This window comes from Passer domesticus, chromosome 24 (genome assembly GCF_036417665.1).
Source record: "Passer domesticus isolate bPasDom1 chromosome 24, bPasDom1.hap1, whole genome shotgun sequence".
Lineage (NCBI taxonomy): Eukaryota > Metazoa > Chordata > Aves > Passeriformes > Passeridae > Passer > Passer domesticus.
Genome location: NC_087497.1, coordinates 4,043,703 through 4,176,548, shown reverse-complemented (window position 1 = coordinate 4,176,548; position 132,846 = coordinate 4,043,703). Strand labels below are relative to the sequence as shown.

Below are 132,846 nucleotides of genomic sequence, written 5' to 3'. Positions count from 1 at the left end.
ACACTCCACAAACCCAGCCCTGGGATGCTGGAGCAGAACCCACCCCGTGGGACAGAGATTTTGGGGTGCTGAGTGAGCCCAGGGCTTTGTTCAATAATGCTTAAAATGTTTTGAGAACCTTGGAGTAAAAATCTGACTGAAGTGTTCTACAAACTGCACTAAACTGAACCCAAAAAAAAACAGGCCAAAAAACGGATGTTAACAACTAAATAAACCTTCAGAGTGGTGCCTCCAGAGTGTTTGACACAGAAAAGGCTGGAAGGTTCTAGGAATCTTCCCCAGTCCAGCACCAGGACAAGGATGGGTGTTTTATGTGGGCACAAGTCCAAAATGTACCAAAGGATGGTTTCCCACCTCCTTCCTGAGGTAAAAATCCAAGCTCACAGCCAGGAAATTGCTGCACCAGAGGGTCTGGGAGCTGCACTGCAGGAATTCCCAGGACATGGGCACGAATCAGTGATGGCTGGTTCCAGCTGGGGTGTCCCTGGTGGGCTGCAATGGTCCGGAGAGCTCAGTCCTGCTCAGCACAGCCTGCCCGAGCTCCCAGGCAGCTCCCAGCCACACGCTGCCTTAGCAAGCTCAAGAGATACCAGCTCTCAGGGATCATCAGTCATTTGTGATATCAGCTCTCAGGGATTATCATTCATTTGTGATTTCAGCTCTGCAGCTTGCTAGGTGCCAGGCAGATGCAGGGAGAGAGAGGAGAAGGATGTGTGAGGTTCTGAAGGATTCTTTATTGGGGTTTTCCATGAAGGTTTTCAATGACAGCTCTTCTGCTGAACTGGGCAGAAGTAGGGGTTTATATAGGGTACAGGGGTTTTAGGAATTGTACAATAGTAAGGATCAAGGGAAAGTGAACGATGGGCTTACAGAGAGATAAGCAAGGTCCGAAGGTGGAAGAGAGAGCCTTCTAAGGTCCAGCCATCATGACTTGGCATTTTTTAGGCTGCTGAACCCCAAAGAGCCATCGCAGGCCCTGGGCCTGCTACAAATCAGAGTGAAGAGCAGAAAATAAGGGGCTGGTGTGAGCTGGCACTGCCTAAACGGCCACATTGAGCACAAAAAGCACCTCGGACACCCAGGAGCAGGGCAGGAGGAGCTGAGATGAGCAGCTGCTCTTCCTCCCTGCACGTGTCCGCGCGGTTCCCTGCTGGCTCCCACAGGGCTGGATCCGCTCCGCAGCCGGGCAGAGCGTGGGAGGAGGGTGCCGATCCCGCTTAGGAAACACGAAACAATACCAGAGGAACAATGGAGCTTCCTTCCCGTCACCCCGAATACCAAACGCCACCAGAATGTGGCTCGGCTCCGAGCGGCGCTGCCGGGGCTGCTGCCGTGTCCTCTGACCCCAGGGAGGAACTGCAGACACCTCCTCCTCTTCCTCGCCCTGGCAAGGGATGCTGAGGGAGGGTGGGTGCCAAGGAGTGTCGCCAAAGGGCTGCCCTGACCTGGCGCTGCTGCCAGAGGCATTCCCAGCTTTGGAAACTGCGTTTGGGCCAGGGCAGGGGGGTGCAGCGTGGCCCTGCCTTGAGAGAGGATTTGGTCAGCTGTTCCAGGGTAGCCAAGCACGTGTTGCAGCCAGCCCAGGGGCCCAGGAGGGGTTATAAAAACATCCAGGTACCCAAAATTGACAGATAATTATCAGCCAGGGAACATGTTCCCATGGTTTGGTGCCCGTGTGGTGCCAGGCACAGGGAGATGCTCGGCCAGGTTGGTCACAGCTGGACACCTGGGGGGAGTTGGATCCACACCTGAGTGGAACCCACAGCCTGGGTATCCCACAGCTGCATGTGGCAGGTGCTTGGGACACAGGGCCAGAGCCCCCTGAGGGGCTGGTACCCCCCTGTCCCTGCTGGCACCATCCTCACCCTGTGCTTGGGGCCACCGTGCCAGCCCTGCCAACACGCCCCATCCCCAGTGCACGAGCCCTTGTGGGTGAAACATCCTCTGCATGGCCCCAGCGAGTGCCCAGCACCCTGGCCAAGCACATCTGGCTGAAAGCTGTGGGAGCTGCCCCAGCAATGAGGACACCAGCCCGGAAACGCTCCTTTCCCAGAGAGATTCTCTTGTCCCATCCAGGATCCTCTCCCAGCACCATCCCTGTCCCCTCAGCAAGTGCAGGATTGTGGGGTCTGGACAGTGCCCAGGGATGTCACCCACCCTGTTTTGGGTGACATGAGGGGGGCTAGGAGCTCTGCTTTCCACTGGAGAGTAGAGAAGGGACCACCTGCTTGTGGCTGGTGCCAGCGTGGGGAGTGGGGCTGGGGCTGCCACCAGCCAGGAGCAGCAGCCAGGTTGTCCAAGTTTTCCAACACTGGCCAGGTTGTCCCCACTCTGGGGACATGAACTGGTTTAAACCCTCACCCTGGGCCCTGTGAGTCACACATTGACCTTCAGCCCCTGCCAGTGTGCTCCATCAGGACACCAGCCAATGGAGGGGGGACAAAGGCTGGAAGGCTCCTTCCACCTCTGAAGGCACCGAAGCTCTTGCATCCTGCTGCTGTGGGAGCTGGGATGTGGCTGGGACATGTGGCTGATGCCATGGCGGGGTGCCCAGGCTGGTGAGGGCACACGGGGCTGGATGGGGGCTCACCCCAGGCACTGGGGTCCTGCAGCATCGCTCTCCAGCCAGAGAACCCCACCCCAGATCCCCTGTGCCCCCCCTTGACTTGTTGCTATTGTCATCTCCAATATCACGCAGGGATGTGAGAGGCTGGAAGTCGCCTCTCTCCTGCCAGGTTAAATGGCTCCCTAGGAATGTCTATTATTCCCACAAGTCAACTTTCCCCTCCGCGGTATGTGTCAGGGGTCAGGGCTGGCACCACATGAAAGCCACGGGTATTCAATAACCCAGAGCCGTGGAAAGGCTTCAGTCCAAGCCCAGCCACGTTGGGGTTTATTGATGCAGATGCCTTTCCCCATTTGTTTCCTATAAACAGCACATGGTAATATTTAGTAGGTTTCAAACAGAGCTTTTTGCATATTCTCCCTTGTCTGCAGCGAGCTGCTCAGTAGTAGACAGTTTTAATTTAGTTAATGCAATTTCTGCTTTTTGTTCTTCCAGAAGGTCTGGGCTGGTTTTGACCCTGTCGCCCCAGCAAATTACTTGAATTCCCAAGGGGCTGGGAGCAGGAGTCCAGGATCCATCTCTGCAGGGGTGAGGACAAGGGATCTCACTGTCCCCAGACCCTCTGGGACACAGCCTCAGGAGCTGAGTGCATCTTGGGGCTGTTTGGGGCTGCCCTGGCTGGCTCCTGCTCCTGGCCAGGCTGGCAGCACGTGGTGCTCGCCAGCTCCAGAGAAAAAAACCACTTTATTGCAAAAGCTGCCACTTCCCCATCCCCAGGGCTGGCAGAGGTCAGGGCACAGCCCTGGGCACTCAGTGCCAGGGATGGAGCGTGACTGCAGGGTGACCCTGGGGCAGGGAATGCCTGTGAGCACAGAGCAGAGATCCCACCAGAGCAGGGCTCCTGGGGAGCACCCACACAGGAAGGGGAAGCACAAAGTGCTCCTGGAGAGCAGCCCTTGCTGTTCCTGGTCTCCACACTCCTGGCAGCAGCAGCACCCAGCTGATGCCAGCCATGGAGCAGCACCGAGCTGGCAGCAGAGGAGGCTCAGATGCCCCTCCAGGTGATTTTTTGCCACTGTAAATGCCCACGGAGAGTTTTGGCTCTGCAGCAGCTGCCTCGGGCTGGTGGCAGAGTCCCAGCCACTGAGCACACAGTGGATTCACAGACCCCAAGGCAGCCACACTGAGTGTCTGCCCCCAGTCCCTCCGTGTGTGGAATGCTGGGCAGGTTCCTCCACTGGCAGCCAGGAATTCTTGGGGCAGTGCTGCCATCACCCTGCCAGCCCTGGGCACCCTGTCACCACTGTCACCCTGCCAGCACCCGCCACCAGAACACAGGCAAGAGGAGACCAAAGAACTGACACCGTGATTCTTTTAATGCAATTGCTCCTAAAATGCAGCTTTAAAGTGACTTGGAATGGTCAACAAAGAGAAATAAGGGATGGCTTTGAGCTCTGCAGTGTGACCATGTGGCACCTCTGCCACCAACACCCACCTGCCACTGCTGGGCCACTGCCATGCCTCTGACTGCTCTTATAGACACTTCACAGGGCACATGTCACATGGGGCATCCAAAGGGACTCTCTGGGGCAAAAAAGGGACAGGGTGAGCCATCCAGTGCCAGGTGACCCAACACTCCCCCAGAAAAGCCAAACAAGAGCAGCACAAGCAGTGGGGTGCTCCTTCTCACCTCATATTCAGGCATCAACCAACACAAATTCTGGAGCTCACAAGGACCTCGAGGGGCTGTGCCTTCATGCTATGTAAAGTGATTTGGGAACCTAATGCTTGACTGTGTTCTTTAGCTCTGGGTGGCAGAGGAAGCTGATGCTCCAATGTCTTGCTTTTTATTATCTAATACTTATTTATATATTTATTTTTAAGAGCAGCAAGTGCCACAGGTCAAGTTAAGTGGGAAATTCTACTTCTAGCCTGAACACCAGTGAGAGAGAACAAACCCTGGCACTGCCTTCACACCTTGCAGCCTTTACATTCTCAACAGCAGAACAGAGCCTGAAATGTGTTTAACACCTCCCAGCCTGAGTTTGGTCCTCACTCCATGACTCCCCCTGCAGCCCCAGGCTGTGCCCACTGTGGAGCACCCACACCATTTTAGCCACTCTTTCTCCATGTTAAATAGTTCCTACTGCTCCACTGGAGTTTGACCTCCTCCTCTCCTGAGAGGGGAGTGGTGAGGCTTCTAGGGGAGGGACAATAAAAGGCATAGGACTCAGATTCCTGAGGTGCCAGGGCCCCCTGAGCAGAGCAGCCCTGCCCCGGTGCCAGCAGCTGTCCCCAGCCACCCCTTTGGATCAAGCTTGCATTTGTCAGTGACTTCAGAATCAAGTGCAGGAAGCCAGTTTGATCTACAGAAACACTACACACATCTCCAAATGGATTTTAAACACCTCATTTAAGGAAGGACAGGGTTTAGCAGGGAATCAGTGGGCTCTGGTAGCTTGGTCTCCAATTCTGGCACTCCGACACCGATGCAGATGTGAAGAGACCGGAGCTCTCCTGGAGTCTGAGCAGCTCTTCTCACACAGCCCAGGTCACAATTGGAAACTGAGCTTAGGAAGCCCCCAGGGGGAGGGAAAAGGACATCACCTGATGAAAAAGCTTCAGAATGAACCTGGGAAATAAACAGCAACCAGACAATCATCTTCTACAGAGGATGGAAGTGAAAGTAGAAGAAAATAACATCTGAGACAGTCAATGAGTCAGTCTGAGTGTGCAGGGGCAGGAGATCCCTGTGGATCTGTGAGGAAAGCTAATGGCCAAACCCAGCTGGTCCCTCCAGTCCCCAGGGAGATGGGGCTGTGGTTCACTCTTCCCCAGCTGGAAGGTTGTCTTCAATCCTCCTGATAAATTTCATCCGTATTTCTGTGACGCTGTCGCCCTTCAGGGTGTCCTGGACAAACTTCACATCGACAGCCATCTGCACCTGAGTGAGGGAAGAGCAGAGAGGAGCTGGTAACTCCCTCTTCACAGCAGCTTCTCCAGGGACTGAATGATCCTGGAGCACCAGCTTAAGGGCTCTAAGGGCATGACATGACATACAGGCTCTACCGAGTCCTAAATTTGAGACACAGCTGTTCTCCTGTCCCAGCCAATTCCCAGCTAGGGCTCACAGCAGTTGCAGAGTGAGGATTTTGGAGCTTCATACAAACTCAGGGAGATGTGCTTGAACTTGGGTCATGAGCTGAAGGGGCTCAGGCACCACTCTAGGCCTCAGCTGCCACACATGACAGCAGCCAAGTGCTCCTGCAGCTCTGCCCTTCTCCTGGGAATGTGTTTCAAGCCCGAAGCAAACCCAGGAGTCACAAACACAGACCAGAACTCAAGTATCTGCTGACACCTGGCTGTCCATACAGCCATCCCAAGGGAGGGGAGATGTGGCTCACCATTTCCAGGGCACCTCGCAGCACCCCACAGAGCAGGTTGGAGTAGATGAGGGTTGAGTGGTTGTCAGGGAGCTCCACAAAGTCCACCAAGGGGTTGTTTTCCAAGATCAGGGAGAACTCGTCACCCCCAGGACTCCAGTTGGTGATGCTTGGAGTGATGCCCAGGTACATTTTAAATGCAATCTGTTGTGGCAAACAGGAGGAACAAGAACAGGTGAGGCAACAGCACAGCTTTAATCTTTGTAAAATTACTCAAGGGGTTTTCAAACATTTCTCCTTTCCTCCAGTTCCCACCAGCCAGCAGTACTGGGGCTAAAGCTTTTTTTCCCCTCCCTAAAATCTTCATTAAACACTCAGAACAGTGCTGTAAGTAGCAAATATTCCATCCTCACATGCAAAACCCCCCAAAAAAACCTGACAAAGCAGTTCTTGGACATTTACCTTTGCTATGACATCTGCAGTTTCACGGAAATCGTGGCACCTCCCAACATTGGAACGGGCCAGGAAGTCCTCGATGAGCCGGACACCGATGTTGTAACCCCTGTGAAGGGACCACAGCAACAGCCTCAGAAAGACAACAAAGATTTGTGAAAGAAGAGAGAGAAGAAGCAAAGTCTAATCTGAGAAATGTCAGTGTTAAGCAACTTCAGGCTGCCAGGGTTTTGCTCCTGGAGCAGCGCACAGGGATGTGGCTGTGATCCCTGCTGTGATCCCTGCTGTGATCCTGGTGCCTGGTGAAGGCTGAGCTAGAACAGAGACTGGACAGATTTAAAGGATAAAGCAGGGATTTATTAGAAGGCCTCAATGGATTCACCTTGGGCAGCACAAAAGCCCAGCCAGGGCTACACCCAAGATGAACCAAAATGGTCGCCAAAAAACGGACAACTGGTCATGAGGTCTCTCACTTTTATAAGTTCTGCTCCATTTGCATATTGGAGTTAATTGTCCAATTACAACTTTAGGTCATGAAGTCCCATCCTTCTTATTTTTCTCTCTTCAGCCCATGTTGGTTATGCTCTTGGTCCTGAAATTTGGATCATTTATCCTTGGTCCCCAGCTGGAGCAGGAATTGTTTTGTCTGCCTGCTCTGTGAAGAGAGCTAATATGAAGCTCATATTAGCTTCATCCCCTAATATGAAGCTCAAAACCACACACTAAAGCAGCACAGAATCTGAAAAATATAAAAGCTAAACCTGAGGCACCAATCCCTGCTGTTATCCCTGCTGTGATCCCTGCTGTGATCCCTGCTGTGATCCCTGCTGTGTTCCCTGCTCCCACACAGCTCCAGCAGGGCAGACCCACTCCCCTGTGCATGCACTCACATTTTGTCCAGCTGCTTGTTGACATCGTCGTCATTCTCGTAGTCCTTGCAGAGCTGGGTCACCAGGGCACCATAGGTCAGCGTGAACAGCTCTGAGTTCTGCACACAGGAAAAGAAAATTCACCCAACAGAACCTGCCTGGGCTCCGCTGCCTCCGAGTCCAGCGCTGCCACCCTGGGCACAGAGAGGGGAACAGGGACCTGCTGCCTCAAAGGAACCTGGTGCTTAATGAGGAGAGATCCCAGCTCCAGCTTAATGAGGAGAGATCCCAGCTCCAGCTTAATAAAGAGAGATCCCAGCTCAAATTTAATAAAGAGAGATCCCAGCTCCAGTTTACTAAAGAGAGATCCCAGCTCCAATTTAATAAGGAGAGATCCCAGCTCCAATTTAATAAGGAGAGATCCCAGCTCCAGTTTCACAAGGAGAGATCCCAGCTCAAATTTAATAAAGAGAGATCCCAGCTCCAGTTTCACAAGGAGAGATCCCAGCTCCAGTTTAATAAGGAGAGATCCCAGCCCCAATTTAATAAAGAGAGATCCCAGCTCCAGTTTAATAAGGAGAGATCCCAGCCCCAATTTAATAAAGAGAGATCCCAGCTCCAGTTTAATAAAGAAAGATCCCAACTCCAATTTAATAAAGAGAGATCCCAGCTCCAGTTCTGGCAACAACTTCATTCTCCTTGGAATGAGGCTTGGAGGAACCTGGTCTGCTAGAAGGTGCCCCTGCCCTTGGAAGGGGGTGGAACTGGATGAGTTTTAAGATCCCTTTCAACCCAAACTATTCTGGGATTTTGGTGTTTTTTGGAACACCTCCTGGATAGCTGGAGGTGCCATGCCAGGGCCCTGAATTTACCTCAAGCACTGGGCTAGAGCTGAGATCTGACTCAAACTCTTCCCTGTTTCATGTCACAAGTGGGCAGTGCCTGCTCCAGCTCTGGTCCTTCCAACAGGCCCAAAATGCTCCTCCACCCAGGGATTTATGAAATTCTGTACCAAGAAAAAGGGCTCATCTGGTCCTAGAAAGTTGTACAGGCACAGAATTCACTTCACAGACTGAAATCAGCTCCTCAGACCCAGAACAGGCTCAGGGAGGCCAAGCCCAGGCCAGCTCAGCTCTCAGGTGCTATGCATGTTCACTCTGGGACTGGCCAGGACCAAAGTCACTCACTCATGTTTTCTTTGCACAATTCTCAGATTTGCAGAAAATTTGCAGAAAAAAGGGAAAAATTCTCCTCTCCCAGCCACCACCTTCAATCCTCACCCTCAAATGATGTCAAAGAGCATTTTTTGGGAGCCATTAAGCCAGACCAGTGATTAAGGAGGTCATTAGAGGCTGCAGAACAAAACTCTGCAAAAGGAAGTGTTCTGGGGAACAAAGAAACCCCCAGCACTGGTTCCTGCTGTCAGTTTTGGCATGCAGAGGGATCACAGGGGCTGACCTGGGATCTGTCACCTACCATGAGCTGCAGAGAGGCAGAAGGTGAAATGAATGGCAAATACCAATACTAGAGAATGAAAGCAGCAGCAGGCAGGGAGGGAAAAGAGACAAGAGTTAAGTGACAACACAGATCACCATAAGTCCACACAAAGCCACATCAAACACACAGAGGAAACGCCCCCAAACAAACAGGAATTGGGTTTGTAGAGGACACAGGGAATTCCACCTTGTCTTTTCCTGGGTTAGGAAAAAATTCTTCCTTGTGAGGGCGGGCAGGCCTGGCACAGGTGCCCAGAGCAGCTGTGGCTGCCCCTGAGTCACTGGAAGTGCCCAAGGCCAGGCTGGACAGGCTTGGAGCAGCCTGGGACAGTGGAAGCTGTCCCTGCCCATGGCAGGGGGTGGAATGGGATGAACTTTAAGGCTCCTTCCAACCCAAACCAGTCTGGGATTCTGGGATTGCCACTCACAAGGACAAAAGGCTTCAGGCATGGAAACAGCCAGAGGGGCTGCTTGGAGCTGTTGCCACGCTTTGGATCTAAAGAACTGACACGTTCTTTGGGGGTTTTACTTAAAAATTTGCTTTCCTCTTGAAAAACTAAAGGCTGGGCAATTCACATCACTGGAAGGACAAGGGGGAAGTTCCTTTGGCTCAGCTGGGATCAGAGACTTGGCAGAGAATTTAACAGGCATGCAGAACAGGTAGTGTTGGTTTTAAGGGTTTCAGTTTCAGTCAAGACAGAGGTGGGGAGGGGATGGGGATGGATGGAGGGAATCCAGCTGTCCCCAGCCTGAGCTGCTGTCACCCTGTGAGGCCATGGCAGTGTCACCTGCCCCCATCAGCCCCAGCACACCCAGAGCTGATCTCACTTATTGCTGAAATGTTGTATTAAAGGAAACTTGAGCTGTTACAATAAGGCAAACTCCTAAATTCAGATTAGGACAATTTTTTTTTTTCCGTTTTCAGCCCATTTGATGTAATTGAAGTGCCCAAAGCTTCCCCAGTATTTTAATTCTTTGCCACTGCAGAGCAGTGTACAATCTCCACACAATGCATCTGTTCCACGGCTATGGAAGTGTCAGAACTCCAGTGAATTCACACAATTATTTACTTTGTATTTAAGGAGCTGAATCCCTAGAAAAGAATCCTCTGGGGTGTGAAGAGGCAGGAGGGGGCAGCTAAGCCCGAACCAGCCCCTCCTTATTGCCGAAGAGGCAGAAGACTCCAGGTTTTATTTTTTATTACTTATGTTGCATTAAAAATTAACGATTCGACCTGGTTTGACCCAGAACTGGAGTCAGCTCTGGAGCTTTGGGCTCCATCTCTCAGTTCCCGACTCAGCCGGGCTGGTAACGCGGAATGAGCAGGAGAGGGGAAGCGAGACACGCCAGGGACGCGTTTTGGGTGCGAACTTCCCACAAACGGGAGCGCCCGGTGCCGCTGCTGGCCGCCCGGCCCCGCCGCACCGGCCGCTGCGGGCCGGGCCCGATCACCGCCCCCGCGGGCCGCTTCCCCGGCTGCCCCACGCCATGCTCTCGCCACGCCGGCCCCGCCGTTACCATTTTCTTGCTCTCGGTGCCGCGCCCGCCCTGCCGCGACATCGTGTCCGCCCGGCCCGGCCCGGCCCGGCCCGGCCGCTCCGTCCGCCGCGGCACCCGGGGATCCGCGGGGCGCCGCGGGGCACCACGGGACACGCAGTCCCCGCCGCGCCGCCGCCCGCGCCCCGCCCGCCCGGCTGGACTACAAATCCCAGAGTGCATCGCGCGCCAAAAGAGCGAGGGTGTGTTGTGTCACTCGGCGGCGAGGCACCGCCCAATCCTGGCGGGTAGGGCGGGTCAGGTGACAGCCGCGGTCGCCGCCAGGGGGCGCTACCGCCCGCCGGTTCTGAGGCGGCGCCGCCATCGGGGCCGCGCTGGGCCTGGTCCGGCCCGGCCCTGCCCTGCCCTGCCCTGCCCGGCCCCGCCGCTCCCGCTGCCCCCGGCCCTGCCCGGCCCGGCCCTGCCCTGCCCGGCCCCGCTGTCCCCAGCCCTGCCCTGCCCGGCCCGGCCCCGCCGCTCCCGCTGCCCCCGGCCCTGCCCGGCCCGGCCCTGCCCTGCCCGGCCCCGCTGTCCCCAGCCCTGCCCTGCCCGGCCCGGCCCCGCCGCTCCCGGTGCCCCCGGCCGCCAGCCTGCGGCCCTGCCCGGCCGGTGACGGCCCGGTGGCCCCGGTGCTGCTCCCTCCGTGCTGCCGGCTTCCCGCAGGCCTCCCCGCGGCCCCCCAGCCCCGTGGGAAGGGGGCCTTTGCCGGGGCAGCTGGGCTGCGCTCCTGTGCCCACCTTGGTCCCTCACTGCCTCCTTGGAGTAGAATGAATATCCCCAGCTGGGAGGGACCCACAAGGATCGAGGCCAGCTCCTGGCCCTGCACAGGACACCCCAGCAGTCCCACCGTGTTCCTGAGAGCATTGTGTGAACGCTCCTTGAGCTCTGCCAGGGCCAGGCCCTGTTCGTGTGCCTTCCTTGCCTGGCTCCAGGGGCTCGGCAGTGGCTGATTCCCGGGGAAAGGGCAGCCGGGTGGATGAAGCAAGCCCTGTGCTGGCAGGATTGGGCAAGCTCGGGTCCTGCAGGCTGCAGCTCAGTGTGGAACACAAGCAGGTTTCCACAGAGGCCCGCAAATGGCCCCGCAGGAACAGGGCAAAGGACAGGGTGTCACAGAAACCAGCCTGGCTTGGGGCTGCTGGAACAGCAGGGAATGTTCCCTGGAACAACCCAGCTTCCCCTAACCCTCCCCAAGCCAGCACGGCCCTCCGTGCACCAGGTTCTGCTCCCAGACAGAGTGTGCCTGGCATTGTTTACTTATTTATTTAATCTCCTGTTGTTTATTTCTTTATCCCATTATGTGTCTGTCCTGGGCCTGTCACCGAGGAGCGCTGAGCCCTGACCCGGCTGGGGCGGGGTGCTGGGGGCAGGACATGCTCTGGGCACAGGGGGACCGCCCCGCTCCTGCCGGCTGCTCAGGAATGCAGCAGCTGGCTCGCTGTCCCCGCGGGCAGGGGCTGGGGAGGCTGCGGTGACCTGCTGGCATTGCCTTACATGGCTGCGTCCCCAGGACACGGCCAGCTGCGAGGCACCGGGGCTGGCACTGCGGCGTGGGGTGGGTGTCCCGGGCTGGGGGCTGCCAGCAGCACCTCCATTGTGCCACCGAGCTGATGGCAGGTCTGTGCCCAGCTCTGCAGTGCCAGGTCCCCTCCTGCTCCCAGTCCCAAATGCCACCTTGTGCTCTCCCGCCACAGTGGCCCCAGTGTGCTGGTGGCCAGTGGAGATCATTGAATCCTAGAACACGAGTTGGAGCACACCCACAAGGACCATGGAGTCCAGCTCCTGGCCCTGCACAGACCCCCCAACAGTCCCACCCCGTGCCTGAGAGCGCTGTCCAAACCCTCCTGGAGCTCTGGCAGCCTTGGGGCCGTGCCCATTCCCTGGGCAGCCTGGGCAGTGCCATCCTCCGGGGGAAGAACATTTTCCTAATATTCAATGCAAGAAGGCAACGTGTCCCTGGTCACCGCAGAGGTCCCTGGCAGTGTTCCTCTGTGCTGAGCTGGGGGCATGGGGGGCACGCACCCCGTGCTGAGCTGGGGGCATGGGGGGCACACAGGGCACCTGCGCTGCCATCTCAGTCCGTGCCGTGCCATAACGCCCAGTGGGCACAGGCGATCCTTCCCAGGAGGAGCCGTTACTGCTCCCCGGCCCCGGGCAGGCCCCGCTGCAGCCGAGGGCACCGAGAGCCGGTCTGACGGCGCCGGGCGGCTCTGCCGGTTCCCGCCCGCACACGGGAGATGCTCCGGGACACGGGCGGAACCGAAACGCCGCGATTTGTCCCCGCGGCGGGGCCGGGCTGCGCGGGGCTCGGGGCTCGCCGCCCCTCGCACACAGACCCCGGAGCACGGGGTGAACCTCGCAAACCGGCCCGGGGGGCGGCCGGGACCGGACAAAGCCCCGGGGCCCCCTGACCCGTCCCGTCCCACCGCGCTCCGCCCCGTCCGATGGGCGCAGGCCCGCCTGCGGCGCGCTCCGCCCCGCCGCGCCCAGCGCGGGGGCTTGCTGCACCGGGGCCGGGCTGAGCCGTGCCGTGCGAAACCCGGGAGCCGGGCCGAGCCGTGCCGTGCAAATCCCAGGAGCCGGGCCGAGCCATGCCGTGCAAATCCCGGGAGCCGGGCCGAGCCATGCCGTGCGGATCGCGGGGCCCTAGCCGTGCCATGCCGTGCAAATCCCGGGAGCCGAGCCGTGCCGTGCCGCGCCGCGCTCTCCCAGCTGCGGCGCTGGGGCTGCGGGTGCTGGTGCTGAGCGCGGCGCTGGGCGCAGGGGCGGCCCGGGTTCAGCCGCCCCCCTTCCCTTTCTGGGACCCCTCGCTGCCCTGGCAGCGCCGCCTCGATGCCCTGCTGGGCCGGCTGAGCCCCGCCGAGCTGGTGCTGCAGGTGAGGGGGCGGCGGGACCCCCGCGGGGCCCCCGCGGGACTCCCCGCTCAGCGGCGCTGCCCCGCAGGTGGCGAGGGGGGGAGCGATGGGGAACGGCCCCGCGCCCCCCATCCCGCGGCTGGGCATCGCGCCCTACAACTGGAACACGGAGTGTCTGCGGGGCGACGGCGAGGCGCCTGGATGGGCCACGGCTTTCCCGCAGGCCTTGGGTCTTGCCGCCGCCTTCAGGTACCAGCACCGGGGAGCGGGGGCGTGGGACCTGGTGAGACAGGTCCCCCCTTGCCTGCGCCACCCTGACACCCTTGTGATGTTCCCCCAGCCCAGAACTCATCTACCGTGTGGCCAACGCCACGGCCACCGAGGTGAGAGCCAAACACAACAGCTTTGCTGCTGCTGGCCGCTACAGTGACCACACCGGGCTCAGCTGCTTCAGCCCCGTCCTGAACATCATGAGACACCCGCTGTGGGGCAGGAACCAGGTGCCAGCTTGGGCGGGTGCTCCCTGGCTGGAATCAGGCCACAAAGGACCATGGCTGACCAGCTGGATGTGGCCATGGCTTGCCAGGCTGTGGGGATGTGGGGACAGGGCTCCCAGGGGTGACCCACCTGTGTCCTGGACAGGAGACCTATGGGGAGGACCCGTTCCTGAGTGGGGAGCTGGCCCGCAGCTTTGTGCAGGGGCTGCAGGGCCAGCACCCCCGTTATGTTAAGGCCAGCGCTGGCTGCAAACACTTCAGCGTGCACGGTGGCCCTGAGAACATCCCCGTCTCCAGGCTAAGCTTTGATGCCAAGGTGAGCACAGCGGGGCAGGGGGTGTTAAGAGGGCAGGGGACACTCCAGGTGCTGACCCTGCTCTGCCACGGTGCAGGTGCTGGAGCGGGACTGGCGCATGACCTTCCTGCCCCAGTTCCAGGCATGTGTGCGTGCTGGCTCCTACAGCTTCATGTGCAGCTACAACAGGTGTGGAGTGTGGCAGGGGCCACGTGGGCTGGGCTGCCCTTGGCATGGCCAGTGCCCCGCTCTCCTGGCTGCCCCATCCCCTCTCCAACAGGATCAACGGCGTTCCCGCTTGTGCCAACAAGAAGCTGCTGACGGACATCCTGCGTGGAGAGTGGGGCTTTGATGGCTACGTGGTGAGCGACGAGGGGGCTGTGGAGCTCATCATGCTAGGGCACCACTACACACACAGCTTCCTGGAGACAGCGGTTGGTGAGCTCACGGGCTGGGCATGGGGTCAGTCCCCAGGCATCGCACAGCCGTGACAGGAGTTCTCCCTTCTCCCTGGCACGGCAGCCTCGGTGAATGCTGGCTGCAACCTGGAGCTCTCCTATGGCATGAGGAACAACGTCTTCATGCACATCCCTCAGGCTCTGGCCATGGGCAACATCACGCTGCAGGTGAGCTGAGGGGAGTGAGACCAGGGGTGTGGGCAGAGAGCTGGGCTGGCCCTGCCAAGTACAGCTGAGGTGTTGGGGTCGGGGTCTCCACAGATGCTGCGTGACCGCGTCCGGCCCCTCTTCTACACACGGATGCGGCTGGGGGAGTTTGACCCCCCAGCCATGAACCCCTACAGCTCCCTGGACCTGAGTGTGGTGCAGAGCCCCGAGCACCGCAACCTCTCCCTGGAAGCTGCTGTCAAGAGCTTTGTGCTGCTGAAGAATGTGCGGGGGACACTGCCCCTGCGGGCCCAGGATCTGCTCAGCCAGCACCTCGCGGTGAGCCCCTGCAAGAGGGTGGGCAGGGGGACACGCTGGCTCCACACCCAGGGCACACAGGTGTCACAGGGCTGCTGGTGCCCACCCTCACCCCTCTGCCCTCTGCAGGTCGTGGGTCCCTTTGCTGACAATCCCCGGGTACTGTTTGGGGACTATGCACCAGTGCCAGAGCCTCAGTACATCTACACACCCCGGTGAGAAAGTGTGGTCCTACTTCATGTCCCCCTCTCCTGGTCACTGTTCCCCTCTCCTGGTCACTGTCCAGGGCTGTTGCTGGAGCTGTTTGGCCCTTGGCTGGTGGCCAGGCAAGGGAGCTGTCCCCATTGTGCCCCGACCCTGGGGCACAGCTGCCCCTGTGTCCTCTGCTGTTCCCTGGTCCAGGAGGGGGCTGGAGATGCTGGGGGCCAATGTGAGCTTCACAGCGGGCTGCAGCGAGCCACGGTGCAGGCAGTACTCGAGGGCAGAGCTGGTGAGGGTGGTGGGGACAGCTGACGTGGTGCTGGTCTGCCTGGGGACAGGTAGGTGGGAGTGGGAGGGCACTGGGTGGGCACTGCCAGAGGAAGGGGAGTGCTGTGGGAGAGAGGGGCTGCCCATGAGCCATCTCTGAGGTGGTCGGTGCCCCTCTGCCCTGTCTGCCCACAGGGGTGTAAGGGGCTCTCCCTTGGCTGTCCCCACCCAGGGGTAGATGTGGAGACAGAGGCCAAAGACCGGAGTGACCTGTCCCTGCCGGGGCACCAGCTGGAGCTGCTGCAGGATGCTGTGCAGGCAGGTAGGGGCTCTGTGGGACCTCAACCCACCCAGGTGTTCCCCATCCATGGCATACCCCGGGGTGTGGCACCCAGCAGTGCCACTACTGGCCTCTCAGTGACAGCCACCTCCCTGCAGCCGCCGGGCGCCCCGTCATTCTGCTGCTGTTCAACGCGGGGCCCCTGGACGTGAGCTGGGCACAGGCACATGACGGCGTGGGGGCCATCCTGGCCTGCTTCTTCCCTGCCCAGGCCACGGGCTTGGCCATTGCCAGGGTCCTGCTGGGCGAGGCAGGGGCCAGCCCGGCTGGCCGGCTGCCGGCCACTTGGCCTGCAGGCATGCACCAGGTAAGGCCAGGGCTGCTGGTTGCACCCTTAGCCTTTCCCTGCCTTGGTGGCTGGACAGCTGCAGGATGCAGGGCTGTGGTTCTTGCCTGTGCCCGCCCAGCCCTGCCCTGTTGCACTGGCCCCTTGTCCCACAGGTGCCACCGATGGAGAACTACACCATGGAGGGACGGACATACCGCTACTATGGGCAGGAGGCCCCGCTTTACCCTTTTGGCTACGGGCTGTCCTACACCACCTTCCGCTATCGGGACCTGGTGCTGAGCCCCCCAGTGCTGCCCGTCTGTGCCAACCTCTCTGTGTCTGTGGTGCTGGAGAACACGGGGCTGCGGGACAGCGACGAGGTGGGCACAGCTGCTCTGCACTGATCTGGCTGTGCAGGGTACAGATGTGCCCGAGCTCCCCCTGCAAGGGGACTGCTGTGGAGTCCCATTGTGCTGAGTCCCATCCCTCCATGCAGGTGGTGCAGCTGTACCTGCGCTGGGAGCAGTCCTCCGTGCCGGTGCCCCGCTGGCAGCTGGTGGCTTTCCGCCGTGTGGCCGTGCTGGCCGGCCGGGAGGTCAAGCTGTCCTTCCAGGTGCTGGCCGAGCAGCGCGCGGTCTGGGCACAGGACTGGCACCTGGAGCCCGGCACCTTCACCCTCTTTGCTGGAGGGCAGCAGCCGGGCCAGAAGACGCGGGTGCCCTCGGAGGTGCTGAGCGCACGGTTCAGTGTCACCGGCACGGCACGGCCCTTACGCACGTGTTAGCAGCAGGGGTGGGCACAGGGTGCTGGCAGAGGGAGGGATGCGAGGTACCCCATGAGGTACCTGTGTGCTGTGGGCAGCGTTGTGGTTCTCTGCCCTGCAATAAAGCGCTGGTGCTCCGTGGCAGCTGTGTGGGGCCTCCTGTCCATCCTCCCGGCTCAGTGCTGGCATCTCCCCGGAGCAGGACCGCGCTGCCCTTCCTCTGCTCAGTGCTTTCAGCCTCCTCCCTGGCGGTCCCACCCCGAGGCGCTGCTGCAGCCGCACACCCTGCCCGTGCCCCACGCCGGACCCGCGTGTGCTGCGGCCACACGTGCCTGCTCTATTTATAGCCGCAGGGCTGCTCCAGCGCATTCCCCGTGCCGAGGGAGCGGTGCCCGGCAGCCCTGGGAGGCTCTGGAGGCCAGGGGCCGGCCCTTCTTCCCAGGCAGGATCCAGGGAGCCGGCAGGATGCTGCAGGGAAAGGGGGCAACGGTTGGAGTTCCCAAGCCCTGCGCTGGTCCGAGGGACAGATCCAGCCCTGCAGCAGCTCGGGGGCTGTGGAGCAGCGCTGGGATGTGATTCCGGCAGCAGTGCTGGCGGGGAGCCGGAGCTGGGCAGGAACTCCTCCGGATGGTGGTGGAAGACTGTGATCTCCTCCAGCCCCGAGGCCGGAGGCCAAGGTGGGGGTGGCGGGGAGCGCGTGGGGCTGCCCAGGCCTGACCCCATGACATCAGGACACTAATTACAGATGCGGCTTGGGATAATTACAGAGCAGGCGGAGCTGTGGCAGGGCAGGGCGCAGCCCGCTGTGGCTCAGCCCATTGCTGGCCCATTTGTCACTGGCACCCACAGGGGATTGTCCTGCAGCAGCCGGGATTTGCCATGGGCTGTGGCGTAGCCCCACGGCAGCATGCTGGGGTCTGGTTGTTGCCCTGACATGCTGCTGGTGATGGGTTCCTATTGCATCCATCCACCCCAGGACAGGACACAGGGACAGACACTCATCCCCAGGGTCCTGTTGGGTCACTGCCCCATGGGAAGAGGGAATCAGCTGGAGTGCTTTGGGGACAGGATTTCAGATCAGCCCTTGTGTCACAGCAGCAGGGTGGGAGCAGCCTGGGGCCAGGGCAAAGTCCGGGGGCTGAGGGGAGAGGTGGGAACAGAGGGATAGGGAGCAGGTAGAAATGGGTGGGATGGGGTGTCCCACACAGTACTTTGCTCAGAGGTGCTGGCAGGGTTTGTTTGTCATCCTTATCCCTGTTTGCTCCCAGCCTCGCACAGCGTCAGCTCCTGCTGGTGGGGCTGAGCTGTGGCTGTAGTTATCCTTTGGCTTTGGGGTGCTGATCCCTCTGGGTCCCTACAATCGGTGTCAGGCCTGAGGGTGCAGCCCCCTGCCCAGACTGGCCTGACGGAGCCATGGCAGTGTTGCACCCCATGCTGCAGGGCTGAGGAGCACAGGGAGTGCCGGGGCATGCAGCAGCCAGGGCTGGGTGCCGTGCTCATCATGAGCTCATCGGATTTTCCATCAGCTCGGGGGGGGGCAGCTGTTCCCAGCACCACGGGAATGGTGGGGCTGGACCCAGGAACCCCAACACAGCAGGGCTCTGCCTTGCAGCAGAGTGATTGATCAATCCCTGCTTGTATAAGCCCATCGACTTGGGCTGGCGTGGTGTTCATGAGCCCTCTGATTGCACTGTTGGAGCACGGCCACAGGCTCTGTACACCCACGGTTGCCCCTTCCTCACCTCAGTCAGCTCCAGACTGACCCCACTGTGGGGAGAAGGAGCATGGACGTGCCTGGATCCAGTGCCAGGCTGTCCCGGAGCCCTGAGATGCTCCAGGTGATGCTGTGGGACCCACAGGCAATGAAGCTCTGGAAGTCACCCTTGGAGCATGTCATGGAGTGGCTCCAGTCCCACTCTGCCAGATCTCTCGTGTGCCATGGAAATACAGAGCTGTGGGGCTGCTGCAGCCCCTTGGAGGCTCAGCCATGCAACAATGTGAGGGGGGCTGTTCCCCTTTCCTGTGCCAGAGGTTAGCCTGGCTTTGTGAGTTCGTTGGGACATTGCTCTCCCTGCCCTCCTCCTGGGGTGCCCAGCTCCCAGAGCTGAGCTTGGCCGTGCAGCATTCCCTGGTGAGGAGTCAGCTGGCAGGTGAGGCTCTGGGAGTTTCAGGAAGCCTCTGCTCTGTCTGAGCCAGGTGAGAGGGTGCAGGGCTAGAGGCTGTAGGAGGGTGATGACTTTAGGGTGATTTGGGGTGTAGGGCTACCCCTGCAGCATCACAGAACGGGGCCGCCCCGTCTGCTGAGGAGCTCCTCATCCCTGACTCAGGGGAATGCACTTCCAAGGGAAAGGGCTGGGATTTCGGTAAACCTGTTTGCCTGGTAGGTGAGGGAGAATGAGTGGCAAGGGATCTCCTGGCCTGCGGTGACATCATCCCCAAAACAGGCATCTCTGATGGGTGCTGCCCGCAGAAAACCAACTTTGTTCATCCACACACCCAGAGCCGGGCACTCTGCGGGATGCCTGGAGCAGGCTGGCCACGTGGTGGACAAGGACACGTCCCTGCCCCCCGGTGCCCCTGCAGAGCCTGGAGCCGTGTTCCTTCCACTGCTGGTGCTGCCCACTCGTCCCCTCCCCTGGCCGTGCCGCTGCATTCCCGTCCAAGCAGGGCGCAGAGGGGGCCGCTGCTCCTGCCCGGGGAGCGGCCCCTGTTGTCTGCCGGTTACCGGGGCACGGTGGGATGCGGGCGGGGGGAAGCCCCGCCAGCGGAGGCGGCTGCTGGCGGTGACTAAGGCTCACGTGTGACGGGCAGCGGGGGAGCAGCAGCTCCAAGGCCTCTCGAGCAGCTGAGGTGGGGCTGGAAACGGGAAATCGGTGTCTTTTCGGGGTGCCCGAGGCTGGGGCAGCCGCTGCGGGTGGTGCTGGCTGTGCATCGCGGTGCTGCTCGGGGCGGGGCGTGTTTGCTGCGGGGCCAGCGCTTCGCGCGTGACCGGAGCATCGTAAAACGCGTGTGCGAGCCCCAAAATCTGGGAGAGCAGGGGCTGCAGGCGGGCGAGTGGCCGAGCAAAGCCGCGGGATGCTGAGCACAAGCCCGAGGCGCGGGTGACGGGCGCGGGGTCCCAGCCGCGGCTGCGGGAGGAGCGGCGCCGGCTCGGGGCTGCGGGGCCGCGTCTGGAGCCGGGGCGAGGCGGAGCATCCCCCGGCCGCTCCCCCCGGCCGGGCCGCGGGGCCGGGGCGGGGAGCGCTGAGCGTCCTCCCCCGCGGGCCGGGGGGAGCGGGGCTGGGCCAGCCCCTGCGCCTGCCGCGCCATGGAGCGGAGCTGCGCCGGGCGGGAGCCGCAGCCCCGGCCCCAGCCCCAGCCCCTCGGTAAGGATCCGCGGCGGCGGCGGCGCCGGTACCGGCTCCGGGGGGTGCCCGCGTCCCCTCCCGCGCCGCGGGGCCGCAGGGAGTCGGGCTGCGGGATGCGGCTGCGGGATGCGGCCCGGGGGTGCGGGGTCTGCCGGGGGGTGCGGGATGCGGCCCGCCGTGCCGGCGGAGATGCGGCGGGCGGCTCCGCGGAATGCGGCGGAGCGGAGCGGGGCGGCGGCCCGAGGAGGCGGTGGAGGGGCCGGGGGGGGGCGGCGAGGGGGGGGAACGCACTGCCGGGGCCGGGGCGGCTTCCCGGGAGGGACAAAGCCCGGGCACGGCCCTTCCATCTTGGGGAGGGCCGAGCGGCCCCGGCCCCGCCGCCGTGCGGGGGTGCAGGGGTCTGCCCTTGGGAAGCCCCGGGGGTGGCGGCGCCGGTGCCGCCCCGGCTCTTCCTCGCCGGCCGGGGGGCGATGCCCCCTGTGGGAGGCACCCCCCGCCCGCCCGGGGCCGCCCCCTCCCCGCCGCTGGTCCCGGCAGGGCCGGTCCCGCTGCCCCGGGATGAACCGGGCAGGGCGGCGGCGGGGCCGCGCTCGGGGCCAGGGCTGGCGCTGCCTCTCGGGGCTCCAGCGCAGCGCTCGCTGTGACTAAGCAGAGCTCCGCGGAGCCGCTTCCCACCGCGGGAGGAAGAGGAGAGGCGGCTCCCCTCCCCCTCGGCCCCAGTGCTCCATCGCCCGGGCCCGCGGAGAGGGAGGGATGGCTGCGGCCCCGGCGATGCTGAAAACCGGCGGCTCCCGCACCAACCGGCCGCGGGTCCTGGCAGCGCTGCCCGAAGGACGCGTCCTGCGCCAGACATGTTGTCTGAGTCCCGCTGTCTGCCTCCGCCGCTTCCCGCCCGCCCTGGCCTGCCCGCTCGATGCTGTCGCGGCCCGGGGACAGGGCTGGCTGCTCCCGGCCACCCTGCGGTCATCGGCTGCTCTCCCGTGAGCACAGAATGGTGCTGAAGGAGCACGGGTGGTTTTGCACCATGTCCTCCTTCAGGGACCATCCCAGACCTGTCCGGTGTGGGTGACCTGCAGTGCTGGGCAGCCCGGGCTGCTTCCTGTCTTGCTGCCTAGAGCGGGTCAGAGCCACCAGCAGGGACAGGATTTCACTCAAGGGGCCAGGACCCACCATGTGTGGGGCGGCCAGGACCACTGGAGGCCAGAAACTCCTGAAAGGCAGCCAGGGCAGGGTGGGACCTGCGGAGCTGCCCAGGTGGGCACAGAGATGCAGTGTACAGAGGGACAAGGACCAAGGCAGGGAGCAGGCAGAGGTTTGTCCTTATCCATGTTTTCCCCAGCTTCTCCAGCCCTTCTCCCTTGGCACGGAGGAGAGGAGGGCGAGCTGGTTGCCCGCCAGTGCCTGTGTTTGGGAGCAGCAGCTCGGGAGTTCTCCCAGCGCAGGAGCCGCTGCTGAGAAACCGTCAGAGCAACGTGATGCGACGTGCAGAGTGGTGATGTGACAGTCCCGTGGTGCCATGTCCAAAATAGTTAGCACAGCTCTCGCTCCTTGGAGGGCTCTGAGCAGGGTCGGGCAGCCCCACAGGCAGCCTGCTGGGAACAGAGCTGGATCCTGCACAGCCCCAGCCCCAGTAGGTGCCACATCCCTGTTGTGAGGCGCAGGACCTGGTTTTTGGGGGTACTGACCTGCTCCCCAAGGGGCTGGATGCTGGCAGGCGCAGAGCCCCATGCCCTGCCTTCCAGCCAGGTTTCTGTTTCCCAGCATGATGCTAGCAGACAGGTTTTTGGGAGTGCCTGGGCTGGCTGCCCTGGGCACTGGTGGCGCCGCATGGGTCGCCCCAAGGACGAGGGCACCTCCTGTCGCCACTGCCAGCGTGCCAGATGGATGGTGGGCAGGTGTTCCTGCCCCTGCCCTCGGGCTGTTTGGGGTTGCACTGTGACCACAGCCACGGCTTGCTGCGGGGGTGTTGGGGCAGCAGCAGCTCCAGCTCTTTCCTTCGTGTGTGTTTTAAACCCTGGAAACCCCCTGGCTCTGGCCTTGCTCTCGCCACAAGATCCCAAGTTCCCCTTGCTGCTCTCCAGCTCAGCTCGCCACTGCAGGCTCGGCAGTGCCAGGGGAGCTCAATGACCTCTGCCCTGGGCTGGTGCAGTTCCCCCATGGCTGCCCCCCATACCCTTATCCTGGAGCCTTGGCAGGACACGAGCCCTGGGAAGGGAGGCTGTATGTGCCTCTTTCTCCTGCCTGGCACCTGGCTGTGCCCTGGCAGGGGCCCTGCTGCCTGTCCCCTCCTGCCCTGCTCCAGCCTGTCCCTGGAGGCCTGTCCCCTGGAGCAGGGCTCTGGGCAGTGGTGGGACACCGTGGCTGAAGCCCAGCCAGCTGCCAGCTGTGTTTCACTGGCTCCAAGGTGGCGGGGAGAGGAGCCAGCCATGGGTGACAGTGCCCGTGTGCCTGGGGACATGCTGCAGGTGGCTGTCCCCGTTGAGGACAGGGTGTCATTGCTGATGGCGGCTGCCAGGGTGGCATTGGCCACCCCTATGGGGCTGCTGGCATTGCCCATATCTCCCTGCCCAGGCATGTGAGCCAGCACTGAGGGCGCGTGTCAGTGCTGTGCCTGCAGGCAGGACGTAGTGGGGACGTGTTGGGAGTGTGCTGTGGACGTTCCAGGGATGTGTCAGGAGCACTTGCTCACTGTCCCTGTCATCCAGGTGTGAGGGTTGCTGCAGCACATGGGAATCCCAGGAGCTGGGTGGGACAGGGCAGGGCACAGCCCCAGGGCACGTCTGAGTGTTGAGCTGGGGGTGGGATCAGGGGCAGCACTGGGGCTTGGAGCACCCCCAGGGCTTGGAGCATCCCGGTGCATGCCACAGTGCTCTGGTGGCCTCAGGCAGAGTGGACACCAGCACCCACAGAGCCATCCCTGCTCTGTGGCCAGAGCTGCCTTCCTGCTCTGCACCAGGACTGCTGGCAAGGAGCGACCCAGGAACCCATCCCCGTGGGGCTGCTGTCAGTGCAGGGGAGGCAGCTGGGAACAGCTGCACCCTCAGGGGGGCCTGAGGGTGCATTGCACACATGGATGTCCCACGGGCTGTGGGGAGCAGCCCTGCAGGGCCAGCAGTGGCTCTTTGGGCTGGCCTCAGGGTCTCGTCCTTAGCATTGCTGCAATGGCCAGGGTGGCTGGGCACTGTGACACCTTTGGGTGTCTTTCCACCGCTCAGCAGTGACCTCCAGTGCACCATCAGCCCTGCTGATGCCCCCTGCCCCGCTGGGCGCTGCACATGGAGCAGCCTGTGGCTGCTCTGGCTGTGCTGCGGAGCGGGAGCACAAGGATACGGAGCTGAGGGGAGCTGAGGTGACACCGGGCGGGTGCCCCCCCGTTCTGTTGGGCAGTGCCCTGCAGGGACAGTTAACGAGGGCCGCTGGTCCGAGCGGTGCCCGCGGGCCCCGATGTGCTCTCGCTTCATGGCACCGGGGATCTGCCTGCGCCTGGCTGAGCATCCCTGGCCATGTGCTGGCCAAGGAGCCGCGCTGCGCCGGGCCCTGCCGGGCTGGGGGTGCCGCTGGTGCTCGGTGGCACAGGCACCAGTGCCAAAGGGACCCATGCGAGGAGCAGGACACGGCGTCGAGGGCAGCGCCTCGCCCCGCGCTGGGCACGGTGGCAGCAGCGGGGCCGGTGCCATGCGGGCTCGCCCGGGCTGGCTGCTGCAGGGCAGCCGTGCCTGCGTGTCTGGGGGGACGGGAGCTAATCCGTGTGGAATGCCCCGGCCGGGGGAGAGGGGACGCCCGCGCCGCCTGGGCGCAGGCAGCGTTGGGTTTCAGGGCAGCTGCCGTGCTGGAGCAGCGACAGGGACAGATGGCGGCAGGGCTGGCCCTGCCCCACCTTGGGGGTCTTGGCTGGGCCCAGAGCTCTTGGCCGTGCCCACAGCCCTGCCCTGGCCACAGGTGCTGTTGTCTCTCTGGCCAGTGGGGCAGGGCAGATCCTGCCCAGGGCTCTGTGCCGGGCTCTGTGGGGTGGCAGGAGGCACCCACTGTCCCCTGCCAGTGCTCCCCACACGTCCAGGGCTCTCTGAGCTATTTCCATCTGCTCAGGGGATCAGCCTGGCCTTGATGCTTTCACACCCTGTGGGCTGCACTTGGCTGTGCCACCACAGTGGTGCCAGGGTCACCCCTCCCAGCTGGTACACACGTAGTGACACTGCAGGTGGCATCCCAGGATCTGGCACCTGGGGGCTGCCCAGCCCTGCTGCCTGTGGTTGCCCATCTGAGGCAGTCCTGAGGGGCAGAGCAGGGGACCCCCAGTCCCAGCCCCTCATCAGACCGGTGGCTGCCTCGCAGGGAGCAGCTCTGGGGACATGGGATGTGCAGGATCGGGGCCAGGGGATGGGCTGGCTTCCTGCAGCAGAAAATACCCGGAAAGTCTGCGGGGGGGGCGGGCTGCCTGTGTCCCACGGAGTCCAGGGTGGGGGAACCCTGCTGGCACAGCCCTGGCCTGGGGGGCTGCAGCAGCACCCCCGGCCCCTCTCTGGGAACCAGGGGACCTGAGGTGTGCCCGTGCTGTGCAGGGGGCTGGCAGTGCCTGTTTGGGTAGCCTGGGCTGACCCTGGCTTGGAGCACTCCAGCATGGGGTGGGTGAGAAGCTGTCGGGTGGGTGAGGAGCTGTGGTGAGGAGCCGTGGGGCGGGTGAGGAGCCGTGGGATGGGTGAGGAGCTGTGGTGAGGAGCTGTGGGGCGGGTGAGGAGCCGTGGTGAGGAGCTGTAGGGTGGGTGAGGAGCGGCGCCAGCTGTGTTTGCAGAGCCCACACTTTGCCCCTCGCTGAGGGTTGTGGAGAGCTCTGCAAACACGTCTGAGCTGCCGTGTGACATCAGCTGGTGGTGGCTGCTGCTCACTGGGGTTCTGCCATCCCCCCTGGAGCCAGGGGCTCACTCTGCAGTCCATAGGGCTCGAGCTGTGTGTCCTGGGGTGGGTCTGGCATCATTCTGGCCAGGAGTGACAGTGCTGCTGCTGCTGCATGGGGTTGGAGTTGGGATCCTGGCAAGTACTGAAGGGTTTGTTTGCAGAGGGCTGATAATGGGGGCCGGGGGAGTCACCACCACTGCTGTCACTGTGGACACTTCCGACACCACTTCTACAGAGGGCACGTGCCATGGCATTGCCAGGCGCTGGCACCGTCTCAGGCTGTGCTCAGCCTCCCTCGGGGTGCCCAGGGGTCATCCAGAACGGGGGACACCCCCCCGGGCTGCCCCCGGGCCGGCCCCACGCGGGGAGGGGGCTCTGTCTGGCAGCCTGGTGTGCATTCCTGGGCCATGAGTTCACGGCTGCGGGTCCGTGGCGCGATGGGGGCCACGGGCTGTCACGGTGACGTCAGGCCACGGCCCGCGCCCATCCTGCTCCGCTGCGCCGCGGAAACGCTCCACGTCCTCGTCCCCTCGGGGAGAGTGGCAGGGGAGTGTGTGGGTCCCTGTGCCCCTGGGGGGTGTCTGGCCCCGTGTCCCCCCAGGGCAGGGCCGGGCGGCAGCTGCCAGGGGATGAAGGGCAGCTTTGTGGTGGCAGTGCCTGGTGGAGCCCGGCTGTCCCTCTGTGCATTGTGCGCCCAGCGCCTGGCACCCGCTGCGGGTGCCCCCCAGGATTGGGGCAGCAGCAGCAGCAGGGCTGAGGTGGGGTCCCACTGCCCTCCCCGGCCTTGCTCCTGAGGGCTGTGTTTGGGGGGACAGGGCTGTGTCCCCTGAGGGCTGTGTCTGGGGAGGATGGGCCTTCCACAGGCTTCCCCAAGTGAGTGACCTTGTGTTCTGCTCTGCTCCTCTTGCAGGGAAGCCACCATCCCCGATGGGAGACAGCATCCCCCCGCCCTCTGTGCCACCCCCTGTGCCTGGGGGTGCCCTGCAGGGAGAGCGCAGCTTCCCCCAGCATGAGCGACCCGGCCCTCCAGATGTCATCCCCTCGGAAAAGACCATCCCACCCGTCCCTGCAGCCATCACTCCCTCTGAGAAGACCATCCCACCCATCCCTGCAGCCGTCACTCCCTCTGAGAAGACCATCCCACCCATCCCTGCTGCCATCTCCCCCTCTGAGAAGACCATCCCACCCGTCCCTGCAGCCATCTCCCCCTCTGAGAAGACCGTCTTGCCCATCCCTGCAGCCGTGCCCCCCTCCCAGCAGCCCGTCTGCCCCCCGGCTGTGATGTCCCCCTCTGAGAGCAGCCCCCCGCAGCGTGCCCGACCCAGCCCTCCAGCCACTGCCCAGCCCTCCGTGCCACTGCCAGGACAGCCCGTGTCCCCCAGCCCTGCGACTGTGGTCCCCTCAGCACAGAGTGTTCCCCCCCGGGGTGACCATTCCCCCCCCGGACCCCCCAAGCCGCCTGGGATGGAGCACCCCAAAGAAGAGGCATTGTCCCAGCCCACTGGCCAGCCTGGCCCCGTCCACGCTGCTGCTCCCAGCTCTGTGGAAACGCTGCCCCACGGCAGCCAGCCCCCAGCCCCAGCTGCCACCCAAGGGCCCCCTCCTGATGCCAAGAGCTCCCTGGGTGCCACAGCCGGGCCCTCAAAGGACGTGAGCCCCCGGAGCAGCCGCCCCTCAGCGTCTCCTGCCGCCAGCCCCCGGCCCAAGCAAGGTGGGTGCCAGGAGGTGCTCCAGTGATGCTGCACCCTGAGGGCACCAATGGGTGCCTGGTGGGGCTGGGCACTACCCTGACGGTGTTTCCCCTCTGCAGATGCCCAGAAAGCCCAGGCAAGGCACAAGCAGGCGAAGGAGCGGCGCGAGGAGCGGGCCAAGTACCTGGGTATGGGCTGGGAGGGAAAGTGGATGGGGGGGAGGCAGGGGCTAAGGAGCTTTGCTGGGTCATGGGCAATCCCATTAACTGGTGAGCTGAGCCTGGGTGCGAACTGCAGTGCTGGCAGCTCTGCCCACCAGGCACAGCACTGATTCCCTGGCACACTGCTGACCCCCGGGCACATTGCTGACCCTCCAGCACATCACTGATCCCCAGGCACATTTCTGACCCCCAGGCACACCACTGATCCCCAGACGCTCTGCTGACCCCCGGGCACATTGCTGACCCCCGGGCACACTGCTGACCCCCGGGCACATTGCTGACCCCCAGGCACTGCTGACCCCCCAGCACATCACTGACCCCCAGGCACATTTCTGACCCCCAGGCACACCGCTGATCCCCAGACACTCTGCTGACCCCCAGGCACACTGCTGATCCCCAGGCACACTGCTGACCCCCGGGCACATTGCTGACCCCCAAGCACACTGCTGACCCCCCAGCACACACTGTTGCTCCCTGCTTTGGATGCTCCCTGGGTCTGTGCAGGTGCCACCAGCCCTGGTACCAGCTCTGCCGTGTGCAGGCAGCCCCAGAGTGGCTCGGGGCAGCGGGCGAGCAGGGCCCCTGCGCCGAGCATGGGGCCTCCTTGTCCCCGCGCTCTTTCCACCCTCATTCCCCCATTGTTCACCGCGCGGCTCGGCGGGCTCCCGGCGGGCTCCCGGCCTTCCTTTTGTCCTGGCCCAAACCCCTCCCTCGCTGGCCGGCCGTGATGCTGCCTGCCCCGCGAGCCCGGCCGCGTGCCCCGGCCGCAGCCACCGGCATGGGCACGCGGTGCCACCACGGGGCTGCCCCGGGCCGTGCCTCCGGTGCGACCCCGCTGCCCCCCGCAGCTGCCAAGCGGGTGCTGTGGCTGGAGAAGGAGGAGAAGGCCCGGCTGCTGCGGGAGAAGCAGCTGGAGGAGCGGCGCAAGCGGCTGGAGGAGCAGCGGCTGCGGGCGGAGAAGCGCCGGGCGGTGCTGGAGGAGCGGCAGAGGCAGAAGCTGGAGAAGAATAAGGTGGGGATGGGGATCACGGGTGCTGTAGGCAGGGGGCTGGGGTGGCACGTGGGATACAATCCCTGAGGAGTTCTCGTGGCTCCAGCAGCCCTTCAGGAGATGCTTCATGAACTCTTTGGGAGTACCCATCCTCTGCTGCCCCTCCTTCCTGGGGCAGAGCCTGCGCTGTGCCCAGCTTCTCGGCACGTGTGCCTGGCCAGGGCAGGCATCACTGTCCTGTCTCCCTGCAAGCACCCCTATCGCTGTCATGGCCTCATGCTGGCAGGCTCAGCCCGGCTCCCTCGGCCTCTGGGCTCAGGCTGTCCCTCTCCCTCGGGCAGGAGCGCTATGAGGCAGCAATCCAGCGGTCGGTCAAGAAGACGTGGGCAGAGATCCGGCAGCAGCGGTGGTCCTGGGCTGGGGCCCTGCACCACGGCTCCCCCGCACACAAGGATGGTGAGTGCTGGCACCTGGGGACCCTGTGGCTCTGACAGCGGTGGGGGCAGCTGGGCATCTCTGCCAGCCCTCCAACCCAGCTCAGCCCCCCTTGGTGGGGCATGCTGCCATCTCTCTGGGCTGTGCAGGGGACTGATGGGGTCCCGTGGCTGTTCCCTGCTCCTGTGGGGCTGGTGTAAGGTGGAGGCTGTGTGTCACAGTCCCTGTTCCACTCAGAGACCTGCCTGGGGGCAGCCCTGGCTGCCTCAGCATGCCATGGCCACACTGCCAGGTCTCCAGCAGCTGTGAAGAGCCCCTGGCCCCAGGGGCTGTGGGGCTGTACGAGGCCTCTGCAGGCTCTGGTTGGGGTCTGTGCTGCGGCGTGTCCCCTTGTTCCCCAGCTGGGTGGGGGCAGTGCTCAGCCCCTCCAGGTCCAGTATGGAGGTGACCGTGGCTGTATGTGTGGCTGCAGAAGCTGGTCCTGCTCCATGGGGGCTTCCTGGGGACACTCTGCATGATTCAGCCGCCCTTGGACATGTGGAGGTCTCCACTGTCCCCTGACTGCTGTGCTGTGCTGGCAGGTGCCAGCACTGGCATGGATGGTGCATAGAGGAGAGCGCTGTGTCCATAGGAACTGTCTGGCCTTCATCTGCCATGGGGCAGCTGTGGTGGCCCTGGCTGTACCTGGCCAGGCTGTGTACAGGTTTGTGGCTGTACCTGCCTGGGCTGTGTACAGGTGTTGTGTTCTTGGCTGTACCTGGCCAGGCTGTGTACAGGTTTGTGGCTGTACCTGGCCAGGCTGTTCACAGGTTTGTGGCTGTACCTGCCAGGCTGTGTACAGGTTTGTGGCTGTACCTGCCAGGCTGTGTACAGGTGTTATGTTCCTGGCTGTACCTGCCAGGCTGTGTACAGGTGTTGTGCTCCTGGCTGTACCTGCCAGGCTGTGTACAGGTGTTGTGTGCCAGGTTGTGTGCACTGGCACCGTGTGCCCAGTGCCGTGTGTGCTCAGGTGTTGCGTGCCTGGCTGTACCTGGCTGGGCTGGGCTGTGTGTGCAGCCTCCACGTTCTGGGTACGCCTGTCTCGGTGCTGTGTGTGCCACTGTGGCTCGTGGCACACTCGGGGTGTCTCTGGTGCAGGGTCTGGCAAGGGGACACCTTCCCCTGCCATTCCCACGGGGATGTGCTGCTGGAGCTGCTGCCAGCTGTCTCTCTCCAATCTCCCGCCTCCACCAGCCCTGAGCTTCCCTGGCTGTTTGTCCAGAGGGGCCAGGCATGGTGGGGAGATCCCAGCTACCTGTGGAGGTGCTGCCAGCCACCAGCACTGTCCTGGCAGTGCCACAGTGACCCAGCACCGGTGTGGTGTTGTCTCATGTCTGTCTGGACCTGCTGCCCTCGCCCTGCTCCCCCAGGGTGGATGCTCTCCCGGTGCTGCCGAGGTCCCCGGCCACCTGCTCCTGATTCCCAGGACTGTGTTTGGGAAAATTGTTGTAGTGGGGCCTGGGAGCTGCCCTGGCTCTCTGAGGATGAAATTCCTGCATGACCCCAGCATGACCCTGCAGGGTTCAGACACTGCCATACTGAATGCCAGTGCTGTGTGTCGTGTCCCCAGACACCAGTATCTCCTCTGGCCCCGCTCTGTGCCGTGTCACTGGATTCCAGCATCTCCTGCCCCACTCTGTGCCGTGTCCCCAGACTCCAGCATCTCCTGTCACAGTCTGTGTTGTGTCCGTGGATTCCAGCATCTCCTGCCCCACTCTGTACCGTGCCCCTGGATTCCAGCATCTACCCCATTCTGTGTCCCCCGACTCCAGCATCTCCCCTGGTCGTTCCACTTCTGCCCCAGTGCCCTGGCACAGCCGTGCATGCTGCATGTGGGGGGCCCGGCCCCGGCCCCGGGACCTTAATGCCCTTGTGTCTTTTCCCTCCTCCAGGTGCGAGCCGGTGCTCGGTGTCCGCTGTAAACCTCCCCAAACACGTCGACTCTATAATCAACAAGCGGCTCTCCAAATCCTCCGCCACCCTCTGGAACTCTCCCAGTAGAAGTAAGAGCCCTTTGCGTTTGCCCCAGCGCAGGGGGCACAGCCAGGCCCCCGCCCAGTGCTGGGGACCCCCGATGCCAGGGTGCCCCATCCCCAGGTGCCCGCGGAGAGAGGAGAAGCCGTTTGCTGTTTGGGGGAGGAGGCTGGAACCGGCCGGTGGCTCCTTGAGGCTCTGTGGGCTGGGAGGAGAAGGAAGAGGAGGACGAGGAGGAATGGCTGCATGGTGGCAGCCCCATGGGGCGCCAGCACAGGCATGGGAGCTTGGCTCCCTGCCCCAGGGCAGCTCTGGTGGGTGCTGGTGCAGCCACAGAGGGGCTGCCTGTCACCTGCCCTCCTGGGGCTGGGCACGGTGCCAGAGCCCCCACAGGCTGCTGGAGCTGGGTGCCACAGAGCTCTGTGGCCGTGGTGCTGCAAGGTCATCCTGGCCCTGGGAGCGCTGCCCAGGGCTGCAGCCATGCCAGAGGGATGTGTCCAACAGAGGGATGTGTCCAGTGCCGGGGCTGCTGTTGTGTTTCGGGGTTGCCTGGCGATGGGCGCCTTCCCGGACGGGTATAAATAGCCAGAGCAGCTGACGCCGTGGCTGTGGTGACGCAGGCAGCTCCCACCGCCCTGTGCTGGGGCTCAGCCCAGGGACAGGCACCTGGGGGCTGTCAGCACTGCCCGGGAGGGAGCAGCGTCTCCCTGGGCCCGTGCCAGACCTGCCACCCTGTCCCCCTGCAGCGTCCATGGCTCTGTGCTCTCCCCTCCCAGCAGCCGGTGCTGCCCCAGGCCAGATGCCCAGTGGAGAGGGGCAGAGGGGCCCTGTCTCCCTGGGTGGTTCCCATGCGCCGCAGGGTGTTTGGTGACGTGCTGCAGGGCACCCAGTGGCAGCTTGGTGCCCAGCTGAGCCAGCTGTGTGGCCAGGCATCGCTATTCCATGGGTGCTGTAATCCTGGCCTGGCTCCTGGGGCACACTTGGTGATAGAGCACAGCTCCTGTGGGATGAGGGCACACTGTGGTGTCCCCTGGGCAGCTGGCATGTGCCAGGGCCTTGCTCACAGGACAGGGGCACAGAAGGGTGCCACTGCTGGGCACAAGGAGAGGGCAGAGTGGGGAGCTGCTGTCACCAGGGTGGCACCTGGCACCACTGGTACACGGTGACTGCGGTGTCCACAGGACACAAGGGCACCGTTGTCGTCACACCACAGCGCCGTCCACAGGCACCCAGCCGCCCACCCATGGCATGGCCCCTCATCCTGCTCAGCTGTGTGGGGCCGTGGGGACCCCTCCCCAGCACGGCCAGGCTCTGGGCACTCCTGGAACTGTGCATGCGCCGTGCTATTGCTGCAGACATATGGCTGCTCCCTCCCGGCGGCGGCTGTGAGGGCAGGACTGGAGTCTGGAGCTTTGTGGCACACTAATGGCCCCTCTCCCTCCCCAGACCGGAGCTTGCAGCTGAGCCCATGGGAGAGCAGCATCGTGGACCGGCTGATGACGCCCACCCTGTCCTTCCTGGCGCGCAGCCGGAGCGCCGTGACGCTGGCTGGGAACGGCAAGGAGCAGGGTGAGCCCTTGGGTCAGGGACATGCGGGTCCTGGCACAGGCAGGGAACCAGGATGAGGGAGCCTGGAGGCAGTGGGCAGCTGGCGTTGGTGCCAGCTCCATCCTGACCCTGGTCACTCCTCCCCCAGTGCCCGTGTGCCCCCGCTCAGCCTCCGCCAGCCCCCTCAGCCCCTGCCACAACCACCGCCTGCCGCACCGCTGCTGGGAGCGCCGGAAGGCGGCTGCTGCCAGCCCTGATGTGACGCCGCGCCGCAGGACCGAGCCCTCGCCCGTGAGTGCCGCCTCCCACGGGGACCCTGGGTGCCAGGGCAGCTGTGGGGCACGGCGTGGCTTCCAGCCAAGCCCAGCACCCAGCGCTGACGCCATCTGTGTCTGTCCTTGGCCGGAGCAGAAGAAGAAGGAGAAGAAGGAGAAGGATCGGGAGAACGCCAAGGAGCGCAGCGCCCTGTCCCGTGAGCGCAGCCTCAGGAAGCGGCAGTCACTGCCGGCGGCACAGCCCCGGCTCCTGCCCGCGGCTGACAGCAGGTCAGGACCCCCACCCCGAGGCTTCCCAGCCCCTGACCCCACCCGCGGGCTGCCCCAGCCCCACTAACACTGTCTCTTGCTCTGTTTGCAGCCCCGGCCCCAAGAACCGTCCCTCATCCCCTGCTGCCCCCAAGAACCGTCCTTCATCCCCTGCCACCCCCAAGAATCGTCCCTCATCCCCTGCCACCCCTAAGAACCGTCCCTCGTCCCCTGCCACCCCCAAGGCCCGCCCGGCGTCCCCCAGCCTGGCCCTCAGCTCTCCCCACAAGCCGCCCCTGCCTCGAAGCACCCATTCCTCCCCCAAGGTGCGGGCCAGGGCTCGGCAGGAGCGGGGGGAGGAGGAGGGCCAGGCAAAGGCACGGGAGAGGAAGGAGGAGGAGCGGGGTCTGGCACCCCCAGCCCTTCCCGAGCCCCCCAAGGTGCCCGCAGAGCCGACAGCAGGTGGGTACAGTGTCACTGTGAAAGCCGCAGGGCTGGGAGAAGCCAGAGCAGCCCTGACGCTGCCTGCCTCCCCCAGGCCCCCCAGTCCCTGCAGCCCCCGGCCCTGTGCCGGCCAGCCCCCCAGCCAGACCCCCCGCCGGCACCACGGACCGGGAGGAGGCTGCCCGGCTGTTGGCGGAGAAGCGACGCCAGGCCCGGGAGCAGCGGGAGCGCGAGGAGCGGGAGCGCCGGGAGCAGGAGGAACAGGAGAGGTGGGTGTTGACCCCCTGGCCCCCAGCCCCGGCCCCCTGCCGTGCTAAGGGCCCCCTCCCCGCAGGCGGGTGCAGGAGGAGCGGGCGCAGCGGGCGGCCGAGGAGCAGAGCCGCAGGGAGGCCCTGGCACGGCAGCGGGAGGAGGAGCGGCGGCTGCAGGAGGAACGAGAGGCCCAGGAGAGAGCCCGGGCTGAGCGAGAGGAGGTGGAGCGGCTGCAGAGACAGGTTGGGGTGACAGAGTGTGGGGGAAAGGGGCTGCGGGAGGTGGGGGACAAGGGCAGGGATGGAGGAGCAAGGCAGGGATGATCTGTGATTCACTCTCCATGGGGTGAGAACCAGCCCAGCCCCTCAAGGCCCACAGTGGCAAGAGGGAACATGGGGCAGGGCTGTGCTGAGCACATCCCCACAGCCCTGCCCTTTCCCCCCTGCCCCATCTCATCCCTTCCTGGCCTGCTGTGGCACAGAAGGAAGAGGCTGAGGCCAGGGCGCGCGAGGAGGCTGAGCGGCAGCGCCTGGAGCGGGAGAAGCACTTCCAGCGTGAGGAGCAAGAGCGGCTGGAGAGGAAGAAGGTGAGGGTGGGGGGCATCTCCAGGCAGGGAGCACGGCAGGTTTTTCCCTGGAAGGGATCCTGCCTGGCACCAGGGCGGGTCTGGGTGGTCAGGGCCGTGTGTGAGTCCCTGTGTGACTGCAGCGCCTGGAGGAGATCATGAAGAGGACGCGCAAGTCGGACGCAGCAGACACCAAGGTGGGAGCCTGTCCTCTGTCCTGGGGCACTGGGGGCTTGGGCACTGGACAGAGCCCTCCTGCCCCCGCCCGCAGACCCTCACAGCTCTCCTGTCCCTGCAGAAGAAGGACGACAAGAAGGTGGTGAACGGGAAAGCAGCCGAGCAGGAGGATGTGCCAGGTGTGTGGGCACCCTGGGGTGTTTCCCCCAGCCACGCTCTGGCCCGGGCCGTGGCTGAGCCAGGTTCTGCCGTGTCCTCAGGCCGCGAGAAGCACCTGGGGCCAATCCCCAAGGCAGAGGAGCTCCCGGAGACGGAGACCCCAAGCGCAGGGACGCCGGGGGGAACGAAGGGCTTGGTGGGCGAGGGGCTGCAGCCGAGGTGAGCGCGGGGACAGTGGGGGGAGCCGGGGGGTGGCAGGGCCGGGGCTGAGCCCAGCCCTCCCCTCCCGCAGCGCCAAGGAGGCGGCAGCCCTGGTGAACGGCGTGCAGCCCGGCAAGCACGAGAACGGCTTCTCGGGCACCGAGGGCTCCAAGGAGCTGCGGGACCTGTCGCACCACGGCGGCAGCCCCGGCAGCATCATCCCCTTCGGCGACAAGGAGCCCTTCCTCAAGCAGGCCGTGGTGAAGCCGCCGCAGGTGACAGGTGAGCGGGGCAGGGCTGTGGGGGCACGGCGCTGTGTGCACCCCGGGCTCACACCGTTCTCTCCACCCGCAGAGGTGCTCTGAGGGCTTGGCTGACGTTCCCAGGGGCCGCTGCCCTCGCAGACCTGTAGCTGTCGTCAGAACACGACCCTCGCTGCTCCTCCCGGGCGCCCGGGGGCTGCAGGGCCCCGGGGAGGACGCCTGGCTCCTCTCTCTGTTCTCGTTTTTATTTCGTTTTGTTGTTTTTTTTTTTTTTTAATTTTAAATATGCACCTTATCAGACTGACAGCCCACCCTCGCAGCCCGCCGGAGCCGCCCCAGACGTGTGGTGTAACGATGTAGTTATTTAACTCGCTGGGTACAACGTCTGTGAATACTGTAAATAGAGCCGGCCGGGCGTGGGGACGCTCTTGGGGGGCTCGGGGGGGGCCGGGTCACAGCTCCCGCTCCCCCCGTTCCCCCGCATGTCCGTGTGTCCCCGGGCCCGGCCGGCACCACGCTGCTCTGTGCCCTTGTGACAGTGTTATGCATCCAGACAACCTTTGACAACAATTAAAAGTGGACAATGCCCTCGGCGTGCCTCTCTGTGTCCGGGGAGGGGACTGGACGGGTCCGGGTCCGGGTCCGTGCCTTGGTGCTGGGCTGGGCACGGCAGGGCAGGGCACTCTCTGGGTCTACGGAGGTTCGCCCCCGTGCCCGCTCCATCAGCTCCGTCCCGGCCATGTGGGGAAATTCATCCCGGCGGCCCCACCGCCAGCAGGGCCCTGTCCCAGCGCTGCCCCTTCCCTGGCGGGCCCTCAGGAGTGGGACACAGCGGGAGGGTTACTACAGGCCTGGGCGGGAGAGGGCCCGGCAGGCGCCCTGGGCGAGGGCCGCGCCCCGGCGGCGCGCACGGCGAGCAGGCCGCGCCCCGCCCCCGCCGCCATTTCCCGCCCGCGGGCCCGCTCCCCGCCGGAAAGGGCTGCGCGCCCTGCCGCGCCACGGGCGGAGGAGGAAGTGACGGCATGGCGCGCGCGGCGCCCGCCGGGAGCTGTAGTGCCGGGGAGCGGCCGGGTTGGGGGCGCGCTGCGCCGGCCGGACTACAGCTCCCGGCGGCCCCCGCGGGCGGGCAGAGCGCGCGCGCGGGGCGGAAGTGCGTGAGGCGGCGGCGGAGGGGGCGCCTGGTGCGGAGGGGCCGCGGCGGAGCGGCGCCGGTGAGTGCGGGGGCACCGGGGGGGCCGCGGGGTCCCCGCTCCGCCCCGCCGGCAGCTCCCCTTACCCCTCCCTCCTCCCCGCGGGCCCTCCGCAGCCGCCTCGCCCCGGCTCTGCCCGCTCCCCGCTCCCGCCGCTCCTGGGCCTCACCGCGGCGCTGCTCCCCGCCGGTCCCGGCGCGCTGGCCCCGCGTGTCCCCGGGCGAGGCTGGTTCGCGGCGCTCGGGAGCGCTCCGGCCCGGCCCCGGCGGCGCCGCGTGGTAGGCCCGGGCCGGCCTTGGCTCCTCCTCGCGGCCCCGGGGCCGGTTGGGCCCGCCCGGCCTTTCCCGGGGCCGCTCGCGGTGCGGGGTGCTTCACGCAGCCCGTTCCGCTGTCCCGCTCCCGGAGACCCCTGCCCTCCGCCCGCGCCCCTTGGGTTCCGCGCTCCCTCGGTCTGCCCCGGAGGGCCCGTCCCGGTGTCCGGGGCTCCGCGTGCTGCCGGGGAGGCGGGCGGGGCCCGGCGCCTCGAGGGAGCCGCGGCCATCACCCCGCCGTGTGCGGCTCCCGCCGCGGCGGGAGGAGCGGGGCTCTCGCCGCCCGCTTTGCCCGTGAAGTTGGGCTGAACTTGAGGCGGTGTGGCAGAAGAGGCGTTTTAGGGGCTCAGGCACGCGTGTGAAGCCTGGGTGTTCGTTTTCCGTGTACTCGTAAAGGGTTTTTCTGCTAGTTGGCGTTGTTCTGGGGAAATGAACGTGTTTGGGGTTTCTAAAAACGCGTTTCAAAGCCTGCCCAAGGTGGTTGTCGCTGTGTTTCCCCCTGGATGGGGTTCTGGGTGTCTGTGTGGAAAGTGACGTGGTAAGTCTGGAGTGAGCAGTGCTCCTTAGAATCACCAAATCGTGGAATGGTTTGGGTTGGAATGGACCATAAAGCTCATCCCACTCCTGCTGTGTGCAGGGACACCCTCCACTATCCCGGCTTGGACACCTCCAGGGCTCCTGGGTGACCTGTGCCAAGGCCTTACAGTGCTCACAGGGAGGAATTTCTCCCTAACCTTCAATCCAAACCCACTTTCAGTGTGAAGCCATTCCCCGTGCCCTGCCTTGGGAGGAGCAGGTGAACTCGTGTGTGTGTGGTGTGTGCAACACCACCCTCTCAGGACCTGTCAGAGGTGGGGGACTCCTTGGTTTTTATGTGCACAGCGATGTGCCAGGTGCTGTGGCACAAAAACAGATTTGTTGCTTGAAATGAACAATTCCAAACCATTTGGAAGATGGTCTGGGTTGTCTTGTAGCTGGTGCCTTTATTGCTGCAGCAGCAGGGTCACATCAGCAAATGGACTGCTTTTCCTGAGAGCACAATTAAATCATCCAGTTCCTCTCTGGAAGGAGTCCTGAGAATTCCCTCTCGTGGGGAGCAGGGGCGGGTGCTGTGTCAGTGCTGCTGGTGTGTGACATTTCGGGGGGGCTTTACTGTGCCCTTGGTGGGTGCTGGGCTGGGAGAGCTCGCAGGGATTGGGTGTCACAGCCTTGGCTCCACTCACCCAAAAGGTGTTTCAGAGCTTTGCCTCCCAGGTTCCCAAAAGAGAGAGCACAGGAAAGCAAGTTCTAGGATACAGCAGTGGCTTCCGTGGTTGCTCTGTGTCCTGCTCTGGAATTTCACAGGTGCCCAGCATGCAGTGAGGAGGAAATGGCTGGCTTTGTGACCTTATGGGTTGCACAATCTCACAGCAGATGAAAGGACAAAACAAGACAGTTACTGTAGAGAGCTTTTGCAAATGGACGTTTTTGTGTCATAGGATCCTCTGGAGGGTCTTGGGCCTTGTGATTTTTGCCTAACATTTCTTTGGGTGCTGCTACATATTTTTTAATTGCATCCTTCCTTCTAGGAATTATTGTCCCTACTTCAGCAGGAATAGGGAAGGCAAGTAAGAACTTTATTGGAACAGTTTCCTCCAATGTCCTTGGGCAGCTGAATGTTGGGAATGCAGCTCCTGAGGCAGTGCTCTGGTGGGTGGGCCCTGGGTGTGTGTTCCACATGAGTGTGATTTGGAAATGCTGCAGTCTGCTCACAGGGGCATGCAGAGTTCTGGGGTCTGAGCCCTTCCCCTCCAGCTGGGGGTGCTGCCTGTGGGATGAGGGAGGTGCAGGGCTGCCTCTTACCTCATTTTCACATCCTTTTTGTCCAGAGATCCAAAGAGGAAACCTTTTACCTGTCAGGTTATTGTAAAGGGAGATCAGGCGTTGGAAGGGAGGGGCTGCCTAGGGAGATTGGGAGTCCCCATCCCTGGAAGTGTCCAAGGAGCACCTGGATGTGGCACTCAGTGCTCTGGGCTGGGTGACAAGGTGGGATCAGTCACAGGCTGGACATGATGATCTTGGAGCTCTTTTCCAACCCAAATGAATCTGTGAAGAGGTGGCCTGGCCCTGGGGAGGAGGTGCTGTGATGAGCCGTGGTGCTCTGGCTGCAGCCACAAGTTCACCCAGGCTGTGTTGGCAGCAGCAGGTGGAGCAGCCCCAGATCCCTGCCCTGTTCTTTGTCTGCAGCGTCCTGCCCGTGTCTCTGCTGAGTTATACCCTGCTGACCTCCTGCTGTTTCCCAGCCTTCCTAATTCCCTGCCTCTCTGTGAGTTGTGTGTCTCTGGAAGACAGTTCTGCTCTCAGTGCTTCAGCAAGTGCTGTCTGGGAAAAGGCTTCCCTGGGCACTGGGGTTTGGACCAGCCGTGTGCCCTGACCTTCACTGCCAGTTCTTTTTCATGGAAGTAAGGCTTTGTCATGTGCATTGTTAAAAAAAAAGGATATTCTGCTGATGGGGTTATGATAATATCATTTAGCTTGTCTGCTGCTTTCTCCAGATGATTTGAGTCAGGAAATGTGTAAATTATTAAAGAAAATGGTCATTTGGATCAGGCCAGGCATGTGGGCTCGCAGCGAGGTGCATTTGGTGTCAGTGTTGCTATTAGAAAACAAAAATGTTATGGTTATAAAACAAAGTGACAATCCATGCACATCAGCAGATCTAAATTTAGTTTACCTGTTCCCACTTTCTCTGCTGTCAGAGAAATGTTGCTTTGGGAGGCCTAGGGAGTGCTGAGCTGGACTGGATAAGGCTGAGGATGCTTTTCATTGTAAGGCCATGATGTTCCCAAGTTGTATCCCTGAAGGAATAGAGTGGTTTTGCCAGAAGTTTAAGTATTTTTCAACTCACTTGGCTTTGTCTTTGTGAAAGGACAGTTTGTCATGTTGGAACTCGTTAATTGTTTGAGCAGCCATGAAGCCCTTGATCTTTTTCTCCATTTCTGGAAAAGTTTACAGTATCCTGAGCTGTGTTTAATGGCTGCACGTGCCAGGGATGTGGGGTTTGGGTCGTGTGGTTGCCTCAGAATTACGGCGGTACAGGGAGTTCTTTGGTGAGGCAGGAATTTCGGGATATTTAGCCACATAGTTCAGGCCATGGACGTTGGAATAAAGAGGAGTGGTGGTGGCAATTACAGGAGCTGTTCTGGCTCCCTGGGGAGCTTGTGCCAGGTGATAGTGCCAGGCTGTGTGACAGCTGCTGGTGGCAGGGGGGCTGTGCCAGTGCCCCTTGAGCTGCCCATGGTGTTGCCCTTGCTGGACAGGCCTGGGAACAAGGCTTAAACTGCTCTGTAGGATTCTGTAGTGAGTCCCAAGATGAGGAAGTTCAGTTTGGCCCCAGCAGCTCCTCAGGTCTTTGTTCCTGCTGGTGCCAGGACAGATCTGTGCCTGGGAAGGAGCCGGTGCCATTTTGTTTCCGGATGTCAGGCTGGGTGTGTGGGTCTGGAGTCTCCTACCCTAAAGGAAACATCCTTCTCCTCCTCACAGAGAAACTGTGTTAGGAGAGCCTGAGCATTGAGGGAGTCACTGCTGGGAGCTCGGAGAAGTGAAGAGTTCCTGCTTAATTTAGCTTTATCATGTCAGAGCTATGAATAGTGAAATCACGGGATCACATTTCATGCCAGCTGGGAATGGTGTTTGCGCTGCCTCACTCCATGGTAACCGGAAGCTGCCGGGCCTTAAAAAAAAAAGTGAAGCTAGTGGCACAAAGAGATGGCAGCCGGCTGCTCTGGGGGTTGTTTCCCACCCAAGGAGGGGTTTTCTGTCCCTGTCCTTGCTCCTGTCACACCTGAACACAGCTTGTGCCTCGCTGGTGTGCGAGCGTGAGGCCTGAGCACAGCCCTGCCCACGGCTGCAGTGATCCAGAGCAAGTGCCCTGCTCACCATTTCACCTCCACAGTCGTCACCCGGCCATTTTTAGCCTGCCATGATTTACAGGGTGAGGTGGGTGTGCAAACCCCAAGGAGCCCCTGCTGGGACCGCCGGGAGCGGGGCTGGCTCGGCCGGGCGCTGCTCCTGCTGCTGCCTGGGGCTGGGTGAGAGCAGCAGAGGAGAGCGGGGCAAGGAGCCCCCTGGGAGCACCAAAGGTGATGGGGCTGTGGGGTGCCGGGCTGGAATTCACTCCTCCAGGGACTGGGGCTCAGCATTAATGATGTTAACTAGCCTGTGCCTTAACACGGGGCTGGACATGTGATACCAGGTGGCGTGGGAACATCGTAATTTACACCTGAAATAATTACAGGAATTGTTCCTGTGGGGCTCTGGGTGAGGTTGGTTTCCTGAGTTAAGACCTGTATATGCACTGTCTGATTAGATGAGGTGGTTCTGGCTGCCTTTTTTTACTGAGAAACTGAGATGAATGGCTGAAATCAGAATCCTTTCCTGTGCTGCTAAAATGAAAGGATTTGCCAGTGTCTGGTTTGGTTTAAATTTGATTTTCCTTTTTTTACTTAGGTCAGTCGCTTCTAAAGAAGCAGTGTTTAGAACCAGATTTGATGGGACACTTGTACAAGGTACGTGAACGTAGCATGGAAAATTGCTCAAATAAGTGTTCAAATAATTGTTCAAATAAACTTATTCCATATGGACAGGATTCCTGTGGACAGGCATTTCTCTCTGTTTGAAGCCTGTCAGAGTGTAGGAATGGCCTGGTCTGGTGCCTTGTCCTTACAATAACGCCACAATTAAAAAACAAAAAAATTAACTTTAAATGTTATACCAGGTCATGGAAATCCTTTTCCTTGTTCTCCCCTGAGGTAGTGGGATTCCCATTAAGGTAGAGATAAATGAAGTGCTGGCTTGAGAATGTATGAGTAGTTTTGCTCTTTTCAGCTTATAAATGAAATTTGATGGAGTTTGTATTTTCATAGGTTAAATGTGTGGAGAGTTGTAATCCCTCAGATTTTTTTTGCTGTAACTGTACTGTGTGTTGCAGAAGAAATTCCAAAGAGCCCCCAGTCAAACAGTTTTGCTGTTACTTGCTGTTTATTTGGAAGCAGAACTTCCACGTTTTTCAGCGTGCGTGGCGCCTGCTGGGCTCCAGCTGGCAGACACCTGAGAGGATGGAAATGTCCTCGAGGGTGCAGTTCATCCTCCCTTTGCTGGGAACTTCTCTTACACGCGAGTTTGAATTCTTTGAGTTAACTAATTTGTGAATAGTTTTCTTAGGGGGAGTAAATTACACCTTTTTTGCCTCTTGTGGGGATTGCAGAACTCCAGGCACGAATTCCCAGAATAGTAGGGCTGTGCTGTGAGGAAGTCATCAGTTTGGGGAAAGACCTCATCTGCTTTTCCCAGGCTGTGTAAATTTGGAGGGGAAAAGCTGATGAAATAGGTTTTTCCCTTTTTAAAAAAATTATGGATGTTTTCTTCTGTGTTTAACAGAAATTCCAGCTGCCCAACTTCTGTAACAAAAGCACCCAGATTTCTAATCAGCTTTTTCTTGGATTGTTTCCTTGAGCTCCCTGTCACTAAACTGTCTGAATAACAACATACGACTTTTTAAGCTCAGACATTTGTAAAACAGTGTCTCTCAAACAGCCAGTTTCAAAAAGTCACTGATTGGGGTTTGTAGCTGGTCAAATTAATTTGGAAAGGGATTGTTCAGCACTACAATCTGCAGAATCAGTTCTTTCCACAAGAACCTGTAAATACTCTCCCAACCATTCCACAGAACCTGCTTCTAATTATCTGAACCCAGGGCTGGAGCTCAGGGTTAAACTTCTTTAGGGATTAATTTAATGGTGTGAAAACCCAAATGTGCTTGAAGGAAAATCTTAATTTTGAAAGCACACAGACTAGAGAGAAATTGAAACTGCTGCTGACAAATTGTGTTTCCCTTGCTGTGGCAGAATCAGTTTGGGTGTTCTCCCCCAAGCATGTTGAGCACATGTTAGAGTAGAACACTCTGTTTTGTGGTTAGGTTTTTGGTCATTTTTCTTTTAGCAATGTTATCTGGGACATATTTTGCTGAGGAGGTCAGTAGGTGTAGTTGTAGCTTCAGTTAGTGTGTATTAAATCTTCTGGAAACACACTGGTTTTGGATCTGGAAAGAGAAGTCATTCTGCTTTTTGTTCCCCGAAAGAAATTTGATTATAATGAACATTTTAATTTGCTCCTCCCTGGCTGGCTGTAGCAGCTGTGCAGGTGGCTCTTCCCTTCCCCTCAAGTGTTCCATTGATATCAAGAACATACTTAAGGCATCTTGCACCAAAAATGAGCTTGAAAAGGAAGAATCCAGTAGAAAGTGAGGTGTTAAGAGTTGGGTTCTGAGCTGACAAAGATGAGTCTGCTCTCTGCACTTGCTGCTGCACTTCAGGGACGTGGAGAGAGCTGCAACTCTTTATAAGCTTATTTTTGCAGTGATTGTTGTTGCCTCATTATACAGAGCACACTTTGTAAGGTATTTTGTGGGATTATTCCTTTTTTTTTCCCAATGAACTAATCTTGTTTGGGTTTTGGGGCTTGGGATTAGGAGTTGTAGAGCTGGCAGAAGGAGAATTATTTTTTTTTTCTTTCCTGATAAGGAGGGGTGTTGAGCAAATGAAGGAGCAGTTCAGCTGTTCCTCCGGAGCTGAATGTCTGTGCTGGTGACACCAAATGGATGCCAAGAGGCTCGGGCAGAAATGTGCTCTCTAATGAGGTGCCACCTCATTTGCTTTGGGCCTCACAGCAAAATAAACCACAACAGCTTCACTCAAATGCTGGCCAGTAAAAAGCAAATTTTTGTTTACAGCACTTCCAGAGAGCTTCCTACAAAAGCTTTTACAAAACATTTAATATTTATGAGCTGAGTGTTTGCAAACACTGTGATAAAGAGAAACCACTGTAATGGATTTCACCACACCACGCTTGTGTCTGAGGCATGTGCACAAGCCACGTCACTTGTTTCCAGGTGTTTTGGGGTTTATGCTCAGATATGAACACAAACAGCTGCCTTGGCAGGGAGGTGCACGCTGCATTTCCCTCTCCAAGCTGTGGTGCTCCCTGTGCAGGATCCTCACTGACACCTGGGGATGGAGTGGGCTCAGCTGGAATGTGCCAGCTGGCTGCTCTGGGGAAGGGCTGAAATCCCAGCTCCTGCTGCCCGAAGTACCTCGAACAAAGGAGTGGAAGATGGAAAGAGTCACAAAGTAACACAGGCCAGTTGGAAGCAGGGAACAGATTCCTGGAAAAAGGCTTTTTGACAACCAGCAATGTTTTTAATTTGACCCATGACTTGGCACATGGAAATGTTCTTTACAGTGTTCTGGAATAAGCAACTCCTGGACTATGATTTCCACTTCAGCAGAGAGCACTGAGCACGTTTCCCAATTCCTTTCACTCTCAGGAAGAAAGATTTGCTACTCCTGCCTGTTGTGTCTTGACGTGGTTACTTTTTCTGTAATAGTATTCTAAGCACAAGAATAGTATTTTTCTCCAAAGGAGAATCCAGGTTTTGCTCTGGATGACACCTCTGTGTGTGGGATTGTAGCAAAACTTGGTGGTAACAGTGGTGTTTGGGAAATAGGCAAAAAACCCCAGAGCCCAAGGGTCACAAAGCAAGAAATAATGGGTATGGCAAACGCTGCCACTTTGAAAGGCTGAAAGTCAAAGATGTTTGTAAGATAGAAGCTGAGATTTCTTTTTGAGGACATTTAGACTCAGGGACAAGACAACAGTAAAAATAATAAAAAAAGGTCTGTGGTGTGTTGTTCTTTGTGGCTTTTTTCCCAAGATCGGTAAGCAGGATTTAAGAATCACTAAACTTTTCAACACCACTTTTCCTCTTGGGAGAGAACAGGACTTAAGCACCAGTTCAGAGAAAGGTTTCAATGCTACTTGAAAACTGTGCTTTTTCAGTGAAGTAAGGACAAGAAATTAATACCTTTAAACAAGTCTATTTTATGGCTGAACACAGAGTAAGTGACATTCTTGCTGTTAGCTCAGAGGTTTAATAACATGGAGTAATTTCTGAGGTTGTGTTTACTGTTGTTTTCTCTTCTAAAACCTCCACCCCTCCAGCAGTGCATGGAAGGATTCTGAAATGTAACTGTAGACCTGTCAGAAAAGCTCCAAAGACTGGTGGCTCCCTTGGATGACGGCGATATGCTGATGGATGAATTGTCAGGAAAAGAATTGTTTCTGTTGGCTTGTGGATTCCTTTAACAATGTGGGAAAATCCTTAGTCCTGAGCCCAGTAAGACCATTCAAATGGGCTGAGAGAAATGGCTCCAGCACGGCTGCACTGACAGAGATGTGTGTCACAGCAGGTGGGATGGGGCAGGGGAGGTGGAGCAAGGAAGGAAGAAGACTTAAAAATTTTGAAAGCATGAACGATCGTTTTGAAACCTACATTATCCATAAAAGTCCACGGAAAAATCCCTGGTCAGCTGTGGTGTGTGTGTTCCCTGAAACACTGGGGATCTGATGAACCTTTTGGGTGCAGCAGGAGCTTAGGGCAGCCGGTTCACCCTGGTGGCAGTACAGCAGTGCATGTACAAAGGTGTATTTTCTTCTCATTTCAGGTGTTCTTCTTGATTTCATAATTGACAAAGCTGAGACGGTGAAATCTGACAGAAGGGTGCAAGGTGTGAGCCTGCTCAAGCAGGTAGGCACAGCAAATAAAATACAAGAGGAAAAACTGCCTGTCTTGGCATTTGTAATAAACCTTCTTATATCTCTTCTCTTCTGGGCATGCTGCAAGTTAGACTGGTGGTAAAATTCTGCTTTCATTGTTGTTGTGCAAAAAATATGGAGCAGGTTTAGAAGAAAAAAATCAGCCTTGTGTCTTGGAATGTTTGGGCTTGTCTTGCCAAGTAACTGCAAAATATAAGGGTAAAGTAGAACAATTTGGTGAAAAAATCCTGGATGTCCTGGAAGAAGTAGTACCTAGTTTTGTTTTTTTAATGCTATAATGATTAATCCTTGGATTTACAACCTGGTGATTTTTGGGAGGAGAACACTGCTTCCCCCATATACCATAAGTGGCCAGATAATTAAATGTCACACTGATCTAAGTGTTAAATCCCATATTGTGCCATGTGCCCTCCTCCAGCTTTGTTCTTTGCTTGAACATTGCAGTGATTTCAGTCAGTGGCCTTAAAAGTTTTCCTTAACTATTGTGAACATTTAAATTCCGAAGCTTTTTGTGGAAGCTCATGGAAGGGCCCAGCTGTGAGAGACTCTCAGTGGTGACCTTTTTTTATTGCTGCAGAGTGGAGCAGAGTTGTGCCTCTCTTTTGGGTTCTGTCAGGAGGTAAAACATTAACTTTCCTGCCACTGTTTCCTGACAATAGTTTGCCTTCAGGGCAAAGTCCATCGTGGTGCTTTAGTGGGAGCATTTGCTTCTCTATTGTTTCCATCAGTGCTCTGCTGGATTGCCCGGAGGGTTTGGGAATGGAGAAAGCAAAGTTTGCTCTATGCAGTGTGGTTTTATGACAGATGAACAAGCTGTCAGGTGTCTGTTTCCCAGGGGGTGGTGCCTTACCAGAGCTTCTAACTCAGCACACAGATCACATCCAAAAACTGTGGATGTTTTGGATGGGGGGCTGTGCTCCTTGGGAAGATCTGCTGGACAGCTTAGAACTATGCCTGCAGAGGAAATAAACCCAAAAAACAAAAGTTGAAAATCCTTGGCAGTGCCTCCAGCAGGACATGCCTTCCAGATGAGTGCAGCCACGCTTGCCTGCTGGGAGAGGAGATCTGCATCGGGCAGCATCAGCCTTGTCCCTTCCCAGGGGCAGCAGGAGCTGGTCCTGGGGGTTCTCTAGCTGTGGGAAGGAAGTGGGACTCTGCAGGGCAGATTAAGGATAAGTCCCTGTAGCACTGTGCAAATGCTTCTGCTTGCAGTCCCTGCTCGGGGCCAGACACAGCAGCTCCAGGAGCTCCATGGGCAGGGGAGAAATGGGAATGGGAGGTCAGCAGCCACTGCTGTTCTCAGAGTTTGTCTTTGCTTCACATGCAGGCACCTCTTTATTTAAAAAATATAAAATCCTTTTTATAAGAACAGATGCTTTCAGAGCAGGGTATTTTGCTGAACATATTTTATCTGAGTCAGTCATTCTTAAACTAAATGTGTATCACAGTGAGTTTACAACTGCAGTTAGCTCAGGGGAGCTGACGTGACTCCAGTGTGCAGTTTGTTTAACCTTTTAAGTGCTGATGGAGCATGGCAACTCTGTTTCTATCCTAGTAGGAGTTACTTCATATGTTAGGAATGAATCAAGTTGAACATGTTGGCAGAGATAAAGAATCCAAGACGTGAGTGTTTGGCACACGTTGCACACACCAGGGTGGTTTGGCTGGGAAGTGCTGTAGATCAAAGTGAAAGGCAAAAACTATTAAGCAGATCAAAGTGGTAATTTAAAAATCTATTTTGGGGTCTTCTTGGGATTTCCTGAGAGTTGGTGCCACATCTTCTGTATCTTGCAGTAGTTCCTGTTACCATTTCTTCTCCTTTTCCATGTTTTGGTTTCCAGGGCTCAGCGTTGGATTGTTGTGGGCAACAGAGTAGGAAGTGTTGCAGGAAGTGGTTCAACAGACATATTCAGTGAATTAAAAGGAAATACTTAAAAATTATCTTTTCACACATTCTTTCTCTGAAAAAATCACCAAGCACAAGAACAAACTGGTTCTCCGTGGCAGTATCTTTTGATTTTCATCCCTGGGGCAACAGGGAATAAAACAACATCTGTTGTTTCCTAACAGAACAGGAACATCAATTTTATTATTTTTTTCTGCATGCTTTCTGATGTGGAATATATTCAAATACTTCAGTTGAATTGATCTAACATCTTTAGTATAGTTAAAGGGAAGAACAGGAGCATGTAACATGATTTTTTAAAATAAAAATCAACTTCCCATTTCTAGAAGGTCCCAGCTCTGGTGATGCACCACCATCCACTCTCCCAGCAGCTGCTCCCTGTGCTGAGCATTGTGTTTTTCCTAGAAGTGCCCTGGCAGAAGTTGAAGCCTTTAGTAACCATATATGTAATTTTGGAGAGCCTCTGGAAGTGAAGGCATTGCAAGTCAGTCCTCTGGAATTTCCTTAAAATGGGTATAAACAGCAGCAGCCACACTTGATCAGTTGTGTTTATGTACCTGAATGTCTCTATTTTTAACCAGTGGGTAAAAAAAAAATTAATTTTGTGCTAACATAGTTCCTTTTTATTTCTGGCTCTTTTTCATTAGTTATTTTAGGTGGAAAGTTTGTTGATAACTTTCTGAATATGCAATTAATGCAAATTTTCCTCATTGGTAAAGGAGAACAAATCAGGGAGGGTGTAACTGCAAGATTTGTGTGGTCAGACTATTCCCTGAATCATCTTCTAAGGGATTTTCTAACCTTTACCTGGATACATGCCTGAAAATAGCCCAGGTAATTCATAATTACAGCTATTTTGAGTCATTTAATGCAACAGTGTAATCTCTTCTGTCTCTGAATATTTGGAAGGACATCTGATTTATTTTGGCTGCAACAGAACTCCTGGCTGGGTGATCCACACTGGTGACTGATCACAGCAACTGCAGGAACTGCACAAGCAGAGAGGACAGGACTGAGCCTGAGCAGAGCTGTGCAAATAGGGTCACATTCCTGTGTCTGGGAGTATCAACTCTTTTCTGATTGCCTTGAAAGCTTAGATAAAAGTTTACGGGGTGGGTTTTTTGATGGTAAGCTTTTTTATTTCTTCCCTGTCCTTTAAAGCAGTGGCAGCTGGCTGCACAGCCAGGGATGTGGCTGCAATTACATGGAATTGTCACTTCCATGGGCTGGTTTGCCTCTAGAGGTGTCCTTGCCTCAGCCAGCACCGTGGCCCTGCCTCTTCCCAGGCTGCATTAACTTGGTACTTTAACTGTCCCACTCTCATTTGTGATTACTCTGGGTTTAGAGCCTTTTATTCTTATTGCAGTTTTCCTCTTTAGACTGAAATAAACCTTCTATTCTGAGCCCAGCACCATTCATCTGTTCCTAGCAGGCACTTCAAACATTCCTATTTCCAGCCTTATCAAGCTCCACGTCCCTGGAGTCTGTCAGCCTGCCAGGTGCTGCCTGTCCTCTCCTATCAACCACATGCTTCATTTCTCAACTATTCCATTTCCCTGTTTCCCTCAGGTGCACTGACAGGTGCTTGCAGAGATGTCTAAAACCAACAAATCCAAGTCTGGCTCGCGTTCCTCCCGCTCGAGGTCCGGATCCAGGTCCCGCTCCCGCTCCTTCTCCAAGTCCCGCTCCCGTTCCCGCTCCATCTCGCGCTCGAGGAAACGCAGGCTGAGGTGAGTGTGCAGCCAAAGGCTGGAACAGGGCTTTTCCTCCCTTGCAGGTGGTTTGTCACTTAGCTCCTTTCCAGGGAAAGACTTTGATTAGATCCCAGGACAGATAACGTCCTGTGTGTCTGGCTGTTTCCTGCCAACCGGTGCTGTTTGGGTGTTTCAGTCACTTAGGAGAATAAATTGTGAATAAATAAATAAATTAGGAGAGTAAGATGCTTGTCAGCACAGTCAAGATCTTTCTTTTGAGACTTTGGTTTTTTTAATGTAATGGATCCCACACTCAAGGGTCTTTGTAGATGTCATTGTGTGCTTTTACCCTCCTGAGAAGTGAATTCAAACAAGTTTTAGTGTCAATTTTAGACACTGCTGTGAAAGATGGGGACAGTTCTTGATATATTCTTGATAATTCTTCCCTTGCTCCTCCCCTCGGCATTCAGGAGCCAGGTAATAGGGAAGATCCTCCTGGAGGGATAAAGTGGATAAAAGATAATTTTGCTGCAGTTAATTTTAAGAAATTATTAATGTGTGTAATAGTTGTTCCTGTCTCCCTGAATTGCTTCTGAGCAGGCCAGTTACAGGCTTGTGTCTTCCCTGGATGTTGTTTTTTTCCTTTTTTCTTGGCTAAGCATTCTGCATCTGGCAAAGCCATTCCAGTTGGATGGGGTGTAATGGTGTTCTCCTGCCTTTTCACTCATCTGAATAACACGTATTCTGAAAACCACTGGGCTGTGAACACATGCAAGTGTTACCAGTTAGAGATTTTGAAAGTCCAGAAGCTCTCATGAATGTACAGTTGGAGAAAAGACATGACAAAACTAAATTAGAGGCGGAGACTTGAGTCCAAGCGAGCCCTGTGCAGAAGAAGCTGGAATGATCCGTGCTCATTTGGGAATATCTCCTAGCTGTGGAGGAGCTTTGGCAGTTGAGAAAAAGGCACCCTGTGCAAACATGATTGTTTCCTCTGTGCTGCTGCTGAAGCTACTTCTGCTTTATAAATAATTCCTTTTTTTATAAAAAGAGTCTGAATGGAGGGGGTCGGCCCTGCCCAGCCCCCCTGCCTGGCCTTGGGATGTGCTCCAAGGTAGGTCTGGTGGGATCTCAGCTTAAAAGGCCATTGCTGTGTACTTGAGGATGCACCACAAATTGTTTTATTCTTCTTTTGGTAGGTTTGCTGTTTCTCCTAAGTTACAGTGCTGTCTTGGAGTCTGCCTAATATCTTCTGCTTTCTTTATGACTTTATTTCTCACTTCTTGTAAATGCTGAGGATTTAGCCCTGGAGCAGTGCAGTGCCTGCAGTTCTGGGGGCTGGCAGAGTTGGGGGAATTATCACTTTTGGTTTTTCTTTTACTGCATAACTTTTACTGTATTTGTCTAAAAAGATTTCTGGTAAATAGTCTGCAAGTTTTGGAGTGAAATCTTCCTGCTGCAGCCTCTCTGAATCACTAGAACAGATTTTGGAAGCGTTGTACGACAGGTCCTTGTTGATAATTGATCACAGATGCAGCAGTTGTCTGAAAATTGAGCGTCTCTGTTCCTCATGCCTTGGACTAGAGCTTCTTATAACTGGTCCTTGCCTCCTCCTCTCTGCTTTTTCTTCTGGTCACTGTTGTTTGAATGAAGAAGTGTCTCAGATAAGTTTTTTTTGCTTGTTTGAAGGATGGAAAAATCTGTTAAAATGGTCATTAAGCTGTTTGTTAGCAATGATTGGAGTATGAATAAGAGTTTCCTGCTAAACTGTGACCTGTTTGGTAGGAGGAAGAAATTAAAATAGAACTAAAGTTCATCTCTGACTGCACATGTGTGCTGACTGTGTAGGAATCCCAACAGCAGGTTGTTCTCCCTTGGTTCCAGGGGTTTGGGATGTGAGGAGCAGCACTGAGATCTGTGTGGGGAAGTTCATGTCCATTGGAGTACCACCAACGTGTGTGTCAGAGCCAGAGCTTGGAATGCAAGAGAGGGCTGTGGAAACTGTTCCAATGAATGTTATTTACTGAAATTCCATTCGGAAAAATCTCTTTTCTTTTTCAACTTCCTAGTTTGGCCAGTCCTTCCTGTAGCTCTGGCATCTGAGCTACAGCAGGACCTTTAAACAGTTACACAACCGCAGCAATTTAATGGGGGAAGCTGTTGGGACACTTAGTCACTGGAATCTGCGTTTTTCCAGGGTTTGTGCTTTCCTGGATTCGGGTTTTGTGGAGGCAGGCAGGGCCGTCCACAGCGGCACCTGGTGGTGCCTGGCAGAGGTGTCCCAGAGCTGTCCCTGCCCGGGAACTCCACGGGATGGGGCCATGGGATGGAGCCACAGGATGGAGGCATGGTGCCATGGGATGCACCTTTGGGAGCTTAAACCCACGGGGCAGCGTGCCCTTCTCCCCACTGCTGCCCTGCTGCTCTTGGGGTGTAGCCATTTATTGAACTTGCCTGACTAAAAAGTGAGGTTTCATCTGGATTATCGGAATTTTAAAGAGCGTCTGAAGTTGGGACTAGAGAGGGAGATTTGGGGTGTGTTGCAATAACAGTAGCATGATTTGTATAAAATATACTTCTTTGTGGGTGAGGTATAACCGTGACCTTGAGCTGTTGAGGGCTGGATGCTTGAGTTCTGTCACTTTTTCTGAAGCTGGGTAGCAGCCATTTTCATCCCAGCAAAATAGAGAGCAGTGTGTGCTTGTTATGGTCTCTGCAATGATCCTGAGATCAAATACTTGACAGTATCACAGGTACAAGTTGTTTCCACTGCAGTTTGTTCACAGCAAAGTGTAATACCTCAATCAGATAAGGGTAAACCAATGGAATTTCTTTTAAAAGCGTAGAAATGAATTTTTCCAAGTCTTTTTAAAATATATCTTCAAATAAAAAGTTGTGGCAGAAGAACAAATTCCAAAAATAAATTATGAAAAGAAACTATACTTAAATATTTGTGTAATTTTTTTTTTTATCAGTTCTAGGTCTCGTTCAAGATCCTATTCTCCATCTCACAACAGAGAAAGGAACCACCCACGAGTCTATCAGAACCGTGATTTCAGAGGCCATAACAGAGGATACAGGAGACCATATTATTTCCGTGGCCGAAACCGAGGGTTTTATCCCTGGGGCCAGTACAACCGAGGAGGATATGGGAATTACAGGTCCAACTGGCAAAACTACCGGCAGGCCTACAGCCCTCGCAGGGGGAGGTCGCGCTCCCGCTCGCCCAAGAGAAGATCTCCTTCCCCAAGGTCCAGAAGTCATTCCAGGAATTCTGATAAGTCATCTTCTGACCGGTCAAGGAGGTCTTCCTCTTCCCGCTCATCCTCGAATCATAGTCGGGTTGAGTCTTCCAAGCGTAAATCCGGAAAGGAGAAGAAATCATCCTCCAAGGATGCCCGGGCATCCCAGGCTGCGGGCGATAACCAAGGAGACGAGTCTAAGGAGCAGCAGTTTTCAGGAGCGGGGGCTCAAGACGCCAAAGCGTCCGAGGGATCAAAACCGTGGCAAGATGTGAGCAGCTATGGCACGGGCTCCACGTCCCGAGGGTCGGTGTCGGAGCTGAGCCCCCGGGAGCGCAGCCCTGCCCTCAAGAGCCCGCTGCAGTCGGTCGTGGTGCGGCGGCGCTCGCCCCGGCCCAGCCCCGTGCAGAAGCCGAGCCCGCCGCGCTCCAGCCCGTCCCCCATGGGCTCTGCCGCCCAGAGCGGCTCCACCTCCTTCCAGGGGGGCTCCCACCAGAGCCCCTTCGAGCACGGCTCGGCAGGAATGAGCCCCAGCAGAAAGAGCCCGGTGTGCAAAAGCCCCACACCCGTCAGTTCGCTGTATGGTGCCGCTCCGAAGGAGGAGGGCACAGCTCCCGGCGGAGGAGCCTTCTCCAAGAGGCAAGTGATGTGTTTTGTGGTGCTGGGTTAGTTTTTTGGGTTACTTTGGAGGAGCCAGCTGCACATGTGGGTGCTCCATGAGCAGGGTGAGGGACTGGGGCAGATTCCAGCTAGGAAGCTGTGCCAGCATACTGCCAGTTCTGGGCCTGGGCCTTTCTGAATTATGGAAAAAACCCAGGCAGCCCAGAGTTGTGGGAAGTTGGAATTGGTTTTCCAACTTGGATAGTTCTAAAGATTGTGTATATTCCCTGCAAAAATGTTCATAGCCCATGAATACTTGAAGTGAAGATTGCCCAAGGAGGTTTCTTGGCAGCTGGAAGCTCACATTTCTCAGTTACATATGTGTTGGTTATAGACATTTTTAGTGTTGCCTTCTGGAATTTTAAGGTATTGTAAATTAGAAGAAATTAATTAAATCCTACTGCATATCGTGCTGCAAGCAGCCCGAGGCAGGTGCAGCTGCAGTGCTCGTGCCTGTTTGTGTGGGTAGGATGAGAAACTAAAGCACCAAATACATCTCTAAAATGAAGACAGCTTTCCATGCAGAAGGCATCTGCTTCCATCAGTCTCTAGATTAATCCACTGCAGATTGTGCCCAAGGGTGTCACTTTGTTTTAAAACATACAGCACCATTCACAAGTGCTTTCAAGTCTTTATTGTTTTTAAAGATGGTTTGATCTGATTCTATATTAAGGATATATGAAATTTTAAAATTTTAAAAACTCCTGTGACTCTTTATTGGGGCTTTCCAGAGCACGGAGCTGGTGTCCACAGGCTTTCCTGCTGTCCCACAGAGCCAGGGTTTTGATTTGTGAATGCTTTAAAACTGTTCAGATGCTATAAACCAGCTGAATTGTTCTCAACAGAAGTGTTTTATCTCTCCCAGCAGCATATTCTCCTCTGTTAACCTGTTTGCTTTTATTTGTGTTTGCAGTCTGTCATGAAATATTTAGCTTACCTATGAAACTTGCATCCCAAATTTGAAGTAGCTTTTGAGGCTTTTATTTCCAGTGTGTTGTTTAAAGCAGAACAGTCCAATTTGAAAGGTTTGATGTGTTGTTCTCCTGAACCAGGTTTGTAAGTAAATAAACCGAGTGGGTAAGATGTTCCTCTTTTCCTTCCAATGCATCTGTGGGTCAGCTGGGTTTGATTTGTCCTTGAGCCTCATTCCATCAGTTCTGCATATCCATCTCCTTGTACATTTGTTGAATTTAGTGAGAACAAAAGTCTGAATTCTGGCTGAGTAATGTGCTTGACATTTTAATTGTTTTAGGGCCTAGAGGCAGCTTTCAGTACATGCATAGCTTGGTGTTCTCTGAAGTTTGACTCTTTGAACTGAAGAATTGACCTCATTGAGCTCTAATAAGAAACCTCCTGTAATGTCTCTTTATGATCAGGTACCTGGAAGAGCAGAAGACTGAGAACGGGAAAGACAAAGACCAGAAAGTAACAAATGCTGAGAAAGAAAAAAGTAAAGAAAAAGGGAATTTCTCTGAGTTGGGATCCACAGATGGAAAGGCAAAATCTGACTCGTATGGATCGAAAGCTGACTCGGAGAAGGGATACCGCGGCAGCCAGTCGCCCAAGCGCTACAAGTTCAGGGATGACTTTGACAAGCTCAAGGTCCCAGAGTTCCACAAGGAAGGTCATTATGGGAAAGATGAAACAGATGAGCAGGACAAGAAAGACAAGGCAAAGGGCCGGAAAGATTCGGAGTTTGATGATGAGCCCAAATTTATGTCTAAAGTCGTAGCGACTTCAAGTAAAAGCCAAGAAGAGGATAGGTCAGGAAAATGGGAAGGTGTGGTGTTCCTGCCACCTGGAAAAGAGAAGCAGAGGAAGCCTGATGAAATGGAGGAGGAAAGCTATTCTGAAAGATCCAAAAAAGAAGAGAGACCAGGATCCAAGAGAGCTGAACCTGGTCACAGGGGTTTTGTACCTGAAAAGAATTTTAGAGTGACCACTTACAAGTCAAGCCAGGAAAAAAGCTCTTCCCCTCCACCAAGGAAGGCTTCCGAGGTGAAGGAGAAGCCAGGCACCAAAGTAGAGGGGCTGACTCCTGGCAAATCCTCCTTTTCCATTACTCGTGAGGCCCAGGTCAATATTCGAATGGATTCCTTCGATGAGGATCTGGCACGGTAAGGATCTGACAGCTTTTGAGCAGTCTCACTAGTGATGTTTTTTCCTGTTTTTCTTCCTGAGATCCCCATGTGTTTGCCAAGTGTGAGGAAGGCTAAGCAATATTGCATCACAGTTTGTGGTTTTGGGAGCTAGAGATTAACTTTTTCCTAACCTTTGCTGTGTAAGATTAGTTTAGGATGCACCAGGCTCTGGGAAGAGCCCCAGATGGAGTCAGGTACTCAGTGGCTTCTGGCTGAGGGAAGCTGAGTTATGCAGGGGAGCTACTGTGCTGCTTAAATCCTTTTGATTATCTGCCATGTGTTTTACTACTCTTCATGCAGATTAGAATAGTGGCCTGAATTATCACAGTAACCTGGAGCGCAGTGTGTTTAGGAATGTTTAAAGGAGCTCCTTGCTTTTGAGTATTTGTGGGTGCCTCCCTAATAACAGCATAAACCATCAGTGAGCTCCCGGCTCCTGCAGAATTAAACACCTTAAATTGCTCCCCTTCACCCATTTTCTTCTGTTTCATGGGCTCTTCTTTTTGCAGTCCCAGTGGGATCCTGGCTCAGGAGCGGAAGCTGTGCCGGGATCTCGTGCACAGCAACAAGAAGGAGCAGGAATTCCGCTCCATTTTCCATCATATCCAGTCGGCTCAGTCGCAGCGAAGCCCTTCTGAACTGTTTGCTCAGCACATAGTGACTATAGTCCATCATGTAAGAGGTGGGTCAGGAGTCCGTGTGTCCTCGGGGAAGGTTCACTCCTGCACTCAAAATGCCTGGAGTTGTTATCCAGCAGATGTTCCAGAGATGAGAGCAGCAGCATGATCACAATCATCTTTATTTACATAAATACTCCTCTGCACAGGCAGAAGGTGTTCTTGTTTTTACCTGAGAAATATTCAGAGTCTGGGACTTAGAATTCTGTGTTCTGAGGAGTTTGTGACTCACTCAAAGAAGTTGTGTTCATTTCACTGAAACACAAAAAATTGAAACTGCTTTTTGTCAGCAAGATTAGACCTCATCCCCACAGTGCTTCATTGACCTGCAGCTGGGTTTTAACAGGGTGTGGGATGGGTGGGCTTTGTGTTTTTACAAAACTGGCACTGATATTTTGGTATTGTTTGTTCAAACCCCTGACAGAGCATCACTTTGGGTCTTCAGCTATGACGCTGAACGAACGCTTTACCAAATATCTAAAGAAAGGAATGGAACAAGATGCAGCTAAAAACAAAAAGAGCCCTGAAATCCACAGGTTGGTGCCATTAGACCGTTGTCTTAACATTGCAGAAGTATTACAGATTTCATTTCTTAAACTCTGGAATAATTCCAGAATAATTCAAGTATATAACTAGCATCACCCAAAAAAGTTCTAAATATCTTTGGAAATACTGGTCTGCTTTGAAGGACATTTGATCTAAAATTTTCAGGTTCTTCTTATGAGCAAGGTTATATCAATGTTTTGTTTTGTTTCTTTTTTGCTTTAGGAGGATAGATATATCTCCCAGTACTTTTAGAAAGCATGGATTCTCTCAAGAGGAATCGAAAAGCTCCAGAGATCCTGGCTTCAAGGTGAACTGTTACTCTGATTAGTTTAATTCAACAAAATGAGTGCATTGGGCATGAACTTAACAGTGATGTTTTTGTTTAAATTACTCTCTACTTAAGTTTGTGTTTTTCTTTTAAGGATGGGCATAATTCTAAAAATGAACTACAAAGGGTTAATTTTTATTAAAAATGTATCAACAACCTTTGTGAAGTGGTTAGACTATGGTAAATGACCCCAAAGTCAATTGAGGTGAGCTTGAGAAAAAAGAGAGGATTTTTGGAACAAGTGCCCATGATGAGAGAAGAGACTTTTTGTGATATTTTTCTGCTTGTAAGTATGATTAACTCCATTGTTACGTGCAATTTTGCCAACCATGTTTTCAAAGACATGCATGTCAAAGAGAGGAAAGTAAAACTAAATGCTGAGCTAAAGCAGATACACTATTAAGCAGTTGATAAATTTTGTTCTAACAACTGACTGTGCCATTTCTGTTGATTGCTGTTACTTTAACATTCAGCACTTGTCTTAGATCCAGAGCATTTGGGATTGAGTGTTTTAGCTTTGCTGAGTAGATGAATGTTAAGCCATTGCACTCACTGTAAACAATCATAAAAAAGGCTTAACGTAAAATGTTTAAAATTTTAACCTTTGTTTATTCACCTTCATACATATTTACATTGAAGAGATTTTAACCAGTCCTGCTGAAACCTTACTTGTTTCATATTTGTTTTCGATTTTTTCCAAACACACTTGTGGCTTGACATGGACGATGGTGAGATGGATTTGATGGGCCTGAACTCTGAGCATCAGCTTGGCAGAGTGTGTTATAAACGTGGTTTCCAAACAGCTCGCCAGCCTTCCGTGAAACAGACGTGCCCTCCCAAACCCAAATAGGTGTTTGCTGTGCCACATAAGGGAGCTGCTGCTGATTTTGTCACTTATCTGTCATCCATCGTGTTGGGAGCAGTTTTATTCTCAGAGTAGAAATTAAAGCTCTTTGCCTGGGGAAAGTAGAAGAGCAAAATACCAAAACAAAATGCCTGCTTTCACTCCTGCGTTATTTGACATATTTATTTAAACAAAAAAGTGGTTAGAAACTCATGTAAGTAAAAATTTAACAGCTAGAGAATTACTAATCCTTTTGTATTTAATTGAAGGCGATTAATTTGATGTATGTTGCATATCAAGTTGTACAGTTCCCAGGATGAGTGTTGTGTAAATGCAGTAGCTGAGGCTGGGTGTTGGTACCAACATGGTGTAAGGCTTCCTGCTGCCCAGTTACCTGTTTGCCAAACCACAGCCACTGTCACTTAGGGCAGGCAGCAGAATCTCACCCAGGTGCCACAGGGCTCAAGGGAGGAGCAGGGACAACAACTGCTCCTTTCCCAAATAAACTCCTAATCCCTTCTTGAAATACCAATTTAAATACAACTCAAAGCAAGCATTGCCAGGTGTCTTTTATGTTTGTTTTTAATTAGCAATGTAAATTTAGTTTTAATTTTTCATGCAGCTGGTGGGTTTTTGCCCTGTGAGACACCAGCTTGCTTTAGCAGACTTGGCAGGACTGTGGAGACACACACAGTGTGTCTGTGGGGCTTTGTGGCACCTGTCACACGGTGCCCTCCAGCCCAGGGGAAGGAGCTGTAGGTGGCATCTGCACTGAATAAATCTTCCTGACAGACATAGCAATGCCTCCCTGTCCATGGGATGTTGGCCTTCTCCCAGACCCCTTGGATGCTGCCTTTCACTGCCTCCTCCTGCCCCTTGATCACTAATCCTGGGTAGCTCCAAGCAGCAAAGAGCTTTTGCTTCTCCCAGAGTGTTACTTCTAGACCTGGGAATTAAACTCCCTCTAGCCCCTACCCAGGTGAGACTGTCAGCAGGACCTCAGGTGCACCCATGGGCTGTCAGAGAGCTCTGCCACACTGTCCTCATGGTCCATAATCAGCTGGATGGGATCCCCAAGTTGTTTACATCCTTGCTGGCTGTGGTGTACAATAAATGTCAGCCTCCATGTCTCCCTCCCCTCTACCAGACTGTTTATTTTAATGCTGTTTAAAGAAGAGATTAAAAGTTTAAAAAGCAGTGATTTTAAGTGTAGGAAAATTGAATTCTGACAAAGGCAGACTTATTTTAATAGTGCATTATTTGACATCTTAAAATGGAATATTCATTAGTGCTCAGTTAAACTCCAGTTCTCCAGAAGTCTGTGCAGTCAGTAGCAAAGTAAATGGTGCTGAGCTGGGGCACTGCAGACCTTGTGTTCATCTCTGCCCTCCCTCTCCTCTGCATTTGTAGGCTGAAGGGAAATATAAGGACGACCCTGTTGATCTGCGCCTTGATATTGAACGCCGTAAAAAACATAAGGAAAGAGATCTTAAACGCGATAAATCCAGGGAGTCGGTGGACTCGAGAGATTCAAGTCACTCAAGGGAAAGATCAGCTGAGAAAACGGAGAAAAGTCACAAAGGCTCAAAGAAAAAGTATGTAGGAAACCCAGTAGCCATTTCCTTGTGCCTCTCGTGTCTCTGCTGCTCAGGTTGGAGACAACACCATGTACAACAGTTGTGCACACAGTTGTGCCCCTGTGACATAACTCCTCCAGTGGCCTGAGCTACCCCTCTGCGTGTGGTCTCGCTATCATTGTATCTCTCAGAAACACTAAATAATTGTAAAAGGTAGATGGGAAAGCTCCATGTGTCAGGATGGGTGAGTCACTTTTCCTTCTTGTTCCTGTTGTGTCAAGAGAGAAACAGCCATGTTAAAATCACTTGGCTTTGATGTTCATTTAATCCTTTTCTATAAGCTTAATTTTCCATTTGACTAAAACTCCATGGGTGCATGCTAAGCTGAGAGCAGGTGGTGTAAACACCTTAGGAAGGAGCAACAAGTTCCTTCAGGAGAGGTCTTGGGCCCTGTGTTAAAGCCTGTTGTAGTAGGAAAAGAAAAGCATGGCAGTGACAAGAGAGTGGTAAAGAAGTGGTTTTGTATGTGATGGGTCACAGCTGGGTGCCTAATGCTGTTGTGTCCTACTCCCCTCTGTTCCCACCTGGAACAGGAAACACCGACGGGTGCGTGAGAGGTCCAGGTCCAGCTCCTCGTCGTCGTGGTCCTCCCATTCAGTCAAAGCAGAGGAGTATCCCGAGGAGACTGAGGAGAGGGAGGAGAGCTCCACAGGCTTTGACAAGTCCCGGCTTGGGACTAAGGAATTCTCTGGTCCAAATGAGAGAGGAAGAGCGAGAGGAACCTTTGTAAGTGTTCTGCACCCCTGGCCCAGATGGTCTCCACCTGTGCCCTGAGGGTTGATTCCCAGAGTGGGCAGGAAGTGGCTGTTGTGTGTTCTCAGTTAAAGCTGCCCTGGAGGAGGAGCCCCTGGGGTGATGAGCCCCAGTGGAATCACTCAAAGTCTGGGGCATAAACCAGGCTGCTGGGGGTGTGCTGTGGGCAGCAAACTCCAGATGGGAGGAGCAGAACAAAGCCTGGAAGCTTCTGTGCATTAGTGATGCTGAGCAGCCCGATGAGCACACGCTGTGCTTCCACTGGGGTTTGGCCACGCTCCTGTGTGCAGTCCATGTACAGAGGGGTCTCACCTGCTTGGGGTTGCCCTGAAATGCCTGTAGGTGATCTTCATCAGCTTTACAGGAGCTGTGATGTGCTGTGTGTGATCAGATGAACTAAAACCCCAAAACCATGCGTGCAGGTGGTGATACGGCCATGCTAAAGCTGTCCTCTTGCTTTAGTGATAGGTTTGAGAGGTGTTTTGGATGGAATGTTGGGCATCTTGGCTGGGGTGGGAGGATTCTGCCTCTGCAGCTGTTCTATTTTTCTCCTCTGTGTTGCTGTTGCAGCAGTTCAGAGCTCGAGGGAGAGGATGGGGCAGAGGAAACTTTTCAGGCAACAACAACAGCAACAGCGGCGGCAACAACGACTTCCAGAAGCGCAGCAGAGAGGAGGAGTGGGACCCTGAGTACACACCTAAGAGCAAGAAATACTACCTGGTACGTACCTGGGTGCTGAGACACCCGTGTGCTCCAGCTGTGTCAGGTCTCAGGTGCTTTAGAGGCCAAAGCACCCGCTGTCACTGCCACACCAGGTAAGGCTTCGGGTGACGCTTCACGGGAGGCTGCTGGCTCCTGCCTAAAGAGAGCTCGTTCCTGCTCCCCGTAGAGTGGTTCCCATTAAGTGGATCCCCAAGGGCGGTGGCAGAGGCGCGGTGCAGGGCGGTGCCAGCCTGTCTCACCTGCTGTCCTTGGCTTCCCGTGCAGCACGACGACCGCGAGGGCGAGGGCACGGACAAGTGGGTGAACAGGGGCCGCGGCCGTGGCGCCTTCCCCCGGGGAAGAGGCCGCTTCATGTTCCGCAAGTCCAGCACCAGCCCCAAGTGGGCTCATGACAAGTTCAGTGGGGAAGAGGGAGAAATCGAAGACGACGAAAGCGGAACGGAAAACCGGGAGGAAAAGGACGCCCTGCAGACGACGGCCGAGTAGCCGCGGGGTCCGCGCGGTGCTGGGAGCCCTGGCAGCAGGGGAGGGGTCAGGCTGGTGCTGGGGTGTCAGGGTGATCCCCACGTGCTGAGCAGAGCCCTGGAGAGCAGCTCGGAAACCATCCCGACGTTGTTTAACTGCATTTCCAGAGTTCAGCCTCCCCAAGCACGGACTGGGACTGATCCATCATTTACGCTCGGATCCGCTCCTGGAGTTTCTCTTCCCAAAGACTTCCCTTCTGGACTGGATACGGTCAAGCGCTGGGTGAGACCCCAGATTTTCCCTTCTCTGTGACCTTATGGATGGTCGGTTATTTTTTGCTAACAGGCTTTGAGGACGATGTGGTTTTAGTTTGTGCCCACCTGACCTCGCCTGTCCTGACATTTTGTTTCTCTTTTATAATTTGACCCAGTGATAGTCGGGGGTTCACTCGCCCGCTCAAATTTTCCTCCCCTATTGTGTATTCAATTTTCTAAATTCTGCTTATTTTAGGCCTTTACATACGTAGTAGCATCAATTCAGAGATAATTTTGGAAACTATTTTTGGTTCTTATAAATAAGAAAATAATGAAGCATGTGAGTAAACATCTAAATGTTCATTTGTTGGGACCAAACTGCTATGACTTTTTTTTTTTTAAACTTTTTTTAATGTAACAGTTGAGTTTAGGGCCTTTTAAAAATTATTGTTTTCCTTTTATGTTGGAAGTTAACAAAATTAGCATGGTTTAAAAGAGGAAAAAAAATTACACCCTACTTCTGGCCACTGTTTGTGTTCACTATTAGGCCTGGTGTGTGCTGGACCCCAAACTGCTTGTAGCATTTGTGTTTCCTCCCTGCAGCTGGTTGTGACCTGAGTGCCCTTTCCAAGGTGACACAATTTTCTAAGGAACTTCCGAATTCTTCTTGGGGAAAAATATAAATGGAGATGAGAATTTTTCAATATTTTTTATTAATCTTTTTATAAAACCAAAAGGCAGATTCCTCCTGAGCTGGTTGAGGATGGCCCTTAGGATGCATTTCTTTTTATCTCTAAAGATATTCTGGAGCAGTTTGTGGAGGGTTCCCGGCCAGGTCGTGAGCCTGGGCGGGGAGGCACAGCCGTGCCCGTGCTCCCCCTGTCCCTCTCCCCAGGATTGCTGTGCTGTTCCCCACACACCAGCTAGAGTTTGGTTTGTTTTGACTTGAACAGTTCCTGTTTAGCAAAGCCCCGAAGTTTGTTTATGCAAATAAAATACAATAAAATAAGTCGTAGGTGTAACTCTGCTTGGTTTGTGTCCTGAGTTTGGGTGGGAGCCTGAAAGCAGCAACAGGGGAACAACTCCCTGTTGGGTTTTATGCACTAATAGATCATTCAGCCCCTGTTTTGGCAGTAACTGCCTGGGGACAGTGGTGACACAGCCACAGGCCCTGCCTGCTGCCAGCAGGGATTGTGTCACCCAGCACAGGAGCAGCTCCATCCTTCCCACACCCGAGCTCCTCCAGGAGCTCACAGGGGCTGGTCCTGGTGCTGGGCAGCTTCAGCCCCGTGTGCTGCCCTGGCTGGTGCCCAGCAGCAGCTGCTTCTCCCTCACTGCCATCCCCAGGGAGGCTGCTGGGCGCTGCTGCCTGTGCAGCCTCTGCAGGAGCTCAGCTTTCCTGGCTGCTGTGGGTAATGGTGTTGGCCAAGAGCTCTTGGGACAGGGCTGGGGTAATGGCTGGTGCTTCCCTTCACACTCAGCCTTGAGCCAGCCTGAGGAAAGGGGTGCCCAGAGTTCCCAGCTCCTTGGCCTGAGTGGGCACACCTGGGGAGTGCAATGGAATTTGTGTTCTGCCATCCTTCTCTGCCCCACAGCTGATTCCCAGCCTAAAGCAACACCCACGCTGTGTCCTGGCCCGGGCAGTGGCCAGGAGCATCCAGGATCCCTGGTGTCACACTGACCCTTCCTCCCTGTGGGGGCACAGCTGCAGCGTGGCCACACCACCCCTGCACTCACAGTCTGTGGGTTTCGGCCCCTCTGAGGTTTGGGTTTCACTTCCCCTCCAGCCAGGCTGACAGAACTGCTGTGAGCCCGGCTGAGTGTGAGCTCCTGGCCCGGTGCCTCCGGCCCTGCGCTGGCCCCGGCTCCCCCGCAGCCACGGCTCTGTCACTCAGGGAAGGAACCCCAATGCCAGCAGCAAGACCCCACGGTGGCACGGGTGGCCCAGCCCTGCCCGGGGCCAGAGAAGGTGGGTGGCAGCTCCAGGCTGGAGGTGGCTGAGGACACAGGGCTTTGGGGGGCTCTGCTGTGCCAGCGCTTCCTGCCCGTGCTCCCAGCGCCCTCCGGTCCCACCCTCACCCAAAGCCTCTCGCCCAGCCAAAACCAGTGCTGCCATCCCAGCACAGGGAGTCCCGTGAGCCTGGCCCTGGTGCCCATCCAGCCCAGGAAGGGCACAGGGTGGGTTCGGGGAGCAGGAGCCCCCCGTGGGGCACAGGGGTGCGGCGTGGACCAGCACTGAGGTGCGCTCTGCTTCAACTTCCTTCCCAGCGTGGAGCCGATTTCCTCCGGCATCACGTGCACGGTGTGGGGCCGGGGCAGCCTGGCACGGCACAGCCTGGCACGGCACGGCACCGCTCAGCCCCGGGGCAGCCCCGCAGCGGCAGGCAGGAGGGTACAGCACACGGCATCACCCCCAGGTGAGCGCCCTTGTGTGACCGTGCTCCAGGGCTGGGCCGTGCCCTGGGCCCGGGGGAGCTGCCGGCAAGGGAGGGCAGGATGCTGGGCACTTCTGGGCACCGTCACCCTGTGCCACCCGAGCCGAGGAGCACTGGGGCCTTGGACTGGGGTGTTCTCATCCCCGCAGCCCTCGGTGCTTCAGCTGCACCTTTGGGTGGGTAATACCAGCACCATTTCTGGTGTCTGCGAGGCCTCTGTGACAAGGGCTGTGCTGGTGGCAGCAGCAGGGACCAGGCAGCAGCAGGGCTGCTGGCCCACCATGGGGTCAACGTGGCCCTCCCCAGGGACAGCATGGCCAACCGTGGTGACAGGGGGGCCTGCCCTGACAACAGGGTGGTCCATGGGCACTTGCCCATGGCCTGATGTCCTGTGTCCCACACGCCAGTGGGCTTGTCCTGCTGTGACCCCAGGGTTCAGCAGTTCAGGGATGCTGCTGAGCCAGGGATGGTGGCAGGGTGACACCCCCGGTGGCAGGATGACACCCTGCCCGTGCCGCAGAGCTCACAGCAGCTCTGCCTGCTGCTCCGCCTCACACAGAGGAAGCGCCGACCACAGCGGGGCTGGTGTGGGGCTGGGGGAGGCTGGAACAAGGCTCCCTCCCCAACCTGACGAGCCCCTTTGCCCCCCAGCAGCTGCAACCAGAGAGAAGAACGAGGAGGGTGAGGACAGGAGTCCCCCGGGTGAGTCCTGGGCTGGAGCAGAGGGAAGGGCAGGGATGTGCCTGGGCCAGGGCACGTCACGGGCAGGAAGCGCTTCCTGCCCCACTCCCGTGAGCGCCGGCCCCGGCCCCAGCCCTGCTCCTGCCTCCTCTCCCCAGAGCTCCCAGCACTGGCGAGGATGGAGCCCACCAAGCTCCCACTCACCAAGAGGATGGCTCCTGCTCCCCCCATTCCTGCCAAGACCAAACCAGCCCCCGTGATGGCTTCCAAGTAAGAAACCTGTGCCTGTGCTGGGGTGTCCAGGGCCACTGCGATGTCCCAGTGCCAGTGCCATGCTCATGGCTGGCCTTGGCGTGGGGCTGGCACCTCCCTGGCTGTGCACTCACACCTCTGCTGTCCCCAGGCCCAGTGACCCCAGCGCCTCAGCTGACATGGAGTGGGGCAGAGCTGGTGACCCAGGTAGGATGCAGGGGCCATGCAGGGGCCATGCAGGGGCCATGCAGGGGTGGGTGGGCCCTGCCCAGCACCAGGGGCTGATTCCTGCTCTTTCCTTGGCAGATGCCAATGGCTTCAACATGGTGTCAGTTACCACAGCCAGGCTGAGCCACCCCACAGCCACACGGCCACGAGTCCCAGGCCAGCGGCCACCCAGCCTGGCCCTGGGGAGCACGGGGGGTCCCCATGGTGGGGAGCAGCCCCAGGGGCTGCCCTGTGCTGCCCTCTGTGCCCCTGTCCCCAGCACGGGGCAGGCGCCTGTCCCGCCGTGGAGCACAGAGGGGCTGGAGGGGAGGGCACTGGCCTTGGAGGACCTGAAGGCTGAGGTCCGCACCCTGCACATCCTTGTGGACCTGATGCGAGTCCAGCACCTGTGAGTGGGGATGGGGGTGTCAGGGGGTCCCCAGCGGCTCCTGGCTGCTTGTCCTGGCCCTGGCTGAGCCACGCTGGCGTGTTGCAGGCGGGACCTGCAGGACCTGCGGCAGGAGCTGTGCCAGGAGCGGGCTCAGCGCCAGGCGCTGCAGGTGAGTCCCTGCCAGGGGTTGCCTTGTCTGGGGTCCCCTGTGCCCCCCGACAATCACAGCCTCTCCCCACAGGCGGAGATCGAGCGAGTGTGGAAGGGGCTGCTCTATTAGCACGGGGGGGCAGGTGGGTGGCACATGGTTCCGTGTGCCCCCCAGCACCCATCGGATACCAACGCCCACCCCACACCCAGGCACTGCTCCTTGAAGCACGACAGCCCCGTGACTTGTAGAAATCGTTTAAAATAAACTATTTTGTGTACAAAGTGCTGTGTGGGGGTTGCTCAGGGCTGTTGGCTGCCATGCCCCTGAAGGGCTGGGCTGGTCCTGCCAGGCACAAAGGGTCCCACCATGGCACAAGGGGTCCCTCCAGGGCTCCTGGCAGGCTTGGGACAGGGCCTCCTCCTCCTCCCCCTCCTCCTCCACCCCCGCACAGTTTCCCAGGCCAGCTCCAGTCCCAGCCCCAGCACATCCTGGCCTCCAGCCACTGGAGAACATCTGGAAAACATCTGGATCCTGCTGGCGCTGGCGGCGGGGGGGACCAGCCTGGGAAGGAGCTATTTTTATAAAGCTGCCGGGGAGGGGGGCAGCGGGGCCGGGCTCCCCGCGGGGCCGGGCTGGGATGGGGCAGGATGCGGCTCGGCCCGGCGGGAGCTGCCGCATCCCCGGGGAGCAGCGGCCGGCCCAGAGTCCGGCGGGAACATCCGCCTTGCTCCGGCCAAAGGGCGTGGGGTCACGGCGGGCGGCGCCGGAAAAGACCCGGCTAATTTTAGTGGGGACGGGAAGGGAATTGGCTCGGGGGGGAGTCCAGACCGTCGCTGCGTCCGGGACCCCAAAACGCCGGAGCCGCCACGCTGGGCTCTAGTTCGTGTACAAACAGCACCATGTTTGTGGGGCGGGAGCCCACGGGTGACACGGACGTACAGCCCGGCCCTGCCCCACGGGTGAAACGCCGGCGCAGCAAGGGCTGCCCTGTCCTTGTCCCTGTCCCCGCGTGTCCCGGGGCTGTCGGCTGGTGCCAGCCGTCGTACCAATGGCTCAAAGTGCATCGTGTCCCACAGCAGCGGGGGCGAGTCCATCCCCGGGCGTGCCCGTGCCACCGGGGTCTGGCTCTCCGTGCTGCAGGGACGGTCCAAGGCAGCTCCGCCAGCTCAGGGGCAGCCCCCCTGCCCCCCCGGTCCCTCCTGGCACGGCGTGGGATCAGCCGTGGGGGAGCAGACACCGTGCCAGGGCCGCTGCCGGGCTCAGTAGTAGTGGACGCGGCCCAGGGTGCCGATGGTGCCGGACCCCAGGATGTCGGGCTGCCCGTTGCGCCAGATCTCGCGGATGATGCGCTCCCGCTCCTCCAGCCGCTGCGCCCGCTCCAGCTCCTCGGCCGAGGCGAACACGTTCACGGCCAGCGCCCCGTCCCCGGGGCCGTGGCTCTCCAGCGGGATCTCGGTCACCGGCAGCAGCGACTCAGACGCCGCGCGGTCCACGGTGTCCTCTTCGTCCTCGTCCTCGTCGTCGTCGTCCTCGCTGAGGTCGCCGGGGCGCGCCGGGGGCCGTGGGGAGGCCCGGCAGGACAAGCGCAGCACCAGCAGGCACAGCGTGAGCACCAGCCCGAAGCACACGCCCAGCACAAAGTAGAGCCCGAAGCTCTCGGGGTTGGCTGCGGGGGGAACAGAGGGGGTGAGGGACCTGCCCGCGCCTGCCGGGGCCCGCGGTGACCTCCGGGACGCGTCCTGCCTCACCTCGGATGTGGGCGTACGCGGCCATGCTGTTGCTGAGCAGCTCCATGTCCCTCCGGCGGCTCTCCATCCTTGTGCCTGGCAGGTCTCAGCGGCTCCAGGGATGGCACGTGCAGGGCATCTGCGGGACACGGGCTGAGCAACGCTCTGCAGGAGCCGGGATCCCCCCCGTCCCTTTCAAGGCCGTGCCCGGGTGTGCCCAGGGGCTCCTTGATGAGCTCCAGCTGGGCAGGGGCTCGTGCCTGGGCTGGGCTGCTCCATCCAGGGCTGGAACCCCACGGATGCAGAGCTGGAGCCGTCCCACTCCCACCACCCTCTGTCCTTCCTGAGGGACCAGGACGGATACGGCTCCTCCTGGCCACAGAATCAGGCGGATCTGTGGCACCGGGCCAGGGCTTGTGTCCCATGCCCGGCCATGGGATGGGTCACGGGGCAGAGCAGAGTCCCAGCACCAGGCTGCCGGTGCTCACGGGCACACACGTGTGCTCCACACGCTCCTGGGGCAGTGTCCCTGTCCCTGTCCCTGTCCCCCACACTGCTCCGGCCCAGCTCCAGCCTTGGCCCTTTGCCGTGCGACCCTGCAGGGCAGGGACAAGGCCAGGCACAGTGCAAAGGCCACCAGGACAGGCCAGCGGTCAGGATGAGAGGCAGGACAGCGGGAAGGATGGGCAGCAGGGCAGTGGGAAGGATGGGAGGCAGGACAGCGGACAGGGCAGGGCAGGGCGGGAGAAAATTTGGCCCTGGCAGGGGACGAGCTCATTCCCAGAAACGGCTCCAGAGAGGGAGGAATGAGGAAAGAAATGCAGAAAATGTGACACATCAGCAAAACCATCCCGGACGGTCCAGAGCTGAGGGGCCGCAGCACGCCCTGGAGCTGGGCAGCCCCGCTAGTGGGGCACCCCAAAACAAGGCCAGCAGGGTCCCCAGGAGGGGCGGGTGTCCTCCCCATGGAGCAGCTGCTCGGCCAGCCCCTGCCCCTGCCCGGCAAGGGGCTGCGGCGGGGCAGAGCCCACCATGGAACCCCAGGGATCCCCTGCCCCGTGCTGATGGGGGTCGGGCTGGCTGCAGGACCCTGCGGGTCCCCAAGAGCCGAGCCCCGAGATGCTCAGCGCACTCCCCGAGCACCACACCGTGTCCCCGAGCACCACACCGTGTCCCCGAGCACCACACCGTGTCCCCGAGCCTCCCGCTCCGCATCCTCCACCGCAGCCCGAGCTGTGTCACCGAGCCTGTGCCCTCAGCCCCCGTGTCCCCAGCACTGCCCCGCGTCCCAGAGCAGCTGAGCGGGGACGGAACCGAGCCTGGACACCGCCGCGGCCGTGCTGCGGTGCCGAGACCCCCGCGCTGCCCGGGGCTGGTACTCACCGCGGTGGGAAGGAGGCAGCGGCTCCTCGGCTGGAGCGAGGCAAGAGAGAGCAAGGTCTGTTTAGCATTAACGCTGCAGCAACAGGAAATAGTTCGGAGGCGGCTGGCGGTCAGCGCTCCCGCCGGAGCCAATGGCAGCCCCGGCCGGCGCGGAGCGGGGCGCGGGGCCGGGGCTCGGCCCGCTCCCCCGGGAGCCGCGCTCGGCCCCGCGCTGGAACCGCCCTCAGCGAGCCACAGGCGGCTCCAGGCCCCGTCCGGCCAGGCCGGGCTTGGCTGAGCCCAGCCTAGGCTGGGCTGGCAGTGCCGAAGCCGAGGCAAGCCCGCCGGGCTGGGGGGCTCAGCCCCGGTGCGGGTCTGAGGGAGCTGCCGGGGCTGGTGCCAGCCCCACGGAGCTGGGGGACACGCAGGGTGGAACCCTCAGCCCCACCGGCCGAGCCGTGACACGCCAGAGCTGCTGGGGCCAGACCTCGGGGACACGAGGCTCCGCATGTCCCCAGCGGCCACCCCAGGCCGGCCTGGGAGGGACAGGCTCATAGGGCACTCGGGGCCGCTGATCTGCGAGCCTGCCCCCCTCCCAGAGCACATCAGTACCCCAAAATCCCCCATGCCACCCCTCCCCCCCACCCTTCCCTGTGGGGGCGCCGGGCTGTCGTATGAAGTTTTATTGCCGACATGCAGGAGTAGTTCCGATGTAGTACAAAAATAACGTCTTTATACAAATTTTTTTCCTTTTTTTTTTTTTCTTTTTCTATTTTTTCCTTACAACAGGCTCTGTCCCGCCGTGGCCCTGTGGCCCCCCCATGCCCCCTGCACCACCCCCTTCCAGTTTGCCTTAGCACAAGTGGATTGACCGGTGCTGCCACTGCAGGATCCTGGTGTGATACAGCCTCAGGGAGTCCCAGAATATTGCTTTTTGCTTTAACATTGGGGAAAAACAGTAAAAATAAACAGGGAGTGAGGCAGGAGAGAACCAGAAGGAGAGAGCAGGGCCCTGCTGGGGTGCTCAGAGGATCCTTGCCCTGCTGCTGGTGGCACAGGGGGTGATGGGCCCACAGGACAGGCCCACCATCTTCAAAATAAATAAGGCGAAAGAGTTGGGGCTACTGGCTCGGCTGGGGTGGTGCAGGGAGCTGGTCTGTGTTAGTGTTCACGAGGCCCTGCCTGGCCACAGGGCCTTGGCGAGGCGCAGGCAGGACGTAATGCCCGACACGGCCAGGGAGGTTCAGGTCCAGCCCCTGTCCCCACAAAGCCACTGCTGGCGTGGCCCAGCTTAGACCCCCTCCCCTTCCCCAGCCCGGGGCAAGAAAAGGCAACAACACGCTACAACCATCTGCAACTCACTCCCTGCCCATGCCTGCTGTGCTGCAAGAGCTGGGCCCAGAGAGCAGTGCAGCCCCAAAAAGCAGGGCAGCCCCCAGCTCCAGCCCTCCCTGCTCACAGGGCTGGCAGGAGGGCGATGCCAGGGCTGGGAGCAGCCAGGAGCAGGGAAGGAGGCAGCTGAAGAAGGTGCTGCCTTGAGCAGGAGCCCTGGCCAGGGCACTGGGAGCCCTGGGAGCTCTGTGTGAGAACAGTTCATCTGGCAAGACAGGCATCCAGTTCATAAATGAGGCTCAGAAACAATCGTTCCTGCTCTCAGCACAGGCCAAAGCTCTTCCAGTGGCACCAGGTGACAAACCAGGATGTCCTTCTCCTGCCTTGGCATGAGGGCAGAGGCACCTCCAGGTTTGGGCTGGGATGGCAAGAAAAGCTGGGAACAAATACAGTAGAGACTTCAGCCAGCCCCTCCTATCTCTAGGCAAATTATTTTGGGAAGCTTTTCACATTATAACTCATATATTACATCTGTACCACAACTGAGGGGGGAAACCCTAAATCAGAATTAATGCAACTGTAACTGCACCTGGGATATGCTACTGAAAAATAAGATTAAATCATAGATCCTTATAAACTAAAGGAATCAGTGAGAGGTGGGAGAGGGGGCAGGAGCCCTGGCGGGCCAAGTCCTGCAAAACCTTTGAACTGGGGACAGGATTTGCTCCCTGCCTGGGCTCCTCAGCTCCTGCCTGAGGCGGTGGCCGGGCTCTCCGGTCACGGCGGTGGCCACACAGGACTGGCCAGCGTGGCCAGACCAGGTGGCACGTAAGGACAGAAACAGATTTGATGCAGATGAAGGGAAGTGGGAGGTTTCAAGAAATTCTGCCTTTCGAGAAACCCTGATAAATCCAAGCTTATTCAAACCACACGGAGCGGGCGCCAGGGGCGGCTCGGCGCTGCACGGCCGCGGCTCTGTGCCAGCAGCTTCACCCTTGGAAGTCTCCTCCTTTCCCACGGGCTTTGCTCGATCCAGAGAACAGCATGGTTAAAAAGACAAGAGAGGTAGATTACAGTCATGATCAAAAGCAGATTAGTCATCTAGGCTTCGATTTTAAAAAAACAGATTCCAGAAGATGCCAAGAGGTTGCTGCTTCCAAAACTAGCTTTTCCAAAAGTCTTCTCCGTCCGGAGCGGGTGTGAGTGCGTGTCCCTGGACAGAGCTTGGGATTGCTACATTATTCCCCGTCGTGGGACACCAGTATTGCTGTAGGCTGGAGCAGGCGAGGTGAGGGCAGGCTGCAGGGTGGTGCTCGTGCTCTTGGGGCGTGGGAAGCTACTTCCGGAGGTACCTCTGGGCCAGGATGGCCGCGTCCAAGGGGTTCATGGGCTGCGCGTCGTGGCCCAGGCGCCGCACCGGCGGGATGTTCCCGAACTGCCGCTTCTGCAGGAAGCTCTTGGCCTCATGCAAGGTGTTCTTCTCCTCAGCCAAGAGCAGCTGCTGCCTCATGTAGTTCTCGAACTCATACTGGGAGCACTCCTCTGTCACCTTCACCTGCAGAGACCGACTGTCAGAGCCACACCTGCCAGCCCCACGGCTCCTATCATGGGCCTGAGCTACCACGGGATAACTGGGATCATAATGCAGGGAAGGGTGTCCCGCCTGCTGTTGGGGATGCAGGCAGGACTCCTCCTGAGCTAGCAGTGCCACCAGGACACAGCTCTGGCCACCACAGCAGCTCTGTCCTGACATGGCTCATCCCAACCCTGGCAGCATGGAGGCTGCAGCTGCCTGACCCCTGTCCCTGCAGCACTGTCACAGATCCTGCACGGCTGTTCCTGTGCAGCCAGGCCATGGCTGACACTTCTAGCATGAAACATACCGGCAGGAAAACAGGATGTTTGCTCCCATGGCAGAGCTCACTGGGAGCCAGAGCCAACACTGCTGCCTCCTCCCAGCATTCCCAGCTGTGTGAGAGGGAGTGAGCTGCTCTCATCAGCTCCGGGGCCGAGCTCACTTCCTGGCAGCTCAGCCAGCTGGATGTGCCTCCTGCTCCCAGCAGCATGGGCCTTTCCTTCCGCTGCACAACGTGAGCGACTCGGCTGCGTCCTCCCCACCCTGCCCTTCCCAGCTGGGGGACACAATGGGTGCCATCACAGACAGACTGGCACAGCAGCACAGAGAAGCAGTTCTGTGGAAAGCAGGGAAACCTACCTCCTGGGGGTTTTCGGGATTAGCCACTTGGTCATCTATGTCGGGCACCACTTGCAAAGGGCCACTCAGCGAGGACATGGACTGCCTGCAGGAGAGCACAGCATTGGGATCCAGAGCGTGGCACTGGCTCAGCCACCCTCACCGAGCCCCAGGGCGATCCCACTGGGATGGCCATGCCTGCCATAAGCACTTGCACAGGCCTCTCCAGCTGTATCCATCAGCACACAGTGCTGGACACATGGGATTTAAAGGCTTACTGCAGTTCCCAGACTCTCCTCTGGTGAGGTGAGCCAGCCACAGCTGGAACAACAGAGCCTGTGGCCAGAGACAGCGTGTCTTGTCTCCCCTTGCACATACCAGGACGCTATGATGGAGCTGAGGGAATCCAGCACTTCAGAAGCCGTCAGCCGCTGCTGCGGGTCCAGGACCAGCAGTTTCCGGATCAAGCACACAGTGTTTTCAGAGACCCGGCCATCCCTGGGACAGACAGCACGGGGTGAGCCTGGCGTGGGCACAGTGTGGCAGGATGGACATGCTGGGAGCACAGGGCAGGAGCTACAGGAGCCATCACTGCCCTGCTCCTTCCCACAAGCTGTCCCAGCCCTGCTCCTGCTTCCTGCAGTGTACTGCACACAGCCTGCTGTCAGTGCTGCTGTGACCCTTGGGGTGCTGAGGGGAGCCCCTCCAGCTGCAGCTGGCCCAGTAAGGCCCAGTAAGCCCCCCAGGCCAGGCAGGAGGGCAGGCTGTACTCACTCGGGGATGGTGTACTCGGCAGCCTTGATTTTGCGGAAGAGCTCCTGAGGTATGCTGTCGTAGAAGGGGAACTGGCCGTAGAGCATGGTGAACAGCACCACCCCCAGTGCCCACATGTCACTGGGCTTCCCACGGTATGGCCGGCCTGCAGGGAGAGGGCACACACAGCCTGAAAATCCTGGAAAGCACAGCCCTGGCAACCCCCTCACCTCCCACAGCAGAGGTGCTGAGTAACCCTCACATGGGACCCTTTTTCTAAGCATTAACCATAACACTTCAGGCTTCCCATAACATGACACCAAAACTCTTTCCAAGGCGCATCCTCTGTGAATGAGCAAATTGTCCATCTCCACACAGGTGTCCTCCTGTTCCCTATGGAGCAGGAATATCCCTGCTGTGAACCAAGGGCATCAGGCAGTTGGAACTGCTGTGCTGGAGCTCCCAGGTCAGTGTGCCTCACACAGAGCCATAAAGCTGGCAAGGTGGAGGGAATTCAAGGACCAGGGAGCACAGGGCAGGAGGATGCAGGAAAGAAGACCAGGCAGGATAAAGCTGAGCCCATGGAGAAGGGACTCTGACTGTGGGATAGATCTAGCACACAGTCACTGAAGCCAGATGTAAAGATACAGAGTGTGCAGAAGGTGCTTTCCTGCACAAAGACATTCAGACAAAGACAGTAGACAAGCCCTAACCCAAGGCTGCTGCAGCCCCAGGATTCACCTGATGGAAATGCTGCTTCTAAGCCCCTTTGGTCACAATAATCAGCACACAGCAGCATGGACAGGGTCACATAATCAAACCCCAGTGCTACAGCAGAGCACAGGACTCAGGGAGAGACTTCCTCTGACTCACACAGTGAGTCACTGCTGCAGCATTTGGTATTTGTACTAATTATTCTTTGCTTTATATGCTCAGAAAAAGGCACCTCTCCCTCCTCCTCCAACTTTTCCTGCTGTGACATTTCAGCAGCCATCCCTCAGCAGAGACAGCTTCTCCTGGAGACCCACAACAATGATTAACTCCTCAGGCGTTCCAGCTTCCCCCTGCACAGGAGCACTGGCAGTACAGAGGGATGCACCAAGTCTGAAGGTGGAATGTCCCTGAGTAACTTCCCCCTTAGTACTTGGAGGGGAGCTGCAGACAGAGCAGTTTTGGGAGAGCATTTTGGAGAGCACAGGATGGGCCCCATGGGAAGGGCTGTTGGCAGACACCAGAGCTGGGGTGCAGCACAGTGGCAGTGAGAGCCAGGCTGGGCAGAGCAGGATGAGTCCTGAGCTAAGGCTGTGCCTTGCAGGGTCTCAAGCAGCCTCAGCTGTCAGAGATCAGCCAAGACAGCCTGTTCAGTGTCCCGTGGCCAGTTATACCACGAAAGTGCCCTGAGAAGAAACATGAGAAGGAGCTGGAGGCCTGAATAGATCAGCACCTTGGAGCAGAAAGGAGCAGCTCCTCGTAGCCTCCTTCAGCCACTTGAGCCACAAGTGCTCCAAGCTCCTGCAGAGCACTTGGCTTCTATCACCCATCAGGTCACAAGGGCCTCAGGATATCCTGCAGAACAGGAAAGGCTTGCAAAAGCCCCAGGATCCACCTCCTCGCCTGCCTTTGCTCCCTTCCTTGCTGGGAGGGAAGTGCCTCAAACCTGCCTGGCAGATCAGGATGGAAGAGCTCGGCTACACTTACTGCTGCTGCCTGCAAACCTGACAAAACTCCTGAGGGGAGTCCACTGAGGCTGGATCTTCCAGGAGTGCCTCCCTCTGAGGGCATTTCTGCAATACAGTTGCTTGGGATACCAGGAACAAGTAACTGATGCATTAATGCCTGATATCTGGATCTACAAGAGGGAGAGGCTTTGTGTGCACAGTCCCACCTGTCCGTGCAGCCTTCAACACTGATCTGGCTCACCTGCATGAGAGGAAAAACCCCCCAAAGTGATGCCTGGGTCACTACACTGACAAGCAGGACCACCCCTGCCTGCTCAAAGGCTGGTACAGGAGCACAGAATCACAGAGTTACTGGGTTGGAAGAGACCTTCAAGACCGAGTCCAACCCAGCCCCAGCACCTCAACCAGACCATGGCACCCAGTGCCACACCAGGCTTTGTTAAACACACCCAGGGGTGGTGACTGCACCACCTCCCCAGGCAGACCATTCCAGTGCTTTATCACCCTTTCTGTAAAAACTTTTTCCTAATATCCAACCTGGTCATAAAAGGAGACCAGGTTGCTCAAACATGACCTACCCCTCCTAAACACCTGCTGGCTGGGTCTGACACCCTGGCCATGCTGTAAGTGCTGGGTGATGAAATCAATATCAACTGTTCCATTACCTTATCAGGTACTGAGGTCAGGCTAACTGACCTAGAATTACCAGGATCCTCCTTCCCACCCTCTCTGTGAATGGGTGTCACATTGGGCAGCTTCCAGTCATCTGGAACTTCCCCAGTGAGCCAGGACTGCTGGTAAATGATGGAGAGTGGCTTGGCAAGCTCATCTATCAGCTCCCTCATCACCCTGGGGTGGATCCCATCTGGTCCCAAAGATTTATGAACAGAGCAGAGATGAGAGCTCATGGAGAGAAACCTCCTGAAGCAACTGGAAAGAAAGCACAGCTGTTCCTGATGGTCCCATGCACTGGGAACAGTTAAAGGCAGGAGGACACCAGGGAAAGCTGCTCTGTGCTAGAGCCAGACTCTGCTCAAAGCCTCTGCTGGAGACAAGGCACAGGCCAGGCTGCTGGAGGGGGGGATCCAGCCCACACTGCTTTGGCCTGCTGTCATCATTCCTTTAATTTTAAGTAACTCCTCTCAGTTGGTCCAGAAGCTGCCCAGAGGGTCACTAGTTCCCTCCTGGAAGTGAACTTGTGCTCTTAGTGCACAGCTGGAATGCACTGACATCCTGCTGGGATCTGGACTGGCTGCCCCTCGGGCCCAGGGCTTTACCTGCAGCTTAAGGAAAGCCTCAGGAGCTGAATTCTGATACTGGAAACAGAACATGCTGTCTGCAGTCAGACTCATTTGGGAACAGCCAGATTTGAAGCAGCTTTGAAGTTTAGACAAGCCTTAAGAAAAAAGGCTCACTCCTCCCCTCCAACTTTCCCAGCTGGAAAACCAGACCAAGTCTCCTAACTGGACCTTAATTAAGAGGCTCTCATGAAGGTGCATATGGGAACACACCAGGTGGTTTTATTTATTGTCAGGAGGCACAAATGAGTGAAATGAGTGTCGAGGGGAATTCCTACCACTGAGCACGTCTGGGCTGATGTAGGCAGGGCTGCCACGCTGGTCCTTCAGCAGGTCATCCTCGCTCACCAGGTGCTTCCCCAGGCAGAAGTTGGTGATGGTGATCCTGTGAGTCCTGGGGAGAAGCACAAGGTGTCAGGGAACACAGGCCATGCAGCACAGACAGCAAGCTGACTCCAGACCAGGGACTGTGCCTGTGGGGCTTTCTGGGGGGCTTGAAGACACACAGAGCTGTAAAATGAACTCTGTCCCAAAGGAGAGGGATTCCATGCCTGCCAGCAAGGCCTGCAAGGCACTCACAGGGGCAGTAAAAGGCTCTGGGACAATGTCTGGGTGCCCTGTGTCAGCGTGGCTGTAAGCACAGGGTGTACCTGGCTCATCTTGCAGCCTTGGTTGACCTCCCAGGAGCATCCCAGCCTGCAGCACCAGAGCTGCAGGATCTGCCCCAGGTGCTGCCTGACCACTGGAGGACATGAGTGTGAACAAAGCTGAGGTGTATTTCAGCTGCTGATTGTGCCCTGCACTTCCCAGCCGCCATCTTCTCCACACAGCATTTTCTGGGAGCAAAGGGAAAACACCCTGTGGGAGCTGCCCTGTGCCTGGCCCCTGAGCACTGTGTGTTTACAGTCTCCAGAGGAGCTGTAGGAGTTGTGATCAGACTCAGCACAACCACTTCTGTGTCACTCCAGAGTCCCACACAGGAGCCTGGTGGCAGTTCCACCTGATCCACAGGACTGCTCTCCACACACAGCTGTGCACAGCACAAAGCCTCACCAACACCCAAAAGCCTTACAGAGAAAAGGGAGAGCTGCAGGTACACAAAATTCCTTTTTTAGCTCACCCCTACTTCCCTATGGTACTGCCAGCTCCCATTAACAATTTTTTCCAGTGCAGGTGAGCTAATTACAAAACTATTATTCCATTAATCTTCCCTGTCATTCAGATAATTTGGATTTTAACTTACAATGTAAAGCTGTAAGTAAAAAAACACTGTCTGGAAGATTTCTTGAAAAGTATTTCACAACTAAACCTGAGAGAATGGATTAAGTCAGTCACAATAACAAAGAAACATTTCCAGCCAGTCTCACAGACAAATGAAATAGAACCAAGTGTGGGTTGGCCATGGAAAGCTGGTTATTAAAACAGACAGACTTGTGTTTAAGAAGTGTTAGCTTCAACTGTCAGGAGACTTCCCTGGCTGAATAACAAGCTGCAGGATTTGTTAAGGATTTAAAAGACTAAGTGTTCTATAGGACACTACAATGCTCAGGGTTGCTTGGTTCTATTTAGTCCCTGAAATTTGATCTAATCTGTAATCACCCAACTCCTCCTGCACTGGCTTATGAGGAAACCTGAGAGGCTTTAATGTCTGTGGGGAAGGAGGTCTGAGGGAGCCCCAGGTGGGACGTGCCTGCCACCTTGCAGTGCCACCTTGTTACCTTCCTTGCCTGCCCTGAGAAGGGCCCTGGAGCAGAACAAAGCTCGGCTGGAGCAGAACAAAGGGTTCTGCTCAGCCCCACGGCTGCTCCTCTCCATGGAGATGGCTCTAACGCCTCTCCCACCCTTCCCTGTGACTCACTGCTGCACAGGCTGCAGCTCTCCCTCACCAACGCTGAGAAAAAAGCAAAAGGAGACATGTAACACAAAGAGTGACTCTGGCAAGTGTGTTCAAAGCTTTAAATACCTCCCCCTGCCAGTGGGGCCCTGGGTGTAGCTCCATTGGTGGGGTGCTCCCCTGCACTCAGTGCCCAGAAAAGAAGGGAAGTTCTGCATGGATCCTTTAAAGCACCAACCTTTGTCTGCTCCTCCAGCAAGGAGGAGAATCAAAGCAGCAAGCAGAAGAGATTTATCTTAAAGCAGCTCATAGAAACAACTTGAAACAACTCAGAGGTGGCCCTGAGAAGCAGCAGCAGCTCTCTGTGTGTGTGTGGGGGGGGAACCAAGAAGTTCAACTTCTGTAGATAAAACCCATTTCCTCTCAGTGTTAGGGAGGAGAAAGCAGCAAGCTGTGAGCTCAGCAAACCTGCAAGCTTTGTAGACTCAAAGCCTGCAGAACTCCAGCCTTCCTGCTTTTTATTCATTCCACAGAAACCCAGACAGTGTGAAAAGGATGAATTCCACTCATTCTTCAAGTAAGTGCAAAATATTTAGTCAGTAATGTAATCCTGGAGGAGAGAGCAGAGGATCTGAGCTGAACTAGGCTGCCAGCTAAGGAACACAGACCCCAAGGCACTGAGCAGCTCCAAAGAGCCACCAAGCAGAGCCAGGCCACCCTCCCCTGCCCTGAGCTCCTGCCCCTCTCTGGGCTGGTCCCTCTGGGTCTGCACCAGCATCCAGCACCTGCCAGGCTCCAGAGGCTCCTGTTGAACCAGCAATGGAACAAGGGAGCCATTTCATACACAAATGCACATTGGACAGAAGTGCTTTTGTTTAGATAAGTCAATATTTCACTGCTAGCAAAAACACAGCAGGGCAGCAGTCAGATCTAACACTGCTGTGATTGTAGAACAGCCAGCAGGGCTGGGAATGCCTTTAGCATGATGGAGGGTGAATGATGGGAACAGAACCAACCACCATGGGTTTTTAGTTCTTTTTAATATATATTAAATCAATACTTCTCTTGCAGGTTACTAAATTACTATAAAATTGAGTTTTAGGCAGTTAGAATCCAAAAAGAAGTCCTGACAAGGGGCCACAAAGCTGGGTGGGAAAAGTGAACTGCCTAGGTAGGGATAAATTAATTTTTGGAGATTGATTTATATAACTTTGAGCTGGATTTATGGTTTTGCACAGCCTGCTCTTTCCCTTTTCCTCACCCTCCTGCACAAGAGCACTCAACAAGTGCTGCCTTTGGCTGTGTTTGCATTAGAAATCTGCTTCAAGGAAGAAACAAGACTACTGCCAGGCCAGCAGCTCTCCAGCACACTTACCTTTTGTTTAGCACCATGTTTCCTAGTTTCAAGTCTCTGTGCACAATATTTTTCTGTAAAAAATATAGGAGTATTACATGAGCAAAAGCCTATTTGTTGTAGAAGTATAAATTTCATACTTGCACAAGAGCACTAAAAAGAAATCATGGCATCTGCACACTCTGAAATAACCCAGGTCAAGGTTTCAGGTCAGGTTTCACCATGAGTAATTTGTGCCCTTCACTTTTGATTGTGATCAGGACAGAACAAGCAAATTTGCCACTCTGAACACAAAGACAGACTTAGTGTATCCAAGAGATCTGAAACTGAAGTGTCCAGGCTTGGCTAGAGCAATCTGATGAGCACTCCTTTACCAGACCCACTCTGCACTGCCCTGTGTCACATGTCCTGTGTCACAAAGTCAAACATCAGCAGAATCCATTTTAATTACAACAGTTTCTAGTTCATTGATCTCAAAATTTGTAGCTTGAGGTTCTGATCTCCAATCAAATCAATCAACTTCATCAATTTGAATTCATCAATTCAATCAAATTCACACAATCAGCTGTGATTTATTTTGCTTCACAAGGAAACAGTTTTTGTTTCCTGTGTTTGATCAGGCTCTGCTCTCCCCTGCTGCCCACACTGTGGTTGACCTGCCCTGCCCTCAGCCCAGCTGGCCCCTCTCCACAGCCCACAAACCCCACATTATCACCCAGAAACGTGAGGAGCAGGGAGGGAAGGGAATGCACTTCAGGGCTATGCCTTGTAACCTGGCCACTGCCTGCCCCAGGAAGTTTTGAAGCATCTACTGCTGTAATGTGGGAAAACTCTGCCTCCCAGCACTGGAAGGGAGCTCTCTTTGCAAGCTCTCACCTTGTGTAATGCTTCTACCACTCGTACCACATCATAAAATATCACCACGGTCTCCCGCTCGCTGAGTCTCTTCTCTTTAATGACATAATGCTGCAGATTGATCAGATCTGCTGTTTTGTCACTGAAATCGTGAGCACAGAGACAGTCCAACACCAGGCAAATGCGCTTCTTCATCTTCCTGACCATCCTGTTGGCTTCCAGATCTTCTATGATTTCACAAGCTCGGTCCTGTGGGGAGGCAAACACAGCAGCAACCCCTCAGGGAAGCTCCAGGACACGTGCACAGAGCCTGGCAGAATAAATAACTCAATAACTGAGGGGTGATCTCAAGATAAGCAAATGCAATCACAGTGCTTGGTCTTTGTCCCAAAGCAGGATTTCAAAAAGATACAGGAGCTCTACTGAATGAATCCCAGGCTGGTTTGGGTTGGAGGGAACTTTAAGTTTCATCTTAATTCTGTGTCCTGCCATGGACAGGGACACCTTCCACTATCCCAAGTTGCTCCAAGCCCTGTCCAATCTAGCCTTGAACACTTCCAGGGATGAGGCAGCAACAGCTTCTCTGGGCAGTCTGTGCCACAGCCTCCCCACCCTCACTGGGAAGAACTTTTCCGAGGAGGAGGAGGAGTGCAGAAGGCAGAGGAAGTCTCTGCTCTGTGCACATCAGCACTAATGCTCTTTGTGCACACAGACACCTTGAGCTGAACCCAGGACAGCTCTGCAGTGGAGCAGAGGGATCCAGCACACTGTTCACAAGAACAGAAATCTCAAGGCACAATTAGCAGTTCTTCCATGACAGTAAACAAGACACAGCTGAGCTGGACACTTGGTTTATTTAAGATTTAGTACAGATGGTCTCAAGTGAAAAGTGTGTTGGCAAAATGTAACCAGCAAGTCAGGCAATACCAACACCCAAAGCAGTAATTGCTATCAGCCCCTCACATCAGTGAACAGCCCTAAAGGCACCACCAGCAACACAATCACTCACACAAAAGCTGACCAGCACAGTGACTGGTTTAACTTGCTGAAACAGTTTCTTGGCTATTTGTTCCCTCTAACAAGTTATAAACAGTATAGGGACCAGAAAGCACAAATTTAATTCTAAAATATGCTAATTAATTTGCCAGATGTTGTTCTGTCTGAAGGGGGGGTGCTGAGTGCCTGTCCCATCTGTGAACATTCTCACAATTCCCAAAATCCTACTGTACTCTCCAGAGCTCCTGTTTGAAGCAGCTCTGAGGTGGTTAACCTCAGAGTGCTGCAACGTGGACACACAAGAGCAGGGTCAGCACGAACTGTACATTAAACAAAAGCAGCTCAATCCACCAGCAATCCCTGGCATTGCCCCAGCCTGGATGATGCCCAAGTGTACCTGGAAGAGCCCGTGATGATGGACCACTCCTTCCTGGTTGTGGAGCAGGGAAAGAAGAGAATACTCCGTGTGCAGCAGCATCTTGCCCTGTCGCTCCTCCTGGGTTTCTATTCCTTTATCACCTCTTTCTTCTAAGGTGAGAATCTTCAGGAAAAGGGAAAATGCCTTCACAGTTCCCAGAGGCACAGAAATGCCCCCAGCCCTCTCTCAATTTTGGCATTCCCATGTGTTTACAGCCATGGAAGTGCTCTGATGTTGTGTCCTTGCCACAGGCCTGTCTGAACTCAGCACCATCCATGCAGAATGCACAGCAGCAGCTTCATTAACATGGAAAGCTGGCTGTTTGCAAATATCTCAGGTGTTTTTACCCTCCTGGAGCTGCCCCATCCAGCTACAGATCCAAAGGCTCTGGGAGAGCAGCAGAGGCCTCATCTCAGGGCTGATCTGGACAAGGATATGGCCCCGCCAAGGGGGAGCTGCAGCAGCCCTGTCCCACTGCACTGGTTCAGCCCACACCACTCACTCAGTGCCCAAGTGCTTCTGCACAGGAGCTGGAGAGCCCTGAAGGTCTGGGAGCCTGCAGTTTGCTTACCTTCAGCTGATAAAAGTCATCTGTCCCATCCTTTCTTGCCAAACACTGAACAATACTTGGCACAGGGGAGTTACCTAAACGTGGACCTACAGCACAAAGCAGAAACAGACTTGTTTTCCCTCCAGCAGCAGTGACTAACCAAGGTTACATCAGCTGTCACCAGTTATGTTTGCTTGCACCAAGTTCCCTTTTTTGCAGGAGCTTGAGTGCATTTTCACAAATCTAAAGCCAAAAAAAATAAAAGGTCTTGAACTCTGAAACCTTTCAGGATATTGTTTCATTTTTCTCTGGAGAAACATTTATCAAAGCCCACACATGGGTTTGCAGAAATCCAAATTTCTGCATGCCTGAACCACACAGCTCTTACATTCACAGCAACACCCATGGCAACTGTTACTGCCACACCTGGGAACACAGCTGCCACCTCTGCAGGGATGGCTCAGGGGTGTCCAAATTAGCCCAGATTTCAAGTTAACATACAGTCTCCACTCCTCACTTTAAATAAGTCAGCTCTATCTGATTTTCCATTGGCTTCCAATGTAAAGTCTATGATTTTTGACAGTTCTGAACCATCAACTATTCTAGCAACTGTCCAGAGCTGGCAGAGTGGCCTTGCCTTGGTACATATCACTTTGAGTACCACTAGTGAATTGTTAAGTTGGCCCATGCTGATGTGGCAACACATTCCAAGGTTGGACACAGCTCTGATCAAAAAAACCCCCAATGAATTTGGTATTTTACAAAGTAGAAGAACAGAGTTCAACAAAACAAAACAAACCCAAAAAAAACCCCCAAGGGGGTAAAATCAAGATCTCCTATTTCTCTCCCAAGCCCTGCCTGCCTTGCTGCACTGGCATCCCACATCTCCTCAGCTTGGCCAGCTGCAGGAGCTCCCAGGCTGCTGCCCTGCACACCCAGTGACCTGCGCTCTCAGGTGAGACACTGAGTTACACACCTGATTCCCCTCACTCCACAGCGCCTTTTGTTTTCAGTTTTGCCTCCCTGGCAAGTGCAGAGCCCGTCCCTGCTTACCCAGGATGAAAGGCCCTGCTCTCTTGGCGTTATTCCCAGAAATCCCCGCGCACAGAGCCTTTGCCTTCGCCGATGTTTCCCCAGCTCCTCTGTCCGATGCTCGCCGCTTCATCCTCGGCTCTTGAAAGACAAGAGGGATCACATCTGATGAGCCACTGAGTTATTTTCTCTTGTTATCCCTGATTTCTGCTGGAAGGCTCTCACCTACAGATGCACTGGTGGCTCTGCCTACTTGTGTGTCTACACACAGCCCTGGCTCCCTGCTGACAGACCAGGGGTGGGCTGAGGCTCAGAGCAGCTCTCAAGGCATAAATCAGCCTCGTTATTCAGGGCAACATTTCCTACAACAGTTGTTTGAGAGACATAGTGGGAACAAGTCAAGATAATTAAAGCTTGTTTTACAGCAAAAACAAGTTTGCAAATTAACATATTCTAAAAGCTCTGAAAGAAGATGCCCAAGTTAGCCCTGTGTATGGGTGTCTGCTGCTGCTGCAGCCTTTTGGAGGTTCCTCCACAGAGGATCCACACGAGGCATCACAGCCACCCACTGAGTCCCTCAGAGGCTCCACTCTGTTCCTCAAACAGCCAAGAATGCACAATACTGACCACAAAAATTAGTGTCTTTCACCTTTCCCAACAAGGGCATAGAAAACAAGCACAATAGTTATTGTGAGATTCAGTTCAGTTCACAATGTTTTTTCAAAAATGTATTTTTAGCCTTGAAAAAAGTCCCCTCTCTCTGTACCTCATTAGACTCTGACCTTATTACATCTCCATCTACCTACATGATGTAGGAGCTGGAATGTGGACTCCAGCACATAAAACCCTGTCACCTCAGCCTCCACGTGCAGGAATCAATGCTGTGTTTAATTAACACACTATTAAATGCCCCAATGGACATTCCAGTGAAAGGCAACACTGCTGACAACATGTGTGTTTTCCTGCACAACCATTATTGACAAAATCCCATTTGATCTATTAAATGTGAACCTCATGGTTTGAATCTAGGAATTTATTCAAGGTCCACACATCAGCACTATTCAGCACCAACAACTGAAACTCAACTACCTCCTCCTTATTCAGGTACTGCAGAAAGTCTGATTTCCAATCTCTATTTTCTGCTGCTCAGAAATCTAAAGAGAATTTGCACAGCCAAGACCTAAATGGCCAAATAAATTCAAGGCTTATGATTAAAACTAAAGAAAAGTCTTGTTTCAGTTTAGATGGAAAAACATCTCTCAGGTGAGCTGCTGGGTGTGGTGTGAGCTCTCCACATCCATCAGCTCCAGCCAAGGGAAGCTCTGCTCCCAGTACAGCTCCTCTTCATCTCTAGATTTTAGAAAATGGCTTCAAAGACTTTGGAAACATCTACACATTCAATGTCAGTGCTCTCACTTTTTAAAGATACTTTATGGGGGGGGGGGGGGGGGGTAGGTGAGAAGAGGAACCAAGCACAGCTCCATTTCCTTACTCAAACCCAATCCCAGGAGCTCTTCCCTAAGAAGTTATGATAACAGACAGGGAAAATATTTTCTGGGTTGTACATATTTGTTTTAGAAGATCCCAGGTGTTTCACCACGTAAGAGATTGATAAATCACCTCCCTGTGAGTGAAGTTCACCCTCGGGCAGTCCCGCCCTCTCTGTGGACACAGGCTGATCTCACTGCATTGATTCATCCAGCAGCACCTGTCCAGCACCAGCACCAGCCAGCAGATAAAGGGAGGAGCCCTGCAGCAGACTTTGCATTCCTGCACTCCTGACTCCAGCACCTTCACACCTCCACAGAGCAGTGTCACCATCCCAGTGAGCTGAACAGCACACAGGTCTGACCCCCACGTGCTCCTTGCTGTTCATTCTGCATCCCTGACCCCACATCCTGATGAACTCCTCCTCTCCTTGCACATCACTACCTCAGCTGGAAACATGAGTAACACTTCCACTGGAGAAACCCCCTGCACAGGAGCTCGGAGATAATCCATTGTGCAATTTGGCTTGCTGCTGTAAATGGTGCTACTGTCATCAAAACAACCTGAGGACTCACGTAGTTCAGCATCAACTGTATCGTTACTCTTCTTCCAAACTAGGTTTTCCAACGTCTCAGGAGGCAGGAGTCATCACCCTGGAGAAGGCTGGATGGGCAGAAGGTCGAGGACTCTGTAATGTGAAATGAGACACACTTGATGCTGTGGTTCTGGATTATTCTGATTATAACACAGGATGCACTGGACCTTTACAGCCCCAAACGTCTCTGTTTGTTTGGGCTTGGTAAAGGACTGAAGCTCCTGGTGAGAATAAAAGGGCTCTGGAAGTTCAGTTCCTGCACTGCTGGACAAACTCTCATGCCACCCATCTCCAAAGTGGTGCAGGGCAGGCCTTTGGAGCAGGGACAAACACAGGCTCCACTGGAAACCCTGCCAAGCAGCACCTGCCTGGGCTTAACAGCACCTCAAACACACCTGACTGAGCACCAAGAAACTCCCTGCCACCACCAGCAGCTTCCTGTCATGCTAGGAGTTAACAGAGTTTGGCTCAGATCAGTGTCTGATATCACTGTCCCTGGGATGGAGTGTTTTAAACATGGCTTTGTCCTGGTTTCCTGCAGCAATGTAAGAGGCTCTCTCTCAAAACTGATCCTGCTGATGTTAAAATGATTTTTTCTTTTCAGTCTTAAGAACTGGAAGGCCCCACCTGTTTGTGGACAGATGCATCCCTTTTCCCCAAATCCAAGCTGAATCAAACCACCCTCCTCCCTTGTCCTGCCATTGGAACAAAAATGGTCCCTCACACAAAGCTAAAAGTCCAGCACAGAAATTTATACTTAATTTTGATGTGACACACAGGATATATCAAACATCTCATTGAGGAAGCCAGTCCAAAGCCTCTCAGTGCACTAGCTAGGGCTTTAATAGAATTATGAATCAATTAATTTGAGGACCTAAATATAATGCCTTTTAATTATGTAGCTTAAGGGAATTGTTTAATTCCTGAATTACTCCCAGTGCCTGGTGTAACAACAATGGAAAACATGAGATGAGGAAAGCCCTTTTCATCCCAGAATAAGGAACAAGCAGGTCCTGCAGTCCAGCAGCCACAGCTCAGAGCTGGAAACGGTACCTTTGGGGCATGAGCAGGATTACTCAGGAGCACAGAAACCACTCAGGGCTCCAGAGCAGTTGGTCCAGCCCCCACTGCACTTTTGGAGGGCTTGTCTTGCACCAAGGGCACAACATGAGCTCAGTGGGGGTTACACTTCTTGTGTGAGGACTGGGAACCCCAAAGTGCTGCGATGAGCTCATCGTGCTGAGTGAGGCAGTGGATGGGCTGGGAACCAGCAGCAGGTGACACAGCCCAACAGCACCTGCTGGAAGTTCAGGACTGCTGAGAAGAAGCTCCTCTGAGGAGCTCACACCATTCCAGGGCCCTGCCTCTGGAGCCCAGAGATGGAGACATTCTGCCACCCACTGCAGCAGCACTCCTGCCCAGTGTTGCCTCCTGCAGCCAAAAGCTGCAGCATTTGGGATGAAGCTGCAGAGCTGCTCCACAGGTTTTTGTCCCTCTCTGTGCAGCCTTCATGTTTGCAAAAATAAAGCTAAAAAATAGAATCACATGAGCAGCATCAGGCTGCACCTTTTCCCACCCAAATACCACAGTGGACAGTATTTATCAGTGATGGTTAATCCAAGGTCACATTTAAGCCTGGCTCATGGGAAGCTGTGTTGGACATGACCTAAAAACTTCCATGAACAAAACATTAAATGGGTAAAAGCTGGAGCAGGGCCCAGCTTCCCACATGGAACACCAGCAGGTCGGTGTCACTGCAAGGAGCAACGATGGCAGTGTTGCCTCACTCCTTCCCGGGCAAACCCGGCCAGGAACAGCTCAGACCCGAGTCATCAGCACGCCCAGGGCCAGAGCCGCGGCTCTCATTGGAAAAGCTTCCCTGAGAACGGGCGGAGCTTGGATCGGGCAGGCCTGCGGAGGAGTCACTGGCTGGGGGATTAAAGGGAATGTTTGCGGGGCAGATCCCAAGGAAAGCAGGCTGTTGCATTAAGTGTATGAAATTTGGTCAGAAACACACCCCTTGTGTCCCAGCTGGTCCTCAGAGACCTGGAGCACATCCAGAGACCTCGAGGACTAAGAAAACATCATCCCACCCTGGGAGCAGGGAGAGGAGAGTCACTCATCAGTGTCTCCAAGGGCTTTTTAGCTTTTCTTCCTCCTCAAAAGGTGAATTTTCTGCCCCCCTCATGCACAGCCCATCCTTATCCTCTTCCTCCCACACCACACACAGCATGATCTAGGAGGGAAATTGAGAGTCATAGGCAGAGCATGTACTTCATGAAGCTGATGTGCATTTTAATATTTAAATGACTCTTAATCAGGTGAAAGTTACTTTCTGGACATAGTGTCCTTCAAAGTTTCAGTCACAGGACTTTTGTTTTGCTCTTCAGTGCCAAACCAGGCCCATCCTGTCTGTCCCTTCCCCTGCAGCCAGCTCAGCCTTCCCGACATCAGGCAGGAACAATTTCAGCCCTAAAGATAATGTGGAATGCACAGGGGAAGCCTCAGCCCTTCCCTGGCTCCTTGCTCATCATCCACACGGGGGTGTGGGGAGGAGGAGTGGGGGCATCAGGGTGGGCTCCACTCCTCTCCCTCTGCACAGCACCGGGGAGATTCCCTCTGCAGGAATGGTAACTGTTACTGAAGGCTCTGGGAGTTGAACGGTTCTCCAAGAGAAGCAATGATATATATATAAATATATCTATAAATATATATATATATATATAAAAAGCCCATTGGATGAGTCAGTCCAGCCTGTGTTCCGCTGCGCTGCCCTTCCGGGAAGGGAAGCCTGCTCCCGAAACAGAGCCCTGACTCACAGGGTTCTTGGAACCGAGAGGAGACTCATTCAACTTCTTCCCTTAGCGAGAAGTTCGCTCAAAACCAGGCACAGAGTTCTCTGCCCACAGGAGTAGGAAGAATCCTGGGGCACTGGTGCAGCACGAGGGGCTGGGACACCCTGTGCTGTTGGAAGGCACCCAGGGGAGCCTGGAATCACTGAGCTCTGCAGGCTGGGAGACAGGAACAGCTCCGAGCTGCCCCACTGGAGATCCTCCTGCCTCAGCCCAGCCTGGGGAGCAGCTGAACCCCAGGCACATGGACACGGCACAGCCAGCACCTGGGAGTCCCCACAGGAGCCCAGCACACCTTACCTCCACCCACATCCAGCTGTGGTCAGTCTCCAGCTCCTCAGGGACAGAAAAGGCTTCCAGAGGCCAAGTCACACAGCAGGGAAAGCAAATTCCATCCTGGCTGCCCCCCCGGCAGCCAGGGAAACTCTGAAGCACAGGGTTCCAGTGCGTAACTACGGCGCAAGCAACAAGCCAGGCTTTCTTCAAGCCTTCTGATGCATCAACACATGAGATAGCCAAGGACTCATCTCTGGGAGTTCCCTCTTTGGTTACATAAACACCAACCTCAGCTTAACCCTTTCGTGCTGCAGCACAGGCCACATCCACCAGGAAAAATCCCCACTCCAGCCCAACACCCTGGCAGCAGGAGCCTGGAAATGCAGCTGCAGCACTTGAGGCTGCATTGCTGCCCCAGCACACGAGTCCCTGAGCTGCTCTGTGCCTGCAGTCAGGCTGTGTTCACCTTCCCAACCCCACCAGGGGTGAGGGGTGGGCTCTATGACAAGGTTTTATTTCTCACTGATTGCTTCTGACACTATCAATGTGCCATAAGCCCCTGCAGCAGGACCTCTGTGTGCACAGAGTGTGACCCACACACGTGCTGACACTTCCCAGCCAGGTGTGGCTGCAGTTTCTCTCAGCAGTGACTCACCTGGCCCTACCTGGAGACAAACGTGCTGAAGTTACCTGCACACACTGCCAGGCCTACGCTACTGGGGTTTGCAGCGTGACAACACACTGACTGCACACTTGCAAAAAAATATTAACCAAAACAGCCTGTTTCACAGAGAAAATGGCCACCAGAGCCTACTCTGTCCAGCAAGAGCTCCCAGGCAGGAAGGACACACACACTGCACCTGCCTGGAGCACTGGAGTCTGCACAGGTAACACCCCCAGGCTCAGTGGGCAGCTCAGGCACAGCCCCAGGGCTGTCCCTATTCATAGTCACAAATAGTTTGGGTTGGGAGGGACCCTGCAGACCCTTCCACCCTGCTGCCATGGGCAAAGAGACTTTTCACTACCCCAGGTTGCTCCAAGCCCTGTCCAACCTGGCCTGGAACATTTCCAGGGATGAGGCAGCCACAGCTTCTCTGGGTAACCTGTGCCAGGGCCTCCCCACCCTCCCAGGGAAGAATTTCTGCCTAACACCCCATCTAACCCTGCCCTCTGCCAGTGTAAAGCCATGTCCCCTTGTCCTGTCACTTGAGGCTCTTGTGAAAGTCTCTGTCCATCTTTCTTGTAGCCCATTCAGGTACTGGAAGGGGCAGTTATGCCACCCTGAAGGCTCTCTTCTCCAGCTGAACACCCCCAGCTCTCTCATAGCAGAAGTGCTCCAGCCTCTGATCAGGTTGGTGCCTCCTCTGGACTCACTCCAGCAGGTCAATGTCCTTTCTGTGCTGAATCACAGCCCAGCTCAGTGCCTAGGAGGCTTCCCTTGCCTGTCCCAAGCTGTGAAACATCCCGAGGGTCACAGCCCAGCTGAACTTTGCTTTTAAGGAGCACAACTATGGGATCAAACCCTCAGCATGGACACCACAGAGAAACAATCAACGGATGCAGCACGAGCCCTCCAGCAACGGGGAAATGTCCTGAATCCTGAGTGCTGCCAGCCCAGGGCTCCATGCCAGCAGGTGAGTGCTCCCCTGCTGTCCCTTGGGCCATGCCTCCCCTGGGTGCCAGGCACTTCACCTGGGTGCCAGGCACCTCCCCTGTGCCCACTGTGTCCCTGCTGCCCCGGAGGAGCTGGGTACTGTCACAGCACGTGGCAGAGGGCTGGTGGCTCAGCCCCACCACATCAGGCAGTGGCCTCTGCTCTGACTTCTCCAGCTCCCTCTGGACGTGGGATTGCAGCCCCAGACCCCCAGCACATCTGTTCTCCACCAGATGTTAAGCTCATACATGAAGGCTCTAAACCAGCACAGAACTGAAAGCCCAGCTCTGGTGCAGCACATTTCAGCTCAGCCTGGGCAGCAGGGAGCAGCTGGATGGGCACAACCCTAAACCCCTGTGCAGGGGGTGAAAGGAGTGAGACCTTCCACAGCCTCAGTGCTGCACAGGCAGCAGGGCTCCCCAAGGCCACGAGCAGAGAGGGACAGCACCCAGCTCTGGGCTGGGAGGTCCCCAGCCCCTCGGGTGAGCAACCAGGGAGTGCAGGGCAGGGTCCATCCTGCTCTGACACCTGCTGCTGTTACTCACCCTCACTCCGAGGCACAGCCCTCACCTACTCACTGCTGAGGCACACGAGGCTCCTCCTCGGCACAGAGGTCCCAAAAGTCTAAATTCAGATTCCTGCCCAGGCTGGAGGCAAAGCCAGCCCCGGCCACGGGCTGTGCCTCCTTCAGCCCCGCGCTGCTGGCAGCAGCCGCGGCCCCCCGAGCTGCTGCGGGGCCCACACCGAGCCTGGAGAGCACCGGCAGCGCCGAGCCGGGCAGCCAAGCCCCCCCGAGCCGCCGGCACCGGGGGGTTCCCCCGGCCCGGTCCCACCGAGGGAGCAGATCGGTACCAGCGGCGCGGTGCCCGCAGCACCCGGCCCGAGGCACAGCGGCATGGGGACGGGTCCCGGGGCCGTGTCCCCCACGCTCCACCCCGGGCCCTGCTTCGCCCTCATTCACCGACAGCCCCAGCGCCCTGGTCTCTATCCGTACTCACGGCCCGGGCCCGGTTCCCCCTCACTCACCCACGGCCCGGGCCCGGTTCTCGCACCCCTCACTCACCCCTGGCCCAGCCCGTTCCAGCTCCCTCTCACCCCTCACTGACCCCTTGCCCCGGGCCCAGCCCGTTCCTGTTCTCTCTCACCCCTCACTCACCCCCGGCCCGGTCCCGGTTCCCCCGCTCTCTCACCCCTCACTCACCCATAGCCCCGGGCCCAGCCCGTTCCCCGTTCCCCCTCACTGACCCCCGGGCCCGGCCCGGTTCCCGTTCTCTCACCCCTCACTCACCCCCGGCCCAGTTCCCGGTTCCCCGTTCTCTCTCACCCCTCACTCACCCCCGGCCCGGCCCGTTCCCCGTTCCCCCTCACTCCTCACTCACCCCCGGCCCGGCCCGGTTCCCTGGTCTCTCTCCCACCCCTCACTCACCCATGGCCCCGGCCCAGTTCCCGGTTCCCCGGTCTCTCTCCCACCCCTCACTCACCCATGGCCCCGGGCCCGGCCCGGCCCGGCCTCGCTCCGCTCCGGCGGCCGCCTGGCACCGGAAGTGACGCGCCGCCACCGCCCCCCTCACCGCCAGCCCGCCCCCTGCCGGCCGCCGCCGGAACGGGGAAACGGCGGCGCTGATTGGGCGACGGCGGCAGCGCGGGCGGTGATTGGAGGAGAGCCCGGGGGCCAGACCGGGCTTTGCGGCGGGCACTGATTGGTTGGGGAGTGCAGCGGAGAGGTAAGCAAGCAGCGGACGCTGATTGGCTGTGGTGCGATGAACCCGTCGCTGATTGGCTCAGGCTGGGGCCAGGAGCCCGCAGGGTTGGTGAGCTCGCGGGAGATTCGAACGCGCCGTGATTGGCCAAGGGGCGGGGCCTGTCGAGATAGCCACGCCCACAGACACAACGGGCCACGCCCACACACGCCGCCCGGCGGCACCGGGACCCCCGGACTGGGAAACCACGGGCTGGGACCCCCGGAATGGGAAACCACGGGCTGGGACCCCCGGAATGGGGCACCCCGGATTGGGGCACCCTGGGCTGGGACACCCCGGACTGGGAAACCACGGGCTGGGACCCCCGGACTGGGGCACCCCGGATTGGGGCACCCTGGGCTGGGACACCCCGGACTGGGAAACCACGGGCTGGGACCCCCGGACTGGGGCACCCCGGATTGGGGCACCCTGGACTGGGACCCCCGGACTGGGACGGGCTGGGATCCCCGGACTGGGGTACCCTGGGCTGGGACCCCCGGACTGGGACCCCCCGACTGGGGCACCCTGGGTTGGAACACCCTGGGTTTGGACCCCCGGATTGGGGCACCCTGGGTTGGGATCCCCGGGCTGGGACCCCCAAATCCCCGCGCTCTGAGCCCCAGGCTGGGACTGGCGGGGTTGGAACCCCCCGGGCTGGGCCCCTGCACTGCTGCCCAGCCCCAGCCCCGTGCAAACAAGCACCCCCAGGGCTCAGCCCCCAGCTCCCTCGCAGGGGCCACACGGCTCCCTGTCCCGCGGGGTCCCTGTGGGAACAGGCTGCAGACTTTGGTGGCACCGCAGAGTTTGGTGATGGAGGGGCAGGAAGCAGAGGAGCCAGCAGTGCCAGCGTTCTGGGTGAAGCACATTCCTGCTTTTGAGCCACACAGTGCTGCCCCTTCCCTGTGTGCTCACTCCCTTCATCTTGCTGAACACTTCCAGAATGGTGGCTCAGCAGGAAGATGAGCACGGACCAGAACCAGCCCCTGCCCAGCTCGGCTCCAGCTCCCAGGGTGGCCATGCTGGTGACAGCAAATCCTTTGCTCAGTGGGCATGGAAAGGCTGAGCTGGGGCAGCGGGATGGCACCTCCAGCCAAGGGTCCTTTGGCCACTGGAGGAGGGACACGAGCTGCTGCCAACGGAGCAGGAAACGAGCAGAGACACCAGAGAGCCTTTACGCGGTGTTATTATTCACTACAAAAACCAGTCCTGCTCCTCTGCAGGTGGGGGGAACAGCACACCCTCAAACCCCTGGGGGAAAACGTTCCTTGGGTGGGACAGAGGGAGCTGGCAGTCCATCGAAGGGACACGTCCACCCTGGCCCTCACTTGTGCTTGGCGTGAGGGAACTCGCTGCGGCCCTTGTCGCGGCCGCCGAAGTAGCGCACCCTGTGGATGGCCTGCAGCTGCTCCTCGATGGCGGCGCGGATGTCCACCTCGTCGGGGATGTGCACGTAGCGGATGTTCCTGCCGGTCACAAAGAGCTCGTCCAGCTGGGACACGGCGCCGCGCCGGTCCGTGAAGGTCACCTGGGCCAGGCGCACGTTCATGAAGGCGTCCACGCTGGTGACGCGCCCCGCGGCCGCGCTCTCGTCGCGCAGCTCCACGGTGGTGACGCGGCCGCGCAGGCCCTGCAGCAGGATCACCAGGCTGTTCTCGGCGATGGTGCGCTCCTTCAGGGAGTGGCTCACCTCCATGGCGGCTGCGGCGGGACAGGGGCTGGGGACAGGGGCTGGGGACAGCCGCCTGCTGGGCCTCACACGGAGCAGTCCCTGCCCATGGGCCAAGCCCTGCACACACAACTGAACATGGGCCAGCTCCTGCACACACACCTGAACATGGACCAAACCCTGAACATGGACCACATCCTGCCCACGGACCAACCCCTGCACACACACCTCAACATGGGCCAGCTCCTGCACACACACCTGAACATGGACCAAACCCTGAACATGGACCTGAACATGTACCGACCCCTGAACATGGACTGACCCCTGCACACACACCTGAACATGGACCAAACCCTGAACATGGACTGACCCCTGCACACACACCTGAACATGGACCAACCCTTGCCCATGGGCCAAGCCCTGCACACACACCTGAACATGGACCAAACCCTGAGCATGGACCTGAACATGGACCACATCCTGCCCACGGACCAACCCCTGCACACACACCTCAACATGGGCCAGCTCCTGCACACACACCTGAACATGGACCAAACCCTGAGCATGGACCTGAACATGTACCGACCCCTGAACATGGACTGACCCCTGCACACACACCTGAACATGGACCAAACCCTGAACATGGACTGACCCCTGCACACACACCTGAACATGGACCAACCCTTGCCCATGGGCCAAGCCCTGCACACACACCTGAACATGGACCAAACCCTGAGCATGGACCTGAACATGGACCAAATCCTGCCCACGCACCAACCCCGGCACACACACCTCAACATGGGCCAGCTCCTGCTACATACCTGAACATGGACCAAACCCTGAACATGGACCAGCCACTGCACACACATCTGAACATGGACCAAACCCTGACCATGGGCCAAGCCCTGCACACACACCTGAACATGGACCGACCCCTACACACACATCTGAACATGGACCAAACCCTGAACATGGACCAAACCCTGACCATGGGCCAAGCCCTGCACACACACCTGAACATGGACCGACCCCTACACACACATCTGAACATGGACCAAACCCTGAACATGTACCGACCCCTGAACATGGACTGACCCCTGCACACACACCTGAACATGGACCAAACCCTCAACATGGACCGACCCCATCAGACACACCTGAACATGGACTGACCCCTGAACATAGAGCAATCCCTGCATATGGACCAAATCCTGCCCACAGACCAACCATTGCACACACACCTGAACATGAACCAACCCCTGCACACACACCTAAACATGAACCATTCCTTGCACACACATCTGCCCATGGACCATATCCTGCCCAGAGCCTAACCCCTGAACACAAACCTGAATATGAACCAACCCCCCTGCACGCACACCTGAACATGGACCAAGCCCTGAACACACACACCTGAACACGGATGAGCCCCTGCACACACACCTGCCCACGGAGCAAGCCCTGCACACACACCTGAACATGGACCAAGCCCTGAACACACACACCTGAACACGGATGAGCCCCTGCACACACACCTGCCCACGGAGCAAACCCTGCACACACACCTGAACATGGACCAGCCCTCGATCGCTCACCTGCACGCTCACACCTCGCCCCTCGCACTCTCACCTGCACACGTAGAACCGGTCACACGGCCACCTGCACACCCACGGCTCCTTTCACACTCACCTGCACACCCACGGCTCCTTTCACACCCACCTGCACACCCGCCTGCTCTCACACCACCCCTCGCACTCCAGCATCCCTCGCACACTCCCCGCACGCCGCCCCTCGCCCCAGTCACTCCCATTCCCCTCGCCCACCCCCCTGGCACAGGTTCCTGTTCCCTGCCCTCACCCCCCCCTCCACGCTCGCTGTCCCCTCCCGGTGCCCCGCTGTCCCTGTCCCCGTTCCCGTTCCCGTCCCGCACACCGGGCCCCCCCCGCACTCACGCGCCGCCGCCGCCTTCCCGCGCGCTGGCCCGCGCTGCCCCGCCCCTCGCGCACGCGCGGCCCCGCCCCTCGCCCCGCCCCGCCCGCGGCTGGAAGGGGCGGGGCGGCCACGCGCGGTGTCCGTCTGTCCCGGTGTCCCATTGTCCCTATGTATCACTGTCCGCGTGTCCCAATGTCCCTATGTCCCGTTGTCCTTATGTCCCGGTGTCCGCGTGTCCCATTGTCCCTATGCCCCACTGTCCGCGTGCCCCGGTGTCCCGTTGTCGGCTTGTCCCTATGTCCCACTGTCCGCGTGTCTCAATGTCCCTATGTCCCGTTGTCCGCGTGTCCCGGTGTCCTTATGTCCCGGTGTCGGCGTGTCCCGCTGTCCACTTGTCCCAATGTCCCTATGTCCGCGTGTCCCATTGGCCCTGTGTATCATTGTCCGCGTGTCCCAATGTCCCTATGTCCCGTTGTCGGCGTGTCCCGCTGTCCGCTTGTCCCAATGTCCCGGTGTCCGCGTGTCCCAATGTCCCAATGTCCCTATGTCCGCGTGTCCCATTGTCCCTGTGTATCATTGTCCGCGTGTCCCAATGTCCCAATGTCCCGTTGTCGGCGTGTCCCGCTGTCCGCTTGTCCCAATGTCCCGGTGTCCGCGTGTCCCAATGTTCCGATGCCCCGGTATCCGCGTGTCCCGCTGTCCGCTTGTCCCAATGTCCCGGTGTCCGCGTGTCCCAATGTTCCGATGCCGCGGTATCCGCGTGTCCCGCTGTCCGCTTGTCCCAATGTCCGTGTGTCCGCGTGTCCCAATGTCCTTGTGTCCCGGTGTCCGCGTGTCCCGGTGTCCCGTTGTCCGCTTGTCCCAATGTCCCGGTGTCCGCGTGTCCCCATGTTCCGATGCCCCGGTATCCGCGTGTCCCGCTGTCCGCTTGTCCCAACGTCCCGCTGTCCCCGTGTCGCGCTCAGAGCCCGTCCATCAGTGCCAGCAGGTCCTCGCCCTTCTCGGCGCTGCCCGGGCGCGGCTCCGCCACGTCCAGCTCGCCCAGGATGCGGGACAGCTCCGCCCGCCGCGCCGGCTCCTGCGGGACACAACACACCGCGCTCAGCGCCCCCGGGGCTGGGCTCCCGGGGGACACCTTCTACACCTCCCCTGATGCCCCTTCTGCACCCAAGTCCGCTAAAAACTTGCTCTGGTGTTTGTCAGGATTCAAGTTTTCTCAGTAAATATTCACCAATTCCATTGTCTTGGCAGAAAATTGGCAATTACGTAGTTATGAGCTTAAGTTAAATGGGGAAAATGTATTTTTAAGTTCCTGCTCTGGGTGAAACACGGCCCTCAGTGAGGCAGGGATGGTGAAAATCAGTGATGTGAAACATACCTGTGAGTTTCCACATACGTACCTGTGTGGCTTCAATGTTGATAACCTTGTAGGACAACTCCTCTGGTCTGGTCTGTGCAGCGTGCCTTGGTTAAAAACACGAGAAGAGTGGTTAATCCCATGAAGATGTATAAGGAAATGATAAAAATCAGGCTTCATCTGCCTCCTGTAGGCACAAATGATGCTCAGAGGATGCTCACAGGGTCAGACTGGACAGGGCTTGAAGCAGCCTGGTCTACTGGAAGGTGTCCCTTCCATGGCAGAGTGGAATTAGAGGATCCCTAAGGTCCCTTCCAACCCAAACCATTCTAGAATTCCATGAAGTTTGGCAATGCCTCTGCTCCTACTTGGCAAATTAAAGTATTCACCCCAGTTTGGAGGCTTCTCCCTGTCCTAGATATTTTAGTTAAGTGTAGAAGAGCAGGAATATTTCTGCAGCAGAAACAAGCAGACAGAAACATCCTGGCTGGAGGGATATTTCTGTCCAGCACTGGGGGAAAAGCTGCATCACAGGAGACACCTGGAGCAGGATAACAACACACTGCTCTGACCCTAAGGCTCTTGAGGGCCAGCTTTGCTCTGCAGGGCTCCCCACAGGGCACCCCAAACCCAAACCCAGAAGGACTCCAGCATACTCCTCCTCCTCGTCGCTGGTGAACAAGTTCAGCCGAAATCCCGACTCGCCTCCAGCGGGTTTCTGGATGTCCAAACCTCCCAGCAGCCGGGCCAAAAAGTTCAGCTCTTCTTTAGCAAGAGGGTTGGGAGCTATGTTCTCCTGCAGGAAACAGCAATGGGCTCGTTGGGCAATTACCTGGGGCTGCAAGGAGCTTTGATATTCCATATATGTCCTCCATATATTTCTATATTCCATTCATGTCCCTTCAGAGGGATATAAACACATTTATTTCCCTGTTATTCCTGGGACAGATTGTGCAGATAACCACAGTAATCACCAGCTCCATACTGGAAATGGTTGCTTGAATCAGCACAAGATACTTTTCCAGCTAAAGTGGACAGATGAGAAATCTGTAAAGCCAACTTTCTGTTTTCTGAGGAGATTAAAATGGAAGCAAGCACATCCTTGCAGGAGCATGTGGATTCTTTGGGAAAACATGCCCTGGCTTCAAAGGACTGGGGAGGATTGGATGAGGCTCTGAGAACGCCAGAAAATCTTCCCTGACCTTATGCCACATCTATAGACTAAGAATTTGGCCAGTTTAAGCACTGACAGGAGGAGAACAACACTGACCTTTGCCTGGGATGCCAGGTTTTTGGATGAGCCTGACATGTGTGTCTCCACTGGCCGGGTCACGCTGTACCTGGAGGGAAAACACACGGGGAAGAACAGCTTGTTCTGGGACCAGGTACAGCAACCAGAGGGAGAGCACAGCATTTTAAGATGTTTTCCTGAAGACTGAACAACTGCAATGAGAAATTGCAGCTGAGTGTGGTGCAATAGTGAGGCAGCAAGGTGTGTGGGGAACAAAGCTGTGAGAAGGAACAGAGATCTCTCTGGATGGAAAATGTACATTGAGGCAAACATGGAGAACAGAGAGGATTTCTTGACTGTGGTTACATTAAATGACACTTCACATGAGATGCAGCACCAGGTGAGAACACTCTTTCCTCAGCTCCACTGTGGACATAAATCAAAGTTTTGCTGGTTTTTGCAGCTCTTTATACACTCTCCACACCTGTCCTGGTGCAGGACAGCACCTTGTAACAAAGTCAACCTGATAATTAATAACAGAAGAGGCCAAAACCACACCAGGCTGAAGATGTGCTTCTGACCAATCCATCAGCATTTGGTTCAGGCTTCTACACGGAACAAAAATTACTTACATATTAGTTCCAAGTTTGAGGACTCTGTCTCCATAAAGCTCAAAAGATCCTTCCCTTTGTGGAGTGACATAATTCCCAGCAGTGGTGAACTCAGCCCTTTTAACTTCCACTCCTTTGTGATTGAATATCCTTAAAAACGAGGCATTATTGAAACATTTAGTGGCTTCAGTCCTGATTTTAGTACCTAGTTCCTCTGCTTTCTGTGCAAGGGGAATAAAACTCTATTCTGTATAATAACAATAACAACAACAACAACAATAATAATAATAGTAAATAATTTTGTATAATAACAACATTATATTGTGTATAATAATAATATTCTGTATAATAATATTAATAATTCTGTACATTGCTAAATGCCACTGTTATGGGATAAATTAATAATAGCTAATTTATTATGATAGGAAACTCCCAAAAGCAGCTCAGCATTTCATTGCTGGGTGACTTAGTCCCAAATTCTGCCCTTTAAATAGTACTAAATAGTAATAATAATATAATATAAGAAAAAGAAAATAAAAATAATAAAAAACCATAATGATAATAATTATAATGATAATGGTAATGATGATGATGATGATGATGATGATAATAATAATAATAATAATCTCTTAAATAGTATGTACTGCAGATTCAGCTATCCATGCAACAGGAATGGCAGCTGGAGCTGGACTCCTGAGCCCTCTGGCACGAGATGCTGCTCCCTGGCAGCCCCACACTGGCACCAGCTCACCTGATGAGCCCTGGCACCTCTGTGCCCCACGGGACAGGCCCTGAGATTGGCAGCACGAAGCGACCGTTGGAGTTTTGCACTTTATCCTTCAGGAAGATGGAGACCTGCAAAGGGACATCACAATCACACCCTGGGGAAATCCCCAGGGACCTTCCCATCCAAATTCCCTGAAATCTGAGCTTGAGCCTCTCTGCCTGTGTTGGGGAAGGGTTCCCAGAGCTCTTGATCTGTGTAGGGATGTATTTACAAAGGCAGTGATGTGGAATTGTGGTCCAGAGGATGGGCACACTGACCTAATATAAAAAAAAATTATATTAAAATCTACATCCTGTTCATGCACATGAGTGTGACCAATTTGTTTAGAGAACATCAAGACTTCATGCTCAGGTTTCCTATCAAGTTTCTTCTAAAAGGAAAAACAGATTTATCAATCAGCAAATCACACTAGCAGAGATTCCTTTTTTCATCATATTGCAGAATTATTCAGCATTATTGCACTATATGTGCTCAATTTGTGAAATTTGACTGCAATTACAAGCACATCAAGATGACTGAAAAGCACAAACAACAAACCCAAACCTGCAGTGTTTATAAGCAAATCCCTTTATATTCCAGCCCCAAACTCCTTGTCATTCTCCCTGCCTAGTTGGATTGTGCTCTTACCCTGATGTGCATGTCCTGGAAGAAAATGAGAAGTGTTTGTCTGATGAGCTGGAATTCACCATCAGAGAGACAGTTGTAGGTCTGGAAAAGGAAAATCATCATGAAAGGGTTACAGGTGTGCCATGTCCCACCCAGGGAGAGAGGGAACAAGCAAGTACAGCTGAATATTCTGATCCACACAGAGGGGGAGCAGAGATGCTCTAAGGGGGTTGCTGGTCATTATCAATAATTATTGTCTGCCACTAAAAGTCTGATTTAATTTCTGCTGAAATCAGTGGAGACTTAAATCAGGCTGAATAAGCAACACATTGATTCAAACTGGGCAAGTAGAAAAATACCAGTTGACTCACAGCCCTCTCCAATGCAGTATTTAATCTCTTAAGAGGTAAAAAACCCATAAAATCAAACCACAGTGAATGAGGATTCTTTCTTACCTCGATCAGCCGCCGGAAGGTCTCATCCACCTGGTTCAGAATGCCAGGGGAGTCGGAGATGAAATCCTTGATGGCATCCAGGTGGTTGAAGGTGACCAGCAGAATGTCCCTGGGCCGGGGGCACAGCAGCACTTGGTATTTGAAGGCCATAGTCATGAGGTCGTAGAGCTGCAAAGGAACACAGGAGTGTTGGTCCTGTCACAGAGGAACCTCCTGGGCATGGAGAGAGGGATTCATGGAGAGAGGGGTTCATGGAGAGAGGGGTTCTGTCAGGCCAGTGCCTGCCTGTGGCACAAGGAATCATTTTACCTTCCTTTCCTAAAAAACAAGACCTCTGCTCAGTGAACTTGTTCAAATCAAATATTTAGCAGAAATAATTCTGAAGCAGCTGATACCACCATGGACTTCCTTGGCCAAGAACTACTTGTGGGTGCTCCAATGAAAGAAGGAATGATGAATCTGACTCCATGTTCTCAGAAGGCTAATTTATTATTTTATGATACTATATTATATTAAAGAATACTATACTAAAGAATACAGAAAGGATACTTACTGAATGCTAAAAAGATAATAATAAAAACTCATGACTCTCTCCAGAGTCCTGACACAGCCTGGCCCCAAGTGGGCAATGAGTGAAAACAACTCACAGCAGAATGCAATCAGACAATCACCTGTGGGTAAACAATCTCCAAACACATTCCACACATGAGTACAACACAGGAGAATCAAATGAGATAAGAATTTGTTTTCCTTTTTCTCTGAGGCTTCTCAGGAGAAAAATCCTGGGTGAAGGGATTTTTCAGAGAATGTGAATGTGACAGAGAACCATTTTCACAAGAAAAGCTTTTCCAAAATACTTCAAAATTGAAAAATCATGGGTTAAATAGTACAGCAGAAACTGTGAAGGGCAGCTGGGGAGTGCAGCAGGGGCAGGCTGGCAGCAGGACTCTCACCTTGTCCATGCTGGCCTGGTTGAGCCTCATGATGGAGGCGTGAGCCAGCCGGTCGTACACGGTGCGCAGGGCTTTCTTGGAGTACAGGTCCTGGGGCTTGAACAGCTCCTCCATGAATTTTTTGTTGAACATGGTGCTGATGATGTCGTTCATGACTGCAAAGACAAAGTTAGGCTCTGTGGTTTGCTCCAGAGCAGCGTGCTCCTGCTCCATCCCAGGGGCACAGCAGGACAGGGGAGCAGCACCTCTGGATCCAGCTCTGCCCCAGCCCCACCTGGGCTCAGCCACCTGCTGTCCCCAGGGCACAAATGCCACCTGAGCTGAAGGCAGCACGCCCTGTTTGCCCTGGTTTTACAGCTGTGGTTGGCACTTTTCATTTTTAAATGGTGTTTTTTGCAGGCTGCTCTGATGTGTTATTATCTACCAAAGCTGCAGTTCCGCTTCCTAAGGAGAGTGTTTTGCACTGTGGTAGATCTTTGCTGTGCCTGTTCCTCGACGCCCTCTGCCACCATCAGTCTATTTTTTTAACCTCTCAACAGGTTATTTTTTAACCTCTCAAATGTAATCTTTATTCCAATCAGATTAACATTGGCAGGTATTTAATACAGCATTTATATCCCTGGGATCTATATAAACCCACTCAGGGCTCTCCCAGCTGAAACATCTGCAGGCCCTAGAGTTTCAAATGCAGAACTCCAAACTTCCTTATTTGTGGTTAATTTTTAATGTGTAAATTTAGCCATGGAACTGTTTTGTTACTGAGGAGTTCTTAGAGCTCAGGAGTGCTGAGTGTGAGGGCTGTGCTCTGGTTATTGAGCTTCTAATGCAAACAAGATGGAAAACATTGTGCAGTGCTTCAAGCAGATGCAGCACCTGAGCTTTTGTGCTGGGTCTGCCACTTCTATTATCTCCCTGAGACACTCTAAAGAGTTATCATCAATAAACATTTATTCCTCTATCAAAAAAAAAAAAGGTAAATGAATACATCAGGTCACAGATTACTGTACAAGTGTGGATTTTCCTAAGCAGATGACTCTTACAAAGCTCATAATGCCAGACAATTCTTGTGGATTAGGAAAAACTCAGAATAAATAATTTTAAAAAAAAGAAAATAAAAAAAAGTGAACGAGAGTGGCAGTGACCAATGGTTTGAGTTATTGCCCTAATGATTCCCTGGGGGGTCAGACTCCTGGCTTTTCACACCTGTCCTACCCAACAGACAAAACAAAGGTAATTTCCCAGAGGATGAACTCCCTGGGGACTGCTGGGAGCCTGGGCAGGGAGAGCTCTGTTCCCAAGGGCAGAGGCCTCCTGAAGTGATTCCCTTTCCTCCCTAAACCTGCTGCTTACAGGTTCCTCACACACAGCTCAGCAGCCCCCCTGCTGAACCTGGCAGGGCTCCCTGGTCCTGGTTTAAACACCCCAAAACCACAGACAGACCTCAGCTCCTGAGCAGCCTGAACTAGGAATATACCGAATTAAAAATGGGAAAAAAGTCCTTCCTCCCTTCCTTTCAAATAAACTGGCCATAAAACAATCCCTACTTGCAATCTCAGGCAGAAATCCTCTATTTTTCATGGAGAAAATAAAATATATTGGTATATAGTTAATTTTGCAGGGAATCAATTATGACAAAAATAAAACTTCTGCTTTATATTGCTATTAAGGAAAATATTTTTAAGCTGCTTGTGTGTGCTGCCCACAGAAAGACTTCTCCTGTCTTTGGAGAGCCACAAACAACCCAAACCAGCAGGAGACAGACACCTCCCAGTACACTGATTTTTCAACAGAAAAACCACAGCCATAAACTAAAACCTCTTGTGTGGGCTATAAAAAGAACTGAGAAAGACATAAAAAAATAATAGTAAAGGGCAAATTGATCATAAATCTCTCACATGTTTGATAATGACACAGCAAAGGCCTCAGGGGGCCCTGGAGTGGCCATGGCAGGTGACACAGGAGCACTGGCCCAGGGACATGGCACAAGCAACACAGAAAAAGCAACTGAGCAGAGAGGGGAGGTCATCAGCTGGGGTGAGAGGAGGGAAACCAGTATAACCAGTGTGATGGACAGGGCTGAAGCTGGGGGTGATGGTGGCTTTGGCCTCCCCACACCAAGCCTCTGGTGACACACAGCACGTGTCACTGGCATGGCTGGGATGCATGGCATGAGGCTGGAGCCAGGCCTGGGTGGTGCTGGTGCCTCTGGAGGATGTTTGGGGCAGCAGAAGGAACATTGTGAGCTCTGGGCAGTCACCCTGAGTGCCACAGGCTCGTGGCTCCTCAGGGACCTTGTCACTGCTCCATCAGTGACAGCCCAGGGGTGACATCAGAGCCCTCCTGAGATCCCCTGGAGCACTGAGCAAAGTGCTCTCTCTCACAGGAGAAGGGAAGGGTCAGCCTGGGACCTGCCCCTGTGTCCCTACCTGCCAGCTCTGGGCAGCTCCTCCTTGTTTGGGATGGGATGGAATCTGTCCCTGGACTTGTGAGTTAAAGGGTGTGCCTGGAAACAGGGTGTAATGGTAAGAAAACAGCTGGGGCAGACTCCAGGACATCAGCATTTACCTTCAGTAAATATTAAAACCTACCCAAATGATGCTTATTTTGCAAAACACCAATCACAACCTTAATCCCTATTAAAAAAGGGCTGCTGAGAAGGACCCTGTAAGCAGCTCATGCTCACTGAGCAAAAACCTGAGATCCAAGAGATTCATTTCCTCATTCCTCAGCACTGCCCTCGCTGCAGGCTCCTGTTCCAGGGCAGATTCCAGAGGGAAACACCCGAGGGCTCAATCCCCCCTCAGGCTCCCTGCAGCCAGGATGAGCTGTGGGCTCCTGCTCCTTTGGGATGACTGTGCCAGGTGTGACCACCAGGGTCAAGCAGCTGGGGTGGGAATGCCTTCGATCATCCCTGGAGTTCACCTGTCCAAACCCTGAGCAATGCATCAGATAAAACCTTGGAAAATGGAATACACTCAAGATTCCTGCGTTTAAGCAGAAAAACGACCTGCACAATGCTCACACAATTACATGCTTGCATGAAAACAGTGGTAAAGAAACACAAATACCATTTTTGCAGGCAAGACCACCAGCATAAAAAGCTTTGATCCATTCATATTCTTGGTTAAATTAACAGCTGATTTTTGAAGCCATATGATTTTAAGATATGGTCTGTTTTTTTTTCACTGATTTACAGTCAAAAGGGCGTTTAAGGTGAGCATTCTTGTTCATTTGTGAGACTGACTGAAGGCTGCAGGAACAGCCTCAGGTGTTCAGGCACGATGAGCCCCAGGTGTGCACGTGGGGTTGGACTGGTGCATGCAGCCAGCAGTTACTGTACCTCGTTTCCTGTCCACATCTGTCCATTCATCTACACGAAGCATATAAAACAAAACAGCAGTTCAAGATGTAAGAACAAGAGTTGCAAGGAGAAGAAAAGAAAATAGAAAGAAATAAACTTAAAAAGAAAAGAAGCTAACTAGTGGATTTTGTCTCGTCTCATCAGCATTCAGCACCGAACAAGAACCTCACCCTCCCCTTGGATAAAATCCTGCTGCTTCAGTGCACATCAAATTTTATCCTTTGCATGAGCTTGGGTAGTTTTCAGCTGTATTTTGCACTTAAAGTAACCAACATTTGAGTGAACAACAAACACCTCAGTGTGGATGAACCACATCTCAGTGAAATTAACACACAATTTTTTGGAAGAAGAAAAAAAAAATCCATGCGTGGACAAACCAAAACAGGCCAATTCTCCTGCTGAGATACTCCACCAAGATTTAATTTAGCTAAAATCCTAAACTTGTCCCTGAATGAACAGCAGTAAACTTCTGTCACATCATTCCCTCATCAGGACACACATGAATAATTACAAATTTCCCCCTCACAAACAATACAACAATTACACAGTGAACCATTTGTTGTTTAGCACTTCATAAAGGACAGGCAGAAGGGATAACAATACCAAGCTCATACCACGTTGATTTTTTATTAAAACACCACAGAGCTTCTCAAGGCACATTCCCCATGCCCTGACAGAGAGGTGCAAGGACTTGTAAAGCAAAAAAAAAAAAATTGAAGTGGTAAATTCAGAGGTGCTTGGCTGGGAGCTGGAGTTTCATGGCCCACGTGAAGACACGAGGCTCTGTTTGTACAAGGATTTTGGCCAAATGAGATTGTATTAAAAGCCAGACAAGGGTTTCAGGAGCTGTAGTGGTATTTGAATCTCTGCATGACAATTATAAATTTATTCCTGGAAACTCCTTCCCATTGCAAAGCAACCTGGCCTGCCCCAAACAGCCCAGGAGCTGGGCTGGCATAACCAAATCCTGGGTGATTTTGAGTCCAGAAGTGCATTTCTGAAGCTTTAACCCCCGAATTGAGCACGGAAACACCAACACCGACTCCACTTTCTCCTCCTGGGTGAGAACCTCCCAAAGCAGCCTCAGCGCAGCCTCGGGCTGTTCCCAGCACAGAACTTCACTGAGCTGAGTGGAGAGCACAGAACACTGAGGGCTGGTTTCTGCGATAATTACTGCGGTAATTGCAGAGATCGGGGCAGGGGGGGTTCGCAGCATCCTCTGGTGACAGCGCAGCGTGTCCCCACGGCTGGCAGGGGAGCACACAGCCTTACTGCGCCCAGGGAAGGTCAGGTTAGACATCAGAAAAAAAAAAATAAAATTATTCACGGAAAGAGTGGCTGGGAGATGGAATGGTCTGCCCAGGGAGGGGTGGAGTCACTGTCCCTGGGGTGTTTAAACACAGACCGGAGGTGGCACTGAGTGCCAGGGTTTAGCTGTGAGGGGGTGCCAGGCATGGCTTGGGCCGGGTATATTAAAGGTCTTTCGCAGCCTAGTTCACTCTGAGGCATCCGGGAAGCTCCGGGGAGGCGGCAGGGAGGCGGCAGGGGGGCAGAGCCCTGCCCGGGGAGCGGAGGGGCCCGCGGGCGCTCACCTTTGCGCGCCTTCTCGCCCGGGATGCTCTGGGCGCGCAGCCGCTGGTCCAGGATGTAGAGCATCTCGCCGCCCAGGTTGAGGAACAGCAGCGGCAGCGTCCGCACCGACATGGCTGCGGCACGGCCCGGCACGGCTCGGCACGGCCCGGCACGGCCCCGCTCCCCGCGCCGCCGCCGCCGTTGCCGGGCAGCCGCGGGGCCAACCGGGGAGCGCCGTCTTGGCCGGCGGGGCGCGCAGGCGCAGCTCCCGGTGTGGGTGGGCATCCTCCCGGTAGTGAGTGCGTGCAGCAATCCAGTCTGAGTGCACATCATCGTGATCCATGTGTGCATCATCCCGGTGTGAGTGTGCATCGTCCCAGTGTGAGTGTGCATCGTCTCAGCCTGAGTGTGTACATCGTCCCAATGTGAGTGTCCATTATCCCGGTGTGAGTGTGCATCATCCCAGTCTGAGTGCACATCATCGTGATCCATGTGTGCATTGTCCCGGTGTGAGTGTGTGCATCGTCCCAATGTGAGTGTCCATTATCCCGGTCTGAGTGTGCATCATTCCGGTCTGAGTGCACATCATCGTGATCCATGTGTGCATCACTCTGGTGTGAGTGTGCATCATCCTGATTGGTGCGTGCAACCTCCCGGTGTGGGTGTATGTGCATTGTCCCGGTGTGAGTGTCCATCATCCCGGTGTGGGTGTGCATTGTCTCAGTCTGAGTGTGTGCGTCATCGTGATCCACGTGTGCATTGTCCTGGTGTAAGTGACCATCATCCCAGTGTGAGTGTGTGCATCCTCCCGGTGTGAGTGTCCATTATCCCAGTGTGAGTGTGCATCATCCCAGTCTGAGTGTGTGCATCATCGTGATCCATGTGTGCATCCTCCCGGTGTGAGTGTGCATCATTCCGGTCTGAGTGCACATCATCGCGATCCATGTGTGCATCACTCTGGTGTGAGTGTGCATCATCCTGACTGGTGTGTGCAACCTCCCGGTGTGGGTGTGCATCGTCTCAGTCTGAGTGTGTGCGTCATCATGATCCACGTGTGCATCGTCCCGGTGTGAGTGTCCATTATCCCAGTGTGAGCGTCCATTATCCCGGTGTGAGTGTGCATCATCCCAGTCTGAGTGTGTGCATCATCATGATCCATGTGTGCATCGTCCTGGTGTGAGTGTGCATTGTCTCAGTCTGGGTGTGTGCATCCTCCTGATCCATGTGTGCATCGTCCCGGTGTGAGCGCACATCATCATGATCCATGTGTGCATCACCCTGGTGTGAGTGTGCATCATTCTGGTCTGAGTGCACATCATCATGATCCATGTGTGCATCATCCCAGTCTGAGTGCGTGCATCCTCCCGATCCATGTGTGCATCGTCCCAATGTGAGTGTGTGCATCGTCCCAATCTGAGTGTCCATTATCCCGGTCTGAGTGTGCATCATTCCGGTCTGAGTGCGCATCATCGTGATCCATGTGTGCATCACCCTGGTGTGAGTCTGCATCATCCCAATTGGTGTGTGCATCCTCCCGGTGTGAGTGTATGTGCATCGTTCCAGTGTGAGTGTCCATCATCCCGGTGTGGGTGTGCATTGTCTCAGTCTGAGTGTGTGCGTCATCGTGATCCACGTGTGCATTGTCCCGGTGTAAGTGACCATCATCCCAGTGTGAGTGTGTGCATCCTCCCGGTGTGAGTGTATGTGCATCCTCCCGGTGTGAGTGTCCATTATCCCAGTGTGAGTGTGCATCATCCCAGTCTGAGTGTGTGCATCATCGTGATCCATGTGTGCATCACCCTGCTGTGAATGTGCATCATTCTGGTCTGAGTGCACATCATCGCAATCCATGTGTGCATCACTGGTGTGAGTGTGCATCATCCTGATTGGTGTGTGCAACCTCCCGGTGTGGGTGTGCATCGTCTCAGTCTGAGTGTGTGCGTCATTGTGATCCACGTGTGCATCGTCCCGGTGTGAGTGTCCATTATCCCGGTGTGAGTGTGTGCATCCTCCCGGTGTGAGTGTGCACATCATTGTGATCTATGTGTGCATCCTCCTGATCTATGTGCGCATCATCCCGGTGTGTGTGCATTGTCACTACCTGTGTGTGCATCCTCCTGGTGTGAGTGTGCTCATCCTCCCGATCCAGGTGTGCATTGTTCCGGTGTGAGTGTGTGCATCATCGTGATCCACATGTGAATCCTCCCGGTGTGAGTGTGCTCATCATCCCGATCTATGTGTGCATCATCTTGGTGTGAGTGTGTCCATCATGGTGATCCACGTGTGCATCCTCCCGATCCGTGTGTGCATCATCCCGGTGTGAGTGTGCATAGTCCCAGTGTGACTGTGTGCATTGTCACAACCCCTGTGTGCATCATCCCCGCTCCGTGTGCGCGTTGTCCCCGTCCCTGTCCCACCATCCCACTCCCTGTTTGGATCACCCCAGTGCATAAGCACGGCCCCAATGCACTGAAGAATGGTTTAGGTTGGAAAGGGCCCTAAAGCCCATCCAGTACCACCCCTGCCATGGGCAAGGACACATCCCACTGTCCCAGGCTGCTCCAAGCCCTGTCCAACCTGTCCTTGGGATGCAGGAGCAGCCACAGCTTCCCTGGGCACCCTGTGCCAGGGCCTGCCCACCCTCACAGAGAAGAATTTATTCATAATATCCTATCTAAATGTCTTAAGTTTCAGTTTATAAGTATCTAAGAAAATGTGGCAGCACAAACCTCTGGACTGGCTGTGCTGACAGGGCACAGGCAGCCCTTGAGCTGTCCCCACTGACAGACCTGCAGGGTAATGCTGGAGCCCCAGGTCCTCTCACAGACCAACCTGCCCAGCACTGAGCCTGAAATTGAACTTCCAAACCACTCAAACCACCAGCTGCCCTTCCCAGGTGCTCAGAACAGCACGGACCACACCACATGAGCAAAGAGGCTTCAGGTCTTTGGGCAAGTGTTTATTGTCAGCCTGGCTGTGCCAGCCTGGCTGTGCCACTACACAGGTGTCCCCTCCTGTGCCTGCTTCTCCTGTGCCTGCTTCTCCTGTGCCTGCTTCTCCTGCTGTTCCCGTGCAGCCCTTGCTCTCGCCTGCCACTCTCTCCTCTGCTTCAGTCTCTCAGCTGCTTGCAGCTTCTGCTTCTCCTGGAACACCTGTGGAAGAGAAGGGAGAGAGATAAAGCTGCCTGCAGAGCTGCTGCCCAGGCTGCCTGCTGCAGGCAGAGTGGTTCCAGCAGGAGCCAGACCAAATCCTCCCTCTGTGCCTTCCTTGCCCCAGGGAACCATCTGAGATTATTCTGTTACAGCCACCCAGTCAATCACTGAATCTTTCAGGCTGGAAAAGACTTCTGAGACCACAGAGTCCAACCTGTGACCCATCCCCACCTTGTCAGCCAGGCCAGAGCACTGACTGCCATTCCCTGGACACCTTTAGTCCAGTCCTTTGGTTATAATTTAATTGGACTAAAATTCAGCATTTACAAACCTAAGGCATCAAACTGTAAAAATATTTCTTATCTCAAAGTTTACATACAAATACATACTATTTGAATTTCACACAATTGCATGTGCTGTGTCTGTATAAGATTTACAAATTTAGTCCTGGAAACTCCTTCCCATTGCAATGCAACCCACTCTGCCCCAAACAGTCCAGGAGCTGGGCTGGCATAACTTCTATCAAACTTTAAGAATTTTCTACAAATCCTATTGTATTTGCTTTTCCCCCAGATGAAGGAAGAAATGATGAATTTGATTCCATGTTCTCAGAAGGCTAATTTATTATTTTATGATACTATATTATATTAAAGAATACTATACTAACTATACTAAAGAATACAGAAAGATACAGGCAGAAGGCTAAAAAGATAATAATGAAAACTCGTGATTCTCTCCAGAGTCCTGACATAGCCTGGCCCCAATTGGCCAATGAGTGAAAATAACCCAGAGCAGAAACAAATAAAACAATCACTTGTTGGTAAACACATTCCAAAGCAGCAAAACACAGGAGAAGCAAATCAGATAATTATTTTCTTTTTCCTCTGAGGCTTCTCAGGAGAAAAATCTGGACAAAGGGATTTTTCCCAGAAAATGTGAATGAATGCCACAAAATCCACTTCCCACCCTTTTCCAGAGGGGTTTTTCCCAGTGCAGCCTGCTCCTTACCTTGATGCACAAAGCCTTCTTGGCCAGCCAGCGCTTGGTGAGGCGGCGGCTGTAGGGCTGGGGGGGGCTGTACTGGATGCCCAGCTCCTTGCAGGTCTTCTCAAAGGTGCTGTAGTTGACCCGGCGCAGGTAGCCCAGCATCTTCCTCCTCCTGTCCAGATCCATCAGCATGAACCTGCGGTTCTTTTTGTCCTGCAAGGCACCCAACCTTCACTCCACTGCAGGTATTTGTGTTGCCCCCACATGGAGGAAGGAATGATCAATCTGATTCCACGTTCTCAGAAGGCTAATTTATTATTTTATGATACTATATTATATTAAAGAATAACATACTAAAGAATACAGAAAGGATACTTGCAGAAGGCTGAAAAACTCATAATGAAAACTCATGACTCTTTCCAGAGTCCTGACACAGCTTGGCCTTGATTGGCCAAAGAGTGAAAACAACCCCTACCAGAAACCAATGCAACAATCACTGTGGGTAAACAATCTCCAAACACATTCCAAAAGAGCAAAACACAGGAGAAACAAATCAGATAATTATTGTTTCCCCTTATCTCTGAGGCTTCTCGGTTTCCCAGGAGAAAAGTCCTGGGCAAAGGGATTTTTCCAGAAAATGTGAATGCCACAGCAGATTGTCCTGCCTGTCCAGTAAATTACTGAGAACAGAGCAGATTTTGGCTGAAAGGCAATGATAAGGTTAAGGACAGAGTCCTAGAACAATTTCTGTTGGCAGATGCTGCGAGCACATCAGGTCAGCACAAGCTGATCCAAGGAGATGTAATTTACTTTGCACTGGAATTGCTTTCTCCCTTCCATGGCTGCACCTTCAGCTTCCCTGAAGACTGTTTTCAGCTTGTGGACAGATTCAGGCAGTGCCAAAGCTGCAGGGAAGGTCTTCTGGCTAAAACCTGCTTCTCTTGAAGAGTGCTGCTTCAGAATAACAGAAGCATTTACCTTTGTTTTGCCAGAAATTAAATATGAAAATAATCTGTGACCTGGCTCTGACTGGCTGTTCTTTGGAAGGGCACAAGCACAGCCTGAGCCACACCAGTCAAGGCAGTCCCTCACAGGCAATCTCCCTGTCCTATACAAGTGATTTATGTAAAAAATTCAGCCAAGAAATTCCAAAAGGTCCAACTTCAACACCTGGTACAGCTTCTGGTGGCTTGTAGTAAAAAGCTCAGTTCTGTTCTCTTGTACCATCCAGGTTTTCATGAGTAACAATTATGCACTTCTTTCAAATGCAGTTATCAATCCATTTCCCACCTTTTGCCCACATAAAGAATCTTGGATATCTGGTTTATGAACATAAATTCAGTCAAATTTGGGCCTGAACCCAGGCAGCTGCAGGCAGGGGAGTGGGACATTCACACAGTGTTGTCCACCAAACCTTTCCATGAGCAGAACAAGCACAGGCTTTGCTCTTTGTTAATTACTGCAGCTGCATTCATTAATTAGTGAAAACTAAGAGGTGAAGCCACATCTGCAGTGAGGAGAAATGGAGCTCAGGTCTGCCCAAAGGAATCTGCTCAGCTGTTTCCTCCACTACAGTAACAAACCAGAACACAGAGCAGAGTGGGCGAGAATCCAGCTGTGCCTGAGCCAGCAGCTCCCCACACTGGCACCAGGGAGCAGCTGTAACTATTTCATAAACCTCCTTAGGAGAGCCATAATCCCCAGGATTAAACTCCTTTTGTTGTAAACTGAGAAAAGCACCTGAGGAGCTGTGGGCTCAGATCCCTGAGTTACCTTGGGGTGCTTCTGGAGGTGCTCCTCGAGCGTGCGGATCTTGGCAGTCAAAATAGCAACTGTGAAGGACAGAGAGAGAAGCTGTGTGAGAGCAGCAGCTTTCCCAGGTGAGCCAGGGCCTTCTGCCTTGCCTCAAGCTGCCAGCTGAGCACTGCTGCCCCTGCAGGGACCCACAGCAGCACAGCCCATGGCAAAACAGTGCCCACAGCAAAACAGTGCCCACAGCAGCACAACAAACACTGCCCACAGCAAAACACTGCCCACAAAAAGCACTGCCCACAGCAGCAGAACAAACATTCCCCACAACAAAACACTGTCCTCAACAGACAGGAACCTGCAGGGTTGTGACTGTTATGAGGCTGCTTAATTAGAGGGTAAGGTTTTAGCAATACATCCTGTAAATTTATCTGTGAATCTATTCCTCTTGCACTCATTCAGTTCACAGTGATTTCACATTTATTTCACCTCATGGGATTAAAGCTCTGGGGGAGCAGACAGCAATAAAGGGTTTTTTTCCAAAGGCAGAAGCCAGGTCTTTGGGATTTCAGGCTCTGGAGGGAGGGGCTGATGGCATCCTGAGGCACTGAAGGGCTTTGCTGATGACAAAGGAGTGGTCAGTGCTGGTCAGTACAACATGACCTTTGTCCCTGCACTGTCCCCACTGTGCCTCAGCCACAGCTCTCTGATACAGAGAAAAATTTGGGTTCTGTGGCTGAATTTGGTTCATTTTGGTAACAGCTGCAGCTCAGTGCTTCACAGAAACACTCCAGGCAGAATGAAGCACACAGTGCCTTTGGAGGGTGGATGTGGAGCAGGAATTTGGAAGAACCCCAGCAGCCTCTGCAACACTTCCAGACCTGGAGCAGCCCTGCAGGGCACCCTGCAGGCTGCCTGCCTCTCAGCAGCTCTCCTGGAGGAGATTCTCCTGAATTCCACAGCACATTGGAAGTGCTGGGGTGGGAACAGCTGAAGAGAAGCAGAGATGTTTCATCTGCCAACAATACCCTTCCCTTTTTAACTTGCCTTGCACCTCAAAGGAGCCATTGTCATTGGGAGACCTCCTGACCTTCTCCACCAGCTGCTGTGTCTTTACCTTCAACTTCTCCCTCTGTGGGGCACAGAAAAGAGGTTGTCACTGTCCCAGAACACTCAGCTCCCTTCCCAAACACCCAGATAAAAGCTTTGCACTTCACACCTTTACTCAGTGCTTTTGCATCTTTTTAAGCTGAAGGGGCAAGCACAGAGGAATGGCATAGAGATCCCTGTGCCACTTTCCTACCTGTTTGTTTTCTGGGCATATGGAAAGCAAAAATAACTTGAAGGACATCTGCTGTCCAGTGCAATGGTTTCTAGAACACAGGGGGTCAGCCAGGAGCAGCAGCATAACAGCTCATTGCCCTGTCACCCCTGAATACTTTCTTCTCTCCATTTAATATGCAACTGTTACCACTTTAGTGTGATAAATTTTAAGAGTGAACCAGATTTATCACTCTATTTCATCACCCCACGTTTAGTGTCACAAATACAGTAAGTGAAAGATATTTAACAACACACACAAGTCTCACATGAAGGTGTTCATTCAATCTGTTTTATTTTCAAGCCAGCAGAATGACACTGACCTGACTTGCCATTTCCAGGGACAGCAGCCGTTTCACCACATCATCCACGCTGCAAGGGATGGAAAATTAGCTTATAAACCAGAAACAAGTCCATTTAACAACAGAAATGAACTCAGATTCTCAGAACATACTTTACTCAGCTTTAATTAACTCTACAAATTTACAGGGATTCTCCCCCTGCCAAACCTGGCAGCCATAAACTGGTGCTCACTTTCCTAAGCAAAATCATGGCTCAGATTACAGGAGTATAAAGTAATTTTGCTACAAAAATATTTAATTTTAAGGCTGGTTCCTCTAGGGAGCAGTGAAAGTCACAGTTGTGCCACTGGGGGCCCTCCCTGCACCACACATGAGCAGCTCTGCATCAGAGCACAACAGTGCTGAGCCCCAGAGCCCAACTCTGGCAGCAGCTGAATTCATGTGGAGCTGTTTAATGACACTCTCCATCACCTGAGTTCAGGACAGGCTCAGATTATTTGCAAGATGACTGTTTCCAGTATTTCAAGATTATTTCCTTTTATTTTCTTATGGACTGCAAAGCCCACAGAGGATGTTGGCAACCAGCATTTGATCTCACATGGAGTGAACAATCAAGCCCTGAGCACTGTCTGTCTCTGTAAATTTGATTTCAAACTGACTTTGCCCACTTTTTGTGCCCACAGAACATTAATAACTAATTAGTGAGCAGGTGACAGCTTCCACACACCTCGTGTGTAAGGTGCAAACCCCTGGGGAGAGCAGCCACTCCCTCTCCCTGTCCATACCTGCTCATGACTGGGAGATTGGCATAATCCTTCTTCAGCATGGTGGGAGGAAGGTCATCCAGATGGCTGGGGATGTCTGCAGAGAGAGAAACATTGCAGGAAGAGCAGGACAAAGCCAGAGCTCTGGCATGTTCTGAAGGACACTGGCTGTGTGCTTCAAACAAGAAGAACTGAGCAGATCCAGCCAAAAGGGCAGGAATTGAGTGGAAAAAAATAGCTTCAGTCCCTTCCCTTCAGCACTCTGGATTTACAGTATGGTGTACATGTATTTACAACAACCCACTGAGCTCAGAGATCACAGAATACCTAAAGAGTTTGTGCTGGAAGGGACCTTAGAGCCCATCTGATTCCACCCCCTGCCATGGGCAGGGACACTGAACTATCCCAGGCTGCTCCAAGCCCTGTCCAGCCTGGCCTTGGGCACTGCCAGGGATCCAGGGGCAGCCACAGCTGCTCTGGGCACCCTGTGCCAGGGCTGCCCACCCTCAAAGATCTCCTGCTACTGACAATTGTTCATTTCCCCACACTGAAAAAGAGGGGAATCTTCTGAGTAACTCCTGAGCTGGCAAGGAAATACTCCTGGAATGATTTCTGTGCCATGAGGGAGCAGCTCTGAGCACGCCAACAGCAAAACACCGCTCCTGTGCACGCTGACATACCTTTCCTCTTCTTTGCCACAGGTCTGGCATAGCCCCTGGCTGCCTGGAGCACAGCACCGCAGCCTGGGGGGAGAAACAGAAAGGATTCAGGCAGGTGTGCACTGCTCCAGCTCTGTGCAGCCAAACGCTGCTTGGTCAGAGCAGCGAGGCTCTGGGTGATCAGGGACCAGGCACATCTCTGTCCTGGGTGTGGGGTGGCTCAGGGGGGCTCTCACACGGAGCCTGAGAGGGGCAAACGCCAGGGCTGGAGCAGCAGCTGCAGCCTGAGCACTGGGAGGGCACAGGTGTTCACTTAGAGGGCTTAAACTGCTGAATCGACTGATTAATTAACCTCATTAGCGACGTGGACGGGCTGCTCTGGCCACCGCAGTGTCAGAGCTCGGGGGCAGTGACACCCGGGGCCAGCCTTTGTGTGACACAGACGCGAATATTCATCACCGGCCCGGTGATCACTCCGTCATTCTCCGACCTTTCAAGAACAAACCCTTCCAGCTCCTCTGCCAGGGCCCTGCCGCTGGGACCAGGACCTGCCTCAGGCCACCCCGGCCCGGTCACCCCGGCTCTCCCCGCTGTCCCGAGGGACCCCCGGCCTCCTGCCCGCACCCCGGGTACCCCAAGGCCACCCGGTGCCCCGTCTCGTTTCAGGGGGACACACCACGAGCCCGGTGTGTGGCCCCTCAGTGTCCCCCGAGCCCGCCCTTTCCCCGCGCCCTCAGCCCGGGCCGCTCCCAATTCCTCCAGCAGGGTCACCTTCCCTTTCCAGCCTCCCTGCCCGCGCCTCCCGAGCCCCCCGCGCCCCTCACCGGGCTGTGCCCTGCCCAGCACGGCGGCCAGGCCGCGGCCCAGCAGCGCCAGCATGGCCCGCGCTCACCGACACGCCGCCATGGCCGCCGCCATGGCCGCCGCCATCTTGCCCAGGCGCGACTGCCGAGCGCCGAGGCAGGGCAGAGGGAGCGAACGCCGAGCGCGTCGATGGCCGCCCAGGATCCTGGTGCCCTCCTTGTCTTCGTCCCTGTCCCGGTCCCGGACCCCTCCCGGTCCCCTAACTATCCCCATCCTTGTGCCGGTCCCTGTCCCCATCCAGGTCCCGTCCCTATCTCTATCTCCGTCCCCGTCTCGGTTTCGTCCCCTGCCTGTCCCCGTCCTTGTCCCGGTCCTGATCCCTGTCCTGTCCCCATCCCCATCCTCGTCTCGGTCCCGTCCCTGTCCTGGTCCGGTCCCGCTCCTGGTTCTCGTCCTGTCCCCGTCTCGGTCCCGTCTCCACCCCCATTCCCCATCTCCATCCCCATCTCCATCCCCATCCCCATCTCCATCCCCATCTCCATCCCCATCTCCATCTCCATCTCCATCTCCATCTCCATCTCCATCTCCATCTCCATCCCTGTCTCTGTCCCGTCCCCTTCCTGGTCCTGTCCCCGTCCCCGTCCCCGTTCCCTCCCCGCAGAGCCGCCCGGGTTGTTCTCAGCACGTCCCGGTTTATTTCGGAGGGACACGCTCGGGAGGGCACACGCACCCGGAGCGGGCGGAGCCGGGCAGCGCTGCCCCGCTCCATCCCCGCTAGTCCGCCCGGCACTCGTGCAGCTCCTCGGCCCCGCCGAGGCGGAGCCCCTGCAGCAGCGGGAAGGTGGCGGGGGGCTCCTCCAGGACCCCCCAGTCGCCGCCGCCGTCCCCGCGGCCCCGCAGGTTCTCGTAGAAGCGCGGAGCGGGCTCGGGGAGCAGCCGCTGCCCCCGGTAGCCCGCGCCGCCCAGCCGCGCGTACTGCACCGGCTCCCCGGGAGCCTCCTGCCGCACGTAGGGCCGCGGCAGCGCCGCCGGGGCGGCGGCCAGGCCCGGGGGCTCCTTGCCCGGCTGCTTGCCCGGTTCTCCTTCCAGCACAGTGACCGTGGAGATGGCGGCCGGGCCGGGCTCCCTGGCGGCGAGGAGCGGCTCCTGGGGGCAGCGGGGGTCACGGGCGGTGCCAGCTGTCCCCGCTGTCCCTGCCATGTGCTGGCTGGGCACCGGGGAGCACCCGCCGGGTCTCACCTGCGGCAGCGCTGCCGGCACCCACTTGCCCAGGCTGCTGTTGGCGGGGTCGGGGACGCTGGGCCAGAGCTGCTCCTTCATCCTGGGGAGCAGGGGGACGAGGGGCTCAGCCAGGAGGGCTGCAGTGGGTGGCCTCAGTGCTGGTGGCATCCCGGCCAGCCCGGGGCAGGGCTCTGCCACTCACCGCTCGTTCTTCTGGAAGCAGATGAGCAACACCACGAGCCCGACAAAGACCAGCCCCAGGCTCAGGAAGAGGAACTGGATCTCGCCGTCATCTGGGAACAGGGACAGGGTCGCAGGGAGCTGCAGTGGGCACTGCCAGCTGGGCTGTGCCACGATGCCAGGGCAGCTCTGGGGGCTGCAGGTCCCCCCCACGCCCCCCTGGCCCAGGTGGCTGCAGCCCTCACCCAGCACTGTGGTCACCAGGGTCAGGCTGGTGCCGTTGGTGCTGCCGGCAGCCGTGGATGCCATGATGTGCACCTTGTACAGGGTGGATGGCTTCAGCCCCCGGATGGCAAAGGAGCTGAGGGAAGGAGTCACAGTGGCACCTGGGGACACACGGGGCTGTTGGTGGGGCAGAATGCAGGCCGGGAGCCCTGTGAGGGACCCACAGAACCCCCTGACCCTCTCTGAGGAGGACACAGGGGCTCCTGACATCTCCACCCAGCACATCGAGCTGGGACAGAGGGCCAGGTCAGTGGTGCTGCCCCTGGGCAGGACTCACTGGCCACGTTGGTGTTGCTGCTGGCCCAGAAGATGGTGTAGCTGGTGATGAAGCCGTTCTGCATCTCCACCGGCAGCGGCTCCCAGCACAGCTCGGCCTCTGACTTGCTGATCCTCTTCAGGTGAAGCTTGGGGGCATGGGAAGGTGCTGGAAAGAGCAGGACAAGGAGGGGACCAAGTGCTGAGCAGAGCCACTGCCTCGGGTGGGAACTGATGGGGTCAAGTTCCCCAAGGTGTGTGGGGGGGTCCCACTCCCAAGGTGTGGGGGGGTCCCACTCCCAAGGTGTGTGGGGGTCCCACTCCCAAGGTGTGTGGGGGTCCCACTCCCAAAGTGTGGGGGGGTCCCACTCCCAAGGTGTGTGGGGGTCCCACTCCCAAAGTGTGGGGGGGTCCCACTCCCAAGGTGTGTGGGGGTCCCACTCCCAAAGTGTGGGGGGGTCCCACTCCCAAGGTGTGTGGGGGTCCCACTCCCAAGGTGTGGGTGTCAGGACCTGCCCGTGCTGCAGGGGGACTGAGAGCTCACTCAGAGATGAGCCAAATCCAGCCCCCCGGGCTGAGCTCTTTGGTACAGCCCCTGGATTTGGGGTACACGGGGAAGAGGTGGCTCCTCCTTTCGGAAGGGCGAAGTCCTGGTGGTGGGGCACCCTCCCCACGTACCTTTCTGCTGGGAGTAGGCTGTGGTGTGGATGGGCACCCCGACAGAGCCCTCGTAGAGGGGGTACAGTGAGATGTTGTAGCGCTGGAAAGGCTCGATGCCATCTGCAAGGGAGAGCAGAGGGGGGGAGCCGGGAGCTCGGGCACTGCTGAGACCCCCCAGCACCACGGCACCCCCCACCCACCTGGGGGCGGATCCAGAGGGAGAAGGGAGGGTGGGGAGTGGGCTGCGGGCAGGGCTGGGTCCTGGTTTGGTCAGGAGGGGTGCCAGCCCTTTGGGACAGCCCACCAGAGGATCAGGGCCCCCTGGCAGGCCCCCTTACCCTGGATGAGGGCTGCGGTGGCTGCCCCGTCCCGCTCCATCTGCCAGCACGAGCTGCAGTGCCCAGGCTCTGCTGCCACCCGCTGCCACTCCAGCACGTAGGCGATCGCTGGGGCCAGCGGTGCCTCCCAGTGCACCCAGAGGCTGCGCTCGCCCCCGGGCACCGCCCGGAGCCCGGCCAGGGGCTGACCTGAATGGGACAGCAGCCGGGATGGTGGGAGAGAGGAGCACCTTTCACACCTCTCCCCCTGTACGCCCGGGTTTGGAGTCTGCCCTCTGTTTGCCCTGGCAGAGCCCCGGGGACACGCGGGGGTTTCGGGCACTGCCCCCACCTGTCCTCTCCAGGAGGATGACCTCGGTCGGGGCCGACTCGCCGGCAGCGTTGTAGGCTGACAGATAGACCCTCCTGGTGGCCGCGGGCACCGAGAAGTTGCACTGGGTGAGGGTGGTGTTGCAGACGGTGGGGGGGTCCCTGCCCCTCCTCCGGGGGCTCAGGGTGACGCGGTAGCCCAGCACTCGCCCGTTGGCCTCCCGCTGCCGTGGGGCCTGGTGCGGGCAGGGCGGCTGGGTGTCAGTCCTGGGTGGGTGGGTGTCAGTCCCTGCAGGGACCTCAGGCAGTGCCTCCCGACCCCTGCTCACCTTCCAGCGCAGCTGCACCTCCAGCCGGCCCCCGGCCCCGGCCGGCTGAGCCCCCCACCACGCGTCCAGCTTCCCTGCGGGGGCTGCAATGGGAGGGGGAGAAGCTGAGAGGGGCCCATGTGGCTGTGCCCCCAGCACTGTGCCCTGTGCCCCCAGCACTGTGCCATGTGTCCCCAGCACTGTGCCCTGTGCCCCCAGCACTGTGCCATGTGTCCCCAGCACTGTGCCCTGTGCCCCCAGCACTGTGCCATGTGCCCCCAGCACTGTGCCATGTGTCCCCAGCGCTGTGCCATGTGTCCCCAGCGCTGTGCCCTGTGTCCTCAGCATTGTTCTCTGTGTCCCCAGCGCTGTGCCATGTGTCCCCCAGGTTGTGCCCTGTGTCCCCAGCGCTGTGCTCTGTGTCCTCAGCATTGTTCTCTGTGTCCCCAGCATAGCACCATGTGTCCTCAGCACCATGCCGTGTGTCCCCAGTCCTATGCTGTGTTCCCCAGCACCACACTGTGTGTCCCCAGTGCTCTGCCATGTGTCCCCAGCACTCTTCCCTGTGTCCCCAGCACCATACCGTGTGTCCCCAGCACCATGCTGTGTGTCCCCAGTGCTGTGCCGTGTGTCCTCAGCATTGTTCCCTGTGTCCCCAGCGCCGTGCCGCCTGCTCGGGCAGAGGGCACCCCCGGGTGCCTCACACTCACCTTTCTCGTGGGTGGTGTAGTTCCTGCTGGGGCTCCACTCGCTCCAGGAGGCCAGCGGCGAGGCTGAGCTCCGCCGGCAGCGCATCTGGAAGCGGTACTGCGTGCCGAACAGGAAGCCGCAGCGCTGCGCAGTGCCCGCCTGGCCCACGATGCCCGTGACCTGGTGGCAGCCAAACGAGGGCTGTGCTGGCTCCTGCCCCGCGCAGGGCTGGCCCTGCTGTGGGCTCGGGGGACACCTTGCTGTCCCACCACACGGGGACCCTTCCTCTCCCACTGCCTGGAGCAGAGGGAGGGTCCTGGCTGCTGCCCACTCCCCTGCCCCTGCAGCACTCACCAGGGCCCAGGCGGGGTCCTCGGGTGCCCGGTAGCGCAGCTCACACTGCAGCTCCATGTGCTCTGTGCCCCACGCCACATCCCAGGCCAGGGCAATGCAGTCGGTCTGGAAGGGGATGGACTGGATGCTCTGCAGGGTTGGGGGGTCCAGCTTGGCTGTAGGAAGAGAAGGGGAGAGTTGAGAGGTGTGTGGTGGGCCGGGCTCAGAGCCACCACCTCACATGTGCCTGTTGCTAATGCCAGGAGTTGCAGCCAGGGTGCTGCAGCAGGAAATGGGGGAAACCACCCCAAAACATTTAGGAGAATGGCTGGTGGCAAGGGACAGGAGCCAGTGTGTGGCCCTGCTTGGGATGGAGTAATGCAACACTGGCACAGCTCTGCATTAATGCCTATGCAGAGAAAACAGATTCCATAGGGTCTGATGCCTGGAGCACCCCACATTTGGGTCTGCTCAGGGGTGAGAGTGTGGCATAGCCATGGGAGAGCTCAGCTGGTGCCTGGGCAGCCCTTCCCCAGCCCCAGATCAGCACGGATAAGCCTCTCCATCTAGGAAGGCTCCTTTTATAAATAGTTTATAGGCACGGGATCCATTATTAATAGAGCTGCTGAATAAATGGGTAATCAATTGCTGCAGGAGCTGTGGAGTGCAGCAGGTCAACTGGCAGCTCATAACTGCCGTGTGCTGCTGGCTCTGCAGCACAGCGCTGGCTCCGCTTCATCCCGGCAGGACATTCATCACAGGACCTGCCCGTGGAGCAGCACCCCAAGGCCCCACGTGCTTTAATGTCACTTTAATGCCCGTCAACCACTGATGAGCTTCGCTGGCCCCCGTCACTCACCCACGTCCATGGGGTCGATGCGGAGGTGCTCGGACTCGGCCGTGCCCAGGGCGTTGGTGGCAGACACCCAGATCTCCATCTGCCGGTACAGCTGCAGCAGCCGGCGTGGCACCGTGCAGTGGCTGTGCCCTCCTCGCGGGGTGCAGCCCGTCACTGCCTGGGCTCTGCTCCTGCAGCACACAGGGCAGTGGGCTCGGGGTTCTTGTGGGTTTGGCAGGGGACAGTGGTCCCGGGACTTACCCCGTGCATTTCAGCACGACGCTGGTGGGGAGGTGGCTGTCGGTTCCCTGCTGCCATTGGCACGTCAGCCCGTAGTCACCGAGGTTCAGGACGCAGCTGAGGTTGAGGGGCTTTGCAGGAGGGTCTGGGGGGGAAAAAACCTGAGCAAGTGCCCCTCCCTGCTGGGAAGGAGAGTGACCTGTAGTGGCAGCAGACTTACAGCCCGCCCTGATCTCGGCCATGCCAACGCGCTGCCTGGTCCCATTCCACTCCACACAGCAGAACAGCCTGGCCTGAGTGTGGTTGAAGCGGGGCAGGGTGAGGTTGGACACCTCTGTGCCCCCTGGACCCTGGCGCTGGCTCCCAGCCACGAGCTTGTTGTCCAGCATCCAGCTGATCCGGACCCTCCCCTGCTCCAGGCCGTGGCACAGCTCTCTCTGGACGGTGCAGGATGCCCTGACAGCCGAGCCCAGGGGCACAATGGGGGGGCTCACGGTCACCGAGGCGCAGCCCAGTGTCCCTGTGGGCAGGAAAAACATGTCACATCCTGGGCACAGCTGTGACAAAGCCATCGGAGCTCCTCAGCGCCCAGGCAGGACACAGGGACGAGCATCTTCCCTTAGAGGGGCCCCCCACTCTGGAGAGGAAGAGCCGAGCGTTGGGCAAGGCACGGGCACGTGCCAGGCTCCATCCTGCCCGTGCCCGCCGTTCCTGCCTGCCCCGGGGCCCGGCCAGGGCACGGGCTGCCGGGGATGGCGTGGCTGTGGGACAGGACGGGAGGGATCCCGCACTCACCGCCCAGGTGGAGGAGCAGGAGCAGGGAGAGCTGCCGCAGGAAGGGTGTCCCAGCACCGCACCCGGCCATGGTCTCCTCCGTGGCTTTGGCATCACCTGGAACGGAGAAAGCGGCTTGTCCTGGGGGTCAGCAAGGGCTGGGGACTAGGTGGGCTGAAGGAGCCGGTCTCCATTGTCAGCAGCTTTTCCTGGAGCAGAATGTCTTTTCGCTGTCGGCGTCAGCCCTTCCCGCAGCCCTTCTGACACCTCCGCCCCCGGCTCGCCGCCCGCGCCGCCACGGCCGCCGGAGTGGGAAGCGCGGCGGAGAGACCCCGGGACGCGGGTCCCCCGCACCGCCGGCACCGGCCCGGCCCCGCGCCCCATCCCGGCACGGCGCCCTGTGCCCGGCCGCAGGCACGGGGTGATTTTATCTCCACTATCTCCAGCCGCTGCCGGGCAGAGATTTGCGGTTTGAGGGCGGGTGAGGGCGGCGGAGGGCGATAAGCGGGGAGAGGGAAGCGAATGACCGGCAGCAGCAGAGCGGGACTGGCCGGGGCTGCGGGGTCCTGCCCACGCCCCTCCCGGCTGTCCCCTGCCTGCTGCTGGGAATGGCCCTGCCAGCGCTGGCTGCCTCTCCCCCTGCCTGGATCCTCTGCCCTGGATGGGTCCCAGCCACGCTGGTGGCTCAGGAGGGGCTGCCCACACTGTGCCCAGCTCTGGGTGCCCGCAGCTCCTCGCCCCCAAGCCAACATCCAGAGGGAGACAAAGCACTCGGGTGTGGGACGTGTGGCTGTCCCAGGCAGGGGACTGGCACAGCAGCCGCAGACCAGGTGCTGCTCAGTGGGTCCTGAGTGGCACCCAGCCCTACCCCAGCTCCATCCCTACCTCGCCTCCATCCCGGCCTGTCCTGTCCGGTGTGGCCGGCAGCGCTCACCGCCCGCTCCGGGCGCGGGGCTCCGGCGGCTGCCCGTGCTCGGAGTGTTTGCTAACATGCTGCTTTTCCCGTTAGTTCCTCAAAACCAGGGCCGTTAGTTGCTGTGACGCTCTGAAGAAGGTGATTGCAAAACACTTCCCTGAAGTCTGCGACCCCCTCCTTGCCGGCTGCGGGCAGGAAAGCCCAGGGGGCACGGGCACCCCGAGCCTCACCCTGCCCGCTCCGGGTCAGACCTGGCACGGGGGCACAGACAGCTCCTCACTGCAACTGCCCTGGGGCCAGGCTGGGCTGGGGGACAGGCAGGACTCTGGGGAAAGTGGCAGCAGGCCATGGGCCAGGGAGTGAGCAACTCAAGGGGCAGGAGGCAAACCCAGCTGTGTGATGCTGTCTGGGAGCAGCTCACATCCCCGTGTCTGTGTCCACATCCACACAGTCCAGCTTGCCCCAGGGTGAGCAGCCCGAGGGCAACCCGTGACATGATGATCCCACCAGTATCTCCCAGTACTGACCATTAACTGTGTTATTTCACAGCTCCTTGCCTGGGGCCGTGCCGAGCTGCTGTGCCCACCCGTGCCAGGCTGGCACACGGCCCCGGCGGGGAATCCCGTGTCTGGTGGGATGGGGCTGGCATGGGGGTAAACAGAGGTTTGCTCAACCCTCCCACACTCGCAGCCTTCGCAACCACGGCGGCTGTTGTGCAAAGAGCTGTTTACTCTGCCTTGGGGCGGGGTTTCATGTCCATGCTACAGGGCTCACATTGCCCCACACTGCCAAAATCTGGGGTCCAGCGCAGCCCCCCTGGGAGCAGGGTGTGTTGGTGTGGTGGGAGAGCAGCCTGCAGAGATCTGGCTTTGCCTCCTGCAGAGCCGGAGGGGATGCCTTGGGGCTCTCACCACCGACCTCACAGGCCCGACAGTCCAAGAGAAGGCACTTTCCCCCAAATCTGCCCTGCTTGTAACGGGTCAGGCTGCTGGCAGGGGACGGGTGAGGGCTCAGCAGCCTGGGCTGGGCACGGGGCCGATGCCCACTGCCTGCCCGGGCCTGGGAAGCTGCCCTCGCAACATTTCCCGGGGGTGTAGCAACCCCCAGCTCTTCGGGACGGAAGCCGGTGCCGTGCGGGCTGTTTACCAGCCGAGCAGGAATATCCGTGGGTAGCCATGGCGACCTGGGCATCTCCGTGGGAACCGAGGGCGTAGCGCTGCAAACACCCAGCTGGACACCGGCAAGCGCCCGCCGCCGGTGGGGCCCCGCCGCAGGCTGGGATCCGGGCTGGGGAGGGGACTTCGCATCCCTCACCAGCGCTCGCCTGTCCCGGGGCTCGCCTCGCCCTGCCCTGCTGGGAAAGGCTCGTCCCGGGCGGCTCCGAGGGTGCCAAGAGCCGCCCGAGAGCGGGGATGGAGCAGACGTGCCCCCTGTCAGCGCTCTCGGTTCCCCTTCGGCTCTGAGTCACGCTCACAAGCTCCCGGACCCCGTCCCTGCCATGGGACAGGAATGTCAGGCAGGGTGCAGGGTGCCACCCCTGCAGGGATCCCGAGCCTGGCAGAGGGGCTGGGGCAGGGGGGTGAGAGCCAGCTGGGTGCCCGAGGGTCCCGCAGTGCAGGTGACACAGGCCATGGTGCAGGACAGCTTGGAGGGAGGGTGGATGCTCACGAAGCAGTTTTGGGGTGAGTGGTGGGGCCGTGGCTCCCGGTATGTGACATAGGAGCCTCCCAAGCCTGAGGCCACCAGGAAAGGGGGAAGGTGGAAAGGGGAAGAAGCTGCGGGGTTTTTCCTGGTTGCAGGGTGTGGGATGGGGTCTGAAGGCATTGGGCAGCATGGCCAGGCCCTGTGGGCAGCTCTGGTTGCAGTCCACAGGCAGCAGCCCCACCTTCGGTGCTCAGGAGCTCTCAGCAACCTCTCTGTTCCCAGTGCCTCTGATTCCATCCCTGCTGGGTGGATCATTGCTCTTAAACAGAATAAAGTACATTCCTGGTGTGTAGCAGCTCCGCAGGCAGCAAAGCCCAGCTCCCCTAAAGGGATTTTCCCTTTCTTCTTTTCACTCCCTAAAAAACCAGAATATTGCCAGTCACGTAAGATGCAAGATCTAACTGCAAAAGCTTCTGCAATCTCTAATGGGTGAGGAGAGCTGGTTAATTGGTGCCCAATGCAATTAGTTCAGACTACCCCCTTGCTCAGCCATCAGCAATGAGGAGGGAGCAGAGCCCTCCCCATCAGAGAGGGCAGAGATGGTCAGGAGAGGATCCTTGGCTCCAAATGGCATCACCAGGGGACAGGGGGACACGGGCAGCCTGCCAGCATGGAGCCACTCCTGGGACACCCATGCAGGACCCTCCTGTGTCTGCAGGCTCTGGTCACCCAAACACCAGAGGTGTCCCCAGTGCCTGTCCCTGCTGTGCCACTGCCAGCTCTCCCCAGCGAGGCAGTTTGGAGAGGATTGATGGCAGGGGTCCTGGAGGCTGACCTTGAACAGCTCCCGGCACATTCCTGCAATTAATGAGGCAGGAGGATTAATTTCTGCGCGGCAGATCCGGGGAGGCCCTGATGGGCATGGGGAGGGGAGGAGGGGTGGGATGTGCTGCCATTATTCATCTCTGCTCTGCAAGATGCCAAAGTGGTGCCAAGGGGCTGCAGCTCCAGCTGGGCAGAGTGGTTTGACAGGGTGGATGGGCAAGAGGGAGAGATCCTCCATGGCCCACCTAGAACTTGCCTCTCCCTAAATTCCTGCCTTTGTTGCACAGGTGTCTGTGGCAGAGGAACATCCCCAAGAGCTTTGGCTGAGCCCTGCACCAGCCTCTCACCCCTCATATTCCTGGAAATTCCTGCTCTTTTCTGCTGAGTCACTCCAGAGCTCAGACTTGTGAAGCATCTCCTCCTTCTGCTGTTACTGAAAAAAAATTTCCCTTTGATGCTGCCTCCCATCAAACCCCCTGGGCAGGGGCTTCTCACCCCCCAGCACAGCCCCTCACCTGGCTGTGCCCGTGGTGCCAGGCACCAGGTCTGACTCTGATCCCAGCTGTGGGGGCCACTCCCGTCACTTCCCAGCAATCAGGCTGCAAGCAAAGCACTATTATTTTTCTGCTCTAATAAACACCTCTGACAATAATAGAAAAAAACCCCAGCTTTTATCAGGAGGAAAGGAAAAGGATACCTGGGGATTATTTACTCAGAGTCAATAGCTGCAGGTAGGGGCTGCCAGCCCAGGCAGGCACTGACAGCTGCTCGTGGCTGGAGCATTGCATGGAAAAGGGCCAAAGCTCTCCCAAGTGCTCCCCCATTGCTCCTGCTGTATGAACCCCCCATCTGGGCTGTGGAGACCCCCTTCATTCCCCATCCACGTCACTTGGGACATGCTGCCCGTGCCAGGCCCCTGGAAGGCATGGGGAGATCTGGGTGCTCGAGCTGTGGGGCAGGAATGTGACTTGGAGCTGGCACTTCTCCTCTTCCAGGGGCTGAGATCTGGGAGAGCAAAAAACCCACGCTCAATTGAGCTAATCACAAAGGCAATGAAATGTCCTCGTGAGGTTATAAACATCCCTGCTTGAACCCAGTGACACAGGGAAATAGGAATCCAACCAAGCAGCCTCCAAAAGTGCTTTATTCCCCATTATTTTCATTAGCTGCCTTGTAATTTGATTTGTCCCTCTCCTGCTGCTGGCTTTTTCCATGGCCAAGAGGAGTGACAGATGAAACATCCCCAGATGAGCCTGACAGTGTCCAGGGGGGTCAGGAGTGGCACAGCTCCCCTGAGTCTGAGCCCTGTGAGGTGGGACTGAAGGTTGGGGTGCCTGCACCACCCTGATGTCTCTGAGACTGCCCAAATCTCCTGGGCAAGACTCCCTGAGCCTCAGGCTGTAGTTCCCAGTGCCATCAGTGCCCTTCCTGGGGGGCACAGGGCGAGGGTCCCAGGGCTGGCACTGTGTCAGCTCCAGCACCTGTCTCCGGGTGATCCTGTGCCCCCTGCTCCACCCTGACATCCTGTCCCCATTATCTGCAATTTCCTTGAAAGCTGTCAGGCATGGAAGGGGGCCCCTTTGCAAATGAGGAGAGGAGGAAACAACCAGGTCTGCATTTATCCCACTAGAAATTAATCCCCCCTTCTTATTTAAAGGTATCAGTGAATGAGGCCAAGTTGTTAAGTGACAAAAGAAAAATGATTCTTGCCTTCCAGGGTTATTAAAATCATGTTCTACAATTTTAGCAGCCACAAGGAAGCCCAGATAATGACAGATGATGATAATCCATCTCCAGCACAGCCTGGTCTATAATGATACTGCCCATATCTCTTGTATTACCACCAATTACTCAGTGTATAATGAAAATGTACATCCATTCTGGGGAGCTGCATTTGCTGCCTCTGAGTCCAATTTCTCCCTGTCCTTCCCCCAGTACTCTCCTGCTACAGCTGGAGCCTCACCACGCCTGGCTCTGGGATCTGGCTTGGGGGATCCAGCCTGTCCCTGGCAGGGATTTGTGTCTGTGAAGGTTGTGAGTGCCCCTCACCTTGGCCTGGAGCTCCTGCGGCTGCACAAGGGCTGTCTGGGGACACAGGCAGCACACGAGAGGCTTTGAAATGCAAATTGCAGGAGGAAACTGAGGAGATACAAAGCAAAGTGAATGCTCTTTGCTGGCCGAGGTGGGCGGGTTGGCCCCCGCCGTGGGCTCCCGGCAACCTCCCCTGCTGCCAAAATCCGGGTGGAAGTGCCTGTCCAAGTGCTGAGGTGGCATAAACCTGCTCAGCACAGCGACATCCCGCTGGGCACAGCACCATCCTGCTGGGCACAGCACCATCCTCCTCAGTGCAGCACCATCCCCTCAGCACAGCATCGGTCACAGAATTCCCAGAATTCTCAGAATTCCCAGAATCACTGGGTTGGAAGAGACTTTCAGGGTCATGGAGTCCAACCCAGCCCCAACATCTCAACTCAACCCTGGCACCCAGTGCCACATCCAGGCTTTGTTAAACACACCCAGGGATGGTGACTCCACCACCTCCCTGGGCAGAACATTCCAGAACTTTATCACTCTTTCCATGAAAAACTTTTTCCTAATATCCAACCTAAATTTCCCTTGGTGCAGCTGGAGGCTGTGTCCCCACTGGGCAGAACAGAATCCTGCAGGGCACAGCACCATTCTGCCCAGCTGGCAGCAGCTGCATGGCCCAGCCTGGAGCAGAGCTGCCACGACAACCCCATTGTCACCTTCTGATGTCTGGAGGTGACAGGATCACACCCCTCCCCTGCCATGGATGTTGCTCAGGGAAAACATCCCCCTGAGGTTTTCCAGCCCCCTACCAGGGGGAAGCTGTGCTCCCTGAACTGGGACCAGCTGCGTTTACTGCATTTAATCCTGTTAAATCAGAGTGGGAATCACTCAGACCCAGGTGGGCACCTGCTTGCCACTGGATCTGCTCCTGCTGCAGCACCTGGAAGCAGCGCCAGGCTGTGTAAGATTAATGTGGATATATATTTCATCTGGATTCTATTGCCTTCCACTTTATTCAGGTCAAAAAGCAGCAGACAACATCTTTTAAGATGAAAACATAATCTTTTGGAAAATTGAAAATACAGATCGTGGTTTGGGCAGCAGTCTGTGCGTGTGCTGCCACCAGGGCCTCCAGAGACCCTCAGCCTGCGTGGGGGGCACCTGCATGGGGGTCCCTGGAGCAGAGGAACATCCTGGGCTCAGGGAGAGGAGCTGGCACTGGGAAAGCTCCCAGAAAACATCGTGTGTGTGCACTGGGGTGGCTCTGCCTGCCCTTCCCAAGCCCTGCCCTGCTGAGCACTGGATCTCCCACATAAAGAGCGAGCTCACCACAACGGGGCCAGGCCCCTGGAAATGTTTTTCCTTGGAGCAGAGCTCCACAGCCAGTTTCCTCATTAACACGGCTCTCCAGGTAGCGGAACTTGCCTCATCATTTCTGAAATTAAATGCCTTTGTTTTTCATAACTTTGTGCAATAAATCTGTGTGTGTTTAATGCATAATTAAGGGCTCCTCCTGCTCTGAGCTGCTCTGAGCAGAACACCCAGTTCCGCCTTCCCCAGCACAACTTTACATGAGTTATTGAAGAACAGAGGTGCATCTATTAATTATTTCATAAATATTAACAAGCCCTTAATGGCTGCAATCATGGAATAACAAGTTCCCAGGGAGTTCAGTTTTAAAAAGGTTGTTAACCACACTGACCACTGGGAGCCCACAGGACCCCACCTGTGGCAAAGGCAGCAGGAGCAGTGCTGGATCCCTTGGCAAGTCAGCCCTGAGCTGAGGATGGAGCTGGGATCACCAGAAATATGGTTTTAAATTGAAGGACAACAGGTTTAGACTAGATATTGGGAAAAAATTCTTTCCTGGAAGTGTGGTGTGGCTCTGGAACGGGTTGCCCAGGGAATCTGTGCCTGCCCCATTGCTCGAAGCCAGGCTGGACAGGGCTTGGAGCACCCTGGGATGGTGGGAGGTGTCCCTGCCCATGGCAGGGGTGGAATGAGATTGGTTTTGAGGCCCTTTCCAAGCCAAACCAGTCTGAGGTCCTACAGGCAATGCTTCAGGTGGGTGGCAGCTCCCATGTGAACGAAGTGAGTCCAGGCTCCCTCACCCAGCAGACTGGCACCTTCCAGAGAGCTCAGCTCAGGGCAGCTCCTGCGCAGCTCCTTAAACAGCCCCGAGCCTGTTCTCACTCGTTACCACCTCTGCAGCAGGAGCAGAGTTATGGAATAGTTATCCCAGGTTGGAGCTGGCAGTGCTGGGGTGTCCCTACAGCTCCTCAGGGCCTGCTCATCCTCTGCTTTCCTTCCTGGAGATGAGGAGATCCTGCTCTTGGGTCCAAGAGAGGTTGTGGGGGCAAACTGGGAGCCAGGCTGGCCCTGCACAGGAGTGAGGTGCACTCACAGGGTGGGAGCTGCCAGGAGGATCCACAGCTGCCTGTTTGGAAGCACATCCCCAGGCGAGGCTGCCAGCAGGGCTGGTGTGCAGCGCTGATGCCTGGGAAGCCTGGGATGACACTGATTCATTGGGGCAATTAAAGCTCTTTCCGGCCTTTCCTCAGCAGCATTTTGGCATTTGATTCTTTATGAGTTACAGCACCTTCCCCGTGTGGAGACATTTACAGCCATGAATTTTGCAGAGCCCAGTAGAGCATAATTACCTTCTGAGGAGAGGCAGGAGATCCTTGCAGCAGCTCCAGGCATGGGCATTCCAGCCAGGAGCTGTGAATTCCCACAGGCTGGGGCTTCTGAAAGCAGGAAACACCCAGCCAAACCCAGGGGGTCTGGCATGTTCTCATTCCAAAATTCATTTTATTCTGAAAATCCTCTTTGCTGAGGGAAGATCCCACGGACCAAGCAGGAATTCCCTGTGGAGCATCACTCCAGTGCCCTGCTCTGGCTACATCCCTGCCCCTCTTCAGGCCCGGGGATGTGAAGCAGTTTGTTTTGGGGGGAGGGATCACCCCGGGGAGTCCCCGGAGGGCCCCCCAGCTGTGTGTTGGCAGCTGGCAGGCAAGGAGACTCCCCATGGCTGATCAGATGAGGGTTTACTGGGGTCCCAACCCCGGGAGCAGCGTGGTTTCAGAGGGAGAAGGGGGGAAGGAGGGGAAGAGGGAGAGCCTAGAGGAGAGAGGGGCCAAGAGGGAGGCTGGTCTCCCTCGCACCGCTTAACAGGGAGATTCAAAGTGGTCGCGGAATGAGACTGGGGCCAATGAGCATCCCATTTAACTAAAATGCACACCACGGGGATGGCGAGGAGGATGCTCGGGCACCGCCTGGGGGGCAACCACCCCTGGATCCGCTCCTGCATCCCGCGGCCGAGCTGTTTCTCCTCGGGGCTGTCAGCACGGCAGCCAGGCTCGGGCACACCCCGACATGAATATTGATGCGCGGCTGGATGCGGGGAACGCGCTAATTTAATCAGGGTGACAGGAGCGGGGCTCCCCGGAGGCGCCGCGCTGCCGCTCGCTGACATTAATGTTACTTTGTGTCACAAGGCATTTTTTAATGTATCTTGCCAGTAAAATAATCAGCCTTCTCCCGGGTACAGAGGCACTTGTTTCTCATGCATTATGATACAGACGTCGCTCCTCAGCTGTCATTAGCGCACGAGAGGAGAGTCGGGGCAACACGTCTGGTATTTTTAGAAGTGTGACACGGATGAGGAGCATATTCTTGCCTTTCAAAGGCAATAAACAACCTCTGTCGTGCACCTCCCCTCAGGGCACACAGAGGTGGTGCTGCAGAGGCCCCCCAGCCCCGCGGTCTGTCCCTGGGGAGCACAGGCTGGGGGACCAGTGGGGTTTGGGGGGTCCTGGGGACACCTGTTTCAGAGCTGGGGGATCTCTGGGAGGGCACTGGCAAGGACATCTTGGGCCAGGCACCCACCTGTCAGTCCAGGGCTGACATGAGCCAGGGCACAGGGCTGGGGGGCCAGGTCAGAGCACCCCCAGGCACAGCGAGGCTTGCAGCCAGCTGCCTGTGCTCTCCTGACCACAGGTCTGAGGCAGTTTATCAATTTATGTAGGGAGCTTTCAGCTCACCTTCAAAGCCCCCGACTCCTCGGTGAGCAGCCCTGCTCATGCATCTTTCATCTTGAGTGAAAAACGAGGGTTTTTTTTCCCTTTTCTTTGCACTGTTTGGCTTCAGAGACTGGGATAACAACATCAAATCTCCTCCTCAAGCAGACCCAGAGGGGCTTTCTGTTCCCCAAAAAGCACCACATTGCCTGCCAGGGCTGTGCCCAGCAGTGTGAGGGGGGCACAGAATGAGCAAAGCCAGAGGAGCAGAGCCAGGCAGCTCCTGGGGATGGGGAATGAACCCCCATGGGGACACAGAGTGACTAAAGTGGGGGGAGCAGAGCCAGGCAGCTCCTGGGGAGGGGGGATGAGCCCCCCATGGGGACACAGAGTGACCAAAGCGGGGGGAGCAGAGCCAGGCAGCTCCTGGGGAGGAAGGATGAGCCCCCCCATCACGGCCACTTAGGCATGAAGCACTACGAGGAGGCAGACAGGCACTTGAAGAGCATTAAACCCACTGGTGGGTCAAAATGCAGCTTGAGCTCCTGCCCCAGCAGGGTCCGGCTGAGGCTCTGGGATCAGCAGGGAGAGCAGCAGCGCCTGGTGGGAGCACAGGGATGTGCTGGCTTGTTTTGAGTTTATTCTGTTATCTGGGATTTTTTTTTTTTTCCAAGAGGAAAAAATCGCTATGGCAACTTCTGCAACCGCGGCGCTCCTGGGAGACTGACTGCGAGTGAGACTTGCCACTCATCATCTGACAATGTTAATCTGCCGGATTTACATAGTAATTAATGTCAAGAGGCAATCTACGACTTGAGCAATCAGAGTTCCTGTGCATTAAGTCAGACTCCGAAGACAGCAATACATAATTGTGTGTGGGAAAGGCATTTAACCCCTCGTGGGCTTTCCCCAGGGAGGAGAAGGGTCAGACAGGCTCTCCCCTGTCCTGACACTCATGTGGTGCTCGGGAGGTTTTCAGACCTTCCCGGCCCTGACCCTGCTGAGCTCAGAGCTCTCTGGGCCACACTGGCTGCAGCTCCCAAATCCTCTTTGCCCTTGAACTTCTCTGAGTAGACAACTCCTGCCCAAGGCACTTTTCCCTGGGTGCATCATGAACTCAGCACCGGCAGGACCCCCTGCAATAACCCACCTCCCCCAGCAGCACCCCCAGCTTTGGGCTGAGGGGTGCTGCATCCCCACCCTGCATCCCCCTTCCCACTCCAGCCATTCCCATCCCCTCTTCCAGGCTCTCTGGGGAAGCCACACGGGAGCCAGGCAGTTCAGGGTAAAGGCCTTTGGGAAAGGGGGGTGGAACACCTGGAACTTGGTCCTGGAGGAGGGAATGAAGGGATTGAAGGAGGGCAGGGCATCTTTTCTGCAGCACAACCAACCTGGTGCTGAGGGGTTGCTCGCATCCTCCTCTGCATCCTGGGACAGGGCTCAGTCCCTGCCTCCCAAAAACCCTCCAAACCCCTCCTCCGGCTGCTCCTGCAACCTCCTCTGTGAAGAATAAAGCTCTGCTGAATCCCAGCATCCTTTCTTCTTCCCTCCTTTCGGCTGGATCTGAAAACTTCAGAGGAGGAATAAAAAAAAATCTAATTGATTTCTTCCGTATTAACAAGTCAATCATTAGGGTGGGTTTTTTTAATGACTCATAAGCAAGCTTGACATGTCTGTTAATTAAATAGCCATCCCAGCTCTAATCTGCTGCAAGTTAATCATTTGGGGAAGTAAAAGGTGTCAGTGCTGAATACCTCATTATTGTAAGTGCTCGCCTGCCCTTGCTGCTGGAGGAGCCTGGGTGAGGATGGGACTGAGCCCTGGGTAAGTTTGAGCCCCAAACACCCCAAACCTGCTCTCCTGCCCCCCTCAGCTGCCCTCCTGCCCCAGAACACTCACCCACTGTTTCCTCCTCCCAAACCCACCCAACACCCATTATCCCAAGGTGACTGAGCGATGCTCCTATCATGGGCTGATGGAACGGGACAATTTCAGGGGTGAAAAACCAGTCTGTTTTAATTTGGACAGCAGGGTTGGTGCCTCTGGTCAGGCTCTTTTTAGTATCATCAAAATTGATATTGATGAAGCCACCACAATTGAATTGATTGGCTCAGTGCACAGTCCTGTGACCAGCCACGTGCAGGAGCTGAG

General features: G+C 56.3%; 11 protein-coding genes across 39 annotated transcripts; 4 read left to right on the top strand and 7 right to left on the bottom strand.

Moving 5' to 3' along the window:
• Positions 1-3,921: 3,921 nt before the first annotated feature.
• Positions 3,922-10,443, bottom strand: TRAPPC3 (trafficking protein particle complex subunit 3). Of its 2 annotated transcripts, XM_064398241.1 has the most exons (6): positions 10,286-10,420; positions 8,748-8,795; positions 7,293-7,390; positions 6,412-6,511; positions 5,971-6,153; positions 3,922-5,510 (listed from the first exon to the last, which is right to left on the bottom strand). In XM_064398241.1, exons 1-6 carry the CDS (start codon positions 10,325-10,327, stop codon positions 5,391-5,393), a joined length of 591 nt encoding a protein of 196 aa, XP_064254311.1. In that variant the 5' UTR covers positions 10,328-10,420; the 3' UTR covers positions 3,922-5,390. The 2 variants fall into 2 exon arrangements, with proteins under 2 accessions (XP_064254311.1, XP_064254312.1); XM_064398242.1 differs by lacking the exon at positions 8,748-8,795 and having other exon boundaries at positions 10,286-10,443.
• Positions 10,444-12,737: 2,294 nt separating this feature from the next.
• Positions 12,738-16,850, top strand: LOC135285696 (uncharacterized). Its single transcript, XM_064398240.1, has 14 exons — positions 12,738-13,176; positions 13,244-13,404; positions 13,496-13,655; positions 13,798-13,968; positions 14,045-14,136; positions 14,228-14,385; positions 14,470-14,573; positions 14,667-14,891; positions 15,000-15,085; positions 15,273-15,409; positions 15,571-15,660; positions 15,777-15,985; positions 16,120-16,326; positions 16,443-16,850. Exons 1-14 carry the CDS (start codon positions 12,892-12,894, stop codon positions 16,728-16,730), a joined length of 2,373 nt encoding a protein of 790 aa, XP_064254310.1. The 5' UTR covers positions 12,738-12,891; the 3' UTR covers positions 16,731-16,850.
• Positions 16,851-19,403: 2,553 nt separating this feature from the next.
• On the top strand, positions 19,404-35,021 carry MAP7D1 (MAP7 domain containing 1). Of its 3 annotated transcripts, none has more exons than XM_064398602.1 (18): positions 19,404-19,559; positions 25,860-26,660; positions 26,760-26,828; positions 27,710-27,873; positions 28,194-28,308; positions 30,219-30,329; positions 31,747-31,869; positions 31,997-32,139; positions 32,260-32,393; positions 32,485-32,834; positions 32,911-33,085; positions 33,151-33,310; positions 33,550-33,654; positions 33,777-33,830; positions 33,932-33,989; positions 34,071-34,188; positions 34,262-34,452; positions 34,525-35,021. In XM_064398602.1, exons 2-18 carry the CDS (start codon positions 25,877-25,879, stop codon positions 34,533-34,535), a joined length of 2,865 nt encoding a protein of 954 aa, XP_064254672.1. In that variant the 5' UTR covers positions 19,404-19,559; positions 25,860-25,876; the 3' UTR covers positions 34,536-35,021. The 3 variants fall into 3 exon arrangements, with proteins under 3 accessions (XP_064254672.1, XP_064254673.1, XP_064254671.1); XM_064398601.1 differs by lacking the exon at positions 19,404-19,559 and adding an exon at positions 19,596-20,074; XM_064398603.1 differs by lacking the exons at positions 19,404-19,559; positions 30,219-30,329 and adding an exon at positions 19,595-20,074.
• Positions 35,022-35,548: 527 nt separating this feature from the next.
• On the top strand, positions 35,549-61,478 carry THRAP3 (thyroid hormone receptor associated protein 3). Of its 3 annotated transcripts, none has more exons than XM_064398606.1 (13): positions 35,549-35,644; positions 40,423-40,481; positions 44,475-44,557; positions 48,062-48,222; positions 51,162-52,067; positions 53,465-54,205; positions 54,739-54,911; positions 55,331-55,442; positions 55,675-55,759; positions 58,035-58,219; positions 58,795-58,987; positions 59,588-59,734; positions 60,002-61,478. In XM_064398606.1, the coding sequence occupies exons 4-13, from the start codon at positions 48,086-48,088 to the stop codon at positions 60,221-60,223; spliced, it is 2,901 nt and encodes a 966-aa protein (XP_064254676.1). In that variant the 5' UTR covers positions 35,549-35,644; positions 40,423-40,481; positions 44,475-44,557; positions 48,062-48,085; the 3' UTR covers positions 60,224-61,478. The 3 variants fall into 3 exon arrangements, with proteins under 3 accessions (XP_064254676.1, XP_064254674.1, XP_064254675.1); XM_064398604.1 differs by having other exon boundaries at positions 59,585-59,734; XM_064398605.1 differs by lacking the exon at positions 44,475-44,557 and having other exon boundaries at positions 35,568-35,644; positions 59,585-59,734.
• EVA1B (eva-1 homolog B) lies at positions 60,802-67,810 on the bottom strand. The gene is made up of 3 exons (XM_064398610.1): positions 67,684-67,810; positions 66,322-66,439; positions 60,802-66,239 (listed from the first exon to the last, which is right to left on the bottom strand). Exons 2-3 carry the CDS (start codon positions 66,386-66,388, stop codon positions 65,833-65,835), a joined length of 474 nt encoding a protein of 157 aa, XP_064254680.1. The 5' UTR covers positions 66,389-66,439; positions 67,684-67,810; the 3' UTR covers positions 60,802-65,832.
• Positions 62,692-64,444, top strand: LOC135285867 (SH3 domain-containing kinase-binding protein 1-like). 2 transcript variants are annotated; one of them, XM_064398608.1, is made up of 5 exons: positions 62,692-62,873; positions 63,543-63,593; positions 63,731-63,842; positions 63,976-64,031; positions 64,131-64,444. In XM_064398608.1, the coding sequence occupies exons 3-5, from the start codon at positions 63,751-63,753 to the stop codon at positions 64,442-64,444; spliced, it is 462 nt and encodes a 153-aa protein (XP_064254678.1). In that variant the 5' UTR covers positions 62,692-62,873; positions 63,543-63,593; positions 63,731-63,750. The 2 variants fall into 2 exon arrangements, with proteins under 2 accessions (XP_064254678.1, XP_064254677.1); XM_064398607.1 differs by lacking the exon at positions 62,692-62,873 and having other exon boundaries at positions 63,173-63,593.
• A 520-nt stretch (positions 67,811-68,330) lies between the features above and the next one.
• STK40 (serine/threonine kinase 40) lies at positions 68,331-90,406 on the bottom strand. Of its 4 annotated transcripts, none has more exons than XM_064398238.1 (12): positions 90,304-90,406; positions 84,009-84,133; positions 81,979-82,098; positions 80,947-81,032; positions 80,355-80,498; positions 78,983-79,210; positions 78,128-78,180; positions 75,197-75,312; positions 71,963-72,107; positions 71,567-71,686; positions 71,210-71,294; positions 68,331-70,549 (listed from the first exon to the last, which is right to left on the bottom strand). In XM_064398238.1, exons 3-12 carry the CDS (start codon positions 82,088-82,090, stop codon positions 70,331-70,333), a joined length of 1,308 nt encoding a protein of 435 aa, XP_064254308.1. In that variant the 5' UTR covers positions 82,091-82,098; positions 84,009-84,133; positions 90,304-90,406; the 3' UTR covers positions 68,331-70,330. The 4 variants fall into 4 exon arrangements, with proteins under 4 accessions (XP_064254308.1, XP_064254304.1, XP_064254306.1 ...); XM_064398234.1 differs by having other exon boundaries at positions 84,021-84,133; XM_064398236.1 differs by lacking the exon at positions 90,304-90,406 and adding an exon at positions 90,249-90,267 and having other exon boundaries at positions 84,021-84,133.
• Positions 90,407-91,726: 1,320 nt separating this feature from the next.
• On the bottom strand, positions 91,727-94,320 carry LSM10 (LSM10, U7 small nuclear RNA associated). Of its 17 annotated transcripts, none has more exons than XM_064398247.1 (3): positions 93,917-94,044; positions 93,288-93,886; positions 91,727-92,874 (listed from the first exon to the last, which is right to left on the bottom strand). In XM_064398247.1, exons 2-3 carry the CDS (start codon positions 93,424-93,426, stop codon positions 91,883-91,885), a joined length of 1,131 nt encoding a protein of 376 aa, XP_064254317.1. In that variant the 5' UTR covers positions 93,427-93,886; positions 93,917-94,044; the 3' UTR covers positions 91,727-91,882. The 17 variants fall into 17 exon arrangements, 16 of the variants coding, with proteins under 16 accessions (XP_064254317.1, XP_064254320.1, XP_064254324.1 ...); XM_064398250.1 differs by having other exon boundaries at positions 91,727-92,359; positions 92,390-92,874; positions 93,288-94,021; XM_064398254.1 differs by having other exon boundaries at positions 91,727-92,359; positions 92,486-92,874; positions 93,288-94,021.
• Positions 94,321-95,114: 794 nt separating this feature from the next.
• OSCP1 (organic solute carrier partner 1) lies at positions 95,115-105,341 on the bottom strand. 2 transcript variants are annotated; one of them, XM_064398243.1, is made up of 11 exons: positions 105,113-105,341; positions 103,500-103,529; positions 100,160-100,314; positions 99,207-99,374; positions 98,773-98,853; positions 98,110-98,213; positions 97,380-97,508; positions 96,787-96,856; positions 96,173-96,312; positions 95,560-95,623; positions 95,115-95,237 (listed from the first exon to the last, which is right to left on the bottom strand). In XM_064398243.1, the coding sequence occupies exons 1-11, from the start codon at positions 105,222-105,224 to the stop codon at positions 95,121-95,123; spliced, it is 1,170 nt and encodes a 389-aa protein (XP_064254313.1). In that variant the 5' UTR covers positions 105,225-105,341; the 3' UTR covers positions 95,115-95,120. The 2 variants fall into 2 exon arrangements, with proteins under 2 accessions (XP_064254313.1, XP_064254314.1); XM_064398244.1 differs by lacking the exon at positions 103,500-103,529 and having other exon boundaries at positions 105,113-105,339.
• A 2,689-nt stretch (positions 105,342-108,030) lies between these two features.
• MRPS15 (mitochondrial ribosomal protein S15) lies at positions 108,031-114,994 on the bottom strand. Of its 2 annotated transcripts, none has more exons than XM_064398439.1 (8): positions 114,850-114,994; positions 114,047-114,109; positions 113,388-113,463; positions 112,624-112,672; positions 112,028-112,112; positions 110,972-111,063; positions 109,253-109,444; positions 108,031-108,244 (listed from the first exon to the last, which is right to left on the bottom strand). In XM_064398439.1, exons 1-8 carry the CDS (start codon positions 114,902-114,904, stop codon positions 108,089-108,091), a joined length of 768 nt encoding a protein of 255 aa, XP_064254509.1. In that variant the 5' UTR covers positions 114,905-114,994; the 3' UTR covers positions 108,031-108,088. The 2 variants fall into 2 exon arrangements, with proteins under 2 accessions (XP_064254509.1, XP_064254510.1); XM_064398440.1 differs by having other exon boundaries at positions 111,005-111,063.
• A 596-nt stretch (positions 114,995-115,590) lies between these two features.
• Positions 115,591-122,256, bottom strand: CSF3R (colony stimulating factor 3 receptor). 2 transcript variants are annotated; one of them, XM_064398310.1, is made up of 16 exons: positions 122,146-122,256; positions 121,282-121,377; positions 120,707-121,006; positions 120,508-120,631; positions 120,268-120,437; positions 119,430-119,584; positions 119,096-119,255; positions 118,407-118,489; positions 118,100-118,313; positions 117,769-117,957; positions 117,449-117,550; positions 116,793-116,939; positions 116,476-116,616; positions 116,253-116,343; positions 116,069-116,150; positions 115,591-115,975 (listed from the first exon to the last, which is right to left on the bottom strand). In XM_064398310.1, the coding sequence occupies exons 2-16, from the start codon at positions 121,349-121,351 to the stop codon at positions 115,604-115,606; spliced, it is 2,400 nt and encodes a 799-aa protein (XP_064254380.1). In that variant the 5' UTR covers positions 121,352-121,377; positions 122,146-122,256; the 3' UTR covers positions 115,591-115,603. The 2 variants fall into 2 exon arrangements, with proteins under 2 accessions (XP_064254380.1, XP_064254381.1); XM_064398311.1 differs by lacking the exon at positions 122,146-122,256 and having other exon boundaries at positions 121,282-121,746.
• Between the last annotated feature and the right edge of the window lie 10,590 nt (positions 122,257-132,846).

Excerpts from the sequence above, each read along its gene's own strand:
- TRAPPC3 (XM_064398241.1), bottom strand. The coding sequence starts at position 10,327 with ATGTCGCGGCAGGGCGGGCGCGGCACCGAGAGCAAGAAAATG. Across the intron at positions 8,796-10,285 it reads GCACCGAGAGCAAGAAAATG|TATTGGTATTTGCCATTCAT; the intron begins GTAACGGCGGGG and ends TTCATTCTCTAG. Across the intron at positions 7,391-8,747 it reads CTGCCTCTCTGCAGCTCATG|AACTCAGAGCTGTTCACGCT; the intron begins GTAGGTGACAGA and ends TCCTGTGTGCAG.
- LOC135285696 (XM_064398240.1), top strand. The coding sequence starts at position 12,892 with ATGCCGTGCAAATCCCGGGAGCCGGGCCGAGCCATGCCGTGCGGATCG. Across the intron at positions 13,177-13,243 it reads CCGCCGAGCTGGTGCTGCAG|GTGGCGAGGGGGGGAGCGAT; the intron begins GTGAGGGGGCGG and ends GCTGCCCCGCAG. Across the intron at positions 14,386-14,469 it reads CTTCCTGGAGACAGCGGTTG|CCTCGGTGAATGCTGGCTGC; the intron begins GTGAGCTCACGG and ends CTGGCACGGCAG.
- MAP7D1 (XM_064398601.1), top strand. The coding sequence starts at position 20,017 with ATGGAGCGGAGCTGCGCCGGGCGGGAGCCGCAGCCCCGGCCCCAGCCC. Across the intron at positions 27,874-28,193 it reads AGAAGCTGGAGAAGAATAAG|GAGCGCTATGAGGCAGCAAT; the intron begins GTGGGGATGGGG and ends TCCCTCGGGCAG. Across the intron at positions 30,330-31,746 it reads CTGGAACTCTCCCAGTAGAA|ACCGGAGCTTGCAGCTGAGC; the intron begins GTAAGAGCCCTT and ends CTCCCTCCCCAG.
- THRAP3 (XM_064398604.1), top strand. The coding sequence starts at position 48,086 with ATGTCTAAAACCAACAAATCCAAGTCTGGCTCGCGTTCCTCCCGCTCG. Across the intron at positions 55,760-58,034 it reads CCAGAGATCCTGGCTTCAAG|GCTGAAGGGAAATATAAGGA; the intron begins GTGAACTGTTAC and ends CTGCATTTGTAG. Across the intron at positions 58,220-58,794 it reads CACAAAGGCTCAAAGAAAAA|GAAACACCGACGGGTGCGTG; the intron begins GTATGTAGGAAA and ends CACCTGGAACAG.
- LOC135285867 (XM_064398607.1), top strand. The coding sequence starts at position 63,173 with ATGGGGTCAACGTGGCCCTCCCCAGGGACAGCATGGCCAACCGTGGTG. Across the intron at positions 63,843-63,975 it reads GCCCCCGTGATGGCTTCCAA|GCCCAGTGACCCCAGCGCCT; the intron begins GTAAGAAACCTG and ends TGCTGTCCCCAG. Across the intron at positions 64,032-64,130 it reads GGGCAGAGCTGGTGACCCAG|ATGCCAATGGCTTCAACATG; the intron begins GTAGGATGCAGG and ends TTTCCTTGGCAG.
- EVA1B (XM_064398610.1), bottom strand. The coding sequence starts at position 66,388 with ATGGAGAGCCGCCGGAGGGACATGGAGCTGCTCAGCAACAGCATGGCC. Across the intron at positions 66,240-66,321 it reads CGCGTACGCCCACATCCGAG|CCAACCCCGAGAGCTTCGGG; the intron begins GTGAGGCAGGAC and ends TTCCCCCCGCAG.
- STK40 (XM_064398238.1), bottom strand. The coding sequence starts at position 82,090 with ATGAAGCGGCGAGCATCGGACAGAGGAGCTGGGGAAACATCGGCGAAG. Across the intron at positions 80,499-80,946 it reads ATGACTTTTATCAGCTGAAG|ATTCTCACCTTAGAAGAAAG; the intron begins GTAAGCAAACTG and ends CTTTTCCTGAAG. Across the intron at positions 70,550-71,209 it reads ATCCCGAAAACCCCCAGGAG|GTGAAGGTGACAGAGGAGTG; the intron begins GTAGGTTTCCCT and ends CGGTCTCTGCAG.
- LSM10 (XM_064398247.1), bottom strand. The coding sequence starts at position 93,426 with ATGCAGGGATTGCTCTATGTTCAGGGGTCAGTCCATGTTCAGGTGTGT. Across the intron at positions 92,875-93,287 it reads GGGGTCGGTACATGTTCAGG|TCCATGTTCAGGGTTTGGTC; the intron begins GTTTGGTCCATG and ends TGCAGGGGTCAG.
- OSCP1 (XM_064398243.1), bottom strand. The coding sequence starts at position 105,224 with ATGTCGGTGCGGACGCTGCCGCTGCTGTTCCTCAACCTGGGCGGCGAG. Across the intron at positions 100,315-103,499 it reads AGATGTGGACAGGAAACGAG|TCATGAACGACATCATCAGC; the intron begins GTACAGTAACTG and ends TTGTCTTTGCAG. Across the intron at positions 99,375-100,159 it reads ACCAGGCCAGCATGGACAAG|CTCTACGACCTCATGACTAT; the intron begins GTGAGAGTCCTG and ends GTTCCTTTGCAG.
- MRPS15 (XM_064398439.1), bottom strand. The coding sequence starts at position 114,904 with ATGCTGGCGCTGCTGGGCCGCGGCCTGGCCGCCGTGCTGGGCAGGGCA. Across the intron at positions 111,064-112,027 it reads TGGCTCCTTTGAGGTGCAAG|TTGCTATTTTGACTGCCAAG; the intron begins GCAAGTTAAAAA and ends TGTCCTTCACAG. Across the intron at positions 109,445-110,971 it reads CTGAGCCCACAGCTCCTCAG|GACAAAAAGAACCGCAGGTT; the intron begins GTGCTTTTCTCA and ends GGTGCCTTGCAG.
- CSF3R (XM_064398310.1), bottom strand. The coding sequence starts at position 121,351 with ATGGCCGGGTGCGGTGCTGGGACACCCTTCCTGCGGCAGCTCTCCCTG. Across the intron at positions 120,632-120,706 it reads GGCCGAGATCAGGGCGGGCT|ACCCTCCTGCAAAGCCCCTC; the intron begins GTAAGTCTGCTG and ends TTTCCCCCCCAG. Across the intron at positions 117,551-117,768 it reads CACCGCAGCCCTCATCCAGG|ATGGCATCGAGCCTTTCCAG; the intron begins GTAAGGGGGCCT and ends TCTCCCTTGCAG.